A 116442-nucleotide genomic window follows, 5' to 3' on the forward strand; every position below is an offset into this window, starting at 1 on the left:
TGCTCTTCAACATTTTTATGAATGACTTGGAGGAGGAGGTGCAGGGAATGCTGATCAAATTTGCAGATGACACAAAATTGGGAGAGATAGCTAATACTTTGGAAGACAGAAACAAAATTCAAAGTGATCTGGATAGACTGGAGCGCTGGGCAGAAAACAACAGAATGGCATTTAATAGGGACAAGTGCCAAGTTCTGCACCTAGGAAAAAGAAACCAAATGCACAGTTACAAGATGGGGGATACGTGGCTCAACCACACTAGTGAGAAGGATCTTGGAATTGTTGTCGATCACAAGCTGAATATGAGCCAACAATGTGATGTGGCTGCAAAAAAGGCAAATGCTATTTTGGGCTGCATTCATAGAAGCATCGCTTCCAAATCCCGGGAAGTACTAGTTCCCCTCTACGCAGCACTGGTTAGGCCTCATCTGGAGTACTGTGTCCAGTTCTGGGCACCACACTTTAAGAAGGATGCAGACAAACTGGAGAGGGTTCAGAGGAGGGCAACAAAGATGATCAGGGGACTGGAAACAAAGCCCTATGAGGAGAGACTGAAGGAACTGGGCATGTTTAGCCTTGAGAAGAGGAGACTGAGGGGAGATATGATAGCACTCTTCAAGTACTTGAAAGGTTGTCACAGAGAAGAAGGCCAGGATCTCTTCTTGATCATCCCAGGGTGCAGGACACGGAATAATGGGCTCAAGTTACAGGAAGCCAGATTCCGGCTGAACATCAGGAAAAACTTCCTGACTGTAAGAGCAATACGACAATGGAACCAATTACCTGGGGAGGTGGTGGGCTCTCCCACACTGGAGGCCTTCAAGACGAGGCTGGACAGCCATTTGTCAGGGATGCTCTGACTTGGATTCCTACATTGAGCAGGGGGTTGGACTCGATGGCCTTGTAGGCCCCTTCCAACCCTACTATTCTATGATTCTATGATTCTATGTGTACACTGGTTTGGTGCAAATAGCCCTACTTTTTTTTTTGGTAATTAATAACACAGCTTTCTCTCCTCTACAGAAAATATACTCATAACTTTACAGTATGCACAGAGGGACAGGTTTGGCTACAAGAGTAGGGCGTTGTACCTTACAGTTAGTATCTGCACACGGTTGATCTCTGACCAAAATGGTTGGGATACAGTAAGGAAACATGCTTAGGATAAGTGCTGTAATTTCAACTTGAGTCCTTCTATGTGTGCTGCCTGCCATGATGCGGCACAGTCCTCGTCTGCTTCTGGCACACCTTTGCTGCGGTACAGAGGCTTAGCGCAGTTCCCACTGTAGGAAAGGGTTAAAATGTTGCTTTTGCATTAAATAGGTCACAAATGCTTTTGAGCACTAGCTGAGCTGAGACAGGATGTGGAAACAAGTGTCTAAAGTACTTTGTGGTCAGAAACTTAGACCGAGGTCAGAGTGTGGGTAAGAAGTGGAAGCAAGCCATTAAAGGAGAATTATAAACATGGGAAAGGGGCTTTAGAATTAGAGTATTGGGAGATGTAAACAGAGGTGGGACTTCCGTGGGCTTGCTTAGGCGCTCGGGATAGGCTGTGAACCTTGAAGTACCTAGCCAATGGGGAAACAAGGGAGGGACTCAGCGGCCGGGGAAAGGGAATAAAAACTGTGTGCTTTGATTGTCAGGTGTGCCTACTCAACTAGACACCCACCTTTGCAAATGTGCTTAATAAACATACAGTGCTGCTTGAACGTGTGTCACGAAGTTATTTTACAGGTAATGGTTGGACAAACCAGTTTCTAGCACCATGAAGTCGGTTGCCGTCTCCTTCAAGTCCCCCTGTTTCCTGGTCAGGGGAAGTGCGGCTTGATCCCATGATGTCAGCTTCTTCTGGCCCTGATTCTGTAGGGCTGTCTGTCATAGCTCCTTTGGTGATGGCGCTGTCAGCTTCTTCTGGCCCTGGCTTGGCATGGCTGTCTGTCACAGCTTCCCTGGAGATGGCGCAATGGGACTAACGTATCCAGGAATCTCAGCCTGCTACTTTGAGAGAGGTGTGTGAGACTAGAAGAACTTGGTATGGGCCTTTCCACCGTTCTTTGATGCCCTCTGCTGTCTAGGCCCTCACACCTTGTCCCAGTCCGGGGAAGGTGGAGGTTTCAGCTACCTCGTTGTCATCTGGTGGAATGGCACGCTTGCATCGGGTATGATGGATCCAGGCTTCTTTTCTCTTTGATGTCTTTTCACATAGACCCAATCTCTAACTTCCAGGCTGTGACACTGCTCATGACTGGGCACAATGGATGTGCTTCTTCAAACTGCAAATGAAAGTTCTTAACACATTTCATTAATTTCTTACACTAGTCTATGGTTCATGAATGAGTGTAGGTAGAGTTCTCAGATTCGGGAGGTGAGGACAAAAATTTAATTGGCCTGCCAGTGATAATTTCATATGGAGACAAGTGGTGTTTTCTGTTTTGGGGTGGCCCTCATAGACATCAGGGCTAATGACAAAATAGTTACCTAATCAGAGTTCAATTCAGCACATCACTTTGACATAGCTCTTCAGTGTCCCATTTGTTCTCTACATTTCCCAAACTTGGGGAGGGGGGGGTGATATGGGCAGTGAAAGTGTTGGGAAATGTTCATCACTTTGCACACCTGTTTCTAGTAGGACTTACAAAGTTCAAAAGTTTCTTAATGACTGTGGTAGCGTCTGCCCTCTTACAAGGGGATGCCTTTACTCTCATCCAGAGAACATGCACACAATTTCTAACACATACTCAAACCTATGACACTTGGACATTTGAATAAAATCTATTTGCAGATGTAAAAACGGACCCTCTGGGAGACCTCTATATCCCTGCACAACCTTCACAAGATGTCCTGCATTGTGGGACTGACAGGTGACGCAACAGAGACAGATGGCCTGACAAATGGCCTATCCTTCCTTGCCGGCATGTGAAAAGGAATGAAGCATGTTAGCCAAGAGGAAATGGAGTGACCTAGGCGCTACCAAGTGGCTGCCTGGGGGGCGCCTTTTGTTTTACAATCTGAATATATTTCCATTTTCAGTGGGGGTTCCTGCAGAAGTCATGAACTCTCTTTTTTCTTATAATTGAACCAAATCATGAACTACTCTAAAAGCATATCATGAGCATAGGTATCAACAGTTTTTGACTTTAGAGCAATGAGCTCAGCTACTTGAGCGGAGAGGCTAGCTGATTCAAAACTCTCATAAGGAGTTGCAACAGCATAGTCAGAAATACATCTGCACATGCTCAGATATTAAACAGCATAAACAAAAGAAGCAGTTCAGTATGCACTTCTTGTATCGGTGGAACAAAAGCAAATATTCTTAAGCAACTCACTAAATCAAAACTTTCCAGTTCAGGGTAAATCTTGACCTATAAATGATTTGTGGTTATCAGTTCTACACACAAAGCAACTCTTCTTACGCTCCTTGTGCAACTCTCACTTGACCTTCATTAGTTCACTATGCTTTGCAACATTTCTATCACACTTTGCTTTTCTACAAGCCTCTACTCTAGCTTTCTCCAATCTGGTGCCCTCTACGCTTTCTGTCTACTTGCTTCTCACCGGTGACTTTCAGCAAAAGTTTACACGTAATTTAACCATATAAAAATCCCACTTTAATCGTAACAGTTTCAGCACATATACTATCTCTTCACAAACATTCAGTTTTACTTGCATTATTTTGTTCAAAAACATCTTTCTTTCTGGTAAACACACAATTGGAGCCTAAGCTACAATTTTGCCTTTCTCATGTTGTATGGTATATGTCAACCCGTAACATGTTTTTAATAGGGATGTACGAAAGTCCCTTACCTTGCCTGAAATTTGATTTGCAGTGGGGGGGAGGCGCTCCATCCCTCCCCCCGAAATTCTGGCCGGGGGGGAGGCGCTCCATCCCTCCACCCGAAATTCTGGCCAGGGGGGGAGGTGCCTCGTCCCTCCCCCCGAAATTCTGGCCGGGGGGAGGCGCCCCGTCCCTCCTGCCACGAATCCTGGCTGGCCGGGAACGCAAATGGCGGCGGCTGTAGCCGCTGCCATTTGTGTCCCTGCAATCAGCCGTGATAGGCTACGTAAATGTTTACATAGCCTATCACGGCTGAGTAAAGAAAAACAAAAAAAACCCACGCGTACGCAAATGGCGGCGCCATGGGCGCCGCCATTTGCGTTCCTTATTTTAGCACGTGTAGTCTACGTAAACATTTACGTAGACTACGGCGAAAATAAGGGGAACGCAAATAGCGTAGCGTCTACGCTATTTGCGTTCCCCTTATTTTCGCCATAGTCTATGTAAATGTTTATGTAGACTACACGTGCCAAAATAAGGAATGCAAATGGTTGCGTACGCGCGGGGGGGTTGTTGTTTTTTTTTTTACTCAGCCGTGATAGGCTACGTAAACATTTACGTAGCCTATCATGGTATTTTTTTAAAATCTAGCTGTGATAGGCTACGTAAATCTTTACGTAGCCTATCACATTTTTTTCGTTGTTTTTTTTTTTTTACTGGAAATGGCAGCGGTGGCAGCCGGTCAGAAGACCGGCCGCCGCAGCCGCCGCCGCCGAACCACCGCCAAACCGCCGCCGGAGCCGCCGCCACCAGGGACATTCGCACAAGGTAAGTCCCATCCCGGGGGTGGGGGGGCAGACCGTTTCGCCACCGATTTCAGGGGGCCAAATGCACTGGCATTCGGCCTCCCCGAGATTTATGGCGAAATTCTCTGACATCCCTATTTTACAATAGCACACAATTCAGCACACGCTCTTGGCGAAACCTGTGCTTGGGCTTGTTTCTTCCTTTAAGCCTGACAAGACTGAAACAACAAGAGATTGTCTTCATCTCTAAAATTCTAACGGACCTAATTTTTCTCTATTAAGTTCATTTGTTTTATTTGAGATAGATAGGGGTGGCTTTCTCTTAAGGAGATCAGCATTTTTCCATTTTCCCAGGGGCTTCTGGGAAGGAGGAACATTTTGGCTCCACTCCTTCAGTAAGAGCTATCAAATGAGTGGATGGCAACGAAACCCACAAGTTATTAGGATCACATTTGATTTCAGCTCAAAATTTACTTAATAAATCTTTTCCTAATAAATTTACATGACTATGATCCATTAGTATAAAAGCATGGTCTGTTTTAAAGGGCCCTACAGACACCATGACTTCTTTCCTAAGGGGTTGATAATTTGGGATCCCATCAATTTCATTTCATCTTGGCGTCTGAGACAGACTTCAGGTTAGAGTCCTTGGAGTCAGAGAAAATTAGATTCTGGCCAGAATCAGGTTTCCGGGTTGGAGTCCCAGAAGCCAGATTTTCAGGTTACAGTCCTGGAAATCAGAACTTGGGTTGGAGTCCCAGAATTCAAAAGGAAATCGGTTGTGAGTTAGAGTCTCAGAACCAAAATGGGAAACACGTGTTCTGCCTCGTTGGGCAGTCCTTTAGATGTGATCATAGAATCATAGAATAGTAGGGTTGGAAGGGGCCTACAAGGCCATCGAGTCCAACCCCCTGCTCAGTGCAGGAATCCAAGTCAGAGCATCCCTGACAGATGGCTGTCCAGCCTCGTCTTGAACGCCTCCAGTGTGGGAGAGCCCACCACCTCTGGATGATCGAGAAGAGATCTTTAAGAAGGATGCAGAGAAGCTGGAGAGGGTTCAGAGGAGGGCAACAAAGATGATCAGGGGACCGGAAACAGAGCCCTATGAGGAGAGACTGAAAGAACTGGGCATGTTTAGCCTTGAGAAGAGGAGACTGAGGGGAGATATGATAGCACTCTTTAAGTACTTGAAAGGTTGTCACAGAGAGCAAGGCCAGGATCTCTTCTGGCCCACCCAGACGGCAAAGGAGGCGCTGGGGGTAAGAAGAGCAGCCGGTGGCAGCATCTACCGCGTTAGCCTCTTTCTGGACCAAGTCCAGGCCGAGCAGAGGGAAGAGAAGGGCCGGGGGTGGCGGCATCAGATCTTCTGCCAAGCGCGCGCGCCTATGGGAAATGCCGCGAGGCCCTCAAGTGAAGGACGAGGTGCTTGAAGAGCACGGCTTTTCCCGTGAGCCTCAGGGGTGTGGGGTCGCGTCACGTAGCGCCTGCGAGCGACAGCGCCATCCCGTGCCGGCCGAGAATGGGAGCTGCTCTCCGCACGAGCCGGGCTTTCTCTTCTCGCCCCACGTGCGGAGCCGGCTGCTGGCTGCATGCATGCAGCCCGAGCAGGGCTTCTTGCAGGCGGGGAGGTGCCTTTCCAGCGCCCAGCTGCCGGATCCGCTTTCTCCCTGGGCACCTCTGGAGAGTGGGTGGAATCCGGAGCCACTTCGGAAGTATGAAGTAGCAACGAAAATAATTTTGCCACTATGAAGTAGCAACGAAAATAATTTTATGGTTGGGGGTCACCACAACATGAGGAACTGTATTAAAGTGTCGCGGCATTAGGAAGGTTGAGAACCACTGCCTTAGGTGAACTCACTTAGGGCCGGCTGGGCGTTGATTCCGGGTGGAGGAGAAGAGAGACACGAGTTAGACGGGTCCTGCCGCGGTCGCCAATTGTTGTATCAGCGGAGCACGCTCACATGTTCATTGTCTAGCTGGACAATGGATCACACAGACACGGGTAATACTTCTGGATCAAGACAGCTGTTTATTGTGAGACTCACAGGCACTCTGTCAGCAAAGGGGCAGACAGCCCCGACTATTCAGTGGGGTAAACTTTTATACAGAGAAACACTTCTCATATAGGGCAGAAGAGAAACACGTCACAGGTAGGGCAAAACTCAGCACTATAGCATGTTCTACTAGACACATCCCCTGGATCCTTTGGAAACATACACACCTTGTTATCTGGAAAGAAGCTGCATGTTCCCCCTCTGGACAATGCTTATCAGCTCATAGCACAGACTGTGAGCTGCTACTCCTTAGGGAGGAACTTTCCCTCCCTAGTAATTCTCAGAACAAGCTAGGGATGTACGAAAGTCACTTACCTTTCTGCGGATTATGTTGATGGTGGGGGGAGACATTCCGTCCCGCCCCCTGGAATCCTCGACGGGGGGGGGAGGCGATCTGTTCCTCCCCCCGGAATCCTCCATGGCCGGCTGTGCTCCGCGGAGCAGCCAGCCAGGCCCAGCCAGTACAGAGCCGTCCGCAGCCGGATTTCTGGCCGCGGAGGGCTCTGGGAAAAACAAACAAACAAACCATGTACGCAAATGGCGGCGGCTATGGCCACCGCCATTTGCGTTCCTTATTTTTGGCTGTCTTAGTCTACGTAAATATTTACGTAGACTATGACGGCGAAAATAAAGGGGAATGCAAATAGCGTAGCGGACGCTATTTGCGTCCCTTTTTGATTCACCGTTTTAGCCTACGTAAATATTTACGTAGGCTAAAATGGCAAATCAAAAAGGGACGCAAATAGCGCCTGCTACGCTATTTGCGTTCCCCTTTATTTTTGCCATCATAGTCTACGTAGACTAAGATGGCCAAAAATAAGGAACGCAAATGGCAGCGGCCATAGCCACCGCCATTTGCGTACGCGGTTGTGTGTTTTTTTTAAACCCAGCCATGATAGGCTACGTAAATCTTTTAAAATCATTTAGATTTTAAAAGATTAAAAGATGACATGACGTAAATCATGTCATTTTTTTTGTTTTTTTAAACCCAGCCATGATAGGCTACATAAATCTTTATGTTTTTTTTTTTACGGGTTTTTTTTTTTTTTTTTTTTACAAGACTGCAATTGGCGGCGGCGGCAGCTGGTCGGAAGACCAGCAGCCGCCGCCGCCGCCGCAGTCGCTGCCACCCGGAAGATCCACCCCAGGTAAGTCTCATCCCGGGGGGGATCTGTGGGGGGCGGGGGGGCAGGCCATTCCGCCACGGAGTTTGGGGGGCCGAATGCACTGGCATTCAGCCTCACCGAGATCCATGGCGGAATTCTCTGCCATCCCTAGAACAAGCTGCTGACAGGCTGTAATCTGCTTCTCACAGACTGTGGAGCCAAGGCAGGATGACCTAGTGAACAACCATGGTGTAACTTTGGTTCATGCTAAACGCAAGCACAACCATCTGTTGGACACCCTACAGCAGTTTCCAACAGCACTCTTATAACTGCGTTGCAGTTATAACACATAACACATTAGGGGTGAGTTAAAGGATTTTTTCCACAATATGTAAGTTGCCACCCTATCCAGCCTCCTTGGTTGCACAGGGTGTTTTATTTATGCTGGACCATTTTCAAACTGGGTGCAAGAAATTAGCAACTATTACACCAGACTCTGGTGGTTTTGTTATTGATTTCAAAAGCAACTCCTGGAATTCCAAGGGGCATGCATGAGAAACATGCATCTCTCTAAACCACCCAGAGAGCTGGTATAGAAATGTAATAAATGAAAAACAATAATTTTGAAAATTACAGGGGATGTGATCAGTTCTGGACTCCGTGGCCCCATATGCAGGTGAGCAGGTGCAAAAATTCTCCAGTCACTCCTTGCTGAATGATTAAGCTTAATGATGCTTAAAGCCCTTAATTATGCTTAATGAGAAAAGGCCTTCAAAATCACTAGGGGCCTAAATATCAGGATGGATTAAGGGCCAGACTAAGCATGACAGCATTCATGCAAGTGGCAATCGTGTGAATCATATTTTGAGTGTAAATAGCAGGCTTAGGGTCCCCAATCTGGATCAGGAAGCTTGGTGGGAGGTTGGGGGTTTAACCCCTTGCCCCCAGTGAGGTCCCAGTCCAGATCAGGGGGTCCACACCGGCAATTTGCGCTGGAAGGAACAACATTCCCATTGGTGTAATTGGGATCATGACCACAGTGTGTATCGGGGGGGTTTAAACCCCCTCCCTCCCCAGGAGGGCCCTGACCTGGATTGGGCCCCTGCCATTTGCACTTTAAAAACTAGATCGCGCACACACAACCCAGCTAAAATGGCCTCCCCAGCTTGTGCTGTCCTGGCCCTGCTTGCGGGGCGCTTGGCCTGTGCCGCAGGCACCTACTTCCGTTCTCATTGGCGGCAACAGACCTTTCAAAGAGAGAGAGAGAAGGACCCTGGTGGCAGAGCTGTGCCGAGCCACCATTCTTCATCCCGGGGTGGGCGGGTGGGGGAGAGTAGGAGATACAGTAGGCAAGAAAAAATTATACAGGGTGGGGACAGAAATGGGGCAGATAGAGCCTGGGGATGGAAAGTCATCAGATGGGGCTTTGTGGGGAGGGCAAAAAAGAGCAGTTACACATATCAGGACATGTCTGTTTTTCCCGTGTGTGTGTTCGCCCCCTCTGTGTCTGTGTGTGTCCGTGTTTTGTTCCCCCGTTTTAGGTTTATATGTGTGCATCCTGAGAGAGAGAGAGAGAGAGAGAGAGAGAGAGAATGAATAAATAAATAAATAAATAAATAAATAGCTTTTTAATATTTCTACATGGGGGCTGGATCAGGTAAATTCATTTTTGTTTGGTGAGGGAAACATCAGGCTCTGATTGACTAGAGGTTCTGGCCAGTGGGGGAAACGGCAGTTAACTGACAGTTGGCAGTTTTAAAAGAACAGTTGGGGCGCAGGGTGGTGGTGGAAACTGTATTGCTAGACTTGATTGTGAGTGAATTTGGCTGGGGTGGAGGTTGCAGGAGCGTGGCCTGAAGTAAAGAGCCATTTAGAGGCTTGTGTCATCAGCAGAGTCTCTTGGGTCCGTGGAAACTGTCATTAAATAAAACCCCAAAGTACATATCAGTATACCCTTATGTATAAGGATCCTTAACGTATAAGGGTGTAAACCAGGCAAGTACCTGTTGATTAAAGGGAAATTTATGTATAAATTTCATAAATTTATGTATAAATTTCCCTTTAATAAACAGGCACTTGCCTGGTTTACACATAATGACAACCCAGAGTATGGGATGAGTATGGGTTGTCATTGAATCGTGGGTTGGCGTTACATGCAAACCCTGCACTACGGTTTGACTATGCACTGTTAACCACGAACAACCTAGGAAGAGAACTCATGGTTAGCTGTTGGGTTGTGGACTCTGGGTTGATCATGGTTAAAACAGTGCAGAATGTGCACATAACGATAGCCCACAATTCAAGGGCAACCCACAATTAAACGACAACCCATATTCAACCCATACTCTGGATTGTTGCTACAAGCAGATCAGGTCATAGCCTCAGTCCTTGGAGAGCCATTGACAGAAGGAATAGGCAGGACTGAGCTAGATGGTCTGCAGGCAGCTTCATATGTCAGGGACAAGTGCAATAAATGGATTTGGTCACGAGAGGGCGCCTTTGTTTAAAAGAAGAAATGGCTGCTTTGTTTTCTAGGGATGTCAGAGAATTCCGCGAGGGATCTCGGTGAGGCCGAATGCCAGTGCATTCGGCCCCCTGAAATCTGTCGCAGAACGAAGCCCCCGCCCCCCCAACCCATGAAAGGCGCGTGGGACGAAGTCCCTGCCGCCCCCACCCCACGAAAGGCGCGCGAAACGGAGCACTTACCTGCTCCCATTCGCACTGGTTTGTGAATGGCGGCCGTCCTGCAGCCGCCATTCGCATCCTCCTCTTCAAGCCGTGATAGGCTACATAAATACTTACGTAGCCTATCACGGCTAACGCAGGGACGCCATTTGCATCCCTGCGGAGGCCGTGATAGGCTACGTATTTACGTAGCCTATCACGGCGGGGGTGGGGGAACCCCAGCGTACACAAATGGCGGCGGCTACCGCCATTTGCGTACGCTGGGTTTTTTTTCCCCCTGCCGTGTTCGGCTGCATAAGTATTTACATAGCCTATTACGGCTCAATACAGGGACGCAAATGGCGGCTGCTACGACATCCGCCATTTGCGTCCCTGCAGGGCTGCCCAGCGGCCGGATGTCCGGCTGCGGGCGGCTGGAGCTGGCCGGTGGCTCCGCAGCTTGGACACGGAGTGGAGCCAGAAGGGCAGGATTCCGGGGGGAGGGATGGAGTGCCTCCCCCCCACCGCGGATGCCCCTCAGCAGAGCAAGGTAAGGGATTCATACATCCCTACTGTTTTCCTAGGGATGTACGAAACACTTACCTGGCTCCGCGCCGGGGCATCCACGGTGGGGGAGAGGTGCTCCGTCCCTCCCCCCAGAATCCTCCCTGGCCAGCTCCGCTCCGCAGCAGCTCCACCTACAGCCGGAGTTCTGGCCACAGCCGGGCTGCTGTAGCTGCAAATGGCGGCTGTCGTAGCAGCTGCCATTTGCACCCTTGCAGGCAGCCATGATAAGCTATGTAAGTATTTACGTAGCCTATCACGGCAAAGAGCAGGGACACAAATGGCGGCCACTATGCTTACGTAGCCTATACATACGTAAATACGTATGTAGCCTATCATGGTAAAGGAAGCCATGAAAATGGCAGAGTTCCAGCCACGGCCGGGCTGCTGCGGCTGCAAATGGTGGCCGTCGTAGCGGCCACCATTTGCATCCTTGCAGGCAGCCATGATAGGCTACATAAGTATTTACGTAGCCTATCACAGTAAAGAGCAGGGATGCAAATGGCGGCCGCTACGCCATTTGCGTGGCTGCCTTTACCGTGATAGGCTACATAAATACTTACGTAGCCTATCACAGCTGCCTGCAAGGATGCAAATGGCGGCTGCTACGACAGCCGCTATTTGCGGCCGCAGCAGCCTGGCAGCGGCCGGCCGGGAGACCAGCTGGAGCCGCCGCCGCATCCGCCCCAGGCAAGCTCCGGTGGGGTGGGGAGGCCATTCCGCCACGTATTCCGGGGGTCCGGATTCTTTAGAATCTCACTGGAGTGCATGGCGGAATTCTCTGACATCCCTACTGTTTCCTCTGTACTGAGAACTGAGAGACGGCAATACAGGTGTTCCTGTCAGCTTTCTGGCTCTTGTCGATTAGCACAAATTTTTTTTTAGGGCTGTGCACCGCTTCAATCCAAATTCCGAACTGGATCAGGGTGATTCGGACTGCTTCGGTCCAAATCTGAAGCAGGTCCAGAGTGGTCCGAGGCGGTCCAAAGCAGATTGGAGTGATCCCGAGTGCTTTGGATCGCTTCAGATCACTTCGGATCCTTCTGAAGCCCAGAGAGCATGTCTGAGCAAATGTAACAACTTGCGAGAGAAGGGAGGGGGAGAGGAGGAGCTGGTGGGGGGAACTGAGCCTTGGAAGGTGACATCTCCAGGCGCTAGTTGGGCTGAACTTTTAAACCAGAAGTTTGTTTCCTTGCTTTGTACTGCTTGTTCTTTGGCTCCCCTCTTCTCAATTACTGTTCCTTCCCATTTCTCAACTCTATATTCTTATAAAAACCCAAAGAATAGAATACCCACCATCCCAAAAACGCTTTTCTCTTCGGTTAGGCGTTAGTGTTATTTCCCTTCCCCACACCCCTTAGCTTGCAGGCAGTTTTTTCTTTCTGTATCTGCTTCTCTTTTGGTTGTGTGTGTGCTGTGTGAGTGCATCATACACATTATTATGCACAAGAAAACAGTGTGTGGCCAAAGCAGTACACTAATACACGGTCCAATATATACTGTGAGGCAAAGCACTACTCAACACACATCATATCAAGCATCGTCACTTCTGCTGATTTTCCAAGACACTTTGCCTGTTGCTTGTTTTCCCTTGTGTGCATCCAATGACAACAAGAAGAATATGATCAGGCTAAGCTAGATGCATTTTGAAAAACATGTTTTCTTCATCTTACCCTTCCTTGGGAAAAGGGCTGCCAAAATGATCAGAGGGCTGGCACAACTCCTCTGTAAAAGGCTTCAATTTGGGGGCTATTTAATGTAGAGCAAAGGCAAATAAAGGGCGAGGTTAATAAAATTATATGGAGTAGAGAAAGTGCAGCAGTGCAATTAATAAATAAGTCTCACTGAGTTCAGGCAGTGTGACTTGTCCAGGTAATATGTATTGCAATTTGCAGCCAAAGAGATGTTTAATTTTCTTTCTTCCCTTAATGAGATACTTGGGTCAGTGGCGGATTCAGGGCAGACTTTTGCGCTTCAAAAAAACCTACACCGGAGATTAGGGAGAAGGACCTCCTAATAGTCACCTTAAACACCTTCTGATTAGGATCTCTAATCCCCTGTATGGCTGACAGGTTTTTTTTATCTCTTGTTTTATTTTCAGAGAAAATGAAAACTTATGCATGGCTAGCATGAAAACAGCTGGACCAAACTGTCTGAGATTTGGCAGTCAATGGGAAAATGTAACATCCAAATAACTCAGATGTCCGAACCTTGCTTAGGGTCCAGAGTCCAAAGTGGGTTGGGTTGGGTCCAAATTGGTCCGAAGTGGCTTGAGGCCAATTTGGAAGCTCCAAATCGGCCTCGGAAGCAGGTTGTGGGGTCCGTACACAGCCCTGTTTTTTTAAAAAAAAAAACCTGTCTGCTCCAAGCATCAAGTATTAATAAGTCTATAGCAAATTCCCAACGTCAAATGGGAATGTTTTGATTGGCAGTTGGTGTAGGCCCCTCCCCCTCCTAGTCACTCCTCCTCCAGCCACCCTCCTGCCTCCTTAATCCTCACCCCGATCTCTAATACCAGTTTCCTTATATTATTTCTGGGTTTTATATGTCTGAAATCATGCTATTGGTATGAAATGTAATTTCGTATGAATTTTCTAACCTTCCTAATTTGAGGGGAAGTTGTCTGATGCAGTGGAAGTGAGTGGCTCCAATTTCTGTGGGGCTGTGCATCCATTCTGGGTTTCAGTCAGAACCAGCCAGAACTGTAACGGAGCTATCCAAAGTGCTGAACCCTGGAATTTGCTGACCAGACTGTTTGTTTGTAATTATGGTGTTCTATTAGTTTTAATTGGTGTTAATGTTTTTATTAATGTTTTATGTAAATGTTTTAGCAATTATTATGTATTTGAATTGTATTTGAATGTATGTCATAATGTATTTTAATGTATTTTATCTTCTTATGAACTTAGAGATATTTTTAGATATAGTCAGCAGTATATCAATAAATAAACAAACAAACAAACAAATAAAGGGCACTACCAGCTTTGTTTCATTGTCATAGTTTTGTTCCTTTTGATTGTATGGCTTTATGTTCATATTTATTTATTTATTTATTCATTTCATTTCTATATCACCCAATAGCCAAAGCTTTCTGGGCGGTTCACAACAAATATTTAAATTATTGTTATGTTTGTTTATTGTGAGCCACACTGAGAACTTTACATTATGGGACATCATACAAATGACATAAACAAATACTCCCAAGTCTAAGAGCGCCAGCCCACCAGCCCAAATCAGCCAATTCATTTCATTTTGCAATTGCTGAAGCTCTCTGTGTAAACGCAATTGAACGCTTAACATCCCAATCCAGCAAATAAGCCAAAGGTTCCCATTCATAATAGTGCCATGATGCTAGATAGCCTGAGCAATCAGGAGTGCCTAGAGATGGAGCTGCCCCAGTGAAAACGGATGAAATCAGCACTGTTGTAGAGGTCTGCACAATTTTGAAATGATCCACAAATACAGGGCAGAACGGAAACACTCATTTCTGGAAGGAAGCAAGTTGGCGGAGCTCACATAAACAAGCCCTGCCAACCTGCCCCCTTCCAGGAACGAGCAATTCTGCTTGTTCGGGGGCTTCCTCTAGGAAGTGCTAGATTTCCCGTGTGCAAGCCGTGAGTCCCCTTGCGCAATGGAATGGGTGGGACCCACCACTCGCAGAAGGGAATCGGCCTAGTGGAAGGGCATCTGCAGGGGTGTACGTGCCCCGTTGGATTCTGCCCGCGGTGATCAGCTGGGGGTGGGGGGAGAGTTTTTGACTGAAATTTCAGTTCATCAATACATTCGACTTCTGAATAACAGAACCCACTAACCCTGTGCTTCAAATGGCTACTAGGCTTGAGGGCTCTGTGCTACCTGCAGTACCTGAGGCAATATGCCTCTGTACACCAGTTGCTGGGGAGCATGGGCGGGAGGAAGCTGTTGCGCTCATGTCCTGCTTGTGGGTTTCCCATGGGTAGCTGCTTGGCCACTGTGTGAACAGAATGCTGGACTAGATGGACCCTTGGTCTGACCCAGCAGGGCTCTTCCTATGTTCTTATAAGAAAGTTTGAAGTGTGGAAGCAATGTTTGATTTTGTAGCCAATCAGGAAATTCTCACAACTCAATTTAGGGCACAATCCTATTGAGATCTGAAGTCAGAGGTGACCACCTATCCAATGCAGGGTGGCTGAAGCACGGAGGAGAGGATTCCTTCCATGGTCCAGCTGCCCTGCAGTTTGCCTTAGATGCCAGATTTCGAGTACCTAAGCACGGTTTCAGGGAGGGGGTGGGAACAGGGCCGGAGACCGCATAGGAAGCTGTCTAAATCGGCTTCCGTGATCTCCTCCCCTCCCTGCCCCCGGGAACCCCCCCTTTTTGCCCTGTCCATGCTCCATGTTAAGAGCACAGACAGGCACAGAGGGGCAGCCGCTGCAGTTCTCTCTGCCCCGGCTACACGGGGGAGGGGGCGGGGAGCACTGTTTCCCGGCTACGACCTCATAGCGCTGTCTCTGAGCTCAGAGCTGGGAAAGTGAAAAATCCTATCTCCCTCAGATGCTGTCTAAGGGATGTAGGATTGCTCTCTCCATTTTCCATTTCTAGTGTTACTGCTGTCTTTCTGCCCTTCTCTCGCTGAAGTATCACATTTTTAAAATATAGCAGATAGACTACAGTGTAAATTAGGGTTTGAATATAGTTGTTAGGATAACAAGGGAAAAGGGACTACAAACTTAAGATTGCAATGAAATGAGTAGTTTATTGATATGCAGTGCTCAATACAGCAACAAGAGAGAATTAATATATATATTAATATAGGCCCAAATGGCTACACAAGAATATAAGGGAAAATCCATCCAAGCAGGTCAGTGTAATCAACAAGGCAATGCAATGTAATTAAGATGGTGCATTTTGAATAAAAGGAAAATTAAGAATAACGACAATTGGGTAAAAGAACAGCAATTTGAATAGGAAAAAATGGCAAAGCCACTGCTAATAAAGCAATTGTATTATACATTTTAAGCCTTACATTGCATCCTCTTAATACTTCCTCCAGCTCATCTAGTTCAAAGCATTCTAAGTTTCTTAGCTGTTCTAGCTGCACATTGTTTTAGCGTTAAGTTTCCAGACAACTTGATAGCTAACAATCCAGTATGCTAGGGCAGCAGGTTCAGGATTCCTCCATTTTCAAGCAAGAATGGGAAAAGAAGAGAAAACAAGAGGAAGTCCAATGAGACTGAGTGGCTGTTTGCGCATAATGACAGTACATGTGTTAAACAACCCATGGGCTGTCAGGGATGAGTGTGATGTCTGAACCTGGACCACAGGGTTGTTCAGGGGCTAAACAACCCAGCAGTTAGCCCAACAACAAACCATGGATTAACCACTGGTTGTTTAGCTCCTAACCAACCCAGCTGTCTGGGTTCAGACATCATGGTCAGCAAACTACAAAGGAGCCAATCATGGGTTGCTGAGTAAAAGTAGAAGCGGCGGGCACATGGGAGGCAGCACACCCACTCATCCCTGTTTGTGCACGACAACCCATGGGTTGTCATTATGTGCAAACCAGGTCTGAGTCTCTCTACCATGAAAAAGAGGGAAAAGGGAAAAAGCTACTAAGGAGAGTGAGTGGATCCCTCCTAATAGTGATCAGAAATGGGACCAGACGTTTACATCATTTTGAAGCTGAGCCCATAGGTAGACGTGAGAACCTCTCTGCCCTTCCCGGATGGCCAGAAATTAACCAGAATCAAGTGTAATTGATGATTATCATGCAAGTCACGTCAACACAATTCATATCAGCATCCTCTCAAAGCAAAATGAAGTATGTTGTGGTTATGCCATCTATAGTGCCACCTGACAATGTTCTTCTCGGCCACTTATTGGGTGCAATTTTTTTTTCTCGTTCTTCTGGGTGCCAAGGTCTTGTCACTTCACCTCAGCAACAGTTACAAGCACCCTGCACAGAGCTGGATATTTCCACTGCTGTCATCCATTTTAGTGCCTCACAGCTGCTCTGGAGTGTGCTGAAATTTTCCCAGGTGCACTCAGGAAAGACCAACAGGTGTTTCAGATAAGAAAGTTGGGAAAGGGAAGAATAACTGTTTACTAGACAATTGGGCACATTCGGCTTATGACACAGATAAGTGAATATAAAATGTTGTGGGAAGTAAACAAAACTGAAAAACACTTGAAATAGTGATAGTAATTTGAAATAGTGAAACAATAAATCTGTGGAAGAGCAGCAGATGTTATCCTGTTTGGGACACTTACAGAAATGTGTAGCTCAGCGAGGCTGACAAGTAATGAAGTAAATATATCACCCAAAATTATAACTGAGAACTTTGGGAAAAATAGTAACTTATTGTTACGAGCTGAACCACATAAGCAGTGCCAATAAGGAATCATATAAATAGGAGGAGGAAAATATAGGGACTCAAGAACCAAACGTCGGTTCTCACAGGAGACAACACCTGTCCTCAGGAAGACAACAATCCTCACTGACGGCTCTACATGCTGTTTTGCTACAAGCTCAGAAACGCCAATTGGGTAAGATATTTTATTACTTTAGAGGCAATGTTTAGTTTAAGAACTAAACTTAAATTATTTTTAGGGCACAGTCCTATTGGATCCACCCTTGACACTCATAAGCCTCTGAACTCTGAACTATCCAACCTACACGAGGAGGCGTGCTGTGCCTCCCCCTCTGCAATTTAGCTAGGTGGTCATTTTCGCTGATCTAGCTGAGGTGTTGGGGAGGGGGAGGAGAGGAGGCTGGGGGTGGCTGGGATGGCTCATATTCCTGCTTCCCCAGTCCCCTCCCCACCCACCAGCATAGGCCCCTTCCCTTCTCCCTAAGGCCACTTTTGCGACCTCATAGAGGCAACCAACGCAGTTCCCTCTGCACCAGCAGCAGGGGGGGCGGAGCTCAAGCTCCTGAGTCCGAGGTCAGCGAGTTGTCTCCAGTCTTGGATCCAGGAATCTGAAAAAATCCTATGCCCGCCCCCACCCCTTCAGACACTGTCTAGGGGTCATAGGATTGCTCTCTTAAAATCTGTTTTGGTTATAACAATGATTTGTTTTTGTATTTGTTCAATGCTCTTATATCAAATGGGAATCACATGGAGACTGCTTAAGATGTTAAAGTACAAGATGAAAAGACACACCTGATCTCGGAATCCTCCATCTAAAAACTCTGTGTATTAGTACCAGGAATTTTGTAAATTTACAATTTCCTTGGTGACACTTTGTACTTGGAATATGGCATGGGATATGTTACCTGCTGATCCATGACCAGCTAAATCCCATATCATAATATCCCTATACAAGGACAAATCTGCCACAGAAGTAAGTCCCACTGAGTTTAATGCAGCTTACTCCCAAGTAAGTAGGTATAAGATTGCAGCCTTAAACTTTTTATTTCTCTCTCTGCCTCTCTCTCGCCATAAATGGGGTCATGAAATTTCAACCCACACCTACTAACTTTCTCATATGTTCTGTTTTCTGGAGAATAGAAATCAATCTGACATGGGAGAAACATTGCAAAGGTCACAAGGACAGGGCAGATTCTTGATTGTTTGGAAGGTTGTTTTGGCTAAACTAGGCAATCTATATTTTTCAGCAAAAGAAGAACAAAATAAAGGAGCACATTCTTAACTTGCTTCCTGTGATTTATGTGCAGTACCTGAAGCCACTGCTGTGACTTTAATAGAATTGGTCTTCCTCGTTTTGAGTCGTTTTCTTGGCATCTTGGAAGCCCTGCTTTGTAGCATCTTCTATAGCTGCCTTAGTTTCCTTACTCACTGGTGGCAATGCTGCCTTCAGCGTCTCCTCAAGGCTATTTGCTCTGGCTTCTATACTCTTCTCAAAATCATCCTTATGTGTAATCACCAATTTATAAATGGCTTTCTGAGCTTCATCACAGCCATCTATCAACTTATCCCTCTCAGATCTAAAATTAGGATCAGACGGCTCCATGGTGATAAGTTTTCCTAAGCTGCTAACACGATCCATCAAGAACTTTTCAGACACTTCAGTGTATGTCTCAGCAATCATGTTCACCAGGTACGCTACAGTGGAAGTGGTGAATGCCTGGTTGTAAATCAAATCAGCCATTAATGATTTGGCAGGATAATTTGGGATTGCCTGGATGCCTTCAGCAGAAGTGATAAGCTGCTTAATATTTTGATTGAGGCTGGTGTCAATCAGATTGGAAATCATATGGAAGAAGCGGACCATCTTTTCCCACTGTTCCTTCACATGCCCCAGGGCCTTCAGACCTTTTATCAACATCCTTTGGGCTGACTCAAAATCAATTTCTGTTACCTCAAATTTTTTCATGTCAGCAAAAATTTGTGCCAGCTCATCATTTTGCCTCTTGAAGTCCTCAAAGCTCTTCTGATAGGCTTCCTGGGTGGTCTTCAGAGCCTCCCGGCTCTGCTGTGCTTTTAAGAAGGAATTTTCTATAGCGGACCTCATTCCACTGCCTTGCTCTCCTTGTTCCTTCTGACATTTAGCCATATTTGGTGGTGTGACATGAAATGCTGGGGAATTCATGAAGCCCTTACTGTAGGAGTCAAAGACCATGGCCTCCTGGTAAAGCTTTAAAATCTCACCTACAGTGCTTTTCTCCTCCTCCTCGTCTTCCTCCTCCTGTTTTTCTTTGGACAGGGCTATTTTTTCTAGTTTTTCACAGATGGCAATGCCCTTGTCACAGACAGCCTGGGCTTTCATTTGCGCTTCACATGGCTCATTGCTATTTATTTGATCCTTAAGGGACTTCAGCATGCTTCCTACCCAGTTGGTGTTAACTTTCCCAGTGTTATGATCATGTATTTGGTCCATTCTGAGACCTCCTTGGCTATCAGTCAAATCTTTCATCTGTGATGCATAAATCAGAAGCTGACCTGACATTGCACATATATTAATCTGTGAGATGTTAAATGGGTTGCTTGGCTGGTCTTTTCCTTGAGGTTGCTGTGGGTTAGGTGGCATGCCATATCTCCCCGCATACATGTTACCAGCTGCTGCTCCAACATTCAAGATTGTCGTTGCCAAATTTTCTACAATGGACATCCCCACAGCATCCCATCCTGTAGGAATGGAATCCATGGCTTGTTTGTACTGGCTGAAAACTTCATTGACCTGCTGTTCCATCATCTTCTGATGCTTCTCTGCCATTTGCTTAGCCTCTTGAGCAGCCTTCTCCTTGATCTTTGCTTGCTCAAGTGCCAGTTCAGCATCTTTCAACAGTTGCCCGTACTGTCGTTTGGCATTCATACAGGCCTCTAGTAGTTCCTGGACCAGACAGATCAGAGCAGTGAATTTGTCCTTCACTTTTGAAGCAAACGTTGTGCAGTTCTCTGCTACATCGTGTAGGTTCTTTAACTGGGCTGGCAGCATGACTTCTACTATTTCAATATCTTGGAAAAGAATCTTAACGATGGCCTTGGCCAACCCTGGCACAGAGCGTGAGAGGAGACGGATCTTATCCATGTTAATCTGTGCCTCACAGAAAGCATCCCAGCCTTGGTTGCTCACTTGGGCTAGACAAGCCTTGAAGGAATCTGGGTACCTGATGTATTTGAAGCCATCCTTTGGGGGGCTTTTGTTGATGGAGAAGTCATCCTGTGCTGCAGAGATCAAGATCAGTTCCCCCAGTATGCTGATGGAGAGCGGGGCTGGCTTCAGATACTCTTCCCAATTGGCATAAGGCTTCATCAGTATTGCCATATCCTGTCTCACATCCTTCGCTCTACTGACACTTTGCACAGCCTGGGTCACCTCCTGGGAGTTTCTCTTATCGGATGCCATCTTCTGACTCTGGGAATAATGACAAGAATAGCCAGATGATACGATAAAAAGACATAGAAATAATATTTTATTAGGGTCACAACATAATAGCATGAGATTTGGTGCCTTGAGTATGGCGACTGTCGCAAGGGGCAGGGGATTTTTTGATAAATGTCCAGTGCAGTATGGATTACCATTTTGGGGCCCACCAACCATCCTAATCAATACACCCAAGTTACGGTAAATATTGCAAAACCCAGTACCAGACCCAAACCCCTGGGAGGAGCCAGGCTTCAAGGTATCCTGAGGAATGCAGGCCATATCATTCTTTTGCAAGCCTGGCCAGAGAGTGTGTGAGCTGTAGTATTTAAGGAATGAATACAGTTGGCTGTATATTGATAACGGCAACTGGAAGTGAAGTGAAGAAATTGAAAGGTCTATACATTCTAGATGTCAAGAAGAAGTCTGAACCAACATGGAGTTCTTCAGGAGTGCCAACAAGCATGTGAATAGGGGCGATTCAGTAGACACTGTATACTTGGACTTCCAAAAAGCGTTTGACAAAGTCTCTCACCAAAGATTCCTGAATAAACATAGGAGTCATCAGATAAGAAGCAGGTCCTCTTATGGCTTGGTAAATAGTAAAAGAACAAGAAACAGACAGCTGGAATAAACTGGTAGTTTTTGCAATGGGGGAAGTGTGATCTCCTTGTTCCTAAAAGGTCTGGAGTTAAGGGTGACCAGGGTGACCTGTGAGGTGGCCAAGGTTGCAGATGACACAAAATTACTGAGGGTAGTAAAAGCAAAAAATGTATTGTGAAAGAGCTCCAAAATGATGCATTTAAACTGGGAAAATCAGCAATAAAATGGCAAGTGGAATTCAGAGCTTTGTGATTTATTGCATGCTCATGATTGGCCACTCACGTAAGTTTGTGGGTCCTTTAGACAACAACATCAGTCTCCAGGAAAGATGCCTCGTGTGCTTTTACTCATTTATTGTGCTTTGAAAAGGCACAGAGATAATCCAATATATTGGCAGCGCCAACTAGTGGCTGCATAATAAAACATATAGACAACACGCCTCCCCCATCTGCCTCCGGCCTTCTCAAGATTCCTCCATGCTGTGCCATGTCCTGCGTGGGGCGATGTCAGGCACGCCATCCCGTCCTTCATGCCGTGCAGGGGGTCCCCCCCTCCCGGCAGCAGGGAGACCCCTCCCGATCCCCTGCCCCGAAAAAGCTCATGTCCACCCTGTTAGAAAAAAGGAGACTCCATAACCATTGGCGTCTCAAGTTACGTAAGAGCCCGAGTGGCGGGAAAATATAGGCGGAGCAAAAAGGGAATCATACTGACGCGCTCATGACTAACAGCTTGGTAAGCTGATAGTGACTGTTTATTGGATATTAACTTAGTGAGCCGATGTACTAACTGTTTCATTGGTTACTGGTAAGAACAATAGAAGCGATATGATATAAAGGGCTTTTGCACACGTGTCTCAGGGTCCAGACTGCTCTGCACCTGTTTTGCAAAACGTTCAATAAAATAGTGTTGGATCCACTGCTGCCTGCCTGGCATTCTTTTCTTCTAAACCGAAAGCAAGGACTTTTTATCTAACAACCCCATGTGAAGGAGCTGTTGTTAAACCCGCAAAGAATCTGGAACCAGAAGCCCTGGTAACGATGCAGTATTTTAGCCAGATGTGGTGAATTTCTCAGTGTAACTATATTGTGATGATGTGCTACTGAGTGTGCTCTTCTAGACACATTTACAAACATTGTGGCCATCTAAATGGAAATGCTTTGCAGCCTGATTCTGTTTTATACCAAGTTTTCAGGAAATTGGATTTGCTCCTTCCACAGTACACGCAGCCGACCCACAAAAAGAACCGCTTTGGCATGGCAGACCGGTGGAGCCTCGCAGCATCAACCAGCCTTCCCCAACCCCCCACAGGCTTCCCCCATTCCTCTCTCAGCCCCACTCCTAAGTGCAGGGAAAGTCAATGCCCAGATCAGGGAGGCGTGTGTGTGTGTGCACCTTCCTTGCTCCAGCGGCCCCAAGCAGCGAGCTCAGCAGGAGCAGACATTGCAGTGGAGGCCCCCTCTGTCCCTCTGTGTAACCCCATCCAGCACAAGCTGAACCCCTATTCCCTGATCTACCTTTCGACAGACCAGGAGCACCTCTGTCTTGTCTGGATTATGGTTCCATTTCTTTGCCCTCAGCCAGTCCGTTACTGCTGACAGACACTGGTTTAGCACCAGAGCAGCTTCCTTGGAAATAGATGGAAAGGAAAAGGAGAGTTGGGTATCATCAGCGTACTGGTGACACCGAACCCCAAAACTCCGGACAACCTCTCCCAGTGGTTGCATGTATATGGTAAATAGCATGGGGGACAAAACAGAGCCCTGAGGAACTCCACAGGCCAATGGCCAGGGAGTCGAACAGGAGTCCCCCAGCACCACCTTCTGGGTCCGCCCCTCCAAGAAGGAATGGAGCCACTGTAAAACAGTGCCTCCAAGTCCCATCCCAGCGAGGCAGTCCAGAAGGATACCATGGTCAATGGTATCGAAAGCCGCTGAGAGGTGCAGCAGAACCAACAGGGACACACTCCCCCTGTCTAGTTCCCAGCGTAGGTCATCCACGAAGGCGACCAGAGCTGTTTCTGTCCCATACCTGGGTCTGAAGCCAGGTTGAAATGGATCTAGATAATCTGTCTCATCCAGGAATCCCTGGAGTTGGGAGGCCACCACGCGCTCCAATATCTTGCCCAGAAAGGGAATATTGGAGACTGACCAATAATTATCCAACATGGTGGGGTTCAGGGAGGGCTTTTTTTAACAAAGGTCTCACCACCGCCTCCTTCAGGCAGGCTGCAACTCTGCCTTGCCTAAGGGAGGCATTAACCACTCCCCTTACCCACTCGGCCAGCCCACCTCTGGCTGCTTTTATGAGCCAGGAAAGGCAAGGATCTAGAACACACAAGGTGGCTCTCACCTCTCCCAGGATCCTGTCCACACCCTCAGGCTGTACAAATTGAGAAGTATCTAACAGCCCTGGACAAGCAGGCGCCAAAGTTACATCCACTGGGTCTGTATCAACTATAGCGTCCAAGTCAGCGCGGATCCGAGCAATTTTGTCTGCAAAGTGCTGAGCAAATTGTTCCCAGCGGGCTGTCGAGAGGTTTAAATTATCCTCTTGTAGGGTAGTGTGCAAAAGACCCCTGACCACTCAAAACAGCTCTGCTGGACAGCTCTTTACAGACACAATAGTGGCAGGAAAAAAACTGCTGCCTATATTGCCACAGAGCAGGCCTTCAAATAGGCTGTAGCCCGTGTTCGATTGGATTCACTCTGAGTTGTCTGCCAACATGGCTCTAGTCTTCTTCTCACTCGTTTCATCGCTGCCAGCTCCTTAGAAAACCAGGACGCTGGTGCGGCTCCACTTCGTGAGAGAGGACGCTCAGGAGCGATTGTGTCCACGGCCCTTCTCCATTCCTGAGATCGGCCAGAGCTTCGGCAGAATCGCCTGCCGAGGCAACCGGAGAACCCCCAAGAGCCGTCAGGAAACCATTCGGATCCATCAGCCTCCTGGGGCGGATCATCTTAATCGGCCCTCCACCCCTGCAGAGGTTCTGAGTGCCAGCAAGTCTAAACCCCACCAGGCAGTGATCTGGCCATGACTACGGAACTATCAAGAGTTCCTCCACTCTCAGATCACTATCCCTGCACTGAGCAGGGGGTTGGACTTGATGGTCTTGTAGGCCCCTTCCAACCCTTTGATTCCAAGACTATGTTCATGACTCCATCCAGCACAGAAAACGAGGTCCAGAGTGTGCCCAGCAGCATGGGTGGGGCCAGATACCTGGTTGTCATGGTGGACATGAAGTCCTGAGCTGCTCCCAATAGGGTGGCCTCAGCTGGATGTTGAAATCCCCCAGCACAGCAAGACAAGGGGTCTCCAACACCAGCCCCTAGACTACCCCACCTAGCTCAGGAAGGGAGACTGTTGAGCAGCAGGGTGGACGGTACACCCACAGAATCCCTATTCTGTCCCAGGCACCCACCTTCAAATACACACACTCAAACCCAGCAGACTGTGGGATAGGGCACCTGGTCAGGGGGATCGAATCCCGATAGACCACTGCCACTCCACCTCCCCGCCCCCCAGGTCTTGCCTGCTGCTGGGCAGAGAACCCTGGAGGGCAGAGATGAGAGAGATTGACCCCCCCAGCTTCATCCAGCCAGGTCTCTGTAATACAGGCCAGGTCAGTGTGCTCATCCAGGATCAAGTCCTGGATAGCAGTTGTTTTACCATTCACTGACCTGGCATTCAGCAGCAACAGCAATTCCAACCCAAGGGGTCTGTTGCCAGGTTATTTGAGTTGAGGGACAATTTGGAGACAGGCGGCACCCTATTGTTGCACACTCTGCCTTTAGAGTGTGACTGTCTCCCCCGTCCTTGTCTCCCTCTGCCCTGTAGAACCGTAATGGCCGTTCCCTGGCCCCCAGCACCTGCCCCCTTCTTTAAAAAACACATGTCTAGTGCAGGCAGTCCTGCAGGCCACACTAAGGCAAGCAGTCCCCCTCCCTCTGTTCAAGCAAGGGGACAGGCCCTCGCCTGCCTGCTCCCCGAAGAGGCTCCCCCAAAGGGGCGACAGCCGCCAGCAGCAGTCCCACCTCCACCAGGGCCTGGGTTTTATGCCCCAGCTCCCACAGGTGTTACAGCTGGGAGCAGGGTGAACAGAAGAACAGAAGTCATCACAACAGAACCAGCATCATCCCAAAGCGCAGGTTCATTGGGGGAAAAACAAAGCACCCTTTCAACTCATCGACCCTGCAGTGATGCTTCACCCCTCCGGATAGGCGCAGATCCAGAACAACAGCCTTTCCCTCCCCTCTTGTCCCGTGTGAGGAAGTGCAGTGCAGATGGATGAGGATTCCTTCTGAGTAGATGCGTTTAGTCCCGCAACTGCAAATGAGTGAGGCGGGAGAAGGAGAAGCAAAGGGGCATCCCTCAGTGGTGACGCACGCCCGAGGCGCACCCCTGGGCACACCCACCATACGGCGCCAAGCTTGTTTGGGGGAATCAGGGCACACCTCTGCACGAACTGCCCTGAAGCTGCCGCAAGGAGAAAATCCGGAGCAAAACGCGTTTACGAAAATGCGGATTTCCAGGCAGGAAACCACGCCGCTGCTGCAACGTGGCGGCTGCATCATGTGTCCCTGGCGAGGCTGAGATGCAGCACCTCTGCAGTAAATCGCTCCTGTGGATGGACCCCCATGAGACACATGTACACGTGAAAACAAGATATGCATTTGTTGGGGGACCTTTTAACCTTGGCAGTAGGGCAACCAGCAAAGGGGGCCAATGACTCTGGAGAGAAGCAGCGTGCTTTGCCCAGGCTAGGCTTGGCTTGATTGCAACAGGAGAGACCTCCGCTGGAGCACTACATGCTGCTTCTTTTAAAATCAGTGGGGGGACGACGATAAAACAGGCTTACATAGTGGCAAGCAGAAAGGACTCTGCACATGCTCAGAGAGATGTTGTGCCTGAACAAAGTCTTTGATTTTTCACACAAAAAAGGAAAGAGGAAAGAGAAGTCCCACAACAGGAACAGATGAAGCTGCCTTATAGAATAAAACTTTATTACGGTCAAAGACCAGCTCAAAAAAGGAACTACATTAAAATTATTTGCCATATATCCCCAATCAAATTAATAGACACTTCAACACAGTGTAGTACTAATGTAATGCATATCAGCCATATTGGGTGAATGGCATTACTCTCCAGACTTTGTCTTTCATCCAACTAGGTAAGTCCGAGCTCCCTCAGCATCCTTCTTTGAACACCTATCGTGGCTGCAAAAAATTTGGTGACACTATACGTAAATGTCAAATTAGTGTCAGACAACAATATGTAGACATATTGTTGTCCTGTATGTCCCGGAAAGCGATTTATCAGTGGGGAGATGAGTGCAGCCCCTTCATGGATCACTGCCTTGTTGTGGCGAAGGGGCTTGCGTAAGTCAGTGAAGCCATAAGCTATGCCGTGCAGGGCCACCCAAGACGGACAGGTCATGGCAGAGAGTTCTGACAAAATGTGGTCCACTGGAGAAGGAAATGGCAACCCACTCCAGTATTCTTGCCAAGAAAACCCCATGGAACGTATCACAAGGCTAAAAGAGATGACGCCGGAAGATGAGCCCCTCAGGTCGGAAGGTGTCCAATATGCTACTGGGGAAGAGCAGAGGGTATTTCCAAGTAGCGCCAGAAAGAGTGAAGCGGCTGGGCCAAACCCGAAAGGACACTCAGCTGTGGATGTGTCTGGCGGTGAAAAGAAAATCCGATGCTGTAAAGAACAATATTGTTTAGGAACCTGGAATGTCAGATCAATGAATCAAGGTAAGCTGGAGGTGGTCAAACATGAGATGGCAAGATTGAACATCGACATCTTGGGAATCAGCGAACTCAAATGGACAGGCATGGGCGAATTTAATTCAGGTGACCATCATATCTACTATTGTGGGCAAGAATCCCTTAGAAGAAATGGAGTAGCACTCATAGTCAACAAAAGGGTGGGAAAAGCAGTACTGGGGTACAATCTTAAAAATGATAGAATGATCTCAGTACGAACCCAAGGCAAACCATTCAACATCACAATAATTCAAGTCTATGCCCCAACCACTGAGGCCGAAGAAGCTGAGGTTGATCGGTTCTATGAAGACCTACAACACCTTCTAGAACTAACACCAAAAAAAGATGTCCTCTTCATCATAGGGGATTGGAATGCTAAAGGAGGAAGTCAAGAAATCACCGGGATAACAGGCAGGCATGGCCTTGGTGTACAAAATGAAGCAGGACAAAAGCTAATAGAGTTTTGCCAAGAGAACATGCTGATCATAGCAAACACTCTTTTCCAACAGCACAAGAGGCGACTCTACACATGGACGTCACCAGATGGTCAATATCGAAATCAGATTGATTATGTCCTTTGCAGCCAAAGATGGAGAAGCTCCATACAGTCAGTAAAAACAAGACCTGGAGCTGACTGTGGCTCAGATCATGAGCTGCTTCTTGCAAAATTTCGGCTTAAATTGAAGAACGTCGGGAAAACCACTAAACCGTTCAGGTATGACCTAAATCATATCCCTGATGAATATACAGTGGAGGTGAGGAATAGATTTCAGGGATTAGACCTGACAGACAGAGTGCCTGAGGAACTATGGACGGAGGTCCATAACATTGTTCAGGAGGCAGCAACGAAATCCGTCCCAAAGAAAAAGAAATGCAAGAAAGCCAAGTGGCTGTCTGATGAGGCTTTACAAGTAGCTGAGGAAAGAAGGGAAGCGAAAAGCAAGGGAGAAAGGGGAAGATGTACCCAACTGAATGCAGAGTTCCAGAGAATAGCAAGGAGAGACAAGAAGGCCTTCTTAAATGAACAATGCAAAGAAATCGAGGAAAACAACAGAATGGGAAAGACTAGAGATCTCTTCAAGAAAATTGGAGATCTCAAGGGAACGTTTTGTGCAAAGACGGGCATGATAAAGGACAAAGAAGGCAGGGACCTAACAGATGCAGATGAGATTAAGAAGAGATGGCAAGAATACACAGAAGAACTATACAGGAAAGATCTGAATGTCCCTGATAGCCATGATAGTGCGGTCACTGAACTTGAGCCGGACATCCTAGAGAGTGAAGTCAAGTGGGCCTTAGGAAGCATTCGTAACAACAAAGCTAGCGGAGATGACAGTATTCCAGCCGAGCTATTTAAAATCCTAAAAGATGATGCTGTTAAAGTGCTGCATTCAATATGTCAACAAATCTGGAACACTCAACAGTGGCCACAAGACTGGAAAAGGTCAGTTTACATTCCAATTCCAAAGAAGGGCAACGCCAAAGAGTGTTCAAACTACCGCACAATTGCGCTCATTTCACATGCCAGCAAGGTGATGCTCAAAATCCTACAAGCTAGGCTTCAGCAGTATGCGAACCGAGAACTACCGGAAGTACAAGCTGGGTTTCGAAGAGGCAGAGGAACTAGAGATCAAATCGCCAACATTCGCTGCATCATGGAGAAAGCAAGAGAATTCCAGAAAAACGTCTATTTCTGCTTCATTGACTACGCTAAAGCCTTTGATTGTGTGGATCACAACAAACTGTGGCAAATTCTTAAAGTGATGGGAGTACCAGACCACCTTACCTGTCTCCTGAGAAACCTGTACGAGGGTCAAGAAGCAACAGTAAGAACCAGACATGGAACAACCGATTGGTTCAAAATTGGGAAAGGAGTACGACAAGGCTGCATATTGTCACCCTGCTTATTTAACTTATATGCAGAGTACATCATGAGAAATGCCGGGTTGGATGAATCAGAGGTCGGAATTAAGATTGCCGGGAGAATTATCAACAACCTCCGATATGCAGACGATACCACCCTAATGGCAGAAAGCGAAGAGGATCTCAAGAGCCTCTTGTTGAGGGTGAAAGAGGAGAGTGCAAAAGCTGGTTTGAAACTCAACATTAAAAAAACGAAGATCATGGCATCTGGCCCCATCACTTCCTGGCATATAGAAGGGGAAGAAATGGAAGCAGTGACAGATTTTACTTTCTTGGGCTCCAAGATCACCGCAGACGGTGACTGTAGCCATGAAATTAAAAGACGCTTGCTCCTTGGGAGGAAAGCTATGGCAAACCTAGACAGCATAGTAAGAAGCAGAGACATCACCTTGCCGACAAAGGTCCGTCTAATCAAAGCTATGGTTTTCCCAGTAGTAATGTATGGCTGTGAGAGCTGGACTATAAGGAAGGCTGAGCGCCGAAGAATTGATGCTTTCGAACTGTGGTGCTGGAGAAGACTCTTACGAGTCCCCTGGACTGCAAGGAGGTCAAATCAGTCCATCCTAAAGGAAATCAACCCTGACTGCTCATTGGAAGGACAGATAATGAAGCTGAAGCTCCAATATTTTGGCCACCTAATGCAAAGAGAAAACTCCCTGGAAAAGACCCTGATGCTGGGAAAGACTGAAGGCAAAAGGAGAAGGGGACGGCAGAGGATGAGATGGCTAGATAGCATCACGGATGCAATGAATATGAACTTGAGCACGCTCCGGGAGAGAGCGCAGGACAGGAAGGCCTGGCGTGCTGTGGTCCATGGGGTCACGAAGAGTCGGACACGACTGAACGACTGAACAACAACAACAACAAGATGAGTGCAGCACGAATATCTCTATAAAATATACACCACAGCAAAACGTGCTCTGTAGTTTCTATCTGTTCCATGCCACAGGGGCAGAGGCGGTCTGACCAGGGGATCTTTTTGTACCGTCCCTCCAAAACTGCCGAGGGGAGTCCATTTAGACGGGCCAAGGTAAATGCCCTTCTATGTTTATGCAGTTCCAGTTGTTCAAGATAGGGTGCAGCTGTTACAATGTATCTATAGTCCTCCCTGAGATAGAATTCTGGGGCACTATTGAGGTCACTTTGTCTCTCAATATCTGCAATGCGCTGTTTGATAGTCTCCATTGCCTGATCAAAACCCATATTTAATAAAGTCCGCAAGGGAAGCCCCAAGAAAGCTATTTTCTGTTCAGTTGACTGAATCCAATTGGATTTAAAATCGTCTTGCAAAATCAGTGGGGCAAGGCCAGTAGGAAAATATGACAGTCTAAGCCGATACACAAGAATAGCCACCCAGACCCTAGCTTCAATTTTGATCTGCCCAGTCTCTAATCTTATCTTTGCATTGGAGACATCCCTAGGAACACCCAATATTGCCCTCAAAAATTTTGATTGTACACGTTCTAATGTTTGGATATTCGGAAAAGGCCCCAATTGAGAGCCGTACAATAATTGCGCTAGTACTTTTGCTTGGTATAATTGGAGGGCTAAAGGGATATAGTGGTTGCCTTTCATTCTCATAAATTTTGCTATTGCTGATGAGCTTCTCTGTGCATTTAATGCCACATATTCGCCGTGAGCCTTCCTGGAACCATTTGCTTGGAAGACTACCCCTAAATATTTGAATTGGGAAACCTGCTCAATCTTATGTTAGTTTATCCTCCATGATCTGATTTTTGGTCTTTTTGCAAAAGTCATGATTTTTGTTTTTTGATAATTGATCATCAGATCTTCTTCCTCGCAGTATTCAGTCAACTTCCACAATGCTCTTGTAAGCCCAATTGAAGTCCTTGAGATAATAGCAGCAGCATCTGCATATAGTAAAGTGGTTATATGCCTCCTCGCAATTTTGGGGGGATGAAAATCGGTATGGTTTAGCTGGTCTACCATTGAATTGATGTAGAAGTTGAACAAAAGTGGGGCGAGAATGCAGCCTTGCTTGACCCCTTTTTTTGTTGGAACAGCCTTTGTAAGGTGGCCTTGAGCACTACATCTGACCTTAAGGGAGGTGTCCCTATATAGAGTCTGAATGAGTAGGAACAGGCGCCTATCAATGTTGGAGGCCTCTAATTTCTTCCATAGTTTGACCCTCGAGATAGAGTCAAAAGCTGCCCTAAGGTCTATAAAGGCTACATAGAGTGAGGTGACCTTGTTTGAGATGTATTTCTCGATGAGATGCTATAGTACCAAGCATTGATCTATGGTAGAGCGACCCTCCCTCAAGCCTGCCTGCTCCTCCGCCAATATCATATCCTGTTCCAGCCAGTCTTTAAGCTTCCTATATAAGTGCCTGGTGTATAATTTACCGATTGTACTTAATAAACTGATGGGTCTGTAATTTGTGGGTCATCTCTCTTTCCCTTCTTGAATATAGGAACAATAATGGCAGAGCCCCAATCTTCTGGTGTCTGTCCAGTCATCTCAATGTAGGAGAATAGCGATGCTAGAGCTGGGCCCCACCATTCTAAGTTATTTTTGACCACCTCTGGAGGGATCAGATCTTCGCCCGGTGCTTTGCCCGTTTTCATCTGGGCAACTAGATCATAGATTTCTGAAGCCAGGACCGGGGTCCAAGGCAGAGCATCTTCAAGTGCAATATTCCAGGCCACATGGGCAGCGTCAGAATCCTTGTATAATTGATGGAAATGCTTCTCCCAAGCCTTTGGATGAATATAGCAGTCTGGCAATGTTGGTCCACAAATTGGTGAGATCTTTACCAACCACCAGAATATGGTCGGATCCTTAGATTTGGCTGCTTGAATCAGTTTCGCAGAGTTCTCCTTCCAAGCCTTTTTTTTTCTTTTGTATTAGTAGCTGTTTGTAGGATTTTTTCTGTTTAAGAAGATCTTGAGCCGCCTTCAGATCAGAACTAAATTTATACTTTTGATAGGCCTTCTGTAAGGCTTTTTTTGCTTGAACACATTCCCTATCGAACCAGGGCTTCGAGGGTGGATGGTGCCATTGTTGAGACACCCTTACTCTCCGAATGAAGGCTTGTTTCAATTCTCGGGCTAACTCCTGATATAATTCCACCGGGCTCATTGTTTGGGTGTTAAGTATTAGAGATGTCCTAAAGTTTTGCATGTTGTCTGATGCAAGAATGGCCTGTAATTCCATGTCCATCCTTGAGGTCCACTTGACACGACAGTAAGCTTCCCCCTCAGGGAGTATCATAGGCATATAGAGATTGGCACTTCGTAGATAGGGGTGCAGGGCCTTCCAAGTCAATAAGACCGGGAGATGATCACTGTGAAGTTTGGGGATAACCTCCATGTCCTTCAAAAAGGGAATCAAGTTTGTTGATACAATGAGATAGTCTATTTGACTCATTCTGGTTCCTGCCAGATAAGTAAATTCTGCTGGATGGTCTTTCCCAAATGCACCATTAAGAGTGTGCAGGCTGAGCCTTGTGGTCAGTTGATGTAGTAAGAGCCCAGAATAGTTAGATTTTATATCTTTAGATTGTCGAGTAAATGGAAGGCCATTTATACTAGGTGTAGGGGGATAAGCTTTTTGTTGGGAATATAGGGCATGATCACTTGGACCCATCCTGGCATTAAAGTCTCCTCCCTAAATCGCATATGTATTGGGATAGGATTGGAGCAGATCTGCTACGTATGTTTCAAATTCTGCCCAAATTTCCCCAGTCTGTAATTTCTTCTTTTGAGGGGGAAGATAAACATTTATTATCAACAGATCCCATCGCTCAAAATGAGCAAGGACAGCCATTGCATGTTGTTTATAGGATGGCAGCATCCTTGTGCTTACGCACAAAGACGTAGTAATTAAGATTCCTAAACCTCCTTTACATCTTCCGTGTCCCTCCCCAGGGACTGCTCCAATAGAATATGATTGAAAACCATTAAACAGCAAATTCCCCTGGACCCATGTTTCTTGTAGCAGTACAATATCTTTGGAAGAGAGATAGTCTTTTGATTCAGGGTCCTGCAGGATTCCAGTCCAGCCGTTTATATTCCATGTTGTAAGGCCAATTTTATTTATATGCTGGTTGTTTGCATGTCATTGGGACTCAGGCGTGATACTTTCCAGCTCCTGGGCACTCTTTTTTTCTTCCCTCAGCTCAGTTGTTAGTTCTGAGGCCAGTCCAATTGAGGGGACAGGTGAGTCCATCCAATTCTCTCCCAATGGGGAATCAACTTGGGGATATAACACACCTGATTTTAAATGGTGTCCAGTCATCCCTTGAGGGCTGGAGGCACTGACTTGGAATATCGGAGGGGCCTGGCAGTCTGCTTCTGCAGCATCATCTGGCTCTGTACTAAGCTGAATATTTGTTGAATTTTGTAATCCTTCTATACATTTCTCAGTAGAAGTCTGAGGCCTCTGAGTCTGGATCTCATCCAGTGTCATTTCTAGGTCTATTGAAGACATTTCACACATAACATAGGAGTTGTAGTTCTTCCTTTCCAGTGCAGGGAGTGGCCTTATTGGGGTCAACTCCCTTGTCCCCATCAGTGCCTCCATCTCTAATTCCACTTCCCTGTCATCCATTATGACAGTCTGTGGCATGCATAGCTCAGGTGAGTTTCCAGTGTCAGGTTTAGCCATTCTGCTATATGGTTGTAGGTTTGAAATTGCTGTTATTTCTGGGGTCATTGTTACCATAGGCTTTTCCTTGCTCAATAAGGAGTGGAGCAGTCTATTATCCAGTCCCACATTATCAGTTGGTTTCATATCAGAGTCTAAATTACCAGGGGTGCCCAAATTTAGGTCCAGGGAGCTCATAAGGGCTAGACTTGTATGGGTAGAAGAGTAAAGATCTAAAGTATCGCTATCTCTCTCCAAGGCCAGATCTTCTTCATGTAATCTGATTCTCGTTGGTATTAGTAGCTCATCCAGTTTGTTCCTTAATTTTAAGAGTCCATCCTGCTCGACTGGGTGGTTAGCAGCCAGCTCACGGTAATTATTTTTTAGCAGTTTATCTTTCTTATCATGGCTAGACTCCTCCACAGCTGTCCGAGTTGTCGATGATAAAGTGGTGCCATAGTTAACCCTTCTGACTCTGGCAAGGGCTCTAACTCCAAGCTCTTTAAAAACTCTGAGAGGTTATACCATATCCTCTTAGGTACTGTGCTGACTGGAAAAGTTGCAAAGGCACAGTTGTTGACTTAAAGTCTAGGAATAATCTTTTGCAGTCCATTTGCGATGGCAGAAAGTGGAAGTGTTTTAAATCCAATGGGGGTATAACACAATTCAGTAATTCTGCCAGAGAGGTAAGGATTCTTTTCTTATTTGACCAAAGCTGTGCATCTTTCTTTGGGAAGCATATGAGGACCTGATTTGGAGTATTCTTTGTACTTTCCCTTTTGTCTTGTGTTGTACATATTGCGTTCGTTCAGAGTTAAAAGAGGGGGGACGTGTAACAATGGCGTCGTCCTCGTTCTCACCTCTTTGCTCTAACTTAGATACTGGGTGAGTGTGCGTTTGGATTAAGGCTCCTAATTGCCCTTCAATTCTATTTAAACGCTCTAGAATTAAAATTAGAGTTTCTGCAGATATAAAGCAGATTTCACCCAGCTGAGGAGGACAATTTGGCTGTGTAGGGAAAGCATACTCTGCCTTCTGACTGTTTACTTTCTGTCCTAGTGATTTATGCTTTCCTGCATTCTCCTTCACAGGGGTTTTAATTAATAGGCTGCTTTCTATCTCTTGGCAGACTGAGGTGCTTATAGGGGCTGTGATCAATGCTGCCAGTCCATTCTTATTACCGTTTTTGATACTCACGGCATACGTAGCCCCATTTGAGGGAAGGAAGCTTTCAATTCTAAGCTGTTTCTTCTTTCTCTCCTTGACCAACTTTTCTTCTCTGGGATTTATAGTTTGCTGTCTCTTTCTTAATCTCCTCCTCCCTTTGGCTGTGAATAAATCCTTATTATTTTTCATGTTTGCAGCTTCACTTGTCCCAGTGTAGGTGGGAGCTGCGTCTAGTCAATGTTAGTCCGTCGCCATCTTCCTCCCCTCTCCCTAAGCTGCCTTATAATGAGTTAGACCGTTAGATCACCTAAGCAAAAAATAGGGGGATAATGGGGTAAATTAGCTTAAAAATATATATTTACGGTAGTCCACTCCAAAGCATTTCAGACCCTACTGGTCCTTCATCAGGGAATTTCAGAAAAATTTCAGAGGTTGAAGAGTCAGCACATCCAAATCTGAATTTTTCTTTGGACTATATTCCAATTTACCAAACTGTTTCTTTTTTTCTTCTCTGTTTTGGGGTTCCCTATTTGTTTTTTTCCTATTAGTCCATCTAGCCCAGTATTGTCAGCACGTACTGGCAGGGGCTGTCCAAGATTTCAGACAGGACTCTTCCCTAACCCTACCTGGAGATGGTGGAGATGGCAGGTAATGCAGGTGCTCTACCACTGACCTGCAGCCCTTCTTGTGCGTTATGTATATCATTATTTGTGCATATATGTATGTATGTATGTATGTATGTATTTAAAATTGATATGGCAGTGGCGGGCAACAGGTTTCCAACCTCCTCACTTCACAACCACCTTCCACACACAGAGTGCTACGTCATCATCTGACTGCTATGGAGGATTTACAGTCACCAATTCACCTCTGTGCTGTCCTGCTGAAAAAGCACCCAACTTCCTCTGTTGCGCAAGCAACCAGATCACACCAGCTTTGCTGCTAGCAGGCCAAAAAATACCCAGCGAGAAACGGCCACAATGAATCAGCAAAACAAAGGCAGGAGGGTCCATTTCACAAAAACATTTCTCCTTGAAACATCTCATAAAGTTCACATACGTTTGATTAAAAAAAAACCTCCACCATATCTGTCCAGCCTCTCATAAGAGGGTAACATTTCCCTGTGTTACCTTGTTTCTGTTCAGTATGAACCTGTTGCTCTGCTAGAAATAAAACTGATCCAAGAAAATATTACCCATTACTTCAGGATTTTAGAAGGACAGTACTTACCCTTCCTGAAGTGGATGTTCTCAGACCAAGATTCCTCTTCCGCAATCGCTTGCTCTTTCTGGTAGGTTGCTGCCACGGTGGAAGACATTTTATCCTGTTCGTCATGCAAATGAGCTTGTACTTATCCCATGCTTGTGTGAATTTCATTGGGCCATTTTCAACCACACCCCCTCAAAAGCCTACCTTATCTTTCACGCATCTCTTTGAAATCTTTGAAGATGACAGTTGAAGAAGAAGAAGAAGAAGAAGCAGCAGCTGTACCAAAGTGGTAGAACACATGCTTTGCATACGGAAGGTCCCAGAGACAGTCCCTGGCATCTCCAGTTGAATGGAGCAGGTAGCAGATGAAGGAAAAGATCTCTGCCTGAGACCCTGGAGAGACCCTGGAGAGACCCTGCCAGCCACAGTAGACAGCACGAAACAAACAAATAGTCCGACCTCGTATAAGGCAGTTTCCTATGCACCATCAGGACAATATTAAGCCACCCCCACAGCCCTATTCAAGCATTAGAAATCGGATTTGAGTAAATGTGCAAGGAGAGAGGAGCATGCCAACCCCCTCTGTCACTGTGTCTGCTCCCTCCAGCTTCTGAACAGGAGAGCCTCCTCTGCCCATGGTCTGAGCCCCTTCTTCCAGAGTTCGGGTGCTTCCAGATGAGGCTTTTTATCCCGCCATTGAACTGCCTCATCTGCCTTTTAACTGGTATGGCTAGCCAGTGATGGCTGATCTTATCAGGCAGGCGGGAGCACGGAGCACACACCTGTGGCACCCACATTCCCCATCCCCCCCATGTCAATTTCTGGCTGCATTGATGAATTACCTGAGCACTGATTTGAATGACTTGAGTAAGTGTATGCAGTGTGTGTGGATTTTTATATATTTATTTAGCCTTGGGTGAGTGTGAGTGTGGGGTGGGGTGGGTTTTCATTTCTTTCTTGGGCAAGTAGATTTCCAACCGCTGCCACTGCCACCGTTTTGTTTCTGGAACAGCAAAAAAGTGGCTCCAAATGAGTACTTTTTTTAAAGTGAGTGATGATTGTGATTACTGTTATTATACTACATACAATGGGGTACAGGCTCTCAGAACTTGCAGCTGGGTTCCAAACATTGTTTTTCTGCGTGGCCCTGAGATGATGGTGATGATTTGCGGTTTGGCTGTGTGGATCCTCTCCCCATCCCCATTTTGCGTTCCTAACCTTAATGTTACTTAATTCTCTGTGCAATGGGAGTTGTTGCTAAAACAGGAGAATGGGATCCAAAGGAATATTTTTTTTCTGGCTGTGTGAATTTCCCCCTTGGTTTGACTCATCATCTTACTTGATTCTTTGGGCAATGGGAGTTGTTGCTGGAACAGGAGAATGTGGTTCCTTTTGTGTGGCTGTGTGAATTCCCCACCACTTGCTGCTCAATCATGTTCTTAAAGTTCATGTGCCTCAGAGCATTTCTACATGAGGCCTTTATTGCACACTCGTGACTGGTCACTCACAGAATTCTGCAGGTCCTTTATGTGATGTCGTCAACCTCCAGGGCCCCTCCCACGGTTTATGACCTTTATCTTGCTTTTTAAAGGATCGGAGATAACCTGATAAGGAATATTTATCCAATATATTGGCCATGTGTAATGGCAGAGTTGCACTATAACCACAGTGCCATCTAGTGGCTGTAAAATGAAACAGATAGAACTTGCTGAGAAACAAAGTCCACAGTTCAAAGCATGTGTCCACCCGTGTAAAGGAGCTGATCTTAAATCTGCAAAGAATTCAGAAGCAAAAGCCCCAGTAAGGATGCAGCCTGTTAGGTGTGTGTGGTGACGCTCTCAGTTTCCCCTTTCTGTGATATGGGTTGCTGGCTGCTGAAGATTCAGAAGGCTGCTCTGCCTCTTGTGAACCCTTGTTTCTGCCTCTCATCGCCCTGACCTCTGCCCCACAAGCCTTAGTGATCACCAGCCACCACTGCTGCTAGCAGCCCTCCATCTGGAAACACCTTCATGTATATTTGTGTACAGGTGTTTCTATGCTAATTCTAGAAGCCTCTGAGCCAAGATGGAAGAGTGCCTGATCTTAAAGGACAACTTACATATAGCAGACATAATGGAAAACTGCTAGAATGGAAAGAACCAATAGAACACAGTCATCTCTGGATAGAAACTCTATATGAAGGTCAGCAAAGGGCATGCTGAGATGGTGTCACTTTATGGGCATTTCTACCGTAAAAGCCTTGTGTAGAAAAGCTCTGTATGTCAAAGAGGCTGAGAGACAGTGTAGAAAACCTAAAAGGAGCAAACTCTTCCACAGAAGTGCTATCTGTGACAATTCCAGGCTCCAAAAGTAATGGGGGAGGGGCATGCTGTACCAGAATGCTCAGGTTGATCTTGAGATGGAATGCAAAATCAGGGGAGCATCCAAACGAGGAAGGGTTGAAATAATGGGTGACTTCATTTACCCCCATATTGATTGGAAAAATGCATATTCCAGTCACAACAAAGATTTTATTCAATGACCTAAATAACTCAGCCCTACAACAGTTGGTTATGGAATCAACCAGAGGTAAGGTGCCCCTGGACTTAATCCTAAGTGGTGCTGCCTGGGACTTAGTATGAAATGTGACTGTTGTCAAATGAACCGGAAACACTGACCACATGCTATCAGACTTAATATATATTTATGTGGGAAGTTACCAAGGATGTCCAACACATTTGACTTCAAAGGAGGAAACGTCTCTAAAATGAAGGAACTGGTAAAAAGGAAGTTGAAAGGGCAAGTCGAGGATTAAATCTCTTCAAAATTCTTGGAGGTTCCTCAACACCACAATAATACCAGCCCAGCTAAATCTGGTTCTAAATCAGTTTGCAGGCTCTCTACAGGATGCCGTGACCCTGCCATGACCTTTTTGCACTAAATGCCCCTTTGTTCCGTTTTTAAATAGATCGCAGAAAATGAGCTATCAAATTACCCCTGTTGTGTTCCGCTTCAGTTTCCTCCGTGAAAAGACTTAAAGCGGCAAGAAGAGGAGTGAGAGCAATGAAAGATAATGGAAGACTCAGATACGGGGGGAAGCGGCGGGGAAAGAAGTGCATGTAAAGGGAGTCAGTGGTGATCCTTCATTTAAAACAGAAGCAGAAAGCCCCATTTTAAATGCAGGGTTTTAGGGTGGTGTAGAAATGCCCTTAATTGTGCCTGTAAGTTGCCACGAGTGCTATTCTGGGGTAGAAAGGTGGGGTGCAAATCAAATGAATACGTCAGAAAACATTGAGTAAGAACTTGGCAGTGATGCTAAGGAATACAGAGGAGAAACAAACAACGTGGTTTACCATGGAAGAAAGATGATAGGGGTTTATCGGCCTTGGAGTGATTGCACTGTAGAAAGGCTGAAGTCGTTTATTTGCAAAGGTGTAATATCACCTCTCCACGCTGTCCAGCAGCCAGAGGGTTGCTCTCTTAGGGGGCCTCCAGACGAGGCTTTTATCCTGCCATCGCTCTGCCTCATTCACAGGGTTTTGCAGGGGTTCAGTCTTCATTGGCTTCCGCTTGTAGCTCTCCCATATTTTCCCACCTCTTCTCTTTCTGTTTTCTAAATGCACCCCCCCAACCCTTTAAGGAGAAAAACAATGCCGCACAATATCTTTTCGTTCAAACTCCTGAAGCCATCTGCTGGCAGCACCCTTAGGTGTGCTTTGTGCTGCTACAGTGCAAAGAACCAGAAGAAATCATAGCTGATGTATAGTTGCACTACGCACAAACACATCCCAGCAAAATGTTCTTATATATGTCCCCAAAGACACTGAAATGTAGGGAATCATAGATCACTGCTGCAAGAGACAACAGGAGTGGAAAAATCAGTGACCAAACTGTGAAAATCATGTTTAACTTACACTTATTACCTTATGTAATGTAATGCAAAATACATAAATGAATAGAAAACAGCTAAGAACCAACATCAACAGAGATCAACAATAAAACGATTCTCCTCCCAGTTAATCTACCCAGGTCAGAGCCTTTCCTCCAGAACTGAATGACAATATGTCGGTGTTGCATTATGAATGGACCTGGCCCAGTCTGAAATGACGGAGGACAAGTTGGGGAAACTCTTCAGATCACTGTGGCTGGGGCTGGCTTTGGTGAGTGGAAGTTATCTCTGATCACTGCTTGCCTTGCAAATGTTTTGGTCGCTGTGTTTGGTCACAACCGTGAACCCTACAACTGCAGGCAGGGACTGGGTGGCCTCCTTACCAGTGGGTGAGGCCTTAGCTGTAGGGAAAGAGGTGCTGTGAGACCTTCCTGGCAGCATGCTAGTGCCTTGTGTATAGGAGAAGGCAGGGAATGGGTGATATTTCTGCCATTGCTGTGTGTTGGTTGGTGCCTTCTTTGCATAGACAATCTCAGGGGCAGCACCAAGAGAAACACTATGGGTGGGTGGTGATGGAGCTGCTAGAAGAGCTGCTGTGGGGGTGGGCTTCATCGCTCCATCGCCTCCTTTTTTCTACCGATACTACCATTCTGAGATTCAGGGCGCAATCCAATGGGAAGAGGCACATAGGATTACAAGCATGGAAACAGCGGTGGCATGGAGAGAACCATGCCGGAGAGGGGGCGGAGAGGAGACTATGGTTCGTCCAGCCTCGGTTCCCAGAAGCCGAAAAATCCTATGGCCCTCCTGACACTCTCAAGCTGCCATAGGATTGCTCTCTTAGGGTGCTTCAAGAAGAGGCTTTCACTGCCCTCCACTGGCAGCACCCTTAGGTTTGCTTTGAATGAGCTCTCGGGGGTCCCTCTACCCCAGTGACTCTGGTCGTGAAAGCTCCAGAAATGGCTTAAGAGAAATACTGGCTTGGCCACATGATGTCTGCCTGGCCATATGATGTCTGGCTCTTCACGGAATGGTTCTCAACCTCTAGCTTTGTGAGTGGACCAAGGAGAGGGAAAGAGGGCTCCTCCTTTTGTCCTCCAGCTGGCCCGTGGAAGGGGCCAGTGACTCTGGTTGTGAAAGCTCCAGAAATGGCTCAAGAGAAATATTGGATTTCCTATGAAGTGGACTCAGCTGCATGCTCATGCCCTGGAATGCATTCATGCAATGTTTTCATCAGAAAACATTGAGTAAGAACTCGGCAGTGATGTGAGGCAAGGAATACAGAGGAGAAATAAACAACATGGCTTACCATGGAAGAAAGATAACAGGGCTTTATTGGCCATGGAGTGATTGTCCTGCAGAAAGGCTGAAGTGGTTTATTTGCAAAGGTTTAATATTACCAGAGATATTTCATGCATCCGTGGAATTCCTGCAGGTAGGGACTTTGGAATGCATCTTTCTGTATACACAGTTCTGGGTACATTACTGGTAACACAGAAAGGTGCATTCCTACCTGCTGGAATTCCATGGGTGTATGAAAGATCTCTGGTAGTATTAAACCTTTGCAAATAAACCTTTGGACTTCAGCCTTTCTACAGTACAAGCACTCCATGGCCAATAAAGCTGTATCATCTTTCTTCCTTGGTAAGCCATGTTGTTGATTTCTTCCCTGTACTCCTTATCTCACATCACTGCCAAGTTCTTACTCAGTGTTTTCTGGTGAAAACATTGCATGAATGCATCCATGCCAGGGCATGAGCATGCAGCCAAGCCCCACTTCATAGGAAATCCAGTATTTCTCTTAAGCCATTTCTGGAGCTTTCACGACCAGAGTCACTGCGGTAGAGGGACCCCCGAGAGCTCATTCAAAGCAAACCTACGGGTGCTGCCAGCAGCATGAACAAAAAGGCATTGTGCAGCATTCCTTTTCCCCTTAATGGGTGTTTTTTTGAGTTTAGAAAACAGAAACATCTCTGGTAATATTAAACCTTTGCAAATAAACCACTTCAGCCTTTCTGCAGGACAATCACTCCATCGCCGATAAAGCCTTGTCATCTTTCTTCCATGGCAAGCCATGTTGTTTATTTCTCCTCTGTATTCCTTGCCTCACATCACTGCCAAGTTCTTACTCAATGTTTTCTGATGAAAACATTGCATGAATGCATTCCAGCAGGGCATGAGCATGCAGCCGAGTCCGCTTCATAGGAAATCCAGTATTTCTCTTAAGCCATTTCTGGAGCTTTCACAACCAGAGTCACTGGCCAGCTGAAGGACAAAAGGAGGAGCTCACTTCCCACCCTTCTTGGTCCACTCACAAAGCTAGAGGTTGAGAACCATTCTGTGAAGAGCCAGACATCATGTGGCCAGGCAGACATCATGTGGCCAAACCAGTATTTCTCTTAAGCCATTTCTGGAGATTTAACAACCAGAGTCACTGGGGTAGAGGGACCCCCGAGAGCTCATTCAAAGCAAACCTAAGGGTGCTGCCTAACACCCTTAGGTTTTCATACCACCCATGGAATTCCAGCAGGTAGGAATGCACCTTTCTGTGTAGAGGAAAATCTGCCCAAGAGCTGCAGGAACTGAAATCCTGGGTGGCTAGTCTATAGTTGAGTTGGGAGACACATTCCAGCTCCATCCGACTACCTTGTTTCTCTTCTTTTAACAAGTGTGTCTGTGACTCACTTGACCAAGAGTTTCACCTCACGAGGGTAAAGTCCCACATCCTTAATGGGGCGTCTGCTTCCAGATTCTTTGGGGGATGAAGACCGGTTCCTTTACATGGGTGGACACAACCTTGGAATTGGGGAATTCCTTTCCCAGCAAGTGCGTCCTGCCCGAGATCAGGACGCACTATCCGGAGTAGGAGTGAGCCAGCCTGGCTGCTGGTCCCACCTCTGCCCCTGCCAAGACCCCTTAAATGCATCATATTGAGTGTGCTTTGCAGCACAGTAAACAAACAAATTGTGAGTGTAGTGCTTAGCCCACTATGGTTTCCATTACTCACAGTGACGGACTCGACCTTGGGGGAGCTGGGGGTGGCGACAGCCGATAGGAAGCTTTGGCGTGGGCTGGTCCATGAAGTCACGAAGAGTCGGAAGCAACTGAATGATTAAACAACAAACTCACAGTTATCTCACAACTCACATGGAACTAAACACATCTATTACTAGTCACGTAGAGTTAACATACACAGATTATTAGGAATTGCACTCCTATGAAATGCAATGAATTCTTATGAATTATACACAAGCACACAGTAAAAGCCTTGTGTAGAAAAGCTCTATTTGTCAAAGAGGCTCAGAGACAGTGTAGAAAACCTAAAAGGAGCAAACTCTTCCACAGAAGTGCTGTCGGTGACAATTCCAGGCTCCAAAAGTAATTTAGGAGGGGCAGGGGAGATGCTGGACCAGAATGCTCAGGTTGATCTTGAGATGGAATGCAAAATGAGGGGAGCATCCAAACGAGGAAGTGTTGAAATAATGGGTGACTTCAATTACTCCCATAGTGATTGGAAAAATGCATATTCCAGTCACAACAAAGATTTTATTCAATGCCCTAAATAACTGAGCCCTACAACAGTTGGTTATGGAATCAACCAGAGGTAAGGTGCCCCTGGACTTAATCCTAAGTGGTGCTGCCTGGGACTTAGTATGAGATGTTAATGTTGCCAGATGAACTGGAAACATTGACCACATGCTTAATATATATTTATGTGGGAAGTTACCAAGGAAGTCCAACACATTTGACTTCAAAGGAGGAAACGTCTGCAAAATGAAGGAACTGGTAAAAAGGAAGTTGAAAGGGCAAGTCAAGAGGATTAAATCTCTTCAAAATGCTTGGAGGTTCCTCAACACCACAATAATACAAGCCCAGCTAGAATTTATACTGCAAGTTTAAAAAGTTAGCACCAAATTCAAGAGGTCACCAGCATGGTTAACAAGCAGTGTCAAGGGAGCTATTAGGGAAAAGAAGGCTTCCTTCAGAAAACGGAAAGCTTGCCCAAATGAACAGAACAAAAAGGAGCATAAACTTGCACAATGGAAATACATCCAAACAATAAGAGATGCACACACACACAAAAGCATTTTGAGGAGCATATAGCTAGCAACATCAAGGCAAACAAAAGAGAATTATTTAAATATATCAGAAGCAAGAAACCAATTAGGGAGACGGTTGGACCCCTGAGAGTACTAAAGGAGGATAAGGAGATTGTGGAGAAGCTGAATGAATTATTTTCATCTCTCTTCACTGCAAAATATGTATGACGGATGCCTGTGCCTGAACTGATGTTTTCAGGAAGGGAGTCTGAGAAACAGAGGCAAATAGTGGGGTCAAAAGATGAAGTTCTTGACCTTATTGACACACTGAAAGCTAATATCACTGGGCCTAGATGGGAAGAACATAAGACTAGTAGCAGCTGCTGTAAAAAGGGCAAATTTTATGATAGGCATAATTAGGAAAGAAATCGAAAATAAAACTGCCAATATTGTACTGTCCTTATACAAATCTAAGGTGTGACCATGCTTGGAATACCGTGTACAGTTCTGGTCACTATGCCTAAAAGAGGATATTGTAGATTTGGGGAAAGGGCAGAAAAGGGCAAATAAAATGATCAAGGGGCAGGAGCAACTTCCCTCTTTAGAAATACATGAAACCGCTTGGACAGAATGTACAGAGTTATGGGGTTCAGTGCCACCAGAATGCTGATGACACCCAGCTCTATCTCTCATTTCTATCTAAATCCAACCAAACTATTCTGGTTCGAAATCAGTGCCTGATGTCAGTAATGGACTGGATGAGGCAAACTAATTGAAGCTTGATCCAGACAAGACAGAAGTGCTTTTGGTCAGTCAAAAGGCAGATCAGGAAATGGGGATTCAACCTGTCCTGGGTGGAGTTACACTCTTCCTGAAAATTCAGGCTCACAATTTGGGTGTACTCTTGAACTCTGCCCTGAACCGGGATGCTCAGGTTTCAGCAGTGGCCAGGACTGCATGTGAGCAGCTCAAGCTAGTGCATCAACTGTGCCCGTTGCCAGAGATGTCTGATCTGGCCACAGTCATGCATGCCATAGTTACATCCCACTTGGACTACTGTAATGGGGGCTGCCTTCGAAAAGTGTTCAGAAACTTCAGCTAGTCCAGAATGCTGTGGCCAGGCTGTTGAATGGGATTGGTTACAGGGAGCACGCGACTCCCTTGTTTCAACCAGGGATGTTGGAGAAATCCGCAATGGAACCAAATAAGCTTGGAATTTCTTGAACCCAGCCTGTGGATTCCGCAGTGGACTGGCTTTTCCCTTGTCAGGTGGATTCTGTGGACTTGCAGACCAGTTTTCTGACTTTCCCAAATTTTGCACAAATTTCCCAGTAGAAAAATATGCAAAAAATTTAAAAGCTGGCCCCAAATGCGCATTTCCCCCATAGGCTAAGCATGAAAATGCACATCTGGGGGGAAACCAACCCCCCCCCCTCTGATTCTGTTGATGGGCAAATGACAGAACAAAAGGCACCTGACAATCCGCGAAAAACAAATGGGATTTTACACAGTCCGTACATCCCTAGTTACAACAGTTTCACTGGTCTGTTTCTGGGCAGAATTCAAAATGCTGATTATGACCTAGAAAGCCCTGGAAAGCTTGGGGCCAGGCTACCTGAAAGACTGCCTTCTCCCAAGCAAGCGAGCCGGTTCTTAAGATCTTCTGGAGCGGCCCTTCTTTTGATACTGCTGCCTTCAAAGGCATATGTGGTGGTGACTCGAGAGAAGCCTTTCAGTGGTCCCTCCCAGGCTGTGAACTCCCTCCCAAGGGAGGCTAGGTTCACTCCTTATGTACTGTCCTTCCGCCGGCGGGCAAAGACTGTTCTATTCAACAAGGCCTTTGGCCCCTGAGTGGGTCTGTTGGGTTGGGCGATGTTTTTATTTTAATCCTGTAATTCTTATGTCTTTCTTGTATTTTAATGTATTCCTTTCTTGTTTTAATAAATCTTAGGGCTCCTTCACACTGGGCTTTCCTCCTGCGATTGAGATTGCCCTTCACAGAAGTTTGCAGGCTGTTTACATGATGCCGTGACCCTGCAGTGACCTTCTGCACTAAATGCCCCTTTGTTCCGTTTTTAAATAGATCGCAGAAAATGAGCTCAGGTTGATCTTGAGATGGAATGCAAAATCAGGGGAGCATCCAAACGAGGAAGGGTTGAAATAATGGGTGACTTCATTTACCCCCATATTGATTGGAAAAATGCATATTCCAGTCACAACAAAGATTTTATTCAATGCCCTAAATAACTCAGCCCTACAACAGTTGGTTATGGAATCAACCAGAGGTAAGGTGCCCCTGGACTTAATCCTAAGTGGTGCTGCCTGGGACTTAGTATGAGACGTGAATGTTGTCAAATGAACTGGAAACACTGACCTCATGCTATCAGACTTAATATATATTTATGTGGGAAGTTACCAAGGAAGTCCAACACATTTGACTTCAAAGGAGGAAACGTCTGCAAAATGAAGGAACTGGTAAAAAGGAAGTTGAAAGGGCAAGTCGAGGATTAAATCTCTTCAAAATGCTTGGAGGTTCCTCAACACCACAATAATACCAGCCCAGCTAAATCTGGTTCTAAATCAGTGCCTGATGTCAGTAATCTTCTCTTTCTGTTTTCTAAATGCAACCCCCCTCCCAACCCATTAAGGAGAAAAAGAATGCCGCACAATGTCTTTTCGTTCAAACTCCTGAAGCCATCTGCTGGCAGCATCTAGTGGCTGTTTTAATAGCGCAACCATCCGACTTAATTTGATACTTCATTATTTCCGGATCTTTTAAAGATGGAATAACTGGGAAATATCACTAGATGTGCCCTGGAGGTTGATGACATCATGAAAAGGACCCACAAACCTCCATGAGTGAGCAATCTCAATAGCAGGATAAAAGCTCTGTGTGAAGAAGCCCCTTGTCTCTAGATAAGCAGGTGCAATAAAAGTCTCTGTAACCTACCTATAATTATTGACAATGCCAACCATGGTAGGCTGTCATCTAACTTTCTTTGGTCCTCCGCCACTTCTTGATTTGCCTTCATCAGGTATTCCTGCTTCTCTGCCAGTTGGTTCTCCAGTATCTGCAGAATATACTGGGCCTGATCTCTATTCTCTTTATCATGCTTCAACTGCATTTTTAATCTTTCAAGGAACCTCTCTGTTGATTTCTTTTCCAGCTTCAGTGTCTCCAGATGTACGATCTGCTGCTCTGCTTGGGAGTCAACTGCCTTCCGCCAACATTCAGACGCTGTCGCTGCAGCTGCCGTTTCTTTTGCGGTTTGGTCAATGTAGCCCATCACCTCCTCATGAGTGGCAGAGTCAGCCTGCTTCAGGCAGGAAGCAAAGGACAGCAGGGAACCCAGACTCTTGGTGAAGTTTTCCACAACAATCTTCTCATAGTTTTCATCTTTTCGTTGAGCAAAGATGGAAAGGGCCATTGTGAATCACCTAGAGCAGATGTGGACAGATTTCAGGCTTGCAGGAGCTATATTGGGGGTTTTCTTAGAACCCAGAGGTCCCCCAACTGGAGGGCCAGGTGCAAAATGGCAGCTCAGGGGGCGGAGACAGATGCAACATAGTGGTGAACCCCATGACCCATACACTGGGATGGCCTGCATATACATGCACAAATCAACACCCAAGATACAGGTCAGGGATGCTATTAGCCTAATAGAGGGAAGTGGAGCCTTTTTGTTGTTGCTGTTGTTAGGGCTGGGAATCAGGAACTGTTGCAAATCTCCTGCAAATCATCCAGCAATCTAACCGTAGATCCTGATCTAGCTTCGGCCCATCCCTAGTCTAGAGAAAGGGACAAATTACAGGAGAGAAATAAAAACAAAAACAGTGCAGTGTCTTGTCACATATTAGCTACTAACAGATTGTGACCAGCTTTCATGGCCTAGAGCTCCCTTCACCCAAGCAAGCTGATGCCACAAGAAATGCTAGTCTTTAAGGTGCCATGAGACCTTGTTGCTTTTGCTGCAATGCAACAGACTAACTTGGCTACCCCTCTAGAAACTGTTGCAAAGGGAAATATTGTTTAGTCACATGGATCATTTCTTTATATTCACTGCTCCTTCCAACAGCTCCAGATTCAAGCATTAGCTCCAGCATGCCTGATGAGGCTACTAGGCCAGAATTACTTCTTCCAGTCCTGGAGGAAGGGTCATAAGGGTCCCATGCTGAAGTATATTATGGAGGCTCCAAGCCCTCTAACCATTATGCCATACTCCTTCTTCAGCCAACACTCATGCAGGCATGCAAAGCCCTCTTCCCCTGTACTGCTAACCCCATACAATGCTATGTTGCAGTTTGCCAATGTTAAATTTTCTCCACATTACCTTTTTTTAAAGGTAATGGCTCCCATGTCAAGTGATGTGGGATAAGCAACTACTTTATGCTAATGTAATTGTTACTAAAAGTAAAAAATTAACATGCAAGAGAAAACTCGCTGATTGAAATACCCTTTTGTGAAGTTCTCTGGGGGCCACTTCGCACGTATTAGTTTTCCTACAGAGATGTAGAAAAAATGCATAAAATTTGCAATAATAATAATATAGCATTTTCATTCACTTACATTGACTTTGTAATCCTCATAACAATACCTCTAAGCATTTCAACATTCTCTCCCCAATGCACACCACTGTGTGTGAATATTTACACATATGACAGTATGCACCTTTCAAAATGATTGTTTTCTCCTATACTGTTATTGGAAATCAAATCTCACGGGCATACCTGCCTTGATTCCCCCTTACGGTGCCTTTGCACTTACTTTTTCAAACAGCATTAATTACTCCAGCATTAACTTCAATGGTAAAGTACTTCTTTTTCTGTACTGTTTGCACCACCAGTGGGGATTAAACTACTGTTGCTCCTCTCTCCTTTGCTCCCAAGATGAGACAAAGAGTACGGACAATCTCATAGTCCCTTGCAAGGGAAGCCGGAGAGGGCTGCCTTATGAGATCATATGAAGCTGCCTTACACAGAGGCCATTGGCCTGTTTAGCCCATATACTCAGCCCTACCATTTCTGCCCAAGAGGACACAAGCAGCAACACCCCTGAACCATTCATATGATTTCTTTCCAGCCTTGCAAGTGAGTAGGAGAATGGTAGACTACTCCTGGATCTTCCAGCAAGAGCAACTAGAAGGAAACTACTGGTGTGAACTCACCCTCTCTAAAATGCTGCTCTCTTCTGATCCTTCTGCCTCAAGTCTACCTTGGAAACTGTCCCCTGCACATCTGGCAAAGCGGCTCTTTATAGAAGGAAGGGAGGAAGCGTGGAGGCCCCCTCCAGTGGCAGGTAAGTGTCCCTGCATCAACTTTCCATTTATGAGGGGCAAACGACGCTTATGTGAAAGGTGTGGTTGACGCTGAAAAGGGCAACAGGACATTTAATCCCCTCCTCCTCCTCCTCACCCCCTGTATAACCAGAACAAGTTAGCCACGTCCTGCTGTTAGAGCACTGTGCATTTTCCCAAACCTGTCCTACATTATTGGCTGCCACTAAGACTCAGGTACATTTTAACTATATATATATATATATATATATATATATATATATATTCATTCCCTTCCTCCAAGGAGCTCAGGGCAGCATACATGCCCCCTCCCTTTATCCTCACAACAACCCTCTGAAGTAGGCCAGACAAAGAGATAGTGAACTAACCCAAATCATTCAGTAAGCTTCATGGCTGCTCACCCCAGGGGGTCTGTTATCCTGGGAGCTGCCCAGGAGAATAAAATAATTCAGGGCATGGTTGCTAGTTTCAGCAGCAACCACCCGTTTAATGTAATGTAGAGTTTGCTCCTGAGCTGGTGAACCTTTTCCCATATCTCCATGCCAGGAAAAGCTTCACTTATTAAATTTCTGCAGGTAGGGCTACTGTTAAAGGCACAGGAGCAAGGATAGATTTTGAAAAGCTGGCAACACCATAGGCAAGCCACTGTCTATTAGGATCAACTATTTCTACACATGTATGCACGCACACACCTAAAATACAAAGATTATAATATTGTCCTATCCTATAGGGCTCTCATAAGGGTTACTGAGATCATTTTAGAGCACCTGGAGAAAGCACTCAATAAACGCAGGCAGGGCGCTCCTGCTATTTAGCTGGGGGAAAAGGAGGGTAAGGAGAGACGTGATAGAGGTGTACAAAATTATGCCTGGTGTGGGGAATGTGGATATGGAGACATATCTCTCCCTCTCCCATAATATTAGATCCCGGGGTCATCCCATGAAGCTGATCGGTGGGCGATTCAGGATGCATAAAAGGAGGTACTTCTTCAAACAGCACATAGTTCAACTATGGAATTCACTACCACAGGATGTAGTGATGTCCACCAGTTTGGATGGCTTTAAAAGGGATTTAGACAAATTCCTGGGGGAAAAGGCTATCAGCAGCTACTAGTTGTGATGGCTCTATGCTACCTCCAGCATCAGAGGCGGTAAGCTTATGTACACCAGTTGCTGGGGAACATGGGTGGGAGAGTGCTGTTGCACTCATGTCCTGCTTGTGGGTTCTTGGTCAACAGCTGGGTGGCCACAAAAGCTAAGCTAGCAACACCAGAAGAAATCTCTGTCAGCACCCACCATCACAAGGTTGCTCAGTGATTATGCCCTTGCATTAGCCTTGTATTTTCATGCCATTGTCATGTGCTGATTGGTGCCTATTCATACACAGCAATGGCTCCAACATCACAGAAGAGCTGACAGCATCACTATTAGCACAGACCATAATGGGGCAGCGTACAGGCAGGGGTATAGCCCTGAGCACTTTCTTTGCCTGAATGTCCAATTTCTGGGATCCTGCTGAAGGATCTGGGGTACTGGAAGAAACCTCTACCTGAGGACCTGGAAAGCTGCTGCTGCTCGGAGCAGTTAATAGTGGACAAGATGAACCACTGGTGTGACTTAGTGTGACAACCTCCTGTGTTTGTCAGTGGCAGCCATAGGTACAAACCCAGGGGTCCCGGCAGAGAAGGGCAAAAGCCCTCTTGGCGTGCAAACAGCCACCATTTCCCCAGGGCATTCCAAGCAGCGTGCCCGTCCAAGCAGAGCAGCCAGCCAGCTTTGTAGCCCAGAGGCATTCTTCTATCATGCCTTAAGTACCTATGGAGTCCCCAGAAGAAGGATTCAGGTCTCGCTGAGCTAAGGGAATCAGTGCTCCTGCACAGACAGACAGCCTGAGAAAAAATTGTACCCTATGCCCACGTATGAAAAACAAGTTGGGGGCAGGGAGGGTGTTTTGTTTGTTTGCAAAAGGAACATGGGTGCAAGGGTGAAAACCATCACACCAGGGAGCTGACAGCCCCAGAAACTGGCTGGTGGCTCACCCGGAAAGTGCACTGCAGTGGGAAACAGAGGCTGTGTTTCCCCCAGCGATTTACTCCAACCTGGCAGTGTGGAGAGGTCTCTGTGTTTCCATGACACTGCGGCCATTCAGCGCCAGCCCCGCATTTTATTGCAGAAAAACAGCTTCTTCTGAGACCGGTTATAGTCTCCCTGCTTACTTTGGCTCCATTACTGACCTGTTTCCACAGCCGCACTGGGTTCGGTATCACAGTCCTGCCCAGGGATGAAGAGATGCACACAGACGCACCCCTGACATACAAGCGCAGTGTCCGCCCACCCTGGGCATCCCTATGACGTTCCCAGTCAAGGTGGTGGCAGGGAAACCAGGAGAGCCGCTTCAGGGAGAGTCCTTAAGTGGAAGAGCTGCAAAGACAGCTTCATGGAGAGTCGTTAAAGCCTGTCCCAGTTTAGGGAAAGAAAGGAGAGGGGGATGCTGCACACCCGATTTTGCTTTTCGCTCCTCTTCGTTAAAGTGAAAGTGCACTTTAAAACTCACTTTAAAGGAAAAAACAAAAGGGCTGGAGCGGAGCAGAACGGGACGAGGGAGGCAGAGATGAAGAGATGCACTACTAGTATATCATCCACCGGCTCTCTGCACCATTTCCTCCCTGTGTATTTCTCCTTTAGCGCTTTGTACCGCTTTGTGAAGGCATGTGCTGGGGTGTTACTTCTGAGTAAACTCGTTGGCTGTAAGGCTTTCCTTTCCTGGGAGTAACTGCCAGTGTGGTTTGCTTCTGAGTAGGCATGCATAGGAGTGCATCCCCTTCAATGCATTAACTTGGAACTTCCCCCTCCCATTGATGTCACTGACTGCTTCTCCCTTTTGCTCACCAGTTTGATGGGCATTTTTCCTCCCAGGGTGGAGAAAGGCTTGACAGGAGAAAGGTTTGACAGTTAGGATTTCAATGGGTATTAAAAGTGCCTTCGATTGGGAAGCCAACCAGCCACTACTTCTTGTAGCCCACCTTGCAGGGTCACTGGGAAGACTGAATTAGGGGGAAGAACAAAAACAGCGGGGGGGGGGGAGCCAGCCACTATCTCTTCTCCTAGGCCACCTTGCAGGGTCATTGGGAAGCCAGAACAAGGGGGGAAAGCAACAACAGTGGGGTGGCGGGGGAGAGAGCCAGCCACTATCTCTTCTCCTAGGCCACCTTGCAGGGTCGTTGGGAAGCCAGAATAAGGGGGGAAAGCAACAACAGTGGGGTGGCGGGGGAGAGAGCCCGCCAGTAACTGGAACAGAGCAGAAGGGGGCAAGGGAAGGGAGAATCAGCAAGAGGACGAGGGGGGAACACCGATGGGGTAATCAGACCCAACCCAGACTCCACGCAGCCATCAAGAAAATAATTCGATTAGAGCTCCGTGGAAACTGCACAGAGCCCCAGGCTACAGCGATGATAAGCCGGGTCTTTAAGGACTATGGAAACAGGAAAGGGAGAAGATGCAATTGGGGAAACATCGCAACAAAGCTGCAAACTTGTTTTCCGACGTGATACCTTTGGTTTCTGAACGTGTTTGTTCGTCTGTGTGTGTAATCTTCACTGTGTACTTCATGCATCCAATGAAAGCTTCTGCCACAACAAATGTGCTAGTCCTTCAGGTTTCATAGCATGAAGATGAAAACAGGGTGTGGATTGACTTATGCCCCCACGGGGCTGTGATGAAAATTGCAACTCCTCTTTGCCCAGCCTTCGGCTGCCCCTGTGTGGCTGGTGGAAGCATAAGGCCACCTGCATCCTTGCTTTATTCTAGCATCCACAGATAGCAGTCTATAGTTACTACAGTATGTATAATACAATCCTGGGACCAATTGGAGGGCCCAAACCAACACATGGGCCGGGTTTGGATGACACCCCACATAACCCATGGTCTGTTTTAGGGTTAAATAACCCACAACAAGCCACAGTGTGTCATCCGAACCTGGTCATTATCTGTTTAGCTCTTGTGAGTCTGTCATGAGGGGAAAGGGTTCTCTGTCAGGATGTGGGACATAGTTTGAGTAGCACAGGTGAAGAGAGCTAGAATACCTGATTTCCATTCCTAGGAGGCAAGTAGAGAGAAGCCAGGATGCTTGGGTTCCATTTCCTAGCTCTGAAATCGAATGGGAGTCTCACAGAGCAAACCATGTCAGCTGGCACAGAATCACATACATTTGTGATTTATGAAAAGCCTATACAAAATCTGTCTCTTGGGCCATATGCAAAATGCCAGGTTAGGTCCTGAGACCTGCCAGGGACTACAAAAAGAGGCCCTGTGCAGCGTGGCCCTGTGGAGTGCCTGGAGCACAACCCCTAATTGGCCCTTAAGAGCTGCCCACAGGGGACTGGAGCATTTTCTGTGAGGAGAGTCTAAGGAGAGTTGAAGACTGGAGAGAAGAGAGAGTGAGGTGCTTACAGAAGGAGGGGGAATAAAAAGGAACCATCCAGACAAGGCTGTGAAGAGAGCAGCCGCCACCTTCTTCCCTCACACTGCAGCATTTACTGAGCAGCAACTCCACCAACAGGGCGTATGGCAGAGCCTGAGGCCTACACTTTCATCCCAGGACTGTAAAGTGAGAGACATCAAAGTAGCGCTGGGCCGAATGCAGCCCTTCCGCAGCGCTATTTGTTCCAATTGAAAAAAGGGGGAGGCATTTCGGGTGGCTTTCAGTTCAGAGGCTTGGGCAAAATCTTATAATTTTGCATGGTGGGGGATGACTTATAATTACAGACAAGGTGGCAGAGTTTCTCCTCTTTTTCCACAACAAAAGTTTTGCTGCCTTTGCCACAGGATGGCCCAATGGACATGCTCTGGGGCATTGTTGGAAAAAAGGTGGCTGCCTCCACTGGCCGCTCCCATTGCCTCCATCTTCATCCCAACTTGATGTCACATCCTGCCATCAGGGAGTAGGGCTGACCATATTTGCATAGTTTGGGGACTAGTAAAAAGGTAGTGGAGGGGAGGAAATGGACTTTATTACGCTCAGAAGAGACAAGAGATGCTGTTGTGGGACTAACGCTGCCTGGATGAGAGATGCTGCACCAACCCCCATCAGCGTCAACACTTATTGTAAGTAAGCAAATTATTGTAGATGCAGCAGATGTGGGATGCCACTGAAAAACACAGATCTCTGTGTCGAGGTCTCCCTGTCACTCCCCCTCACATAGCATCCCGCTGTGGCGATTCCACATGCACAGTGTGTGAATGGTAAAGGTTTGTGCATATGCATGGTGGCTGGTAGGTCTCTGTCAGGGGAGTGTGAGGCGGGGTTTGGCAGAGCGTGGGCAAGAATGACAGTCTGGCAGTGGGAGAAAGGGGGAGTGGCTGGGTGGGGATGGAATGCAGTGTGATTGAAGGAGAGCTTGTGCAGGAAAGCGGGGGACGAGTCAGATCAGTCTGGGAGGAAGGTAGACTGGGTGCAGCTAGAGGAATCGACTTGAGCTTGGGAGATAAGAGTGGGAACATCTAGTGAGATAGTCTGTGGGATAGGCAGTGTGTCAGCGAGTGTGAGAGGTTTTTCTGAACAGAGAACTAAAAGCAAGAGTTATATTGTGCAGTTTATAGTGTTGACCTTTGTTAATCATAAGTTGTACATCGCCCAGAGTGGCTGGGTGACCAGCCAGATGGGCGATTAATAAGTTTAATTTTTTTTAAAATATCATCATCCCTGATATCCTTTCCTCATCCCAACCTAGTTCCTATTTCCAATCCTGTTGTACCAAAGACACCTTCTTTGTTTTCAATTTTAAAAGACAGTTTCCGTTTTAGTTATTAGGAAGGGTTTCGTGGAATAACCCCCACATGCTGGCTGCTTGGCCTGTGCTACCAAAAAGGAAGAAAGCAGCTCAAAAAGGGTTATTGGTGGCAGCGACGGAGAGAGTGGTGAAGCGTCACAATACACAAACAGAGGGTTGTGGGTGAGAGCCTAAAAGTGGCTGGGTGAGGAGAAACACTGACCAAAGCACCTGACCTGGTGACTAGAATTAGAATCGTGAGGTGGTTAAAAAGACCTCAGGTCCTCACATCTGCCCTAACCATTTTCCCGCCCTCACCAATAACGTGAGGCAGGGAAGTGTATAAATCTTAAAGCCCATGTGGTGCTTTAGCATGTCAGACTAGGGTTGGGAAGATCTGAGTTCAAATCCCTTCTCATCCATGAAACTCATTGGATGATTTTGGGCCAGTCACTACCTCTCAGCCTCACCTACTTCAGGAAAAACTTCCTGACTCAATACGGCAATGGAACCAATGACCTAGGGAGGTGGTGGGCTCTCCCACACTGGAGGTATTCAAGATGAGGCTGGACAGCCATCTGTCGGGGATGCTCCGACTTGGATTCCTGCACTGAGCAGGGGGTTGGACTCGATGGTCTTGTAGGCCCTTTCCAACCCTACTATTCTATGATTCTATTATTATACTTCACAGGGCTGCTGGGAGGTGGAGAGGGGGCCTTTGTATGCTACCCCGAGCTCCTTAGAGGAAGGGTGGGATAAAAATATTATCAATGATATCAGTAATATACATGGTTGATGGGATGCAGAACTCAGGCTGACCACAGTGGTCTTCAGTGACAAATTTAGTTTGTTCATACTGGAGTCCATTTTGGGAGCTTTCCCCATGTTTGCTGTATCATAACATTTTTGTTCTTCTTTCCCTGTAAATTTTTGCATTTAACTTTCCACCACTTGGAGTAGGGATGTGTTGAAAGCAATATATAATGGTAAATACTAGGAGCAGCCTTTGCTAACTGGCAGGTTGCTTGCTGCTAATAACACCTGTCCTGGTCCAGTGTATTTTGTTATAATGGAGAAAGATCTGGTTGTCATGGAGACGGGGATATAAAAGACACTTCAGAGGCCAACTGGGATCAGTGTGAAGGAAGGGGTGGCTGGAAGAAGAGGTTGGCTTTGCTTTTCAAACATTTTCTTGGTAGTTCCTTCATCTACACTGAATGGTCTCAAGTATGGCGAAGCAGCAAGGTAGATTTGTAAGGTGAAGAAAAGGGTTTTTTGCCTACTGCCATGCATGGTGTGTGGAAGAAAGGCCTCTCTCCTTGAGGATGGCATTCAGCCTCAGCAGCAGGTAAGAAGAGAATGGGGCCTAGAGGCCAAAGTTTGGAGCAAGTGTGAAGAACCTCTTTCAGCCAGAGGAACAAATTATATTTCGGGGAACCTCTTGGGGGCCACATTGCAGTGGTGAGTGAGGCCAAAAGCAAAAGGGGCTGGGCCAAAAATACCAGGATATTTTAGCTTAAGTTCTTACTGCCAGGAAAAGCAGTAAGGAATGCCTTAGGAAATGCCATTGGAAAGGCATTGTAACTTTTTAGAATGGGAAGGGGGGCATAAAACCATGCAAAAGCTGGGAAACCACCAAACAGTTGGTCAGTGGAAAGGAGTGGGGCCAGCGGAAAGGGACAAGACCATTTGGGAAACCCTGGCGGGGGCAGTTTAAAACCCCAAGCAAGCTGGATTTGGATCCCTGGCCTTGTTTCCCTGGTTTAGAGAGATGCAGGGGGGGGACGGGGACGGTGGTGTATTATCCGGTATATAAGTGGGAGATGGGTCATTCATAAAGCACATCATACCGCTAGGGAGCGACAGGGAGCAGCAAAGTGAAAATAAATCCTGACATGGGAGACAGGAGAAGTGTGATGTCATTAGGCTCATCAGGTTTTCAACTATGCCAACCTTCCCCAACCTGATGCCCTCCAGATTTGTTGGACTGCAACACATGCTTGCTGGGAAGTGTGGGAGTTGGAGTCCGACACAACTGGAGAGCATCAGGTTGAGGAAGGGTGCTTTATGGTGTGCCTTCAACATAGCTGCTTGGTCTGCAAGAACTAGCAGTTGCTAATGTTTACGTCTATGCCAAGAAAAGCATCACCAGCTAACTCCAGCATATCAAGCCACTTTTTTTTTTTAAAGCAGAGCTACAGTTGCAAGTGAAGAAGTTGGTAGTTCTGGATGTCACACTCGTTTGTATTGTTACTTGATGCCAATAGATTTGTTTCCTTGCCATCCCAGGACTTCCCCTTTTTCACATGACCTCAGATTTGAGAGTCCTTATCAGTGCAAATCCTATGCATGCCTTCTGGGAATGAATGGGACTTACTCCCAGGTAAGTGAGTATTGCAGCCTGTGTGTTCTACACCTTTCCTCTCTGCTGTCCCCTGGTTATATTTTGAGCTAGAAACACCTCATTGCTCAAGCAAAGACCCAGGCCAAAGAGGAAGCCTTTTAGGCCCTTCCTGGCTAGGCTAAACATTCAGTGGCTAGTCTGAGTGAGAGGGGCCAGTCTTGAGCCTGAGAATATTTCCTGCCAGGAAGATGGTCCAAGCTGCAATTCTGATAGCTCTCACAAGAAGCAACTGTACATAGAACCAAAGGCATCCAGTTCTAGCCCTTATAATCCTTGACAATACTGTACTCAGAAAACAACATAGCTATTATCGGCTGATCTATTCCCCCTTTTTTAGATTCCTAGTGATGATATTTCACAGAGCTGGCAGCAGAAATTGGCACGTGAGTGGTCTGCTTGTGTGAGCTGTGTAACCTCTGAAGTAGGGATATCTGGAAATTTGCAGCAACTACTTTTATGAATAAAACTGTCATAAGATGCATTTTTTCTAATCATAGAAGTGGTCCCTGTAATGATTCATGCTTCTCCACTTCATATTTTAATTCATAGGACATCTTTCAAAACTAAGCTCTTACCTGCCACCCACCCAAGGACATGATGTTTCTTACTTGGGCGCTGCTAAAATTTCACAGCTTTGCTAGCAATACATACACTGAAAGTACCAAATATATTGTAGCAGTTGAGTAGGCTGTAATGTGACAATTAAAATGTATATGTATATGTTCTCTAAATGTGAACATATGCTCTCTGGGATACAGGGAAATATGTTTTGAAATTAATTATTCAAACTGGTGGGCAAAATCCATCACAGTGAGTTGCTCAATTGGTGTTCACTACACCTGTACTGTGAAAACTTTCTTCACTTCATATAAAATAGGAGAATCTATCACTCTGTGAATTAAAGGATATGCATGCTATTCCCAACAAATCTCAAATAACTCCAAGCAGAATGACCATTTCCTCCAGTAGAGGGCAGCAGGTTGACATGTATTTCCTCTAATTTTCACGAGCCACTGCAATTTCCCAGTCTGTGTTTATTGTTTTGTTTGTTGTTGCTTTAACTAACATACAGATCAAAGGTCATTGTGTATGATGTTTTCAACATAGTGATGCAGACCCTTTAAGCTATGACTTAATAGCCAAAATTCTCTTGGTTCAGGCCTCCCTCCTCCCCCTTTGCAGAACACGCACAATCTTTAGATGTTTCTTCAGGGCTTACAGAAACTTGCTTTCCTCCTCCAGGCTGAGCTCCTTCAGGTGTGGCTCAACAGCATCTTCATTTGCAGGCAACACTGCTCTCATCTCCCTCTCAATGGCCTCTGCTCTGGCCTCCAGCCCTTTCTCAAACTCCGCCTTCTTCACCAGCACCAGCTCCTTCACTGCTTCCCTTGCGGCATCACAGCCTTCCGCTAACGCGGCTCGTTCAGCAGCCAAGCTGGGTTGGTCAGCTTCCATGGCAAGGAGGCGTCCTAAGCTGCTCACACGCTCCATCAGGTACTTCTCTGACACCAGAGTGTAAGTCTCAGAGATCATGGCCACCAGCTGGGCCACGCTGGCAGCATTAAAAACATGTCCATAAACCAGATCGGCTGTGAAGGCTTTGGATGAGTAGCTGGAGATTTTCTGGACGCCATCCACCGTGTCAGCAAATTCTTTCACGCTCCAGACCAAGCACGACTCAATTAAGTTGGAGATCATTTGGAAAAACCTCACCATCTTCTCCCATTGCTCCTTCACCCGCCCCAGGGCTTCCAGTCCCTTGATGAGCATTTTCCTGGCGGTGTCAAAATCCACCTCCTTGACCTGGTAACCTCTCATGATGCAGAGAATCTCAGTCAGCTCCTCATTCTGCTTCTTGAAATTCTCAAAGCTCCTCTGATACTCCTCCCTTGTGGCCTTCAACACCTCCCTGCTCTGCTGCACTTTTAGATGAGCATTTTCCACACCTGAGCCTGTGGCTTCTCCCATCTTGGACATGTTGGGTGGCTTGGGGGAAAAGGTTGGAGACCGAGTGTAGCTCTTGCTATAGGAGTCAAACTCTGAGGCCTTCTTATGGAGTTGGTATATCCCATCCAGCAAGCTCTTCCCCAACTTGCCAATGCCACCCACTGATAAGGCCACTTTCTCCAACTCCTGGCAAATATCCAGTCCAGCTTGACAAATCTCCTGGGCTTTTACTTTGGGGTCACACCCTTCTTCTTTTTCAATGGAGTCCCTCAGCCTCTGAAAGTTCTTCTTCACCCACTCTGTTTTGACCTCCCCACTCTTCTCATCAAGGACCATGGAGGCCTTGAGGCCTCCGTGCTCATCCAAGAGGTTCTTCAAGCTGGTGGCAAAGGTTAAAAGCTCGGCTGATTTGGAACATATGACACTAGCTGAGATAAATGAAATCATCCCTGCCAGTCCCTCCCCACTGCCCACACAGGCTGCTTCTCCAAGGTTCCCCTGCCTCCCTGCTAGCATCCGGGTAAACTCAACAGAGAAAGTACCCAGGGTATGGGTGAGGGTGGTGACCAGCTCCATCCCCACTGCATCCCACCCTGTGGGGATGGATGCCATGGCTTCTTTATACTGTTGGAAGGACTCCTCTACCTGCTCCTTCATCTGGTGGTGGTACCGTTCAGCCATCTCCTTAGCCTCTTTAGCTGACTTTTCCCGAATCTTGGCCTGCTCCAGAGCTATTCGCACTTCCACCAGCTCCTTCTCATAGCCTTGTTTGGCATTGAGGCAAGCCTCGAGGAGTTCCTGGATGAGATTGATCACATCAGTGAACTTGGCCCTCACTGCCTTGGCCAGCCCACCACATTGCTCTGTCACTGCCTGGAGGTTCTTGAGCTGGTTAGGAAGCAAGACTGTGACCACCTCAGCTTCCTGGATGAGAGTCCGAACAATAGTTTTCATCTGTTCTGGGATGCCATTGGCGAGCAGCCTGATCTGGTCCATGTTGACGTGGGCCTCATTGAAGGCAGTCCAACCTCGATTGCTCACTTGGCACAAAGAGGCCTTGAAGGATTCTGGGTACTTGAGGTGCTGGAAGCCTCCCTCAGGTGGAAGCATGTTGATGGAAAAATCACCCTGTCCTGTTGAGATGAAGATCAGCTCACCTAGGATAGCAATGGTGATAGGTGCCGGCATGAGAAATTCTTCCCAGTTGGCGTAGGGTTTCATGAGAAGCTCAGTTTCTTTGCGTACATCTTTTCCTTTACTGAGGGTCACCACAGCCTTAAGCAAAGCATGTGTTTTTTCTTCTGATGCTGCCATGGTGTACAACCTGGGTGGTGATGAGGAGAGTTACACGTTACTCAGTAGAATGGGCCCACCACATGCCAGTTTTTACTCGCACACATTAACTAACCAGACAGATCCATATCTCAAGAGCACCTGGAGGCTATGAACCTGTCATAAAGGGTGGTCTGACCTTGTTAGCAGCAATAGATCTAATAAGATTAATGATTTCCTCTATTGCTCACCACGCATACACTGTTGACAGTGACTACAAGAGAAATCTTGTTACTGTTCCCAAATAGGGAACCAGGCAGGCACAGCTCTGAGTTCATTGTTGCACAAGTTCACCTGAAACTGCAAGATGATAGCCCTTACCACAAGTTGTCCCCAAAAGCAAAGGCTAGAGGCTAAGTGACTTCTATCCAGAAAATTGGCACCATGAATTGATTTATTGAACAAAACACAGGCAGCCATGATTTTGAGGTTGGTAGGCACCCTTCCTTTAAGTCACTTTAGGTGCAATCCTATGCATGTTTAGACAGAAAAAGTCCTACAGCTCCCAGCATTCCCCAACCAGCCATGCTGATTGGGGCATGTTGGGAATTGGAGGACTTCGTTCCATCTAAACATGCATGGGATTTGCACCCAAAATGACTAAAAGGAAGCAGATGAGGCAAGAAGGATTCCTAAATTCTCTTGGGGTGGTCTAAAGGATTCAATCATAGATGGCTGAGAGCCAGGATTTCTGGGTTCCCTGAAATGGGAGGAAGAATTAGCAATTCATAGAAGGAATGAATACTTTATAAACACACCAGATAGCTTTGTGCAATCTCTTCAGCGAACACACGCCTGGTTTTAGCTTGCCAAGTCTATCTGCACTTTGGCTGATGGACTGTTCCCTAGGGGAATTGTTACAACACAGTTTGCGATCCTCACTTCTCGTTTATTCTTCATCAAAGATTGACAGCTTTGGATTGCCTTTGGATTTACAGAAACACACAAGCAGTTAATCAACCATCCCTGGTCATACCTAGCTAGGCCTGAGTTGGGAAAGGGCAGGGGGAAAGCTAATAAAGGGCTAACCATTAAGCATTTCATTCTGGATGGGTTTATTAGTTCTTGCTTAACATCCCCTCGTAAAGGCTAAGACATCCTCCCTGTTTTCAGGCTATAAAGATTTATCTTGCCGTTTGGAATGGTCACAAAAATGGGGCCTAGTCAGTTAAAGGCTATATGTGCATGTGGACATTAACACACCAGTGAGGTGTCCTCTCTACAGTCAAGAACTTTCAAGCCATTGTTAATAGTGGGGAAAGGTTCACCTATTTGCAGGGCTGAGAGTTCACTTCCCAGGGAATTCTTATCAATATGCCAAGACTCTTTTCTCCACACACAACTTGCCTCCCAGTTTGCTAGGCATCCACATGTTTCCCTCCTCTGCAGCTAATAGCAGCTGTGCGTATGTGATTGGAATCAGGGGCACAGTGTCCTACATATGGGCTTCCCACAGGCAGTTGGTTGGCCACTATGTGAACAGAATGCTGGACTAGATTGGTCTGATCCAGCATGGCTCTTATGTTCACAGCATGGGGGCAAAGGTTAGACACCCTCTTCCCTTCGCGTTGCAGCCCTAATCTAAATCTCACACATATATAGGTAGATGCTTGCAAGTGCCTGTGTAAAATGGGGACAATCTCAAAATAGTGGTATGGTTTCTACATCCAGGGACTCCTTAGATATGCAGAAGCATAGGCGTTTGTAAAGTGAAAGCAAATAGAATTAAAACAACAACACCAAAATGGCCTGACAAGCATCTGTGAGCTTTGAGGGAAAATATTAGATCTTCCAGGTTCACACTGAATGGGTTCACGCTGAGGGATTTTCCAGGTTCACACTGAATGCCAAAGACATGAACCCCTGTCTGCTGTTATCTTTTGTTTGGAGGTGAAGACACACATACTGCTGTCCAGTCACAACTATACGCAAATCTTGGATTTTTCCATAGTTTTCTATGGCAGTTTTCACTTCTGTCCCGGGTTATAGGATGGCCCAGTGAAAAAGAGGACAGGATTCCTGCACCTTAAATAGTAGTGCATAAGAGGGAATTACAGCACATATAGCTTGACATGTAAGCTACAGCTGCTGAAATTCCCTCTTTTATACAACTATTGGGAGCCCTGTGCTCTTTTCCCCCCAAGTACCCTACCCTGGGGGCAACAGCAACAAAAGGATCTAAAGGAACCAGAAGTCTGGCAGACTATCACCCAGTTCACATGAACCCGACAGCTGATACAAGCCATTGTGCTTGTTGCAGCCGCTGTGCATGCCGGCTGAACTTCCCTAATTACTGAAATAACCCAACAACAGCCCATCGGTTATTTGAGGGTTGCTGCCCACCCCAAACAAGCCATGCTGCCCAGGTTCAGACAACACGGCAAGTCATGTCAGTGTGGGTAGAGAAATCCGGCTGGCTTGTGCCCAGCGTATGCAGCAGCAAACCACGGTGGCCTGTTTCAGCCACTGTGATCATGAGAATCAGGCCTACAACAGCTTCCAGACAAGGCTTTTATTATTCCACCACTCTGCTATATTCATGGAATTCTAAGGGGGTCCAGAAGACAACATCTCTCACTTGTAACACTCCTGTTTTCCCACTGCTGCTTCCATCTTTCCTTCTTACCATGGAAAATCCGTTAAGGCGGGGGGAAAAGGATGTAATAGCTGCACAATGCCTCCCAACTGTTAGTGCTAGGAGCCCTCCATCTGGATGCACCCTACATGAATGTTTACATTTAATGTATGACTGAGGCATGGAATGTTAGGGTGTCACTGGAGGGCGGGGATGGAAAGCAGCAGAGAGAGAGGGGAATAACCTGCTTAATCCCCTAACAGCTTATAGTGAGTATGGCTGGAGGGGGAATTAGGTTTGCAGGATGCATGCATGAGGGAAGAGTGCTATAAGGTTAAACTCCCCCCTCTGCACTATAAAGGGATGTTTCAGCAGGCAGGCAGGCAGGCAGGGAAACACTTCATGTTTAGGTCTGGCAGCCAAGAACAAACCAGACTCCTCTAACACTACATACCACACCAGGGGAAGTCCTCAGAGGAGATGAGAAAGCAAAAAAGGTGTCCTTTCCTCCTTTCCTCTCCCTCAGTCTCCTGCCCACCCAAGGCCCAGACAGAATTACAAAGCTCCTGCTCCTGGCTGAAGACCTGAACAAGAGCACTCCTAGCACGGGGAACAAAAGCATGGATCATCAGCATGGGGAACTTGCAAGGCACTTGGGCCTGTGGGCAGTTGCCTGATGGCGCCAACCCCTGATGCTCAGGCGGAGCTATAGACACACACACTCTTTCCTATTCCTTAATCAGTAATGTGAAATCCCTAGCGTATGCTTGCAGAGCTGCATAATTTATAATTCCTCTTACATAAACAAGGCATCTCCACTGCTAGGTCCTTAGCCCACTAAATCCCAAGTGATGGCGATAGATAGATAGATAGATAGATAGATAGATAGATAGATAGATAGATAGATAGATATTAGAGGGGACAAAGTGCATTTCTGGGGGAGGAAGCAAGCTTTGTCCCACATAAATGTTCTCACAGAAATTTAAGAATAGGTTTCACATTAATACTCCCACTCTAAACTTTTCTCTGACATAGGTCCTATTGATTTTGACGGAGTTAAATTTCAAGAAAACATGCTAAGAATTGCTTTCCTTCAAGTAGTGACAGGGGTCCACCAAGTAGCAATGGACAAGTTATTTGCACGTGGGGTGTGTGTGTCCCTTCATCTGGCACCTCCTATATAAATCCTTCTCTCCTTCTCCAGAGTACAAGATCCCTGGCTATCTGCACCTTCCTTACCTAGTCTCACTATAATCCACTTTCCCATGGAAACCAGGAATACCACCCACCTCATTAAATCCCAATTCCTTTCCCAGAGATTCTAGGAGAGCATATGCAATCTAATGTTTTATAATGTTGATTATTCAAAAAGCACCTCAAAGACTACCCCACCCTGTGTTTCACACAAAATTGATCTGTCCAAATATACTACTACCTACCCTTGCTGTTTCTGAACATACATTTGCATTCTGTACTCACACATGCATTGGAAGCAGGGCTGGCCATCTCACAAGGCGAGGACCTGCCACTGCCGCATGCCACCAACCCAGCCACTCTTTTGCCACCAGTGCTGCTCCCACCCCCTCTGTACCCCAGTGCCACCACCCACTCTGCAAATCCTCTAAGAGTAAGTGGTGGGCGGGGCACCGCTCTGAAGATCGCAGTACAGGCAGTCGCCAGAGACAGCACCAGTTCTCCCATCACCTGAGATGGGAGAGCACACACGCTCTCATTGCCACCACATCTATCTCCCTCCTCCGTCACATCTGTCTCCCTTCCTCCTTCCCCCATCATGTCTGTTTCCCTCCTCTCTTACCCACGCATTGTGTCTCCCTCCCTCCCTCCCTGTCCGCCCATCGCGTCTCCCTCCCTCCCTCCCTCCCTCCGCCTATCCTCCTGTCTCCCCCATTGCCGCTGCTACGACCACTCACTTTGTGGATCCTCTCACAGAGCGAGCAGCAGGTGGGCAAGGTAGAAAAGAAACCAATGCAGCTATTCTGACAAAGGGCCAGGCCCAAATGCCTGGCTCTGAGGGGTCCTTCCTCAGAGCCAGGCATTGTAGGAGCAATACCCCTGGAGAAAGCCTGTACCATGATCTTCAGAGAGGTTGCCTGCTCGCTGCTTGACTACAGAAGGGGTGGGAGGCACGGTTAGTGGCAAAGGAGTGGCTAGGCTGGTGGCATGTAGCATCAGCAGTGGCAGGTTCTCCTGGTGGAGGGGGGGTGCAATTTGCTGCTCCACCACCTGAGATAGGGGATTCATCCTGCCTCACGAGAGGGCCGGCCGTGTCCAAGGGCACCTCTGCCACAATGCCTGGCTCTGAGGAAGGACCCCTCAGAGCCAGGCATTTGGGCCTGGCTGGTCCTCAGAAGAGCCGCACTGGTTGCTTTTCTGGCAATGGAGTAGGCAGGGAGGCAGGGCGAGGGAGGGAGATGCAGCAGGCAGGCAGGGAGACGCAGCAAGGGACAAGAGGAGGGAGACGTGATGTGGGGAGGGAGACAAACATGTTGGCAATGGGGTCACAGTGGCAGCAATGGTGGCTGGCAGCTATGCTGTGTGCTCTTCTGCCTTAGGCTGATAGGAAGTGAGGAGTTATCTGTCCTTCTACAGTTTTGACCACTCACCTTGTGAGTACAAAGTTTTGTACTTTCAAGTGTATTCCACCCTATTACAGATGGTGCAGGATGGCTTACGATATTTTTACATTTTCGTCCCCTTAGTTCATCCTACCTTTTTCTTGCCCTCCCTACAGCACTCCTAATTATTAGCATCTTCCCTGCCTGTGCCCCCACCCCCCGCCACCACTACTATCAGGACACTTCATAAGAACCCAGAAGTCCTGATTCTGTCATGTCTCACTAATTCTTTTGCTTGGAATGGAGCCTGGAATCCAATCAGTGCTAAAATCTTTGGGTGTCCCCCTCCCCTCGCATCAAAGTTCACTCACCTTTTGTGAAGCCAGAAGACAAGGATGCAATGTGCTCAGGTCTCGCTGCAGGGCCCCATATATAGGGGCTAGGAGAGGCAGCCACCCCTCCCCAAGCATTTCGAAATACCTGGCTGCACAAGGGATGAAAAATACATTCTAGTTCCTCCCAAGTTGATGTCTAAATCCTTGGTGGAGGTGGGAAGGATTCTACCTCAGAGACTCACCACAAACATCCATGCTTTAAGATCCGATTGGTTGCTGATCAGCAGCCCTGTTATTTATCAGTGATCCTGGAAAGTAAAGTGTAGAGCTGGAAACACTGATGAGATCCAGAGCAAGCAAGCTCATGCACCCCAGGATTCCAATAGGGTAAGTCTTTATAGCCAAGTGGCTGGGTAATAGCTTCTGATCCCAAAGAATAGGCATAAAAGTTATATGCCAGATGTTACTTTCTTGCAGCAATTGAAGTTTGTATGCAAATGTAATCAGGAAGGGGCCATGGTTCAGTGGTAGAGCAAAAGCTTTGCATGCAGAAAGTCCCAGGTTCAATCCTTGGTATCTCCAGTCAAAAAACAAAACAAACAAAATTTATCAGGTAGCAGGCAATGTGAAAGACCCCTTTACATTACTGTAAACTGTTTACTGTAGAGTAAACAATACAGAGCTAGATGGACAAATAACCTGACCTCATATAAGGCAACTTCCTATGTTCCCTGTGCAAGCTTCCAAATAATGCAGGGCTCCTTGTCAGGCAGAATAGAAATAGCTAAAAAAAGGTGTATGTAAAGTGCAAGACCTTTTTTGTGACGACATGATAAGGGATTTAGAAGTTAAATATGGTGTGAATAGGTGAAAATATGAACTGGATTTGTTTAGCCTACAGAAAGAAAATGGAGAATATATCCACAATGGGCACTTATTTAAAAGAATGTTGGAAAGGCTGTTTTAATCTGAAAAGCAAGGATCATATCTCTATACTGCACTGAATGGATTACAGATAGGACCTATGGATGTCGGAGAAATTCGCAACAGAATCAAATGAGTTCAGGTTTCTATGAATCCGACCTGCAGATTCCACAGTGGACTTTCTTTTTCCAAATCCTGCAGATTCCCACAGACTTGCTGACCAGTTTTTCACTTTGGGGAGGACTTTACACTAATGCATACTTGTGCTAATGCAAACTTGCACCAATGTGCTAATCCATGAATTAGTGCTAATGCAAATTAGCACAACTAAAACAAAATTCTGGTTTAAAAAAACCCTATTCCATCAATGAGTGTAGGACAGAATGAAAGACACCTGACGATCTGCAAAACACAGACAGAACAGATTTAACAAAATCCGTACATCCCTAATGGTACCCCACTAAAAAGCACTGTTGCTGCCCTTACCTGTAGTGAAAGCCACATTTAATTTCTTACGGCATTTATTTAATGTATTTTAATCTTGCTTATTATATATTCTGGAGGACCAACTCCATATATTCTACAATCTTCCATACTATACAGGGAATGTTCCTGCCTTACTTATTATCCTAGGGTCACTTTTATGTTGACGTTGGAGTCAGCTCAAAACCTCCATTCATGTCATTTGTATATGCTGCTGTTTCATAGATCTTGGTTAATCTTTTCCAAGACCATGGAAGCTGCCATGGCTGAGACCTCCAAGCTAGCAGATAACGTATTACATTCCTTCTCTAAATGCAAATGCTGGGAAAACCCCTACATCTACCCCTGCCCCCAAAGGCATAACGAAGTAACATGTGAACTTGCTGATAGATTAAAACAAAAAGAAAAAGAACATAGGTGTTTCCAGAGAGGTAGCTCCTAGAACTCCCCAATCATTGCTTTTCTATGGTAAGCTACAAGTAGAATTGCAAATAACCTTTCAACATTGCTGGGGGTGTTGCACTTTTTTCTGTTTCTACATTCATTTGGGCACGCTATTTTTAAAAACATATTTTGACCTTTTAAAAATCACTTAACTTGTGCTATCGTATTTATTTAAGCACCACTGACCAATTACTTCCAAGATTTGCAAAAAACATTTTAGAATGTTAGAAAGCGAGTTAGGATGTAAGAACTTAAGAAGAACCATGCTGGATCAGACCAAGGGTCCATCTATTCCAGCATTCTGTTCACACAGTAGCCAACCAGCAGTCTACCAGAAAACCACAAGCAGGACACTGTGCAACACCATCCTCCAGCCCATGATCCCCGTAACTGGTGTACATACACTCACTGCCTCTGGTACTGGAGGTAGCACATAGCCATCAAGACTAGTAGCCACTGATCGCCTTCTCCTCCAGGAATTTCTCTAACCCCTTCTAAAGCTATCCAAGTTGGTGGCCATCACTACATCTTGTGGTAGCAAATTCCATAGTTTAACTATGCTCTGTGTGAAGAACTGCTTCCTCTTATCTGTCCTGAATCGCCCACCAATCAGCTTCATGGGATGACCCTGGATTCTAGGAGAAAAATGTCTCCCTGTCCACATTCTCCACACCACGCATAATTTTGCACACCTCTATCATATCTCCCCTTGCCTTCCTTTTTTCCAAGCTAAACAATCCCAGCTGTTGTAACTTTCTCTCATAGGGGAGATGCTCCAACCCCTCGATCATTTTAGTTGCCCTCGTTCCAGCTCTGTTAGGTGTGGTGATCTCAATGGTACTGTAGCAGCCATATCGGGGGTCAGACTAAGTAGCCTCATGCAGTCTCATGCTTCATGTTCTTGCTGAGCTCTTTCTCCCTTGAATATATTGTTGTAAGCTGACGAGACACAGGAATTTCTTATCTTGTCAAAGGTCATACAATTGTATATCTTGTTCTCTGCTGTTCTCTCCTTATCATGGCTACCCTATAACACAGTTCTTGTATTATAAACAATGGTGCTAGGAGAAGAAATGTTGAGGACTGCAACCCCACATGGGAAGGAGAGGAGGAGCCGTTTCCTATGTGTCACAATATCTATAAAAACAATGTGCTGATGTAAATCGGGGCTTCTGGCTCTTTGGAAATAATTCCAGCCTTAAGCCCGCACGTTAAATAAAGAATCTCTTTTTCCTTCACTCTGTGGTCTCCCTGACTCTGGGTTCTGCAACAGTACATAGTATTCCAAGTATGGTTGCACCATAGATCTGTATAAGGGCAGTCTGATATTAGCAGTTTTATTCTCAATTCCTTTTCTAATTATGCCTAACATGGAGTTTGCCTTTTTTACAGCAGCTGCACACTGGGTTGACATCTTCATTGAGCTGTCCACCACAACCCCAAGATCTCTTTCTTGGTTGGTCACCGCTAGCTCAGATCCCATCAGATTATACTTGAGGCTCGGATTTTTTGCCCCAATGTGCATCACTTTACACTTGCGTACACTGAACCGCATTTGCCATTTAGATGCTCTTTCTCCCAGTTTGGAGAGATCATTTTGGAGCTCTTCACAATCCCTTTTTGTTTTAACCACCTTAAATATTTTGGTGTCATCGGCAAAATTGGCCACTTCACTGCTCACTCCTAATTTCAGATCTTTTATGGACAAGCTGAAAAGCATTGGTCCCAATACAGATCCCTGTGGGACCCCACTATTTACTCCCTTCTATTGGGAGAATTTACCATTTATTCCTACTCTCTGCTTTCTGCTCTTTAACCAGTTACTGATCCATAACGGGACCTGTCCTCTTATTCCCTGACTGCTAAATTTGCTCAGGAGTCTCTACTAAGGGACTTTGTCAAAAGCCTTTTGGAAAGCCCAAGTAAACAATGTTTACCGGATCACCCTTGTCTACATGTCTATTGACACTTTGGAAGGACCAATGGAAGGGGGAATGAACATATTTCTAAAGAGGTGATTGGGAAGGCAGCAGGATGCAGCAGAGGTTTTAAAACGTTTTTAAAATTAGCACTATAATGCTCTTTTAGTACTAATTAAAAGTTTCATTAAAAATAATAGTGGTGAAAAATAAGAACACTAAAAGTGTGTCGAGTGGTGATAGGTTCATTAGCCCAATGCATCACACTCTACACTTGGAAAAGATAGAAAACTAGTGAAATACTGTTCTGTTCTTTCAAAAAATGTTGGATTTTCTGCAGACTGAGAAAAGATGGAACCACAGAGAAAATACAGCAGGACAATGATCTGATAAGCCCAGTAAAATGTGATGGGAACAAAGTATGGCAACTCCATACTAAATACCTAATGGCGAAGCATCCCATGTTGACTGCATTCAGGCTGCCTAGCCACCACAGGGACTCAAGTACCTAAAGAGTTATTTAAGACTGGGCTCCAAACTGAGATGAATTCTCCTCCAGTCCCTTCTTTCAAACCACATTTCACAAAGACAGCTGTGGTCTTGTTTGCTTAGATGAATATTATCATAACTTCAAACCCGATATATTTGGAGAACTGGCTTAAGCTTCCTAAGTGGGATGGTAAGAGTCCCTCTCTCCCTCAGTCTGAGCAAACGTGACCCAATGGATCATAGAATCATAGAATAGTAGGGTTGGAAGGGGCCCACAAGGCCACCGAGTCCAACCCCCTGCTCAATGCAGGAATCCAAGTCAGAGCATCCCCGACAAATGGCTGTCCAGCCTCGTCTTGAAGGCCTCCAGTGTGGGAGAGCCCACCACCTCCCCAGGTAATTGGTTCCATTGCCGTATTGCTCTGACACTCAGGAAGTTTTTCCTGATGTTCAGTCGGAATCTGGCTTCCTGTAACTTGAGCCCATTATTCCGTGTCCTGCACTCTGGGATAATCAAGAAGAGATCCTGGCCTTCTTCTCTGTGACAACCTTTCAAGTACTTGAAGAGCGCTATCATATCTCCCCTCAGTCTTCTCTTCTCAAGGCTAAACATGCCCAGTTCTTTCAGTCTCTCTTCATAGGGCTTTGTTTCCAGTCCCCTGATCATCTTTGTTGCCCTCCTTTGAACCCTCTCCAGCTTGTCTGCATCCTTCTTAAAGTGTGGTGCCCAGAACTGGACACAGTACTCCAGATGAGGCCTAACCAGTGCTGAGTAGAGGGGAACTAGTACTTCCCGGGATTTGGAAGCGATGCTTCTATGAATGCAGCCCAAAATAGCATTTGCCTTTTTTGCAGCCACATCACATTGTTGGCTCATATTCAGCTTGTGATCGACGACAATTCCAAGATCCTTCTCGCTCGTAGTGTGGTTGAGCCACGTATCCCCCATCTTGTAACTGTGCATTTGGTTTCTTTTTCCTAGGTGCAGAACTTGGCATTTGTCCCTATTAAATGCCATTCTGTTGTTTTCTGCCCAGCACTCCAGTCTATCCAGATCACTTTGAATTTTGTTTCTGTCTTCCAAAGTATTAGCTATCCCTCCCAATTTTGTGTCATCTGCAAATTTGATCAGCATTCCCTGCACCTCCTCCTCCAAGTCATTAATAAAAATATTGAAGAGCACTGGGCCCAGGACTGAGCCCTGCGGTACCCCACTCGTTACCTCTCCCCAGCTTGAGAAGGTCCCATTGATAAGCACTCTTTGAGTCCGATTCTGTAGCCAACTGTGGATCCACATGATCGTTGTTTCATCTAGCCCACTTCGAGCTAGTTTGCTCATCAGGATATCATGGGGCACTTTGTCGAAAGCTTTGCTGAAGTCGAGGTATATGATGTCTACAGCATTCCCACGGTCTACAAGGGAGGTGACTTGATCAAAAAATGAGATCAGATTTGTCTGGCAGGACTTGTTTTTGACAAATCCATGTTGGCTTCGAGTAATCACTGCATTGTTGTCAAGGTGCTTCCAGATGGATTGCTTTATGATCTGCTCCAGAATTTTCCCAGGGATTGATGTCAGACTGACTGGTCTGTAGTTCCCAGGTTCCTCCTTTTTACCCTTTTTGAAGATAGGGACAACGTTAGCCCTCCTCCAGTCATCTGGCACTTCCCCGGTCCTCCATGATTTCTCAAAGAGAATAGACAGCGGTTCTGAGAGCTCTTCTGCCAGTTCCTTTATGACTCTAGGATGCAGTTCATCTGGCCCTGGAGATTTGAACTCATTCAAAGTAATGAGGTGTTCCTTGACCATATGCCTGTCGATCTCAAGCTGCAATCCTGCCCCTTCAGCCTGTACTTCGCCTTTGCCAGGGGGGTCATAGACCCTCTTTTGGGAGAAGACTGAGCCAAAGTAGGAATTGAGCACCTCTGCCTTTTCTTTGTCATCTGTTATCATTTTGCCATCCTTATTTAATAGCTGAACAACCATTTCTTTCCTCTGCCTTTTACTATGCACGTAGCTGAAGAAAGCCTTTTTGTTGTTTTTAGCATCCCTCGCTAACCTCACCTCGTTCTCCGCTTTAGCCTTCCTGACGCCATCCCTGCAATTCTGTGCTACCTGCCTGTACTCTTCCTTTGTTACTTGGCCTTCTTTCCACTTCCTATATGTGTCCTTTTTTGTTTTCAGGTCATCCCTAAGCTTTTTGTGAAGCCACATTGGCTTCTTCTGTTGTCTTCCACCTTTTCTTCTTGTTGGAATTGTTTGTGATTGTGCCTTGAGAATTTCCTTTTTTAAAAGTTCCCACCCATCTTGGACTCCTTTTCTCGCTAGCATTGCTTGCCATGGGACCTTACTGATCATTGTTCTGAGTTTATTAAAATCAGCTTTCCTAAAATCCAGGGTACGCGTTTGAGTACACTCGGCTTTTGCTTCCCTTAGAACCAAGAACTCAAGTACAACATGGTCTCTTTCCCCCAGAGTTCCTGTAACTGCTACTTTATCCACTAAGTCATCTCTGTTGGTTAGGATCAAGTCAAGGATAGCCGATCCTCTAGTTCCTTCCTCTACTTTCTGTAGGAGGAAGTTATCCGCCACACAAGTCAGGAATTTCCTGGAGGGGCCATGTTTTGCAGAATTTGTCTCCCAACAAATATCGGGGAAATTGAAGTCCCCCATTACTACTACATCATGCTTCCTTAAAACATTGGCTATTTGCTTTTCAAAAGTTTCATCCTTGGCTTCTCCTTGATTGGGTGGCCGGTAGTAGACTCCGACCACCAGGTTCCTTTTATTCTTTGCTCCATTTATTTCAACCCAGATGCTCTCGATGGGGCTACCAAGCTCCTCCTCCTGTATTTCTGTGCAGAGATATGTATTTTTCACATACAGTGCAACCCCGCCTCCCTTTCTGTTCCTCCTGTTCTTTTTGAACAAGTTATATCCTTCAACTGCTGTATTCCAGTCATGAGAGTCATCCCACCAAGTCTCAGTTATACCTATCAAGTCATAATTTCCCTCCTGTATTAAGAGTTCAAGTTCGTTCTGTTTGTTTCCCATACTCTGGGCATTAGTATATAGACATCGAAGACCATGTGCTTCATAGTCTGGCTTTCTTCCTACATGTGTCTGAAGACTATTATTGGGCGCTATCAGCGCTGTTCTCTCCATTGCAGTGCATGCGCCTACGTCCATTGTTACCCCCAACATTACATCTCCCTTCCCCGTAGGATCTCCCCTGAGGAAAGTCAAATGGTTTCTTCAGGGTCTTGACATATAAAGCAAAGTTTATTTTAAGCTATCAGAGCCCAGTCTCTCTCCTAGGTGACCTAACAGTCCGATTCTCACCCTCATCTAAGTATGCCCCCTTTGCTTTTACAAGGCCACTTTGATTTATTCCTTATCAGTGCTATTACAATTTGTATCTCTTATGTGACCAAACCAGCCCAACCACAAAACTGTTGTGGAAGTAAAAGGAATGTGAACGCTGCCTCAAGGGTGGCTGACACATCTTTGCTGATCTCAGGGGAAATGCTACTTACGTTCAGAAACCAGTATCTCCTTCCCAACCATTGGGGAGGGAATTTCCCCCAGAAGGGTGAGAAAAGAATTGAGTCCTCCCAAGTTCATGAGACAGCAATACAGGCTTCCATGGCTTGCAAAGTGGTGAAAGCCGATATCAGTCAGGTGAATTTTACAGGTCTGGCCTGAATGACATTTACATTTGGCTCCTCTAAGGCCAAAGGACTTCACTGACCCAGCTCAGCACCATAGACTGCAATCCTATACCCATTTACTTGGGAATAAGTTGAACTGAATGGTCCTTACTTCTAAGTAGACATGTATAGGATTGCACTATCAGGCAAGCATTATGTAAACCATGTATCATCACTTTGGCAACCATTCAAGCCGTGCATTGTCTTCACTCACACTACTACAGAGTTATAAAACCACTTTTTGTTGACAAAGGAAGGCAAATCTGGGCAGAGTTGTAGATTTGTTAAAACATCAGTAAACAAATGCCCTGACAAAACTGTAGTTGCTCTTTCCATGCATTATGCAGCAACTGGGTTACACCAGTGCCTCACATAAAGCGTGAAAGGAAGACATGTATCCCTAAACCTGCAGTAGACACTGCCTAGAAAGATGTGGCTCCTCAGCATGCCTTCTTAGTGTTTATTATTATTTATAGTTTATTCTACCCTTCCCCACAGGAGGAAACAAAGGAAGCTGGCTTATAATGAGTCAGACACCTTAGTTCATCTAACTGGACATTGTTTGTACTGAGTGGCAACTAAAACTCCTCAGCTGACACTGAATAAGCTTCAGTCCACTTTCTCTTTCCCCTCCCTTAGCCCAGTGTGTAGCCTGAATGATCATGAGATCTAGCATGTAGGAGAATATTCTTTGCATGATCAGCATCCTACACAGCCAAGACCCAGGCTCTAATTAGGAAAGCTTTATTAGAAAAACAAGGATTAGGGAGAAGGGAGAAAGAGCAAGTAGCATTGAATACAAATAAAAGCCATATTCTACACTGATATAGTTGCTAAATCAACCTCCCCCAACCTGGAGCCCTGCAGGGATGCTGTTCTGCAATTCCCATCATCCCCAGACATCATCCAACACATCTAAAAGGCACCAGATTGGGGAAGACTGCCCTAAAGAGAGGTTCAGTAACTTACGTGTGAGTAGATGGACCAACCCTGGTTCAGTTTAGATGAAGTGAATGAGCTTCATTTTGTCTCTTAAACCAGGGGTGAGCAGACTTCGGGCTTGCAGTATCTAATTTGTTTTTCCTACAACCCTGAGATCCACAAAAGACATACACTGAGAATTAAAGAATTCTTTGCCCAGGAGTTTGTTTTGCATACCACTTCTTCATTTCAGCAGTATAATTTAGGGCAGCAGGTATGTGCATGTGTCATTTTGTTGTTGCCATTATTAAACATTTGGGATTCAGAAATTCTTACTAATCTACTGCGAATCACCCAGAGATTTATCAGTAGATCCAGATTTACTTTCCCCTCACCCGTCTTAGCCACTACACTAATTCTCTGTGTAAATAGTATACATACATCTCACTCAACAGAGGATATGAATCAATTTGGGGGCACAAAGCTTGCTATGAATGTGCTTAATTTTAATACATCTTCACCATTCTGTTTCTCCTTCCAGCTCCCAATCTGTTCACTATGGCCCTCTTGCCAGATGAGAATTATAATTCATCCATCAAAGAACAGTTGGAGGCAGGAATGCAGGAGCTAGTGTTCCTAGCTGGGCTTATGTTCCTTCCATGGCCACACAAGGAGACCTGCGCTAAAACCCGCAATCATGTCAGCAAAGCATTCCACCATTTTTCCGAGGCAGAACAGAAGCTAGAATCCCGCCTGTTAATAGTTGATTCCCAGTCAGAGGCCCTCATCACGGTAAAGAAACTCATGCAAGATGATCTGCAGGAGAAGAAGGGGAACTTGGCAGACCTGAGGACCCAGATCGTTGCCCTCAAGGAAGCTGAGAAGAAGTCCCAGGAGATGCTGGAAGCTGCAGAATTGCATCTAGAGAGCACAAGGAAGCAGCTGAGATTGGCTCATGAGGAAGTGGCAAAGAACCATGCAGGACGGGAAATTGGCATCCGGCTGATGGCTCTGCCAGGGCTTGGGTTGCTCATTGGTAAGTTAATTTTCCCCCTGAGCCAGTAAATCCTAACCAGAAGTGGTACCTACAAGACAACCAACTATATTACCTTACTAGAGCAGCCTCCCTCCAGATGTCGTGGACTGCAACTCCCTTCATACCCAGCCAGTATGTCCAACAGCCATGCTGGCTGGGAATGATGGGAGTTATTCCGGAGGGCGGCAGGTTGGGGAAGGCTGTACTAGAGAATGTCACAGACACCATTCCCTCAATACCCCGGATGGTTTTCTCTTTGCTTTACTAATTTGTCTTCACTTCTAGGAGCTGGCATGATTGTTGGTTACCAGGTGGCCCTGGACTCAGCTAAGAATTTAGTAGCTGAGGCCCAAAGGGGAGTGGACCTGTGCACAGCAGAAGTGGTGGGCTACAGCGACGAGATTGCGCACTTCTCCCAACAGGCGCAGGAGGTGCAAGCTGGGATCAACTCCACAGAAGAGAAGATCTCCCAGATTCAGTCCCAGTGCGATAAGCTGCTTGCTTTCCAGAGGAAGTTAACAATGCAGCAGTCCTGGATCAGAAAATGCCTTTCACTCTCGGATCTATTGGCAGGCAAGATTCAAGCAGCTGCAGTCATGTCCAGCCATGCCTGTGTCCCTGAATCCCTGGTGGACATCTTAGGCGAAATTGCAGGAGTGGTGGGAGGGAAGGATGGAGAGGCATTCCATGCTGATAAGGAAATCCAGGCTTCAGTTCTGGAAATAAACAGAGCACTGAAGTCTCTGAGAGCCAGGGCAGGAAAGAGCATGCCTATGTATTACTAATGTTTCTATGGCCTTCCCCCTCACACTGATTGTTATCAGTATGCCGGAGTTCCCATTCCACCTACCCATTCCTGACATGTACTGAACCTAAATACTAAAACTTGTGTGCAGTTTTTTATTGTTAGCACAATATTGTGTTGGGAACAGAGTCCCACAGCTCAGCTAGTTCATTCTGGAATTTGAAAGTCTGATGATGTTCTAACTGAATGGTCACAAGCTGTACTTTTTGCATTCCATATCTCCATTTAACTCCAGCCTTTACATTCCTCTCCCCCCTTTTGCACCCATGTCTATATACACCTGATAACTGAGGGTCACAGTGCATGCATCTGATGAAGTGGGCTGTATTCCATGAAACCTTATACCATAATAAAATTTGTTAGTCTTTAAGATACCACAATACTCTTTGTTGAAAATATTGATGTTCTGAAAATGTCTGGATTTTGAGCACAGCAAGTGCTCTTTTGCGTATTGCTTCTATAGCCAGGGATCCATGTTTCTGCTGACACCACCCTTGCCATGTCAAGCATTTTATTGCCCTCTCATGAGGCAGATGAGAGGAGCCCAAGCCTTGCTCTGTAGCTTGGATCTGGGGAGAGGGCAAGCAGGGAACATTGCTACAGTCGCACAATCTTTGGAGGGCCCTGAGCAATGACAGATAAAATTTCCCATCTTCAACTTCAAGCTAGACAGGAAGGTTGGGGCATCTGACTGGAGTGCTTCAGCCAACCAGCACCAGAACAAGGCCCGGCCTCTCCTTCTTGCCTGCAGAAAACCTATGTAAATGACCTGTTATCTAGATTGGGATGGACAACTTGTAGCCGTCCAGAAGTTTTGGCCTACAACTCCCATCAGCCCTAGCCAGCACTGCCAATCGTGAGGGATGATGGGAGTTGTAGGCCAAAACATCTGGAGAGCCACAAGTTGCCCACCCCTGATTTAGTTTCCTCCAACAAGGGGTTGAAATATTACTCCTTTTCCCCCTTAATATGGAGAGAATCATATCTTACTCATGAATGTTAGTCAGCATTGTTCAATAACAGCAACATCTTGATTCTAACTGGGTGAGAGCCCTTCTTTTGCTCTTGCTGGCTGGGGAATGCTAGGAGTTGTAGGACTTTTTTCTGTCTAAACATGATTGCACTTTTAGCCAGTTATGTTTCTGTACCCTTTAAGATAGGAACCCTGAGTCACATACACAATTTCGAGGGAATTAAAGTATGTTAGAAATATGTTAGATTGGCTGGGGATAATATGGAAGTTCAAGTCCAACATATTTGGGGGCACCAAGTTGGGAAAGACTGGCATAGTAGTTAGATTAGAACTTGGCCTCCAAAGAGGTATAAAAACTGGCAGGTTTTTGCGGGAAGATGAAAGATAGCCTAGCTGATTTTTACTTCTGTTCTTTTTAAGAGGTGAGCGCGATCAGTCTCTAATGATGTCACACGCACTGTGCAATAGGTGCCCACAATCCACATAGCATTCAGAATTGCTAATGGACACACTGGCTTTACTGGGGAAAACTGCATGTTCTCAGCCACAAAATATTGCAGCTCAGTTGGTAAGAAAAGGAGACATTCATCCTACACAATTTGAAACATATTTGATACAGCAGCTTTACCTTTTGCTCAGCACCACTTCATGAAAGTGGTTTGAAAGACAGATGTTCAGAGTATTCACACACCCTTCTCCAGTTTCCAAGGTTCTTCACATACTTAGCTGCCGCATTGTGGGAGACACCTCCCTGTGGAATAATCCCAAACAGCTGTGTGTGAATAACAAAACCACTTGGGCAGAGTTGATCGCATGTTTCTAATCCCAGTTGTGTGGGATTACCCACCCATGCTTGCATGATTACATCATTCACAGATGACACAACCCACAGCCACATAGGATCACACCACAAGGAACCAGCTCCTGCACCACCATGCTACATGTGAAGAAAGCCTAATTTAGGCAGCTCTTACCAAGACTATCACACCATAGAGCAGAAACTTCATCCTTTTGGGGGGCAAACTACACTTTGTACACAAACAGGTGTAATGATTGCTTCCCGCTCCCACCTTTTTAAAAATTTAATAGGAAAAGCAGCAGAGGCCTTTCCCTTCTCACAATTTCATTTCAAATTCCCACATAGCAGCTTTCCCCCTTTGGAGTTTTACATGTGTGTTCACGGGGCAGTGGAGAGACACACAAGGGACATTTGGTGCTGAGAAAAAGGCTGCAGAAAGGATTAAGTAGTCCTCCCCACACTGCTTCTCCTCTCCCAATCACCTCCTAGAAGATCTTTATTGTTAAAGGTGGGTTGGGATACCATTACACATTTTCATGTATAATATGTAGTCTGGTCCTAAAAAAACTAATTTTTATTTTTAAATTCACATAATTTACTCTAGCAGCATTGTAAGCATTACCTGCAAACTGTAAAAGGAGGACCAAGACAAACCCAAGAAAGCATGACTCCCCTAACCATATATGAAAACGGGTCTCAAACACAGACAGTTTGAAGGACAAATTATCTCCACTCAGCAGCTGCCTAGAGACCAAGCCCGTCACTTTTATTTGATTAAAAAATGTGACTTTTTCCTGCTTTTCCATGCAGTAGTAGCTATTGGCAAGTCAGCTTCTTTGCTCTAAACCTGTGATCCTCCAGATGCTTTGGCTTACAACTCCAGCCATGGGTTATGCTAGCTAGGGCTGATGGAAGTTGTAGCCCAAACATCTGCAGATGTAGGGCTAATGGTTGTAGGCTTGAAGCTATAGGCCTAAAGGATCAACTTGCTAGCCCTAACGATGCTTCAGCCTTTGCCTGCCTGCAGAATCATAAGGTGCCATATCATATTAGGAACCCCCAAGGGTCTGATAAGCCCCCCACCCCAGGCTTTATATTTGACAGCCTTGCTATTTGGTCACAGATGCCACTGGCTCCAGAGTTTTGTAAGCAGAACAGGTAAGAGAAGGGCACAGAACCTCCAGCCTATGGCCTTAATCCAGCCTGTGGGGCGCCCCAGTTCAGCCCACACTGCCTCTTGAGGTTCCTCCAGAGGACAGGTCTTAGGCTCAATGCCCTGCCCCCTGGAGAAAATCCGCTAGGAGGGCATCCCCACTGCTATCTTTAATTAGAGACTAGAGATAACAGTGGGGACTCCCTTGATGCCCACCAGCAGTGGAACTCCCGTTGTTATCTCTGATCTCAGATGTCCCATGCCTGGTGTTAGGGCTCAGCTGAGCATGGACTGAGTGGCTGCTCTTCCCCCTCCACACATGGCCAAGTCCCAATCCCCATCCCCAATTTCAGAGATAGCAGAAGGGATGAGGTGCGGCACGGTTGGGACTCAGCCACGTGCAGGGACAGGCAAGTGCTCCTCCCCACACATGGGCAAGTCCCAACCCACAGCGCCAACATAGGAAAAAGTGGGTGACATCAAGGGGCCAGGGCTACACTCCGACATCACCCAGCATGTGGGGTGCAGAGCAACCTGGCCCGCTGCCCCAAAATAGTTCGGCCTCCCTGATGAATGACCCAGTGTTGCCCTGGATTTGTGACAAAGCATGTCCAAAGCACAGCTGCAACTTCTGACCCCTCAAGCAGGGTTTAAAGCAGGGATGGTTTAAGCGTAAATATTGTTGGACTACAACTCCCATTATCCCTGACCATTGGCTATGTTGATGGGAGTTGCAATCCACTCCTGGTTTAAAAGCTGCATTGCAGGCAGGCAGTGCTGCCCAGAGATGCAGCGATGGGGCAAACGCCGTTTTTGCCTCATGACTGAATTGGTGAAAAACAGATGCACAGAACTTCGGGCCGAAAGAAAAACCACATGAACAACCCAAATCCATCGCGACGGAAGGTAAAATTGCAACACTTGACAGGATGAAGATAAGGGAGTCAAGGACCTGAATGGACGCATTCCCGAAAGGGGTCTCCTCCCTCTGTGACGCTACAAAAAAAACCCTTCCTGCACCTGAAGGTCAACGAACAAGCCGGACAGAGAAAAGCCCGAGCGTGATTCGATGCAGAGGCCAATAAAGCCCTTTTGGAATGTTCATAAAGGCGCGCGAGCCACTCAGGCAACTTCCTGATTGGGTGGTTTAGAAAAGGGGGCGCGTTCTCCTCCTCCGCGCGCCCTGACTCGTTACTAGGTTTGAGGCGGCGGGGGCGCGCGGCGCGAGGGCGGGAGAGACGTTTTCTTCTATCCGGGATATTAGCCGTGGTTGTTTAGAAACGGAGAAAAGCGTCTCACCTAACACAGCATTATCGCTTAAGTATAGCGGTATCTGATTGGATGGTTTTTCAAGGGGCGTGGCCGATTCACTTCCCCTTCACATTTTTTGTCTGGCTTATCTCACGTTGTCTTAATTTATGTCTCCTCTTTGGCTAGGCACTCGCTTGCTCGGAAACCTCGGCCGCTTTTCTATGCTTGGAAAAATCGCGTCGCGCGCATGTGTAGTTTGGACCGCGATCGGTTGATGGAACGTTAGTGACCGTTGGTCGAGGGTTTGGGGGTGGGGGGGTGAGGTGCGAATTAGGGTAAGGCGGGTCTTAGGAACTAACCAACGAGAAGAATTGGGGGCCGCGGTGGCTTAGTGGTTAAGACGCTGAACTGCAGACTGGAAGGTCGGCAGGTCAGCAGTTCGAGACCCGAGTGCTGCGTGACGGAGTGAGCTCCCGTCTTCAGTCCCAGCTTCTGCCAACCTAGCAGTTCAAAAGCAAGAAATTGCAAGTAGATAAATAGGTACCGCCTCGGCGGGAAAGGTAACAGCGTTCCGTGCGCCTTGGTGTTCAGTCATGCCGGCCACATGACCACGGAAGCGTCTTCGGACAGCGCTGGCTCTTCGGCTTAGAAACGGGGATGAGCACCGCACCCTAGAGTCGGACACGACTGGCTGGGGACACCTTTACCTTTTTAATGAGAAGAAACGGGGATCTGGAGAGCAGCTAATGAGGGATAATGGGGTTCCAGGGGACAGCCAATAGAAAGAAAGCGAGGGCCTAGGGGAGCAATCGATTATGAAGAACCGGAGGTTGTACTGGGGGAATTGGTCAGTGGGGTGGGGATTGCTTATGGGGGTTGTCATCTTTCTTTTCGGGCAGGGCTCCTGTGCCTAACAGCTGTGTGACAAGCAGAAGTTGACCCAAAGGAAGTTGCTCCCACCACACACACGCCTTAGAAAAAGTTTAAAAGTTTCACCTGCGCACTTCTTTCATGGCAGGCAGCTGTGAAATGCACAGGAGCCCTGCCAGGGGAAAAAGATGACCCTAGGATAGACAGTGGGGCCCTAGGGATGCTATTTTTCTCTCATGAGAGAAATGGAGGTTCTAGAGTACGAAGGATTGGAGGACTCAGCAATGAAGGGAAGACTTGATCCATACAGGACTAGAAAATTGAGGGTTAATCAGTGACAGGAAGATCAATCAATAGTGAGGAAAAATTCTGCAACTCTCCCATTAGAGGGGTAGGAATCCCATTGCATCTCCTAGGACTTTCCTGTGTGGAAGTCAGAAAGATCTAATAATCCACTTAGCTTCCTGGCTATTGCCTGTTTCATTCAATAGAAGTGTTCTGGGACAACCTGCAGAGAGTGAACAGTACTATATTGATGATAATAGGATGGAAGTGGGTTCTAAACTCCGCAGGCCTCAGCTGAGTCAGATTGCTCCTTTCCACGGTGCGGTGCTTGCATCCTGATCAGGACTTAGCTGGAGTTAACCTCCTGCAAGCCCCAGCAGAGTGGTGCAGGGGAATCCCCAGCTTATCTGTGATTGGAGGTAACAAAGTTGTCCCCTCTGATGGAGGATGAGCAGGGCAAAGGGGAATCCCTTTGTTATCTCAAATTGGAGCTAGTATGGGGATTCCTCTCTCCCCAGGGACAGAACCCATGGAAGGTGCTCAACCCTCCATGGGCCGGGTTGGGCCGCAGCACGAGCTGGATTAGGCCTGCAGATGGAGGTTTCTCTCCCCTGTTCTAAAGAGTGGTCACTTCGACTACATGAAGAAAGCAAAAGCAGTCTGTATTGCTGTCGGGTTTGTTTTTATTTTATTTCTCAGCTGCCTTTTTATGTACTGACTCACAGCTTTAGGATGTTGTTGCATTATTACTGTAGGACAGGCATGCACAATTTTCAGCCCTCCAGGTGTTGGGCTGCAACACCTGTCACCATTGGTGATGCTGGCTAAAGCTGATACAACTTGCAGTCCAACATCTGCTGGGCCACACCCCTGCTGTGAAACCTCTGAGAGGGCTATTATTCTAATTCTCTTCTATTATTACATAGAATGTTGTGGGTCTGCTGTTTTAGAACAAGGGAAGGGGGCGCACATTTGAATACATCGAGTAGAATTAGATAAATATTTTCTATATGTTTTAAAGGATTGTGACTTGGGACCATGGACAGAAGGAAAGATTCAGACAGACAGCTGGACCCTCCTGCTGCTTTCAGAGTCCCAAGGCCAACTGGTAAAGAAAAGAGAGAGAATGAGAGAGCAAACTTACTATTTCACTCCCATACACACTGGCATATTAATATTTATTTTCTGTTTATTTGGAGAGCTGAGGGTATGTGTTTCAGTGATAGCATAACCAGTTTTCCAAGCCCTAGTAGCTTTTAGATTGGACTAATAATACCTTTGAAGACTTCTCATAAACTGCAGGTAGTATAAAGTGCAACTGCTAGTTCACTAACTAGGACCAGACCATATCTTGCCAGGTCTTAAATCAGCCTTCCCCAAGCTGGTGCCCTCCAAATGTGTTGGAGTACAACTTTCATTATGCTGGTCGGGAATGACGTGGTCCATTTTAGCATAAGGAAAAGGCTGCCAGTTTTTCAGCTTATCTCTGTAGCCGTGCCTCTAAAAGTAGCTTGATCTGCAAAATACTGGTAGGAAATAATATTTACCTCTGAATAATGAAAAGCTTCACCTGTAGATTTCTGCTGCTGTTAAAGGTGCAAGAACAGGCCAGGACATCTTTTCCCTGGTCGCCTGGCAATCATAGTGTAAGGTGATACCATCTTCCAGGATTGAGCATGTGTGTGTGTGTTCTACATTAACCTTTTTGTGTACGTATATAGATACATATACATGTAAGAGCCTTGATAATGTTAAAGAATGTACAGGTTTGGATTAGAAAGTTTGTGTTACCTTGTCTGCATAAACTAAGCTCCTATATTCCCCCTTTCTCACTAGCAGTCCCTGATTTCCTATCTGGTGACTGTCTAACCTAGATCTGCACATCCCACTGTACAAAGAGATTTGCTGGAGTAATCATTATAGGCTGGGCTCCAGTTGGTTGCTGAGTCTCACTTTTGTTTCTTTGATGTGGCCTCACAGTGCAATTTCTGGACTGCAGTTCCTACTCCTTTGCAGTCGCTGACTATATTTGGCAAAAACCTGGATTAACTTTGCACAGCTCCTGACGGTATGAGAGCCAGCTACGGTGAAAATGTAGTAACACCTCTCTCTTCTGAGTTGCTTCTCCCAGTGGAAGTTTTCTCTCCATATTTTCTGTACTTAAACTCCATGCTGCATCTTAAACATCTAGTTCTGTTGTTGTGTCTCCCCTAGGACCAAGGGGATTGATCCCACCTTCACATTTCACGAGCTGGTCAGCTCCTCCTCTGCCAGTGCCTACAGCAGTACCCTGGAGTGCCACAACTCTCCCTAACTGGGAGGCAGCTGAACTCAAACGAGAAAACCAGCGATTGAAGGATGAGCTCCATAGATGGGCCACAAAGGGAAATCAGACAGAAGAAACAGGAACCAGAGCCAGGTGAATGGTCCTGTATCTCATTCATTTTTTCTGATCCATGTAGCCCTGCATAGTCAGGGGTATAGAGAGATTTTAAAAACCCTAGAATAATACACTACCCTATAAAAGTCATGCTAAATCAGACCAGTTAATCCATTTAGTCCAACATTCTGTTCATACAGTAGTCAACCAGCTGCCTGTGGGAAGCTTACAAGTAGGACACGAGTATAATAGTACCCTCCCGCTCATGTTCCCCAGTGACTGATATTCAGAGGCATATTGCCTACGATATTGGAGGTAATGTATAGCCATCATGACTAGTAGCCTTTGATAGCTTTATTCTCCATGAATTTGTCAAACCTCCTTTTAAAGCTGTCCAACTTTCATGTAATTTATTACATTTCTATACTGCCCAATATCCAAGTCTCTGGGTGCTTTACAAAGATTAAAAAACTTAGAAGTACAATATTGTAACATAATATAAAAACCATTTTTACACACACACACACACACACACACACTTACTTTTAACAAGCAACAATAAGAAATTCCAGGACCCATTAAAAACCCTATCATTTGCTGTCAAATGCCTGAGAGCAGGGGTAGGTCTTAACCTGGTGCCAAAAAGATGTCAGTTGGTGGCCATCACTACATCTTGTAGCGGATTCCATAATTTAACTCTGCACTGTGTAAAAAAAATCCTTCCTTGTATGTGTCCTGAATAGGGATGTACGAAAGGGACTTACCTTGTCCTGCAGCTTGCTTCGCGGTGGGGGGGAGGTGCTTCGCTTCTCCCCCCGAAGTTCAGGCGAGGGGGGAGAGGCACCCCACCTCGCCCGGCCGAAATTCAGGCCGGGGGGGGGAGGTGCCTCGCCCGGCCGAAATTCAGGCCGGGGGGGGGAGGTGCCTCGCCTGGCCGAAATTCAGGCCGGGGAGAAGCGCCCCGTCTCCCCGGCCGCGAAAGAAAAAGTGAAAAAACAAACAAACAAACCCCGTGATAGGCTACGTAACGATTAACGTAGGCTATCACGGCTAGATTTCCAAAGTCAGCCATGATAGGCTACGTTAATCGTCACGTAGCCTATCACGGGTGACTTTGGGGGGGGAAAAAAACGCGCGTACGCAAATGGCAGCGGCCCATGGGCGCCGCCATTTGCGTTCCTTATTTTGGCACGTCTAGTCTACGTAAGGATTTACGTAGACTACGGCGAAAATAAGGGCACGCTATTTGCGTTGCCCTTATTTTCGCCGTAGTCTACGTAAATCCTTACGTAGACTAGACGTGCCAAAATAAGGAACGCAAATGGCGGCGCCCATGGGCCGCTGCCATTTGCGTATGCGCTTTTTTTTTTCCAAAGTCACCCATGATAGGCCACGTGACAATTTACGTAGCCTATCACGGCCAACTTTGGAAATCTAGCCGTGATAGGCTACGTAAATTGTCACGTAGCCTATCACGGGTGTGTGTTTCGGGGGTTTTTTTTACCTTTTTATTTTGTAATGGCGGCGGCAGCAGCCGGTCGGGAGACCGGCCGCCACCCCCGCCGAACCGCCGCTGGGACCCGCCGCCGGGAGGGACATTCGGCCACGGTGAGTCCCATCGCGGGGGGGCCGGCGGAGAATTTCCCCAACACTTTCGGGGGGCCGAATGCCTCGGCGCTCGGCCTCCCGAAGATTCGTGGAGAAATTCTCCGCCATCCCTAGTCCTGAATCTCCTACCAGTCAGCTTCATGGGATGACCCCAGGTTCTAGTATCATGACAGAGAGAGGACAGAATTCTCCTGATCCACTTTCTCCACACCATGCATATTTCTGTACACCTCTATCATGTCTCCCCTTATGCTGAGCATCTGGTGCTCAGTTGAAGAACTGAGAGTACAACAAGAACTGAGAATACCTCCCCCTAGACATGTTGTACTCCAGCTTTGTTCTGTCACTGTACCTCTATAATGCTCTTCCCTATTTGCCTGGGAATGATTCTGCATCAGGGTTGGGAAATGTGTGGCTCTCCAGATGTTGTTGGACTGCAACTCCCATCATCCCTCACCGTTGGCTATGCTGGCTAGGCCTGAAGGGAGTTGCAGTCCAGCAACACCAGGACAACCCTGCTGTACATAGTGGAGGCCAATTGGTGACCAGCCCACTAATGGGCTCCTTGGTCAGTATGCCCCTTAGAGGTCAAACATCTTGGAGTCTACTGCCTGGACTCTGGAACGAAGATGCCCTAGAATGGTGCCCCCTGATGATGGGAGGACTTTCCGGCATCTTTCTCTCTCCTTCCCTCCCAGGTCCCTGGATCGAGAAGCAGAGCCCTCAAATGTGTGTCACGCCCTGGCCATGTCCCAACAGGCCGAGATCATTTCCCACCAGCTCCACGAGATCCAGCGACTGGAGGCCGAGCTTGCTGCCCTCCGGATTGCCTCAGCCCAGCAGGAGGCCGCGGTGGCCAGTCGGGAAAATGCCCTCTCCTGCCTCGGAGGAGAACTGACAGAGCTCCAAAGTCAGAGCCAGGCAGAGGTTGCTGCCTTGAAAACAGAGCTGGAGGAGGTCAGGAGGAGCAGAAAACTGGAGACTGAGGCTCTGAGGGAAGAGCTAGAAAAGCTGAGGAGTCGGAGTCGGTTGGAGGCCGATTCCCTGAGGGAGGTGCTTGAGTTGACCAGGGCAAGGCATGGACAGGAAATTGGACTGGCACGGGGAGAGCTACAGGGCGCGCTTGAAGAGGCAGATGCTGAGCAGAAGAGGCAGGAAGAGAGGGCTCAGGAGAGCCGACAGGAGGCCCTCAAGGAGCACCAGGCAGAGGTAAGTACTAGAAGAGAAGGATTCTGGGAGGCAAGGTTCTTTAGAAGAGGTCCAGAAAGAAAAAGACCTCTGGCAGACAAAGCTCTGAGGTTTGCTAGGGGAGGAATGTGATTCGTTGCATTGTAAAAAGACTGTGAGACAAGACTCCAGGCCATTCCTCTCCTCCCACAGTTATCCAGGCTTTCTGGAGTCCACCAGGCTGAAGTAACCTCCCTGAAGCAACAGCTGTGTGCGCTCCGAGGAGATTTGGAAGCCCAACATAAGGAGGCTGTCAAACTAAGGGAGAGGAAGGATGCTCTCCAGAACCAGCTCAGGTATGATCCATTCCTCCTTTCTTCCACCCACCGACACCCCCCCCCCCAACAGATTGGGCTTCTCCCCAAGCTGTGCCAAAGACAACTTTCTGGTTTCTCTCCTCCAGCATGGCTGAGGCAGAGCTGGCTTCCCAGAATGCTTTGGTGCTGCAGCTGAAGACCTATGTCGGTGAGCAGGAGTCAAGGCAGCCCAGCTCTGAGCAGGCGGAGCTGATAAGTAGAGTGCAGGTGAGACTCGGAAAGAAAAAGATGCCCACGCTCAAATAGCAGTTCCCTTCTGCATGGATTTAGGTGCTTGCAGCAGTTCCCTGCCTTTCCTTCAGTGGGCAGCAACTCCGTGTCCCTCCTGTTTCAGCAACTGGAAGATGAGAAGGATGCCTTGGAAATTACCGCTGAGCTTCTGCATGTTCGTCTCACTTCCCTCAATGATATCCTGACCCTACAGGAGACAGAGCTCAGCAAGAAGGTAATTGCATTTGAGCACACTAGGGGGTGCAGTTTCCCGAGGATGTAAATTAGCGGCACGGCACCAGCCAGGCTACTATTGCCCAAAGAACAGGTTATTACAAACTAATGAAGATAACTTCTTCGTTGGACTTTTTTCTGATGAGGGCTGCATTCCCTTAATGGGTCAGGGACTGGAGCCAGTTTTGGGCAGGGCTGGGGTCATAATAGTTATTTTGAGAAGCTTATGCCTTTTGGTGGTGCCTTTTTGGCACCTTCCTCTAGATGTATATGTATCTCCTGCCTTCCTTCTCTCTCTCTCTTCATGGGAGTTTTGTGGGGTTCCAAGGCATCCCATGCTTCATATGAATGTCAAATACCTGTTTTGAGCCACACACACATGCAGTGTGGCTACCTGCCTCCCGGCCTCTCTGTCATTCTCCTTGCAGCAGCAGCTGGATGATTTCTCTTTCAGTATCTCTCTATTTATTTATTTATATTATTTAATTTATTAATCGCCCATCTGGCTGGTCACCCAGCCACTCTGGGCGATGTACAACATTCAATAAAACAATAAAATTCTACAATAAAAATATTTTCTAAAATACCCTAACCCACCCCAAATGCCTGCCTGAACAGCCACGTTTTTAATGCACAACGGAAGCTCATTAAAGAGGGGGCACAATGGAGTTCCCTAGGGAGGGAGTTCCACAGAGTGGGGGCCACTACAGAAAAGGCCCTCTCCCTCGTCCCCACCAGTCTAGCTGTCCCGGCTGATGGGACAGAGAGAAGGCCATCCGAGGTTGATCTTGTTAAGCGGCCTGTCTGGTGCTGCTGGAGGCGCTCGTTTAGGGGAAGAGAGAGAGAGACTGGCAGGTGAGTGCATGTGCAAGTTTGGAAGCCTGACAGAGGAGCGCAGTGGCTAGAATGGCATAGCATACTTTGGAAAGACGCTGTAACTGACACGTTCTATAGTCAAGTCTCCAAGCTCAGGCTTGCCTCCCAGTGTGTGTCTCATTCTCCTCACAGTGCTGGCTGGATTACTGCAGGCCAGAAGCCCCCAGAGTGGCCAAAAGAGCACCATCAAAATCTAGCATGTTTCTCAATGTTATTTGGAGGTCTGTCCCTTACAATCTCTGTTCATTCAAAGAAGTACCTTTTTTGCACTTCTTCTGTTTGTGGAATCCGAGCGGAAAATGGCTCTTTGGTTACGTTTCTGCTACCAACTGAAACTGGTTTAAAATCCATTTAACCACTGTAGCTTCCCTTAAACTTTGGAAAATGTTGTTCTTTGACCAAACTGCACTTTCAAGGGCTTCCCTGCGATAAAGCTACTACAATTCAACATATTAAGACTGCACTTAGCCTTGGGCCTAGCTTGCACAAAGAGCAAATGAGGTGGTAAACCTGCATCTTGACTGTGCCACCTCAGACTGCAGGTGAGGGCTCACATGATGGAATGCTCCCCCCCACACACGCACAGATCCGTCACTTAGAAAACTAAGATGCTAGGGAGAAGGATTCTAGCCTAAATTTCTTTCTGACATGCTGCTTTTCTATGTGCAGGGATATTTTTCCCATGGGGGAACATTCCATCCTGTGAGCCCTCACCTGCAATCTGATGCAATATGGCCTAGACACAGGTTTGTCACTTAATCTGCTATTTGTGAAAACTAGACCTCAGTCTTTCCCAAGTCTCACGAGTTGCACAATTGCTCCTCCTTGGATCTCCAGTAATTTCCAAAGGAACCACAGGGTGAGGGATGCTGAGTGCCTAGGATGTCGGGTTTCTTGTTTTAATCTTAGGTGCAGCTCCAGGACCCTCTTCAGCCTGAGTCATCTCAGAAACATCAGTGCCTGCTGACCCGGTGGCGAAAGAAAGTCTTTTCCCTCCTGGTGCAGCTGAAATCTCAGGAGATTAGCCACAGGGATGCCTCTAAACTGTTAGAAAGGAAGGTATGTGCTTGAATAGGGTTAACACTTGAAAGCTGAAACTCCTTGGTTTTCTGAAAATTGAGTTCCTTAACCCCATAGGGCTTCATTGATTCTTGGTTTAGTTTGATTTGATGTATTAAATATACATGGTTGCCCATCAAAACATATTCTCCAGGTGGCTTGCAGGTGTTTTCGCAAGAGCACCAGGGGTGTATACCCCAGGTAGAGCCTGAGCATTGTGGTCCAGGACTCCTAGGTTTTCCAAGAGGGGAATTACAGAAAGGAGACTGAACCAGGACATCTCGATTCTCTGGGAATAGAAGGCGGCGGGGAGGCTCTCTGCAAAAGGATCTAGTTTAGGGGCGGGGACCTGTAGTCATCTGGATGTTATTGAATTGCAGTTCCCAGCAGCCCCCACCAGCATGGTCAATAGTCTGATGATGGGAGTTGTAGTCCAGCAACTTCTGAAGGGCCACAGATTCCCCATCACTGATCTAGTTAGATGGAAAGGTGAAAGCACTGACTCCACACTTCTCCATGGGAAGGATGAGGGGCCTATGGGTTAATGCAAGGATGAGACTGGAAGTATACAAGGAATAGAGCTGGTGTAGCAGCTTAGAGGTTGAGCTGTGAATAAAGAAATCCCCAGTTCAAACCTTTCCTCTGTCACAACCTCACTAGGCAGTCCTAGGCTAGCTACTCTCTCTCGGCCCCACCCCCACCGAAATATGAGGGATAATAATATTGACTTACCTTACAGGGTGGTTGTAAGGATTACATGCAGATAATGCATGTGAAGCACTTTGAACATTTGAAAGTGCTATACAACCGTTCAGTAGCGTTATGTCAGGCCTTAATTTTCTGTCTGTAGGTAAAAGACCTAGAAGAAGAAGTAGAGTCTAGAGAACAGAAGGTGGCGCTTTTGTTCCACAGCCTTGAGGACAAGACTGCTGAAGCAGATGTGGAACGAGTGAGAAACAAGGTTAGCTGTTTTCATACGCCCCAGGCTGGGAATCCCTTCAGGGAGATAGAGTAAGCCTTGTGAGGTGGTCTGCATTGGATGGAGTGTCACTCCCACTTGTGAACTCAGAAATTCTCTAGACCAAATGGAGCAATTGAGGAGAGCTCCATCTTTTACCTCTCAAACTGGTTTCTGCTGCAGTATTAAGAGCCTTTCCCTTAAGTGATTCTTGATTCTGAAGGGGGAGTTCATTGGAAAGTGGTTTGGGGGCCTGTCCTGTTCAGGAGGTGGCATTTGTTCTGGAGCTTTCTCCTCTCTTCCAGACGCTGCAGGCAGAGGCCCTGCGCTCAAATGAGCTAGCACAGAATCTGCGACAGAGGGCCGAGGCTGGTGAAAATGCCCTTCGTAGACTGGGGGATTTTGTCAGCAGGTAATGGGGAGCAGTAAGGCAAGAATGGGGGGACGATCTCCGCCTCTGCATAAAGCATTGCTTCACTTCATAATTCCTTGGCTGTCATTGCCTCCTCCTGAGCACGGGTCTCTGCTTTCCACACATAGGGGGCCATGTTAGAACAGCCTCCTGTCTCTTATTTGTCAGATCTCTTTTCTCCCTTCTTCCCAAGAATAACTTTTTCCTCAACGTCTCTCTCATGAACCTCCCTAGCCCCCATCTCACCAGCTCCTGGACTGCCATTTGACTTTTTCCTACTCCAGTTTATGCTTGCTAACAGGCCTGGCACTCTCCCTGCTCTTTCTTGTCCTTCTGGGCAGAATCAGTCTAATGTCTGTATTGTGTTCAGGGGTCCTTAAGCTGGAGGTACTAAATCCAGGGTGCAGAACCTCTGACCTGGGGGCCAAATCCAGTCCTTCCGGGGTCCCATTCTGGCCCTCTGGGAGTCCCCAGAAGTCCACGCCTTCTTCCCCCCAACCTCCTTTCCCCGCCCAGCAGATACCTGGAGCCATATCCAAAGTTTCACCTAAACCTTAGTGACTGGCAGTAAGAGCTCTACCCTAAAATATGCTGGCGTATGATGCATTTTGGCTCCACCGCTTTGCCTTTGGCTCCACCCCTTTTGTCTTCTATCCTGCCCACCAGTGGAACGCAGCCCCCAAGCGTTTCTCCAAAATGGAATTCATCCCTCTGGATAAAAGAGATTCAACACCTTTGAGTTAGATGTATCAATTAAAAAGGCATCCCCAGTTAATCGCACAACCCATTAACAACATTTGATTTTCAATACAAGTACTTATTTTTTTAAACGAAAACCTTGCAGATTGCCTCTTCTGAGATGTGGTCTATGTGGAATGTAGTAAGGGTGCTACCCCCCCCCCAGCCTGAAAAGGCCCTGGGGCCTTATGTTTGACACCTCTGTGACTTATAGAAGTCTTTATGCGTGCTATTATTTTTTATAAAGGCTTGCTCTTGATTGACTCTCATCTAGACATCTCTGCTCCTCGTATTATAGTCCAGGCTGAGACCCTGTGCCTTCTGTTCCGCAGGCTAAAACAGCAGCTGATGGGACAAGAAGAGACATGGAAGGCAGCCTTGTCACGCCTAGGGGGGCTGGGAAACAGAGTCACTTTTGCAGCCAAGAGGGTCGACACTATCCAAGGTAAGTGCGCAGACCCCTTACACAATCTATGTGTAATGCAATCTTCCCCACCTCACACTAACCTTGATATTCTTATCTGGGATATGTTGTCCCTAACCAGACCCAGTTACTTTCATATGAGTACTGAAGGTAAATTGCCTATGACATTGCATCATATTCGCTTTGGGTATTGTTTTTAAGCAAATTTCTTGCTCTCCTGTTTTACTGAAGATCGTAGCGTTCGGTTGGATATTCTGTACATCTCTCCTGGGTTCATTTGTTTTTAAAATGTATGTTGAATTTTATAAATGCAAAACAAACACTCATTTAGATAGAGAAAGAGACAGCTTCATTTACACTTTATCCATTAATGTAATAATGTTTTTCACAACTATTAAAACACATTCCTTTTCATGCCAGATGTTGCTCAATTAATGTAATGTTCCCTCCCAACATACCAGACATGCTTCACATTATTTCCAAACAAACCCATCTCCTCTCCTGTCCCTTCGCTCCCTCTCTTTTTCCCTTCTGATGGCATGTCTACATCCACAGACTAAAAATCCAATCCTGTGCTGTGCATATTTAAGTAGAAGTTCAGTGGGGTTTACTTCCAGGTAACTGTGCATAGGATTCCACCCCCCATCCCACGTTCTTTCAAATGGACCGACACAACTGCCTGAAACTTTAGCCCACCATTGTAATCCTGTGCACTCTTGGGAGTAAGTCCCATTGAACTTGGCGGGACTCGCTTCTGAGAAAACACACATGCAAGGTTGTTAAACTAGGCTGTTAAAGTCATTCCCTCTGTCCAGGAAATTGTAATTTTATGAGGGACTTATAGTCCCCTCATAGAATTAACAATAGGGACTTTTGAGTAAAGGTCTCGGCACTTTTCCCAAGCTGCAGATTTATTTATTTATATATTTGCTGGATTTTTATCCCACTTTTCAGACAATTATTGTCTCCCAAAGTGGCTTACATCAATTGAAAAGAGAGAAAGGCCCTGGCCTCCCCCAGGCTTAGAAATTAAAAAGACAAGACATACAAAGGAAGGGCAATGGAGGGAAAAGGAAGAGAGGGGAGATTAATTTTATAAGGCCAGAACAAAGTGGTGAGCAATAAGCGGACCTTTAAACGCATTTTGGGCCAGGCTGATCTTCCCTTACTGGTGTTCTTGTTTGAATAGCAATTGGTGGCTATTTGGCTGATGGATGAGGCCAAGCATTCTTTCTCCTTACTTCTGCAGTCTGAGGGCTGCAGGTAGTTGGAGCCAAGTGTTCTTTCCTGTCAGGCAAAGCGAAGCAAGTTTCTCCAGTTCCCAGAATTCTTTGCGGAGAGCATGGTAGTTAAACTGGTATAAAACAGATACATGTTTGTAGTGTGCTGTAAATCTCCCTTATTTAGCCTCTCTCCAGCTTCTCACCTACCTGCCTTGCTCCTCCTACCACTTCTAGCTCTGTAAATTGCCAAAGAATGCAAAACTTCAAAGATGGGATTCAGCACAAAGCATACATGAATCCCCCGCAAAAAAACCCCACCCCACAATTATTTGCGTGCCATGCTGTACGTACTTTGTTTTGAGCACTTTAATTGGGCTTTCCATTGCAGAGCATGAATATATCTCTCTACTGGCATGCAAGGCCTCAGGGCAGGCAAACTTTTTTCTGTCAAGGGTCACATTCCCTCATGGGTAATTTGTTGGGGGCCCGCATATCAGTGTTGAGTGAGGCTGAAGCCAGTTAGGAGAGCCAAAACTAGGTTGGTCATGTCTTTCTCTTTCTGCCACCCCCTTAATGACAAGAAACTTGGTGTGTTATATTTTTTTTATGAAGTTCAGATTCTTGAAATTCTGCACAAGCTTTGGGTTCTGCATTAGGTGACATTCTGCACTCTGTGTCGTGACCATAATCATGCAGGCACCTGAGTTAAGGCAAGATGTTTCTTCCAACTGTGTGTGTGTGTGTGTGTGTGAGAGAGAGAGAGAGAGAGAGCACGTGTGCGTGCGTGTGTACAGCTGAGCAGTTCCCATTTGGTAGAATCTGTGATTAAAGTCACAGCTCCTAAAGTGAGTTTCTTCTTGCATAGATAGTATCTTTTTGTGTGTGTGTTTTTTAAAAGTAGACTTACATTCCTGTCAGTGAATAACTGAACCCTTTTGTTTTCTAGGGCTGGTATGCCGGAAAGTAGCACTAGCTAAACTTCAGCAAGAGGAGAAACCTTGCAATTTGAGATCAGACCAGGAGAAGTAAGTTCAAAATTCCAATCTGGGAACAGACTTAAAGGCAGGACGGTTGGGGAGTTGTTAATTGCTTAAATTTCCTCCTCAAAGGACAGAATGGTTTGCAAACTTCCGCCAGTTGCTCTTCACAACAAAGTCATGAGGTACAGATGACTGACTCCTGTATTACATGCAGGAATTGAGATTAGAAGATGAGACATTGCCCATGGCCATCTATTGACTCAGTGGAATGGTTCACACGATCACCGCAGCGTAGTTTATTTAAGCCACAGTGGGCTTCAGCAGCCATTTTGAGTATTGAATCTCACCGGGGGTTACCATGGTTTGTCATGTCATCCAAACCTGGATGGCATGGCTTCTTGGATGTGGGGGAAACCCTCCAATAATCCTACAACAGGCCATGGGTATTGGAGGGTTGATCCCCCTCCAACAAGCCATGCCAGCCGGGTTTGGAAGACATGTCAAACGGCAGCTGGGCGTTGAATAGGCAGTCTGACACCCACGGGTGCTGTGGCTACTTGTGGCTTAAATACATCACAGTGGGCTGCGGTGATTGTGCAAACCAGGTCAATGGCTGAAGTGACATTTGAGCTCCAGTCCAAATTCAACACTTGATCCTTTGGGTAGCTCTGTCTCTAGTTAGGACTTCTCTTTGAGGTGATCCCAGCATGTAGCAGGTTATGTAAGAGAGAGCAAAAGCTGGGAATTAATGCCCCTGGCTTCTTGGACAAGGTTATTGTGGGGCAGAACTGCAAGCCAACACTTCTAGGGTGAGTGGGGCCCAGTCAACATACGGATTCCTTTTTATCTGGTCCACCAGAAAAATATAATATTGAGGAATGTTGCGAAGACACAACTGAAGCACAGATTTTGCAGCAGAGATGTGGCAGCTCTGGCCTGTGGGCCTAATCCAGCCCATGGAGCTGCCACATCTGGCCCACAGAACCTCCATGGGGTGAGGGCGCAAGACACTCAGTTGGCACTGGGAAAAGTCCACCCGTGGGGATGACACGCATCACATGAACCCAGGGCCTCAAGTGGTGCTGGAAAGAGCAGCTGCACCATTCAGTTTCAACCAAGTCCCTTTGTCCACGCCTCTCTCAGCATGGAGAAAGGCAAAATAGGCAGGTGGAGCAATGATGTCATCCAGTCTGTGGAGGGTCTGGTGGGGGAAAGTCTCCCCCCCGCCCCCAATTCCAGGTACTGATGGATTTCAGATCTCTTGGCTGTTCCCCCCACCGCCCAGGATTCAGCCATCTTATGAAGACCTGCAAGCTGAGTTACAGATGCTGCATGAAGAACGGGACCAGCTCTCAATGGAGCTTAAACGCGGGGCTCAACTCATAGAGAAGAAGGTGGCTGAAGCGAGAGAAAGAGGTAACTAACTTTGGGCCTAGTTCTTGCTAAGGTGACAAAGTTGTTTCTGCACTACTTCAGAACGTAGAATGCGGCTTATGAGAATGAATTCTCCTCCATACAATACAAAATTCCCTGCACGTAGAAAGTTAGCAAACCGAGGAGACCAGTTTTAGCCTGTTCTGTGTGACATGCTAGTTTTCAATGTGCAGGGAATTTTGTGTAGTATGGAGGAGAATTCATTCATGGGAGCATCCCCACGTGCAGTCTGGAGTAGTACAGGTCAGGCGCAGAACAAGGCACCACTCTCTCACTGAGGGCGCCCAGAAGCTTGGTGTGGATACGCACAGCTTTTTCAAAGCTCCAGGGAGCTGATGGGTGGGATGGGGAGTGGTTTGCTGTATGCTGCCCTATGTATTGACTGTGCCCTCTCCCACACAGCGGAGTCAGACCTCAAAGAAATGAGGGAGACGTTGCAGAGCCTGCGGGAGACACTTGAAGCAAAGGCAGTGGTGGAGCGGGCACTGAGGCAACAGCAGGAGGCCGCAGAGAGGCAGCTGGAGACAGCATCCAGTGACCTACAGACAAGTGAGGAGGCTGCAGAGAGTTTGAAGCAGGAGCTGGGACAATTACGAGAGGAGTATGAGAGAGGTATGCTGTGTGATGCTCAGATATTCTTTCCAGGAAAGAAGGATTAACCTCAGGGGCTATGTAGGAGAAACTGTTACATGATCATTGGTTCTTGCTTCTTGATTTTTTCCTGTATGGCTACAAGAAAACAAAACAAAACTGGTGGACCACAGTCGGAACACACAAGCACATACATAGGGATACACTTTGTATACATAGGATGTGAATATGAGTTGGAGTGACATAGGCACTGTACCACTGTTTTACCTTGTGCAAGGAGTCGGGTTCCATGCCTGTAGGGGAGGCCTCTTGGTTATAGGAACAAGATTCTTGTTCGTGATCTGAAAGGTCCTTGGTTTGAATACTGGATCAGTTCCTCTGTTCCTTGAAGTGTGGTAAGATGGCAGGCTTGGACCTTACAAAAACTTTATTTTCTTGTCCTAATGAGGAAAGTTTGGGCTGCAGAGCCAGAAGGACCTGGTTTAAACCTGACATAAGAGACTCTTTATATCAATTTGAAGGCCCTCTTGTGGACACTGCTTTCTTTTTCCCTTTTTTTCCTTCACATATGGTTAGGTAAATTCTTCCTGCCACCAGTCAATTATTGGATTTGACAATCCTAGAGGTCTCTTCCAGCTCTTCTCTTTACACTACTGAGGATATAAATCGTCTTGACCATTTAACACACAGCGATTCTGCTATATTGCTGCTACTAGCTCTCTTCTCCTGGGCACTGTGTTCCTGAATGACCCGGTTCACACACAGTGAGCAGCCTGCAGTTAACAAACTGTGGGTTGTTTGGGAGCACCCAGGGGCAAGGATGCACGCTGGCTGTCAACTGCTTGCCCACTTCCGTTGTGCTAAACGACCCAGGGACACCCCGTCCCTGAGTTGTTGTCTGTGAACCTGGAACTCTGGGTTGCTGAGGGAGGAACAACCCAGAGTTTGGACCCATGGTTTATTCTTGGGTTAGAACTCTGGGTTTATTACCCATGGGTTGTTGATTGTGTGCAAACTGGGTCAGTGTTTCTGCCTGTGTGTAGTATAAAGACAAAATGGCTGTTTCAGTAGGAACTTCAGGCCTGTGCAACTTGTGATTTTGAGATAAATGCAGCCCACTAGTGGTGTATGGCAGCCCGCCCAGGCGCTTAATATCTTCAGGTCCCTGGTGGGCCACCAGATGTGGCTGGTGGGCAGCATTTTCACTCAGTGGGTGATAACGTTTGCAGGCCTGTTGCTGCATTTAAGAAATGTGGGGAGCTGGCTGTGGTCAGATGAGAAAAGGAAAGACGCATGTGCCAAGAGCAGAAATTGCTAGGAACTGCAAATGTGGCTGAGGGTCTGGAAGGCGAGTTAAGAGGCGGAGATGCCCAGGGCCATAAGGGAAGGCACTTCATGTATGGAGGCACTGCTGAGGTACTGTGGTGAGCAAGGCATTGGGGAAATGTGGGATGGGGGAAAGACCTTGTCTTTAGTCATGGTTAATGCCCTTTCTTCACAGCTCTGCAGGAGAAGGTAACTGAAGTTGAAACGCAGCTGCGCAAGGATCTGTCAGAAATGGAAAAAAGGCTCAACGAAGCACGCAGGGAGCACACCAAGGCAGGTGAGCAGCACAACGCCTGGGAAGGAAGGAGCCATTGGGGATAGCCCAAGAATGTTTTGGTGCCTGAGGGAGAAAATTCAAAAGGCACCATTTCCCCCGTGGTAAAACCATAATATATTAAATAATAATGCCCAAGTTCTGGCACCCCCTTCAGTCTAGGGGTTCAGGGCTGCAGCTCAGTGGTAGAGCATAGACTTTTATGTAGAAGATCTCAGGCTCAGCCCCTTGCATTTCCATTTGAAAAAGATGTCCAGCAGCAGATCTGGGAAAGGCCTTGGCCTGACACCCCAGAGAATTGCTACTGGTCACAGAAACATAGGAAGCTGCCTTACTGTGTCAGAGCATTGGTCCATATAGCTCAGTGTTGTTGATTACTGACTGGCAGCGGCTCTCCAAGGTTCCAGGCAGGATTCTTTCCTCGCCCTATCTGGACATGGCGGGGATTGAACCTGGGACCTTCTGCATGCCAAGCTGGCGCTCTACCACTGACCTACAGCCCCACCAAACATAGCTTGACCCGTACCATCACAGTAGACAGTGCGGATCGATCTGGGCCTGAGCCTTTTGTCCCTAACTCTCAGCTCTGCCACTTGACCCACCTTTTTTTTGGTGCTCCATCCTGCTGTGTGTCTCTGCAGTGGTTGCCCTACGGCAGGCCGAGCGACAGGCGGTAAGAGACAAAGCTCGCAGTGAGGAGCTGGCCAAGCTGCAGGAATCCGCAACGCAGCAAGAAATTGTGCGGCTTGAGGGACGTCTGCAGGAGCTTGAGAGGGACAAGAATCTGCTGATGGTACGTATGCAGAGTGAGTGGGGAAGGGGGTGGCTGCCCCATTGGTGACTGTTGCATGCATCGAGATTTGTCTCTCCTTCCTGCACAGGCCACCTTGAGGCAGGAAGGGCTGTTGGCCCAGCATCAGCAGAATCGAATAGCAGTGGTCCGGGGCCCAGCAGAGCCAACCGGAAAGATGGAGACTAAGCCTCCAACGAAAGGTATAGAATCCTCCTCCCAGAATTCCTTGCTGCCTCTACAATATGCTAGTTTGGCTTCTCTGCCCCACACCACCTACAGTTGACAGGTGTGCCATCTCCTTGCCCACAAGTCCTTGCAACTGTTATTATTTCCTGTTACGCTAGCATTCTGGTTTCTTCCCTCCCAGACTCTTGTATTGCCCCTCTCCACCCCTCAGCATGCTCCAGGCTGAGAGCACCTCTGCTTCTCATTGGCGTCTTCCTTTGGTCCCTTTCACTCCATGCCCTTACAACTTTCTCTCCCTCTTCCCACAGAGTCCCTGTTTGCTGTGCTGGATGACCTGCAGCTGCTAGGCACTGCTATCTTAGGTGAAGAGGAGGCAGACAAAGAGGGAGACACCAGTGCTGGCACCTAACAGCAGTTCTTGAAGGAAAATCTGCTTGGGGAGGCCAGGATGTGGGAGTGGATAGACTGATATTTGTAAATAAAAATCATTTAAATAGGCACACAGGCATTTATTTGAAGCACCCTGTTTTTCAGACCTAATTAGGCTTTGATTCTCTCATGGAGGCCATCATTACCTCCCACATCTTGCTCTCCCTTTTTTGAGGGCAGGGGCAATCTTTGTGCAAAGCCTCTCTCAGAAATTGCAGTCCTGCCTAATGATACCATGTTGCAGCCTGACTTTAATCCCTTACACTCCTTGTTAACATTGTACCCAGTATGCTCTGACTCTCATGTGGGAGGGTTGTGAAAGACCTCTGTCTACAAAATTGAGCCAAGAGTGTTTCTCTGTTTACCCAGAATGCACAGACTGCATGCTTCTTGTCCCGAGTAGCACGTTTGAGAGAGCTTGAGAGGAGCAGGAAGCTGTTGATGAAAACCAGCCACTGAAGGGAACAAATCCTGTTTATTTTTAAAGATATATACCTTGCCTTTAGGCCTAAAAGATGCTCATCAGATTATACAGTTCAGTACAAAATTATGTTGGGGCAGCAAAGACAGGGCACCAGGATGTTGAACTGTCTCCTCAGTTCTACGGTATTTCTGCTGATCTTTAAGAGATGTGTGAGCCTGAGGGAAATAGTTTCCTTTCAGGAAATGTAGATATTACTGTCATTACGGTTTTTAAAGTCTTCCCGGCTCTCCTGCTGCTGTTCTTGGGGCCTGTACTTTTTGTTTTTAACACTACAGCATGCGGACTTGATACCTGAAAGTTCTGGTATATCTGATTTTGTACTCGCTGAGCGAGCGTACATAATGGGTAAAGGAGAAGTGAAATGGGGGAGCCTTTACTTAATAGTTTGAGAGACATGTTTGACAAGTTACTTGTCCTAGGGAGGCTCTCTTTGGCATTCCTTTAGCTAGTGTAACATGTCGATTGGCCTTGAGCCTGAAGTGGGATCTGGTAACTTTTACTTGCCCTTATTTAGGACAGGATTATATATTCAGCAAAGAGGGATAAAGAGCTTCAGTTAGAATATGCCACATCAGATGCCGGATGGGGAGTTGTATTTTTTAATGTTTCCCTATACTTGTAAATTAGCATCTCAGGGAGAAGAGCTCATTCTAGTCTTCTCTCTGACTGCTCTTCTACAACCAGGAAAGGGAAAATACACACACACACACACACAAATTAAACAGCAGTGGTATACTATGTACGAAGGCTTCCCATTTGATTCTGTAGGATGACCAGAAGGGGCAGAATTGGCAGCTTGTGCAAGGAGCAGTTGTTTTATCCTCTTACACTTTGTGGATTGCTGGGGTTTTGGCCCAATCCAACCTGATGCACAATTTGTTGGCCCAGTTCTCCCTACTGCACTGCTTAGAAGAGGGTGAATCTACAAGCAGAGGCACACACTATTTTGCTAGGTGTTTGTGTGATCTGCCATCACTCACCTCGGTGGAGGTGCTTGAAGGCTTGCTGTGAAGTGACAACTTTGAGCTGGAAATGGCCCATTCTCAAGGCCAAAGACACTCCTGCCCTGGCCTGTTCCAGCCTCTTCCCCAAGATAAGAATGTTTCGCTGGGGAAGGGAGGGGACAAGTACCAGGGGGTAGATTCTGGAAGGGGTTGTACTACGTGCTGTGACTCAATCGATCTGTGGGCCAACCAAGAAAGCGACCGCTCAGTTCTCAGGTTCAAGCTTTTGGGTGGAAAATTGGGGGGCGGGGATCGCGAAAAGCTTCGTGAAAACGCTCCCCCTGCCCTTTTCTTCTTCTCGGCTCTGAGCTTCGCTGCGATCCGCTGTAAGCCAGCCCGATCCGCCGCTTCAAAGCTCTCCCATCTCAAGGGGGAAGCCGCCCAGCGCTGGGCTAAAGGCCTCCCTTCTCGCGGTGCAGCTTGTCCAGCAACAGGCAGCCTCCCGCCCGAGAAGGGAAAAGCTTCGAAGGGGCGGCTAAGCCGGCTGCCAGCCGAAAGAGGCGGGCGCGGCCAGCACGCCTGCCCTGGAAATCAGCTGGCGCCGGGGAACCTGCCGTAGGCTCACTGCTCCCGTTCTGCGCATGGGCGGCTCCCTTACCCACCGACCCGGCCAATCTCTCCTCCGCAGAACGCGCCACGAGACCAATGCCCACCCAGCCGCCGCCGCGAAACACCCACCAATCAGGACCTTCATCCGCCCCAAGCCCTGGCTCTCTCTCGCGCGCGCTCATACCCCCTGACCCGCCCTTTCGCTATTTCAGCCAGTCAGGAAGGAGGCTTTTTCTCCAACCGGCCAATGGGAAGACGAGGCCCTGTCCTTTCTCCTTTCTCCTGCCTCAGCTGGGCCAATCGGCGGGCAGCGCGCGCCGCTCAGAGCCCGGGGAGCAGCTGCTGCTGCTGGAGCGGCGGCCGTGCAAAAAACCCCCCAAACAACCTCCACTCCCGGCTCCAGCTGTGGATGTGGCCGCTGGACGGTGTCACCCCCGCCAAGCCGAGGGCTCTAGCGCCACGTTGCTAAGGAAACCGAAGCTTCCCTTTGCGTTGTCAAGGAGACGGCAGCTCTAGAACTCGGGCCCAAGTTCGTCTGCCTCGCGGAGATTCATTCCCGCAGTTCTGGAGCTGGGTGAGGAGGGGCGTGTTCGAGACAGCTGCCTCAGGGGAAGCGGCCAGCAGGGAACCTCGTTGCTCGGGAAGCCATCAGGGAGACTCAGAACTCAGTCCCAAGTACCCCGAGGTCCCGCCGCCCCGAAGAACTGCTCCGAAGAGAAGCCGGTTTCCAGGCAAGCCAGGCCTGCGTCCTCTCCCTGTCGAGGGCTGGCTGGGCCTTGCTGCGAGACGTTATTTCAGGGGACAAGGCGGCGCTTTTCTTCTTGCAGGGGACTTTCGGATCATCATTGCACTAGTGGCAGGGGAAGGGGGCGTTGAAGGCATCCGGAGGCAACTTGCAAGAAAAAGAAAAGGGCGTTTGAGCCCCATTCATGCGGAGGCTTGGGTCACTTTGTCTCGAAGGAGCTCTTGAGCAAATTGCACTTGATGAACGTCTGAAGCTGCTGCACTTGTCGAGAAGCAAGTTTAGGGGGGACTTCCGAGAGTTCTGTGACCAGAAACGGGTTGCGGGACTGGGGCAAGTCTTTGCTTTTCTGTGCAATAAGGATGATCAGGGTGGGGGTTTGTGAGTTGTACTGACAAAACGCCCCCATCCCAATTCTTTCACCTACAGACTAACCTGTCGTTTTGCAGAGCTTGTGTTCAGGGGCACCCAGTTAGCCAAACCTTATTTGTAACAATCTCAATTTGCACTGTAGACCATTTTTCTTTGCACCCAATGCTGCTATACCTTCGATAAATGAACAGTAAAGAACTCAGTATACTTCTAAAAGTTCACCATTATCACAGCTGAAGGTGGATTTAGTGACTTGCTGTGGAGTTGAGTGAAACCTGCAAGTCTTCCTGTTATCTAAATATTCATCATTACTGTCAGACTCCCACTCCAGTCTATTAGAACTCTGACCTCAATCGTGAGTGAAGTCGGGACCTTGACAGCTGGCCCTCCTATGCTTGTGGAAGACGGAGGGAGCTAGTCATGCTTTCTGAGGCCCTGCCCTGCTTTCAGTTACTCCGGATGGGCCCAGCTTCCCCTGGGGATTCACCCAACCGGGATCTCTACACCTTCCGACCTGCCAGGCCCAGCTGCACCTATCGGCTGGGCCGTCGAGCCGAGGTCTGTGACGTCATTCTGGTGTCAGAGCAGAACCCAGCCTTGATCTCACGAATCCATGCAGAGATCCAGGCAGAGAGGGATGCTGACAGTACAGCTGGGGAGTGGCGCGTTGGCCTGGTGGATTGCAGCACTCATGGTGAGTCTTTGGAAGTGTCTGCCCCCAAGGGGTGGGGCCAGGGCTAGCCGCAAGAGTAGGTATGGTTGGGCACCTGCAAAGGGCCCACACTCCAGCAGAGGCTCCCTGACAAGAGCCCCCTGGAGCTGTTGCTCTTCTTCACCATTGCTATCTGCTTGTTCTCCTGCCTTTCACCCAGACGGCAGTGGTGGTGGTGGTGGTGGTGGTGGTGAGGGGAAGCCACTGCCTGTTTGTTCACTGACTCCGACTGTCAAACAAGCAAGTGGTAGCCATGATGCAAAACAGGATGAGGAGCAATAGCAGCTGGTGACAATGGCAGTGAGAAGGTGGACTCACCGAAGGAGGGGGCCCACTGAAGGTATCTCACCCAGAGGCCTCACAAACCCAGGGCTGGCACTGGGTGGGCCTAAACTGAGTCCAAACCATTGCGAGGAGAGCCCTGCATTCTGGGCACCTAATCCTCGGTGCGTTGCATGTATGAAGGACTGGACTTGTGTGCTCTGTAGTAAGAGCATGGGGAGGGCTGCAGATCTTTCATTGGAAAATTAGTTTGAGACAAAAAGGTTTGGAATCGTTGCTAGTACTAAAACAGCTAATATTTGGGCATGCAGCACCAGCAGTTTAACAGAATTTGAAAGTTTAAGATTGTTCCTGAAGAAGGAACCCAGCATTTAGAAACATGTTTGAGCTGTAATAACTCTTAGTTGTTGGCAGTTTGGGGAACAACGGTCTCCTTTTGCATTCTTTCTGATTTCTGTGCTTCCCGACTGTTTTTTGGTGATGTTTGAGAGCCTGCCTTGGTTCTGCATGTTTGCTGTTTGGGAATCAGCTAGTGCAGTTCTAGATGAACCCTCATGATGTCTCACTGTAAACTGAGTCTTGCTGCATCACAATATTCTAAATGTGGCTAGTGGAGAGGAACTGCATATATAGCAAACAGGAATGCAACACTCCAAAATGTTTATCTGAACTTCCTTCTTCATCTGTCCATTTCTGCTTCCCTAAAGTACCAATGGAAGCATCCAAACAACATCTTTTTCTTTTCACAAAATGACTCAGCAGTTCCCAAGCAGTGGAACCAGGTTCTCTAAAGGTGCCATGAAACTTTTTTTGTGTGTGACTTCAAACAGAATCATAGAATAGTAGGGTTGGAAGGGGCCTACAAGACCATCGAGTCCAACCCCCTGCTCAGTGCAGGAATCCAAGTCAGAGCATCCCCGACAGATGGCTGTCCAGCCTCATCTTGATTGCCTCCAGTGTGGGAGAGCCCATTTATTGTGGCATAAGCTTTGTGGACGAGAGCCCACTTCTGCAAATGCATGAAGCGTTATCCTCAGTTGGCATGCAGATGCACACAGGGGGATATAGGGGGGAAAAACATAAATAATCGATCCAAATAGCCATGAAATGCAAGTGATAGTTTATGCCACTTCTGTACAAAGGTCAAATGGCCTTTTGGCTCCACTGTTTACATTTTTCTTTCTATAACCTCATGTAAATACATATGTGTGTGTGTGAATGACCTGGTTTGCACGTCATGGCAGCAGATCGTGGGTCAACTCACAATTTGTGGGGATGAGCGCTGTGCTCGAGCCGCTTCCAGTTTGCATAAACAACCTACAAACACCCCATTAGTAGATTGTTAGTGTGATGTCTGAACCTGGACACTTTGGGTTGTTTACTGGTTAAAAAACCTAGAGTTAACCTACAGTTAGTTGTTTGGTTAATTCTGGGTTGTTTAACTCACAACCCAGAGTGTCCACGTTCGGATGTCACGTGAACAACCTACAAATGGGGTGTTCGTAGGTTGTTTACGCAAACTGGAAGCGGCTCACATCTCAGCAAATTAACCAACGATTTGCCATTGTGATGTGCGAACCAGCCCACTGTATATTTGTATGTATGTATATATATGCCAACTAAGGATAACGCTTCGTGCATCTGATGAAGTGGGCTTGATTCCACAAAACTCTCTGCCACAATACCTTTGTTAGCCTTTGAAGTGCCACATCAGTGTACGTGTGTGTGCATGTTTGCTTCAGTAGACTAACACAGCTACACCTCTGGCTGCATGAAGGAACAGCCAGCACATGACGGAGGACCACTGTGCTTCAGACTTCTTCATGCAGCGTCGTTCCTCGTGATTCTTAGCACTTAGTGACTGTTGCAGTTCAGCGCCCTGACGCTGCATGCTTGACACCCACAATTTACAACAGTCCCTGTGCTGTTTATGGACGGAACTACAGGAACAGTGTGGTGACCTCAACAACTGTAATGCAGACCCAGCAACAGTACCCCTGTACTGGTTGGTATGACCATCACCTCCAGCCAGCACGACTAGGATAGTGATGGGAGATGTAGTCCCACCCACCTGGAGGACACCAGCTTGGGGAAGCCTGCAGTGTATAAAGATATCCTTCATTTCTCATCCAATTATCCCTTCAGGTACCTATGTCAATGCCGTCCGCATACCCCATGGCCAGAGGGCGGACCTGAATGACGGCGATCTTCTGACCTTCGGCCACCCCAGCCCAGTGCCCGAGGGCTGTGCCCTGCCACCCCCACACAGCAGCTCTGAGTTCTGCTTCCTCTTCCAGAAGGTCCGCGTTCGACCTCAGGACTTTGCTGCCATCACAGAGCCCAAAGCCCCATGGGCCTCCTCCTGTGGCTTCCGCCCAGTGCTGCCATCTGGCAATCACCGCATCCGCCCGCTGTCTCGCCACTCGCCTACCTCCCTCTCCTGCCGCTCCAAAGCCACCCTCATCCTCAGCTCCATCGGCAGCCTCAGCAAACTCAAGCCGCAGCCGTTCACCTTCTCCCTGGGCCGGGGTCGGTGTGCAGAACCCCCCGCCCAGCCGAGGGCTGCTCGGAACCGCCGCAAGTCAGCTCACACACTGCTCCCCGAACTGGACGACGAGATCACACGTCTGGAAGAGGAGCAGCCACCACTGGGCAAGGAGCAGGGCAAGGAGCAGCGGCTGAACAGTTTCACGCATTGCCACAACAGCAGCAGCAGCAACCCCTTGCGACACCAGCAGAGAGCGCCAGAGGGAAGCAAGAACCTGCAGGAAGACGTGGGACCAAAGCTTCACATCACGCCCACTGGGTGAGTCCCTGTTTAAGGATTATTATTAATAGTAATAATATTAACATGCATGTATCTCCTTATCTGCTAAAAAGCCTTCAAGGCGGTGTACAACAATTTAAAACAATAAAACCTTAACACAGTAAAAACAAGAAAATTAAAAACAGTTTTAAAAACCCAGTAAAATATCAAAACTATGTATTTTAAAAGGCTGAATTAAAAAGTTGTGTCTCCACACCCTTTCCACAAGCCAAGAGAGTGGGAGCCAACCTTAGTTCTTGAGGGAGCGCATTCCGTAGTTTGGGTGCAACACAAGGTTATATTCAGCATAGCTCACACCAGCAGGAACCACCAGAATAGTCAAGTTGCCGATATGGCAAGCCTGGGAAGACTTCTGACCTCTGAAACTGTGGTGGGGAGCTGCATGTCAGAGTTGACTGTACTGGGTTAGATGGGCCAATGGTTAACTTGGTATAATGCAGTTTTGTATGTCCAAATCTGAGTGTATATGGATGATGCTTCTAGTGCTGATTTCTTCACCCACCACAGCTAGCATGCCTGCCTTCCCCCAGGCCTTATAAACCTTGGAACCCACAGCTTCTTTCCAGGTACCAGAATTCTCATGCCTGCTAAACCAGCATGTAAGTTGTACAGGAGATAAAACTCATAAAAGTTTACATGCTGCCCATGTAAAACTGCACACTTACTGATCTTTTGTTTATATTCTGTTTGAGCTTTTATAACACATGGTGATTTTACCAGGACCTGTGTGGTGGCAAGAACAGCACTCGGATTAAATAAGGGCATAGGGGGCTATGTATGAATGAGGAAATAAGGGAGGAGACACAGAGCCTTTTAGGTGAAAGAAACTTATAACATAAGAAGAGCCCTTCTGGATCAAACGCCTGTCTAGATCAGCATTCTGTTCCCATAGTGGCCAGCCAGATGCCCATGGGAAGCTCACAAGAAAGATGTGAGTGCAACAGCACCCTCCCACCCATGCCCTGGTAATTGGCATACAGAGGCATAAAAACTGATGCTGCAGGTAATAAACAGTCATCATGACTAGTAGCCATTGACAGCTTTATCCTCCATGAATCTGTCTAATTTCCTTTTAAAGCCATCTAAGTTGGTGATCATCACCATGTCTGGTGGCATTTGAGTTTTATAAATTATGTGTCGTGTGAAGTAGTCCTTTCACTGGTCAGCTCTGAATCTACTGCCAGTCAATTTCACTGGGTGATCCTGAGTTCTAGTATTATGAAAGAGAGCAGGGTAGGGGGCACTTCTCCACACCATGTCCAGTTTTACAAACCCTTAGCATGATCCCTTTTAGTCCATCTTTCCCCTAAACTAAAAGTGTCCCAAGCATTCTAGACTTGCATCATATGAAAGGTGCTCCAACACTCCTCCCATTCCTTCTTGGTTGCCCTCATCTGCAAATTTCCAGCTCTGCAACATACACACACACCCCAAATCTCTCTCAGGTCTTCGCAGAACTTTCTGGCTCAACAGGTTTATAACCTATTCTGCTAGAAAGGTGAACACTGCGAAATTCTCAGCCATTGAAATTCTGCACCTGGGGCTGTATTCCACAGATGTGGAATTGCTGTATATAGTCTTGCCTCATAGGCTTCTTAGTAATTCATTCTCTCTCTCTCTCTCTCTCTCTCTCTCTCACACGCACACGCACACACACACACACACACACTGTCCTTCCTTTAGTGACAGTGAATAGGCATGTAAACTGAGCAGAGGTATTAGAATCAACTTACTAGCTGTAAATCCCGTCAGGGCAGTGTAACAAGTTCCTTATGCTGAAGCAGAGACATGTGTGGCAATTTGCCTATTCCTCTGTCAAAGAGAAGGCAGTATGGTGAGGCCTGAGGCTTTTAGAACACTGGAGACCCCTTTGCTGGGGCGACACTCAACAGGAGGGGCAGCCTGCCATGGAAAAGGGGGCTGGGAGGTGAGCAGCCAGGGAAGGGGGCTGAATGTGGCTCTTTCTCTGGGTTTGGTGGGAGTGGCAGCTTGGAACTGAAACCATTTGACTATAAGCTGTTTCCCAGAAGACTCTAGATCTCTTTCTCTCCTTCTCTCCCTCCTTCTGCTCATGCACAAATAGGATATACAAGAACAACTCAACGCTGAGAGCTTCCCCTCCCTTGATACTTCTCTTCCCCCCGTTGCTGTGCTGAGGACATGGTTTCTTATGAGATACAGTTGGTCTCCTCACTGGATTAAAGTCTCTTGTAAGGACTGATTCACACAATGAATTGAAGAGGCAGGGGAAACATGATGGGATGATTCCCCATCGCCACTATTAATTTTTGTGTAGTGAATTTTGGTGTTTAAAATGTGCCCTCCATTAAGTGGTATTTAATCAATACAATTCACTATACCAGACTGAATCATGGAAAGTTCAAGTTTGATCTTTAAAAAAAAAAAGAATGAATAAACTTCCAGCACTTCAGAAAGGTGCTGTGCTGATGGTGAGAAAATTAGCAGTGCTTATTATTTATTCTTTTCTGTTCTCTTGCAGGAAACGGCGAGGTCGGCCTCGGAAGAACCCTCTAGGGGGCACTTGCCAAGTGTTCTCCCAGACTCTGTCTGCATCTGAGCCGTGTGCGGCACCCCGGTGCCGCCTCCCCCAGGACGAGATGGTGGAATGGGTCCAGTGTGATGGCTGCGATGCCTGGTTCCACGTTGCCTGCGTGGGCTGCAGCTACAGTGCCGTGAAAGAAGCAGACTTCCGCTGTGCTGCCTGCCGCTCATAACAGAGGCAGGTGTGGCAAAGGACCAGCCCCCAGCAAACGGGTAAGATCAGCGCACCCAAATGGAAGAGGTGTGTGCGTGCACACATGAAAACTTTTTAATGAAGATGCCAGGCAGGCACACATGGATGAGTGAAAATTTGCACAAGGAGTATATGCTTTCGTGGACAAGCAAAAAAGTGATCATGATGAGACACGCGCATGGACAAAGGACTAGCTGAAAAATAGAACCCCTTTGAGAAAACGGGAGTCTCTCAGAGGGAATTGTTGGAAGCTTTACCTGAGTTACAGTAACCCAAATCCTGCTGACTCTTTTTGCTTCCTTTTTCTTCCTTGTGTAAAGGAGTCATACAGCCTGGTTGTCAACTCCATCTCTCTGAAAACCATTGCAGTGGTGAAGACTTGCACGTTAAGCCATGAATATTAATGGAAATGTGTCAGACTGGCTCCTACACCACAAGCTGCAGGTTTCCTTATGGAGACCAATTAGAAGAGGATAACTTGAGCATGAAAATGTTTGCCGGGGACACGTGGTGCAGATGTGCACCACCACTGTATCAGGCCTCAAAACCTGCAGGGGTGTGCAGGGAAGAACATGTTTGTACATGGAGTGATTCAGAAGAATGGCTTATGAAATTGTGAACATCTCAGCTCGGATTGGCACAAGTGTGCAAGCTTTCTGACCACACAGTGGTTTGGGTAAAAATGGTCATCCTAAGCTAATTACACTGGAGTAATAGCGCTGTTGTCTGGGAAACCAGCCAAGCAGCCTCCTGCCCTTACAGGGTCAGCCTTGGAGAAATGCCACACACCACTTCAGACTCCAGAAGAAGTGAGCATGTGAGGGTGCAATGTAGCAGTTGTATCTCTGTAATACTTTCACAGCTGAAGCTTCATTAGGCTCACCTGATGAAACAGATACTGGAACAGCTGCTCAAGAGGAATAGGGCTGTTAACCCAGTGAGGAAAATAGTCTTGCCCTCTCAAACTTTTTACAAAGGGACAAATAGGGGGCTAAGAGGTGAAGGTGAAAATAATCAGTGGGAATGTTAGAGTGCTAAATTCCCGAGAGTTAGCCACAGTTAGGCCTTAACTTGACTTCATGGGGTAGACACAGCATTTACATATCTGCCCTATTCACATCTAAAGTGTGTGTGTATCTTGAGTTTTACCCCAAAGGGAGAGCATAGATGAGGGGATCTTCTCCACCTCTTTACCGCAACATGGTCTTGCCTCCGATACTGGGGTAAAATTGATGGAATTTGGTGTGTGTGGGGGGGTGGATTAGATTCTCCTCACAAATGTACGTGTTTGATGTTTTTTTAAAAAAAATCAGCCCCTCACCCTCTCCTCCCACTTTGATGAACGGGACTGACCCATGAACTGTGGCAGGTGCCCCCCTCCCATTGGCCTTTAGTCTGGCAGCAAAAGCAAGGGTCTTCTAGCACTTTAAAGGCGAACAGATTTATTGTGGCGGCAGCTTTCATGGGCCAGAGCCGACTTCATCAGATGCATGAAGCATCCGATACTCCAGTGGTGCAGTTATATTGGGCTGGAAGATTTGTGGCAATGGCGCAGTCTGCCAAAGTGCTGCACAAGATGCACCTTGCCCGCTGCTTCTGCTGTTTCAGGAGGCACTGCAAGGAGTGCTCATGAGGGCCCCACCGGCTCTACTCTTCTGCTGCAGCAAATGCCTCGCCAGGAGAGCAGCCAGTGTGACTCTCCAGGTGCTTCTCAGAGCGAGACGGAGGGTGGGTGGCAGCCATTGCCAGGAGCGAGAAAGTGAGTTTGCACTGTTGCTGCACAGGAGGGATAAGGATGGGTTGGGGGAGACCGCTTGCACATGTAGGGGAAAAGGGGAAAATAAGCCTCTCTCCCTGCCTTGCCAAGGCTACTGCAAGTTTCAGGTTTTTGCAAAGGGAGTGCTCTGAATAAGATAATCCTGGGAGCTGTTGATAGCGGCAGCAAGAGCAGAAGGTCATTAGAACGGAAAAAGGAAGATGACTTAGCCCTAACGGGGTGTTCTGCATTGCCAATGTTGCATAAGAACCCAGTGGAAGTTAGTTTGTTGGATCAGGATCCTTGCACTAGCAGAAAGACATTGCGGAAGTGGAAAGTGGTTGCTGCACTTGTGCAAGATGTCTTCCACTCGCATAGGATGGATTCTGGATCCAACACTCTATATGCTTACACAGGTATAGAGAGGGACATTTTTGATACACAGGGAGGCCAAGTGCTATGAAATGCAACATGAAACAGGGGCTCTGTGATATTCTTAGACTGAGCAGAAATCTATACAGAAGAACAACAGAGTGACTCATGCTGCAGGCAATGTGATATTGTTTTCTTAGCCAAACTGACAGTGTCTCTGGTTCACAAAAGCTTATGCCCTAATAAATCTGTTAAAACAGTGCAGTTTTCCCTCGGGCTTCTTGCATGTGAAGAAGAGACAGAACAGATTTGAGGTCTTCATCTTTTCACCATTCACAACTACTCTTAGTTCCAATTTTGAGCCTAGGGGTTGGAGAACCTTTTTAGTCTGATGATTAATCCACCAGCAACAGACACACAGCATACTTCCGTATGCAAACACAAGTGCAAGCCGAAGCATATCTCCAAGGGATTGTGTGAATGTGCTTCCCTTGGTCAGAGAGCAAAAAGCTAGAGCTGACTCTGAGGCGAAGTTGCCCAGGCAGCCCACAGCACCCCTGGAAATGGTGTAACCCCACGTCCTCTCCCTGCATTTCAATAGATGGTGGGTTGGTATAGATGGCGGTAGTGGGGGCAGACATATCCCAGCTGCAAAATTGGGGGTCTCCAAGTGTTTAGCACCATCCCTAAGTTGTAGCCTACAGACAGGCAGCTTGTCTAAGGAACCCACCCAAAAGCCAAACCCAAGCCTTGGTAGTCCTAGCCAAGTCTTTAGCAAAGAAACACAACATTAAGCCAAAGCAGATAAGGGGATACACACCAGTTGCAAGGGCCACATTGAAAAGGGAAATGGTGTCCCCTGGGGCCCAGCGGTTCTGCTGCCCCTCCTGTAACTGTTGCCTCACATTCCAAGGCAGTGTCAACTGATGCCCCTCGGAAGGAGAAAAACATTTCCTGCTTCAACATTCCACTGTTGCTATTTATCCTGTGTGCACCTGTAGTGAAAAATCTTAGCAGCACCAGAGAATGCTTCTCTGCTTTGGCTGGCTGTAATGTCCAGAGGCTAGTATTAGACTTACTGAGAAATCTGCCTTCTAAAATACCAAATCAAAAATAAGTTTTATGTATAGGCCTACAGGGAACTTTCTGCAACAAAAATGAACAAGCAACATAACCAAAGACAGCTGCAGTTTAGGAAGGGAAAATAGGGTTTATTCCTGCTAGTGTACTCTGCCAAGTTGCTTTATCTTTGGGGAAGGAAGGAAGGACAGTTTATCCTTCCCCTGCATTAGGGCATCTTGTTTTGCAACAGGCATGATCACAGATACTGAAATAAAACCCAGACTGCAAACTCTGTGTCTCCCATTAACATATTTTTATTTAAAAATCCACATCTACGCTGGTTGATTTGCACCATCTTTCCTCATGGCATGCTACAATGAAGTTGGAAATTTGACCAGTTAACTTGATGGTCAAGATGTAACGCTTAAGGATTATTTTCAAATAGTCGTCTGAGGAACCCCAAGGTTCCCCAATGGGCTCAGTAAAGGCAGAGCAGCTTTCTGAGGCATTTGACAGTTTGCCCACTGCACCACTACTGACCTTCCTCTTCAGTGCACAGGGGGCATATTGGGCTTGTAGGGCTGACTCAGCTCACTGTAGTCAACTCAGTAAGGCCTAACAATAAGGTGAGTGTGCAATCACCCTGGAACATGCCCCAGCATCCCCTGTAATACACAGCAAACAAGCTGATTTGGAAAGCAGTCCCTGCACTTCAAAACTACTGCCTTAATGGGACTGAAAAAGACCTAAGTGGGACCTGCAAGAAAGTTGCAGTATGGAACATGCCCGTCCAGCGTTCTAGCGAGTCCAGCCTGCTCTTTTCTGGACACTCCATTCTATTTCTCCCTGCTTTCCCCCCTCCCAGATCATTCCATACCCACACCCACATTGGGCTGTGTTTGCCTTCCTCCCATGGCTTTTACAATTGTGTTGGTACTTCGGTTAATCTTGTGATCCCCCCCAAACTTGCTACCTTCAACTTGTGTGTGTGGCTGATACTAATGACAAAATGTACACGACAGTAGGAACCAGTGATAATTCTAAATCAGAGGTGGGCAAGCTGTAGCCCTCCAGAAGTTGGACTACAACTGCCATTGTCCCTGACTATTGGCCATGCTGGTTGGAGCTGGTGGGAGGCCAACAACGCTTGGAGAGCTACAGCTCCCCCTTTCCTGTTCTAAACATGGAATCCTTTCTGGTGAGATGCCCAGTAAATTGCAGTTGGATAAGAGACATTATGGTGCATGGTGTCATTTAGGGCAGGGGTGCACAACCTTTCCAACTACATCAGGTGTCTGCTGGTGTGGGGGGCCACGTGTGTGCACATACAACGCACAACATACAATTGCCAACACTACTCAGATCCACCTGCCGAAGAACGTTCAGAGGCCTGATACCTGCTTTGATCAGATAAAACCAACACTCCTCCCAGAAACTTGTTCTCACACCACCCAGCCATCCTGGCTCCTGAAGCCATTCTCCTTCCTATATTTCACTCTTAAGGATCCTGACATGACATCCCACCCCTGGATCTTTTTCAGAAAACCAGAAAAATTCTCTAGGAACAAGCTCTATTGTTCTTGCCATGGAAGCTGCAGTCCTAGAGCACCCTAGTAAGCATGTAGGAGCCTTCAAGCATGGCTTCCTAACACTCTGCAACAAGGGTTCTCTGGCAGGAAGCATAGAGCATGTTCCCAGACTGTTTTTCTTTTTAAGTTTCTGTTCAAGAGATGTAGGGCTGCTGTTAGCAGCCATTAATTCCCAAGTTTTTAAAGAAGACAACCAGGCTATCGGTCTTTATAAACGTGAGTAAAGCACACAGAATTCCTCTCTGGGGAAAGGTAAGGCCCAGGTAACTCGGCTCAGGTGACTTGTTTGGCAAACATTTAAAAAACATAGGAACTTGAGCGACACGTGTTTTACAGGGACAAGAAAGTTGTGAAGTACACACACTGGCAGGGCCATCCTAAATGTTGGAAATGCTTGTTGAAACATGGCCGGAAGATTGAATTGTAGCAGGGGGGGGTCCCTTCCTAGCTGGCTTTACCCCTTCCCAGCTCCCTCTTGCTTTGGCCCCTCCTTCCCAGTGCCTGCACTGTCTTGCTCACCTCTGCTTATCATTCTGTGTACCCTTTCCATTAAGCACACTGCTCTTTGCCCCTCTCCATAGTGTATGGCAATTGCTAGGCATGCAAATAGATTTGAGATGATGGTGGGGATTGCTGTCCGAAAGCAGGGAGAAGAGCTTCCCACCTCCCAATCCGCCAGGTGAACTGTTGCAACAACTCCAAACAGAAGTCCCTTTTCTCTTGGTTTGACGGTACTGCTCCCATTCACATCACCAAAACAGTTCAGAAGAAAATAGAGGACAGGCAGACTTGCAAAAGTAGTGGACATTATTCAGACATCACGATAACCCATGGTGGCTTAATAAGCTACTCACAGTAGCTTCTCTTTTGAATAGTCCACGATGCCCTGCCACACAGCCAGGCTAATAAGCTACGGTGAGTAGCTAATTAAGCTACTGTATGTAATTTGACTCACCCCATCTTGCTGCAGTCCTCCTGCCCCAGCAGTGGCACTGTTTCACCTCTAAAGCACTAGAAGGTTGCAGGATCCGGACCAAACTTCATCCACAGCCTCCCCCAGGCAGGAGGCACCCCATCCACCATCAAAACGCTGCACAATTACAAAGGACAGAAAACCCCAGGTTCACCACAAAAGGGGCCAGCTATAAAACCTTGGAGGTTTGCAGGATTGGGACAAAACTTCATACACAGCTGTAGTGCTCGAAAGAGTAATTGTGCAGGGTTCTGATGGTGCATCAGGTGCCTCCTGACTAGGGGAGGCTGTGTGTGACGTTTGGTCCCAATCCTGCAAACTTAAGGTGTTCCCAATTGGCATTTCCCCCCACAGACACTACTGAAATAGCCCGTGTAGCCTGTTTCCTTAACACGGAGAACACGCGCAGGAGCAGAGCAGCAGCTATCTGAACCACTCTCACAGCACAACTCTGTAAGGGATCAAAAAAACCCACGATGCCCACCACACAACACTATAACCCATGGTGGGTTAAATAACCCCCTACTGCAGAACTTGGGTTATCAGAGTGGGTTATTTTGGGCAAATAAGCCATCATGGATTTAAAACTTCCCAACAGACAACACGATAACCCACAATCAGTTAAATAAACCATTGTGGGTTATTTAGCCCATTGTGGGTTATTGTGTTGTCCAAATCCAGTCTATTACTCAAGTTCCTGCTCAAAGACAACAGGGGACATGCTGAGTATGAAAAGAATGGATACAATGGGATGCCTGAACTGTGGTCAGTGTATTAACTCCAACCTGACAGTAGGAAGTGCTCCCCTGGTTTTCCAAACAAAACACACACAGAGACACAAATTATAGTTAGCAATTTTAATAGGGGTCTCTTATGAGAAATGTCATGCATAAAATTAAGAGTGCCAAGAGCACATTATGAAACTTAAATCAAGTACAGAGACCAAATCATTATGATGTTTTATTTTTTAAAAACACTACAACCACCATTCCTCTCCCGTACTAGAGGCAATAGTAAATACTGAAGGGC

The 116442-nt window shown here is 46.9% G+C and overlaps 5 protein-coding genes across 18 annotated transcripts; 3 read left to right on the forward strand and 2 right to left on the reverse strand.

Annotated features, from left to right (window-relative positions):
- Positions 1-15638: 15638 nt before the first annotated feature.
- Positions 15639-36153, reverse strand: LOC146355355 (uncharacterized). Its single transcript, XM_084830498.1, has 2 exons — positions 36076-36153; positions 15639-20767 (listed from the first exon to the last, which is right to left on the reverse strand). The coding sequence occupies exon 2, from the start codon at positions 20756-20758 to the stop codon at positions 18650-18652; it is 2109 nt and encodes a 702-aa protein (XP_084686624.1). The 5' UTR covers positions 20759-20767; positions 36076-36153; the 3' UTR covers positions 15639-18649.
- LOC146355356 (uncharacterized) lies at positions 34104-78812 on the forward strand. 10 transcript variants are annotated; one of them, XM_084830509.1, is made up of 6 exons: positions 34104-34364; positions 40050-40193; positions 47130-47322; positions 49043-49258; positions 75625-76119; positions 76405-78812. In XM_084830509.1, the coding sequence occupies exons 2-6, from the start codon at positions 40116-40118 to the stop codon at positions 76902-76904; spliced, it is 1482 nt and encodes a 493-aa protein (XP_084686635.1). In that variant the 5' UTR covers positions 34104-34364; positions 40050-40115; the 3' UTR covers positions 76905-78812. The 10 variants fall into 10 exon arrangements, with proteins under 10 accessions (XP_084686635.1, XP_084686636.1, XP_084686637.1 ...); XM_084830517.1 differs by lacking the exons at positions 34104-34364; positions 40050-40193; positions 47130-47322 and adding exons at positions 50180-50236; positions 51502-57406; positions 57765-57810 and having other exon boundaries at positions 49168-49258; XM_084830510.1 differs by lacking the exon at positions 40050-40193 and having other exon boundaries at positions 34120-34364.
- On the reverse strand, positions 57823-80948 carry LOC146355357 (uncharacterized). Of its 3 annotated transcripts, XM_084830488.1 has the most exons (4): positions 80802-80948; positions 78526-78648; positions 75132-75253; positions 57823-60698 (listed from the first exon to the last, which is right to left on the reverse strand). In XM_084830488.1, exon 4 carries the CDS (start codon positions 60686-60688, stop codon positions 58643-58645), a length of 2046 nt encoding a protein of 681 aa, XP_084686614.1. In that variant the 5' UTR covers positions 60689-60698; positions 75132-75253; positions 78526-78648; positions 80802-80948; the 3' UTR covers positions 57823-58642. The 3 variants fall into 3 exon arrangements, with proteins under 3 accessions (XP_084686614.1, XP_084686612.1, XP_084686611.1); XM_084830486.1 differs by lacking the exon at positions 75132-75253 and having other exon boundaries at positions 80870-80948; XM_084830485.1 differs by lacking the exon at positions 75132-75253.
- Positions 80949-81196: 248 nt separating this feature from the next.
- Positions 81197-100055, forward strand: CCHCR1 (coiled-coil alpha-helical rod protein 1). 3 transcript variants are annotated; one of them, XM_084830481.1, is made up of 18 exons: positions 81197-81381; positions 83277-83363; positions 84470-84674; positions 86942-87452; positions 87624-87766; positions 87874-87994; positions 88122-88232; positions 90017-90166; positions 91017-91127; positions 91430-91536; positions 92607-92719; positions 94868-94946; positions 96187-96317; positions 96738-96947; positions 98428-98529; positions 99168-99319; positions 99408-99519; positions 99814-100055. In XM_084830481.1, the coding sequence occupies exons 2-18, from the start codon at positions 83294-83296 to the stop codon at positions 99912-99914; spliced, it is 2529 nt and encodes an 842-aa protein (XP_084686607.1). In that variant the 5' UTR covers positions 81197-81381; positions 83277-83293; the 3' UTR covers positions 99915-100055. The 3 variants fall into 3 exon arrangements, with proteins under 3 accessions (XP_084686607.1, XP_084686608.1, XP_084686609.1); XM_084830482.1 differs by having other exon boundaries at positions 81366-81761; XM_084830483.1 differs by lacking the exon at positions 81197-81381 and having other exon boundaries at positions 82340-83363.
- A 3450-nt stretch (positions 100056-103505) lies between these two features.
- Positions 103506-113131, forward strand: TCF19 (transcription factor 19). The gene is made up of 3 exons (XM_084830532.1): positions 103506-103779; positions 106225-106885; positions 109407-113131. Exons 1-3 carry the CDS (start codon positions 103506-103508, stop codon positions 109639-109641), a joined length of 1170 nt encoding a protein of 389 aa, XP_084686658.1. The 3' UTR covers positions 109642-113131.
- Positions 113132-116442: the final 3311 nt, after the last annotated feature.

The sequence above is a fragment of the Heloderma suspectum genome, chromosome 2 (assembly GCF_057233095.1).
Source record: "Heloderma suspectum isolate Gila_16-S chromosome 2, 16-S_ref, whole genome shotgun sequence".
Classification (NCBI taxonomy): Eukaryota; Metazoa; Chordata; class Lepidosauria; order Squamata; family Helodermatidae; genus Heloderma; species Heloderma suspectum.

Bases quoted from the DNA above. Each gene is read 5' to 3' on its own strand.
- LOC146355356 (XM_084830509.1), top strand. From the start codon at position 40,116: ATGGACCTGGCCCAGTCTGAAATGACGGAGGACAAGTTGGGGAAACTC. The intron at 40,194-47,129 runs GTGAGTGGAAGT...TTTCTTTTCCAG, and splicing joins TGTGGCTGGGGCTGGCTTTG to CTTCAGTGTCTCCAGATGTA. The intron at 49,259-75,624 runs GTAAGTGTCCCT...TTCTCCTTCCAG, and splicing joins GAGGCCCCCTCCAGTGGCAG to CTCCCAATCTGTTCACTATG.
- CCHCR1 (XM_084830481.1), top strand. From the start codon at position 83,294: ATGGACAGAAGGAAAGATTCAGACAGACAGCTGGACCCTCCTGCTGCT. The intron at 87,453-87,623 runs GTAAGTACTAGA...CTCCTCCCACAG, and splicing joins TCAAGGAGCACCAGGCAGAG to TTATCCAGGCTTTCTGGAGT. The intron at 87,767-87,873 runs GTATGATCCATT...TCTCTCCTCCAG, and splicing joins GCTCTCCAGAACCAGCTCAG to CATGGCTGAGGCAGAGCTGG.
- TCF19 (XM_084830532.1), top strand. From the start codon at position 103,506: ATGCTTTCTGAGGCCCTGCCCTGCTTTCAGTTACTCCGGATGGGCCCA. The intron at 103,780-106,224 runs GTGAGTCTTTGG...TTATCCCTTCAG, and splicing joins GGTGGATTGCAGCACTCATG to GTACCTATGTCAATGCCGTC. The intron at 106,886-109,406 runs GTGAGTCCCTGT...GTTCTCTTGCAG, and splicing joins CTTCACATCACGCCCACTGG to GAAACGGCGAGGTCGGCCTC.
- LOC146355355 (XM_084830498.1), bottom strand. From the start codon at position 20,758: ATGGCATCCGATAAGAGAAACTCCCAGGAGGTGACCCAGGCTGTGCAA.
- LOC146355357 (XM_084830486.1), bottom strand. From the start codon at position 60,688: ATGGCAGCATCAGAAGAAAAAACACATGCTTTGCTTAAGGCTGTGGTG.